The sequence below is a fragment of the Apodemus sylvaticus genome, chromosome 23 (genome assembly GCF_947179515.1).
Source record: "Apodemus sylvaticus chromosome 23, mApoSyl1.1, whole genome shotgun sequence".
NCBI lineage: Eukaryota > Metazoa > Chordata > Mammalia > Rodentia > Muridae > Apodemus > Apodemus sylvaticus.
Window position 1 is genome coordinate 33,491,633 of NC_067494.1, and position 144,179 is coordinate 33,635,811.

Genomic DNA, 144,179 nt, shown 5'->3' on the forward strand with positions numbered 1-144,179 from the left:
TGAGGATCAAACAAAGAAAAAACAAATGCAATATTTCTCCAAATAAATTATGTTGGAATCCTAAAATTACCCATTCATATGTGGTCCTTATATCAATTAAATTGAATTAAAATATCTTTGGGGGAGGGAACGTTGGGTTTTGGGTTTTACAAGACAGGGTCTCTCTGTGTAGCCCTGACTCTCCTGGAACTCTGTAGACAAGGCTGTCCTCAGACTCAGAGATTTGCCTACCTCTGCCTCCCAAGTGCTAGGATTAAAGGCATGTGTGGCCACTGCCTTTTAATTGATAGAAATATATACACATACACGCACACTCACTCATACACACATACACATACACACACATACAAACACATATGGTTCACAACATGACATTAGGAGTATATATATATATATGTGTGTGTGTGTGTGTGTGTGTGTGTATACACACATATATGTATGGAGGTGTTACATAGAATAATTTTCATGTGTTATCTGATGTAACTATCTTCTTGTGATAAGAAGACTTAAAAATATCTACTCAGTAGTTTTCAAATATGCAATATTTTTACGATAGTTGCATAGGTGTCCTAGCATATCCCTCTGGCATACTGAAATGCTGAGTCCTTCCACCAGCATGTCTCCCAGCTGGTGCTCCTCTCAGGCCTTGATCACTATTTCACCCTGCTTTTGTTTTTTAAGCTTTCATGCCTGAGCAAGATCAGTCAGTATTTGACTCTCTGTCCTGGGTTTATTTTCCTTAATATAGCATCTACAGATAGTTTCACCTGTGTTGTTACAATTGATATGATTTCCTTTTTCTTGAAGCCTAAAGAGTATTATATGTTCACAAACACACATTTTCCTCATCCATTGATGTATCAATAAATGATTAGATTGATTCCTTATGCTGACTGTTATGAATAGTATTGCAATTATCATAGGGACACAATCTTTGACATTTGGATATTCATTTATGCCCTTTTTTAGTTCTGGGGCTTAAACCCAGAACATCACACATACTGGGCAAGAGCTTCATCACTGAGCTATAGCTGTAACACGGGGTTTCTTTTTTTCTTTTCTTTTTTTCTTTTAGATACATACCCAGGAGTGAGCTTCCTGGCTCATATGGTAGGTTCCAATTTTAATTTTCTTAACAGATCATCATAGTGTTTTCCATAATGACTGTTCTTATTTGCATTCCTGCCAACAATGTGATGTTGTGCCCTGTTTTTCCTACAACCTTTGCCAAAATGTGCCTTTCATCTTTTTGCTTTGTGAGAAAAGATCTCACCGTATAGCTCAGGCTGGGCTCCGTCCTGGGGGAATGCTGGGTTTACAGGTGACTGGCAACAGGCCTGCTTCCTTGACTGATAACCATGCTAGCAGGTATGATTTGCATTTTTAGATGAAATGATGTTGAACTATTTGTATCTCTCCTGCAGAATTTCTAGTTAATACTTTGCCTGTGTTTTACTGAGCTGTGTGCTAGAACATTGAGTCCCCTGTATTCTTTTTGCTATTGACCCCTTAGCATGTGCATAGCTTATAGATATTTTCTCCTCTTCCATAGGGGTCGCTTTGTTCATTAATTCTTTTGCAATGCGAAAGATTTTTAGTTTAATGAATCCAGTTGTCTAGTTTGGCTTTTTTTTTTCCTGAGACAGCGTTTCTCTGTGTAGCTCTGTCTGTCCTGGAAGTCACTCTGTAGACCAGGCTGGCCTCGAACTCAGAAATCTGCCTGCTTCTGCCTCCCAAGTGCTGAGATTACAGGCGTGCACCACCACCACCTGGCTAGTTTTGCTTTTGTTACCTGTGATATTCAAACGTTATTATCTAAATAAGTGTTCCGATTTTCTCATGTTTTCTTTGAGTAGAGCTTCATAGCTTACATTTACACCTTCTATTAGTCTACCACCCTGGCTGCAAGGTCAGGCACCGGGAGCATGCCCTGGGGGAGGGGAAGGGGGTTTCAGCATCAGGCTCTGCATTCCTAACTCCTTCCAATTCATATTCTTCTTATCCTAAAGTAAAAGTTTATCTAATTCTTATTTTATTTTTATTTTATTTATGTGTACTTAGCTTATGTGTATGTGCCTGTATGTATGTATATGTACCAAATATGTGCAGTGCCTGAGGAGGCCAGAAGAGAGGTGTCAGATACTCTGAACTGGAGTTAAAGATTGTTGTAAGATGCTATAAGGTTGCTAGGGACTGGGCCTGGGTTCTCTTCAAAGGCAGCCTGTATTCGTAAACCCCTGACCCATCTCTTCAGCTGAGCCCTCCCTGCAACTCATCCTCTGAATGTAGGAGATGGTTTTGGGGACACCTTGACTTCTTTCCTCCACACTTAGTGAGTTCTACACAATGACCGTATATTTTATTTTGGAAGGTGGCATCGCTTACCACAGGGAATCACAGCGAATGTGATTTGGTTTGTATTTCCAAGGCTTACTCTGGGCCAGGCCCCATGATACAGACTCATACTCATGATTTCAATGAATCTTTCTAACACCACGTGAGATACTATATTTACATCGGTTTTCACATGAGAAGACTAGAGATTGGGAAACCATCTTCCCCAGATCAACTAACTACAGAATGATGGATCCCAGACTCAAATATAGGTCTACCTGACTGCCCAGCCTAGTAAAGACTACTGCATCAGTTAGGGTGTTTATTTGTTTGTTTGTTTGTAACAATAAATGTATCTGGTTTTATATATGTCAAGAAAAGCCCCGAAAACAGAACTTGGAAATACTCATCAAACCGTGCAAATGTGTCTTGCAGCCCTTATTCTTGCCTCTTTGTTGAGAGTGGGGAGCAAACCGTATGACTCGGTCTCATAACTTATCACAGGGTAGAGACGGCTAAGCACTCATGCAACATCTGAGCTTGCTTTTCCTCCCTGGACACACAGCTGAACTGAGTCCCAGGTCCTTCTGCCATTCGGAATGGCCCAATAATATTGTGCAGAACAGATACATGTCATCTCCTGCTTGGCCCGTGATAACGTACCCTGTGCTGTCTTCTGAGCTTTGTGTCTCCTGGTGACTCGATTTCAGCACCCAGGACGACCCTCAAGTGACCTGAACTTGAGCATGAAGGCTTGATGACACAGAGCTTCCAGGCACAGACTTTTAAATGGAGACAGGCTGTTGATCTGTCTGAATTAATAGGCGAGCGAGGGATGAAGACCCACCATGGAGGAACTGGTATGCATTTTGGGCATCTGCTGCAGCACTTAGCTTGCGCTGATGAACAGTTACTGACAGAGCAGCAGATGCAGGAATAGAGCATGAGATACCCGGGCCAGACGGAGGCAAGCACGGCATGGAACCTGGGCACACTCTGCCAATGCTGATGCTTATGTCCCAGACAACAAATGCAGTCATTCAAGGTTTCCTGACATCACTTAATGCCAAAAGGGCCAGCTATGTAGCCTAGCTATAGCCCGTCCATAAACACGATTCACGTATTACATTGCCAAATCAGGTTTGCTAATGGTCTCCATTAGCTAAGTTCCCTAGATACCATTCTCCTTACACATATGCATGCCGAAATTTGTTAAGACCTTGGATGTTTGGTGAAAGCAAGCCATTGGTCTTGATCCTACAAATATGATCCCTGGCCTTATTCTTAAATGTCTCTGAGATGTCATTTCTTTTCTGAATACTCTGGGTCTAGGGGACATGTCTCAAAAGATGGTGTTTACAGCAAGCAGACACTTTAGTCTTTCAATGAAGCTCAGTTAGTCAGTTGTGAAACACTCAGGGTCCCTTCTAATTTGTTGTAAACACTCAAGGCTGAGGAAGACAAGCTTGAATTCTCTGTTGTTCTTACAACACTATTCATACCCCGTTCACAGTGTGAAGCCGGAGGATTGCTGGGTCTTGACTGGCTGGAACCAGCCTTGTTTTACCTCAGAACAGGCTGAGACTGAGAAACAGATTTGCTTTGTTTTTGAAACAGCATCTCATTCGCTAGCCCAAATTAGCTTGTGCTTTCCTATGTAGCCCAGGATAGGCTTGAACTTAAGTTCATTTTTGCCCAGGCTTCTCAAGTGCTTAGATTACAGGTATCAGCAATGATGCCTGATTCTGAAAAAAATCAAACTTATGAGAAAGGCTGTTAAGGGATAGAAGCCGGATGTAGAGACACATGAGTGGCAGTGACAAAGAGGTCCGGTCTGCAGAGGCCCATGGAACCTTCCTTGTCTAGATGCGATGAGTATATATTGGGCTTGCATATGGGGGACTTTGTACACATGAGAATCACGTTGACGAGATGCCACATGACGCGTGGCTACAGCAGCCTGCTGCTTTCACAAGTTCAATTTGCCAGGTGTTCTAGTTTCGTTTCTGTTGCTGTGATTTAAAATAAAACAAAAACAAAAACCAAAAAAACCCCAAAAAAACAAAACGAACAAACAAAAAAACCCCCGAAAAGGTCAACCAAAAACCTCAAATAAACAAAAAAACCTAAACAAACAACCTCCTCCAAAAAAAAAAAAAAAAAAAAAAAAACAGCAACCCAGCTCCCTGTGTTCTAGTTTCCTTTCTGTTTCTGTGATAACAACCCAGGGAAGAATTTAGTTGGCTTCCACTCCAGGTCACAATCCATCGCTGACAGAAACCAGAGCAGGACCCAGGCAGTAACCGAGGCAGAGACCATTGAAGACGCTGCCTTCGAGTCTGCTCACTGGCTCCTGTTCAGCTAGCTTTCTTACACATCCCAAGCTCAGCTGCTCAGGGACAGAACTAGCCATAGCGGGGTTGGGCTCTTCTCCGTCCAGCGTCTATCAAGACAGTGTTACAGACATGGCTCTAGCCAGTTGAAGGAGAGAATACTTCATTTGTGGCTGCTTCTTCTTCTTCTTCTTCTTCTTCTTCTTCTTCTTCTTCTTCTTCTTCTTCTTCTTCTTCTTCTTCTTCTCCTCCTCCTCCTCCTCCTCCTCCTCCTCCTCCTCCTCCTCCTCCTCCTCCTCCTCCTCCTTTTTCTTATTCTTCATCTTGAGTGAGTCGAGATTGTATCAAGTTGTCAGTAAAAATTAACCATGGCAGCAGGTTGCCTTCCAAACTTATGCCGCATCACTGCAAGGTGGTTCAAGGATTAAGCAGTGGTTATAAATAAAGCCCTTAAAACACTGTGTGGTATTCAGAGCTTCTGGGCTGATACCCACTTATCAGTGACTGCATTCCATGTGTGTTCTTTTGTGATTGGGTTACCTCATTTAGGATGATATTTTCCAGTTCCAACCATTTGCCTAATAATTTCATGAATTCATTGTTTTTTAATTGCTGAGTAGTATTCCATTGTGTAAATATACCACATTTTCTGTATCCATCCAAGATACAACTCACATATCAATCATTCCCAAGAAGAAGGAAGGAGAGGGTCCTGGTCCTGGAAAGCCTTGATGCAGCATTGTAGGGGATTGCCAGGACAGAGAAATAGGAGGGGGTTGATTGGGGGACAGATTGAGGGAAGAGGGCTTATGGGACTTATGGGGAGGGGCGATCCGGGAAAGGGGAAATCATTTGGAATGTAAACAAAGAATATAGAAAAAAGAAAAAAGAATTACTTATGGGCTGGAGAGATGGCTCAGAGGTTAAGAGCACTGACTGCTCTTCCAGAGGTTCTCAGTTCAAATCCCAGCAACCACATGGTGGGTCATAACTATCTGTAATGAGATATTATGCCCTCTTGTGGTGTGTCAGAACACAGCTACAGTGTACATTAAATAAATAAATAAATAAATAAATAAATAAATAAATAAATCTTTTAAAAAAACACTGGGTGTTATTTTGCCAGGGTCTTATAAGGATTGTCATCATGACTGCAGTAGTAGTATTAATATTTCCCTTAAATATTGACTTTCAGCATATTGAAGTGATTCTTAATGCCTTTTTCTTAATAAGCCAAACAAAAAAAGAGTATGAAATCATTATAGCTTATAGAGATAACTTTTTTTTTTTGGTCCAAATGGCATTTGGTGTTTAAATGTCTTTATTTTTAAATTAACATATATGGTCATGAATTTATTCATTATATTTGATGCTTGCCAAATGTCATGCTAAGTACTAGGAATTCTAATACAATAAGCCAAATCCATTCAGCATTTTTTTTCTTCTGAGGTCTTAATGGTATAAATCATGTGTTAAAATAATTTTTTGTCTCTAGCTCCACATATTTTCTTCAGAAACCATTTTAAATCTCTGAGCTTTGACAAGCTGTCTCAGACATGTCAACTGAGGTCCAAGGGCCACACATGCTCCATCAAGGCTATGAACACAGTTTGGCTGTAGAGGATACTTATTCATGTGGTAATGTCAAAAGTTTGGACACCCCTGACTTCTTGTCACCTTTAAGGTCCTTTGAAACATTTAAAAGATTATTACAATATTTATTTAGCTTGTGTGTGTGTGTGAGTGTGTGTATGTGTGTGTGTGTGTGTGTGTGTGTGTGTGTGTGTGTGTTGAGGGGTACTCATGCCGTAGTACATATGTGGAGGACAGAGGACAACTCTTAAGATCCAGCTCTCTCCTTCCACCATGAGGTCCCGGGGTTTGAACTCAGGTCATCAGATCAGGCTTGGGCAGTATCTGACTTTACTCACTGGCCCAGGACCTTTTAAATCACGTATGTTAATTATCTAAAATGTTGGGCTCCATTCTGCCATTTCCATACACGTATGCAATGCACTTTGGTCACACGTGTTCTGTTCCTAGCGGCCCCTCTCAGTGAGCTCTGCCTTTTACAGGCCCTTCTTTAACATCCTCTGGGGCACTCACGAGGTCCAGGGCTCAGTTTCGATTAATTAAGGCTGACTTTCCCTGCATTTGTGTGGGAAACCGTTCCCTGTAGAAGTCAGCCACCTAGAAGCCATGCCTTCTGCGGAGAGCAGTGTTTCCAGTGGCGCTGCCTCCCACACTGCCTGTTACTGTCTTATTAGGAACCGTCGTGGCTGGCAAACATGGATGCCCACAGTTGTGATTCCTTGATGGGCCTGGACAGAGAGAGCCCCAGAGCTTTTACCACACGAAGACCTAAGCAGCCCTGGAAGTAATTCAAGGGTCTTTTGACAGTTTGTGTGTGCATGTGCATGTGTGTATATGTGTGTGTGTGTGTGTGTGTGTGTGTGTGTGCAGCCTCGTCTCATAGTAGTTTATTCCAGTTGGAAGCTGATACCGTTCTGGGAGATCAGAACGATTGATGGCCTTGAAGTGATAGAGCAAAAGGAGATGCAGGAAGGTCAGGTGTGTGAAAAACTTTCAGGCCCTTCAAGGAATCACAAGGACAGTGCTGGTGGGTGGAACAGAAGAGCAAGAGATGTCCCAGAAGGTCCCAAGAGGGACCCAGTGCACTCACACACAGATTAGCCCCGGGGACACTGACCAGCCCAGAACTGCCTTTCAGGTTCAGCACTTGCAGATGACCTAACTTATGACCCCCGTGTGGCACCTGGCTTGTCCCGTGCCTGCCTGCTTGACTTTAAAGGACAAACCAGAGGATGCTACACAATAAGAAAAGGAGCTTCTTCGAGTTTCTCAGAAAGACTGGATTTCTTGGATCACGAAAATCACGCGTCTCCTTGAGGTTTCCTTTCTGGACCCAATGTCCGTGTTCCCATTGTGGCTCTGATATGTGCAAGGGACAGTTTGGAGACGTCTCGAGCCTCCCACTCGTTCATCACACTCTGGTGCGTTTCTGGGTTTTTCAGTCTAAAACCTCTGTCTCAGTTCCTGAGTGCTCAGACAGCCAGAGGGCATCTGTGGAATATTTTATAATCTCTCTCTCTCTCTCTCTCTCTCTCTCTCTCTCTCTCTCTCTCTCTCTCTCTCTCTCTCTCTCTCTCTCTCTCTCTGTGGGTTATACTGTCAGGGCAGAGGACACGCCCCCTTACACACACACACATACACACACACACACATCCCACATTCCCAGGGCTTCTTACCTTGCTGCCTACCCTGTGGACACTGTATTGCGACTTGCTTCATTTTCTAGGCTGATCCATTTTTGTCGTATTATGACAGCAGTGTTATCATTTGATCTGTTTTTCGTGCAGTATGTATTTGACATACTGCAATAGAGGTTTTTTTTCCTGTTATCTGGAGCATGGAAACGGGAGGAGAATTATTTACATTTTAACACATTATGATTTCTAAGGATCAAAGTAACCCCACATGCAAGATTGTGACAGATTATTCTCTTAGGTATTTTTTTTAAAAAATTGTTTGTGAACTTTATTCATACATGTAATGTATTTTGATCAAATCTACCTCCTGTGACTTCCCACCCAACTCCTCCTCCTATCTTTCCACCATTTTCCATCCAAAGTTAATACCCCACCCCTCACTGTTGGTATTACAGATAATAGGCATAAATTAATACATCTGGAAAGAATTTGGGGTGGGAAGAGGAGTGTGCTAAGGGTTGAACCTAGGACCTAGCAAATGCCAGGCAACTAAACACTCCATTATTAAGCTACAGTTCCAGCAACAAATAAATTCTCTATTTCTTTAGTTATCTTTCCTTCCCTTCCCCCTCCCCCTTTCCCCGTCCTTCTTCCTTCCCTCTCCCTTGTCTAAGTATCCTCCTTCTCTGAGGATCAAGCCCAGGGCGTTAGCATACACTTTGCAGGAGCTCTATCACAGAGCCACACTCCCAGCCCTCCTTCTCTTTCTCTAGAATGTAATCATCCTTGAAGGTAGATGTGGGCATCCAGGTTGGATGGAAATGTATTTGAATGTGTTGGAAGTTGGATTACCAGGGTAGTGTGTTGAAAAGTGGGACCTTCAAGAGGTGATTGGGTCGAGACAGCTCTCTGATCATCATGACTGGGTTAATATACTCAGAGATCAATGGGTTGGTTGATTGGTTATTAGGACTGTCATAAAACTGAGCTCACCCTGGTTGCTCGATCAGTCTCCTGGGTGATGTAGGCAGTGATCGCTACCGTGCTGTAAGGCAGGTGGGAGGCCATCACCAAATGCTCTTGGACCTTCCAGCCTCTAGAACGCGAGTGGAATAAACTTGTGTCAAAGCAGTAAGGGAAAATGGACTAAGGTAGTTGTCCTGCAGGGTTGTTGAAAAAAATTGTGAGATAACACCTGCCTAAAAACTAATAGGTGTTGGTGATGGGCAGCTTGTGGTATCATTAGGCCCAAACTATTGTAAACCTAGGTCATCTGAGGACAGAACTGAGGACATTGCACAGGACTTTTCTACCCTGAACTGAACATAGGCCTATTTCTTTGAGGAATGCATACGTAGAGGAATGCATTTGGGAGGTCTTAAAAATCTCCCAAATCTAACTATAGGCTGTAGTAAGAGGTTTCTTCCACTTTCATTAGCAGTAGTCATGGAGTTCTGGCTTCTAATTGAACATTCCAGTTCTTCAGATAATTGATATTGGGGGTATCAGGTCTTTTACAAGCACCCAGACATCCCTCCACTGGTATGTACCCTGTAATAGCATTTGGTAACATGCAATGATTCTGTCAGACATAGATCCACATGGGGTGCTGACTTTTAGAACAAGGAGCCTACACAGTCCTCTGTCATATATAGTTGTCATATGGTGACCACATGATGTCAGTGGGAAGGTTCACATCTTTCTGGGTCATTAGGATCGCTGGTATTTTAATGAAAGATCTTCAAACAAGAAATTAAAACCAGTGTTTCATTCTCTTAGGCTGGAGGGCAATGCTTAATTCCTTTTGCTATTATTATAGTTATTAAAATTTATAAGCCATTTACAATTACAAAATGAGACTGCAGTACAATATGATTCAGGGCGCGGCTCCCAAACTGGTTCTGAGTGGCTTGCTATAGGACCATAGTGACATAAATACACAAACAGGAGTAGATATTTATGGGTTTTGAGGAATTTGACTGTGTCACTAGACTTAGGACAGGATTTAAGCCAGTCAGAACATTGTCAGACATGACTCGCAGCGACACCAGCTACATGTGAGCTGTAACTACAAGACCACACATGGCTGTGCAGAGAATCTGGAGAAAACAGAACCAGGCCATGCCCGCCTTAGGGGTGGCTTTGAGTGTCATTCCTACTTTGCAGCTGTGGCAAGAGAGAGAGAGAGAGAGAGAGAGCCCCCAGTGCGCCTGCGTGAGGTTACAGAGTCAGAGTTACAATCTGACTCTCCACTGGCCTCCTCAGACACTGCTCACAGCAGTGTATTTAGAAAGCTAAGGTTAATGCCAAACGAAAAGGAGAGTATAGATTCCATTCAAGGGTAGGACCTTGGGAGAACTGGGAGACAGTTGTCTCTTTGTTCATTATGGAAATATAACTAAAGTCATGGGAGTGTCCCTCTGGAGGGAGGACTGAGGCTCCCTGTGACCTGAAACCATTTCCACTGTGTTGGGGCCTGTGCTAGGGAGAGACTAAAACAAACCCGAATTTCTCTTCCGCTCTCTTATCTGCCTTTTCTTCCCCCCCCTTCTCTTCCCTCCCGTCCCCCTCTTCTTTCCTTGTCCATGCCCTGGTACTGGGGATTGAACCTAGCACCTCATGACCATTTGGCAAGCACGTTCTACCTCGGAGCTAAATCTCCAGCTTTAGATCTGAACTTTTCCGTATCTGTCTTGAAGAATCAGAAAAAAAAAAATAGTGTGTAGACAGGCCCACCCGTTCATTGGTTTGTGGCACTATCATGTGTTAATCCTTGTGCTTATTCTTGAAGGCACTCACAACAATTAGCTGTGCCATGGTCTCTAAGAGCCTTCAATTGAGTGGGAGAGGCAGATGACCACCAAACTCTGTCATTAATGAGAGAGAGGGGGCATTGTTTGTCTCACAGTTATAGGACGTAGAAATATCAACAGAGAGCTCCAAACTCTCTGTCCTCATGAATAATCTGCTGGAATAATATGCCAATAAACACACACACACACATCATATATATATATACACACACACACACATATATATATATACACACACACACACGCACACACATCATATATATATACACACACACATCATATATATATACACACACACATCATATATATACACACACACACACACACACACACACATACATACATACACACACATGTATATTTATATGTATATATATATGAACTTCCAAGCAGATAAAAGAAAGAGGGAAAAAAAGAAAGAAGTCCAGGGCCAGAGGGTATAGAGGCAAGGCCTGTCTGGTGAAATGACATCTGAGCAGAGACTGGGTCATATCAAGCCCTCCCCCTGGTGACATGTGATAGACATGGATGCCGGCCATGGCCAAGGATGAAATCAGGATCTCACTTAGAGCAAGATAGTGAGGAAGGACTGAGGGGGAACAAAGGGGATGGCAAGGGAACCTGGGGAAGGGACAGGTCAGAATCACAGGAGAAAGCAGGCTTGATGTGTTTCCTGGTGAGAGTCGTGTGGGCGGGGATGTTGAGAGGACACTAAAACAGAGCAAGAGCCCGCTCAGGACAAGCCTGTGCACAGGGCCACGTTGTCCTGCACTGAAGGGAATGGAAACTCCGGGAGGCATTGTCAGCACAATTTCAGTCAGCACAACATGATCAGATTTGCATTTAACAACCTCTGTGGGGAAGCAACGGGCAATAATAGAAGGACGGTATTCAGGAGGGAAAGACTGGAATAGACAGATGAGGAAAGGGGAGAGATCTGGGAGAGACAAAGACAAACCACCAAATCATTAGGATTCACATACTGATTAGAGGCTGGGTTTGAACCCAGGGCCTTATGGACCTTAGACAAATGCTATACCACTGAGACACACATTCCAGCACCTCTCTCTCTTTCACGGCACCTCTGTCTGGAAGGATGTTGCACATGATCTGTGTCAGTTCCTTGGGGTCAAAGTTGCTTGCTAGATTGTTTAATATTGGTGGAAGAAACCTCCAAGTGACTCAGTAACCAACCTGGACAGAAGAAGAGCCGGGCTGCACCTTAGAGGCCTGCTCTGTCAACAAAAGCACCAGGCATGCTCTAGTCTCTATACGAGTGCACTGGGATACCAGTTCAGTAAGTTGCAACCCTGATTCTTTAATCTTAAGAGAGCAGGATAGATGGTCGACTCTGAAATGTTAGAGTGGATCACACGCGATAAGAAGGAATGGTGTCTGTGCATAGACATTTGGGCCATGAAAAAAGCAAGTTGCTTATTGTGATGGAGGTTTTAAAAATTATTTGAAAAACATTGGGTTGAAAAGCCTTCTACATTGCTGAGAATATCTGGCCCCAAACATTCCCTATACAGTTTTGGGCTTTCTCTATTAATAAATTGATAGCATTGCCCCATCTACCTTGAGAATGAAGACCATTCTCAGCCATCCTACTGTCGACATCCCAGAAAATGTAAACATCAGTCTGAAGTGGCACACAGTCATTGGGCAGGGCCCCAGGTGAACTCTGTGGAGGGGCATCAATCATATCAATGTAGAGCTGAGTCTTCTCAGAAAGAAAAAGAAAAGGCTCTGGGTTGGTAAATGGTGGGGTAACAGAAAGGAACTGGCCACTGTTCGAACCATCTGCAGTCATGTTCAGAACATAACCAAGGGTGTTACACTGGCCTTCCGATACAAGATGAGGTTTGTGTGTTCTCACTTCCCCAGCAATGTCATTGTTATTCAGGAGAATGGGTCTTGGGTTGAAATCCGAAATTTCTTGGGTAAGAGATGCATCGGCAGGGTTCCGATGAGGACAGGTGTTGCTTGTTCTGTCTCTCAAGCCCAGAAGGGTGAATTAACCCTTGAAGGAAGTGATATTGAACTTGTTTCAAATTCAGCGGCTCTTATTCAGAAAACTAAAACAGTTAAAAACAAGGATGTCAGAAAGTTTTTGGATGGTACCTATGTGTCTGAAGAAGGTACCGTGCAGCAGGCTGAAGAGTGAGGCTTCAGTTTCCTAGCTCCAGAAACAAGATCTTGATCACAGGTACAATTTGGGCTCTTTGAGGACAATAAAGGACTTATATATTGAAAGAAATTGATAAAAGGACTCATCTATCCTAAATATATTTACCCAGTGCCTCTGCACTGAATGTCTGTGCTGTCCATCTGGGGCTGGGACCTGAGACCCACTGAGACCCCAGTCCTATTGTGGGGTGTCCATGGCAGTTAAGTGGTAGTAAAAGTGTCAGGGAGCTGTGGTCTAGGCACAATGACAGCACTGCCCGAGGACCACCACAACCTTAACCAAAGCCCATCTCTGCAATGGTACCTGTTCCACATCTCCCTGACTGGGGGGCTGTCATCACACTTGCTGTTGGTTGCTGTGCCCAAGAATTATTTCTACAAAACAGCATGTGCAATATCTCCTATCCTCCTTGTAGAATTCCCTCCCTCCTGCAACCTCTTTGAGTCTGCCTACATGTATTTCCATTCACTGCTATTCCAAATGAACTCATCATCTTCGAAGGATCTATTTGCTGTGTGGGCTGACGTGAGCATAATGAGTAAGGGTTAGGTCATGTGTATAGCTGGGAATCATCTATCTCAAAAGGAAAAAGAGCTCGCAAGAGCCGCTGACAGGCAGCAACAGATAGGCAGCTAAGAGCAGGAGAGTGTTGGCACAGGGACCTCGGAGGAGAAGGCTTAGAGATCAAAATCACCCAATGAGGCAAGGGTCAAATTCCTACAGAGCTGAAATGCTAGCAAGGACTCCTGTGACAGAGGTTAGCTTGCAACCTTGTTAAGGGCCCTTCCAGGTGATAGCCAAACTGTGGAGGAGAAGACAGACAAGGGGGAAAGGATGACCCTTACAGCAGAGAAAAGGGGGGAAGACAAGAGCCCTTGTCTAGACAGAAGCATAACTTCTTCCAAAGACAAACTTGAACAGAGAGGGACAAGATAGTCTATGAGCTGGAGTCACTAGACTAGGAATGACCTTTACACAGTGTTAAAGCTGTGCAACCCCACCCCATGCCACCTCCACACCGTTCGTCTTGTATGGGTAGTCAGGGAAGGACTTTTGTGGAGGCAAAATTTTAGACTTGTGATTAATGACTACTGATATTTATGCAAGTAATAGCTGGCTTCGTTTTGGAGTGTCTCACTGCATTATAGAATCAAAAAGGCTTAGAGTTAGAAAAAGTTCGAAACAGATGACACAGAGATCAAAAGAAAATCTACACTAGTATACTAGGAGTGTCACTGTTGTCATTAGTTTTATTCTGAGAACTGAAAATATTCTGCATAATGGATAGAGACCCAAAGTACAGATTGGGTTTCTTCATTGTTTAAGGTGAAAACCAGACTAGAGAGCCACTATTTGCCTGACTATCACACCCCTGAGAGAATGAAGATATACACACCTCTATTAACTTCCCCTCTGTGTGTGTGTGTCTGTTCTTTCTCTCTGTTTCTCTGTCTCTGTGTGTGTCTGTTCTTTCTCTCTGTTTCTCTGTCGCTGTCTGTGTGTGTCTGTTCTTTCTCTCTCTTTCTCTGTCTCTCTGTGTGTGTGTCTGTTCTTTCTCTGTTTCTCTGTCTCTCTGTGTGTGTGTCTATTCTTTCTCTCTGTTTCTCTGTCTCTGTCTGTGTGTGTCTGTCCTTTCTCTCTGTTTCTCCGTCTCTGTCTGTGTGTGTGTTTGTTTCTGTGTCTCTGTCTGTCTGTCTGTCTGTCTCTGTGTGTGTGTGTGTGTGTGTGTATATGTGTGTGTGTGTGTGTGTATGTGTGTGTGTGTGTGTTCCTTTCCACACACAGCTTGTGTGGCGGTCAGAAGACAACGTACAGAAGCTGGTTCTCTCTGTCCATCACGTGGGTTCCAGGGATCCAAGAAATCAGATCATTGGGCAGGGCAGCAAGTGTCTTTACCTACTAAGCCATCTCGCCAGCCCAAGCATTTAAACATCTTATTACTGGCATTATTACTCTAGGTAAGAATGCTATGTTTAAGTTTGTGGCCTTAGGCTATAATCATAACATCCCCAAGGGGGATCACCAGGTGTCATGTAATTATGATGATATCAAGTCTCTGAGAAGTAAAGAAATTTTCATCTGAGCATAACTATTAATACAGCATCCGCTTCCCTGGGAGGGCAAAGAATGTGCAGAGCCTCATATTAAAAATTCTATCTAACTTCAGACATAAAGATCATATTCAGATAAAAGAACTATATGATTCCAGAAAACAAAAACACCTTGACCCAAGTCAAACATCCGAGGGAGTAAAACACCCAAAAGAAGGAAACAAAGTTTCCTCTCCCCCCTCAGTCTCTCTCTGTGTATGTGTATACATACACATATATAATGTGTATGTCTATACAATAGAGATGTGAACAATTCTCAGTTTTGCCTTCTTTGGGTGTGGAGACTGGGCCCAGGGCCTTGCCAGTGTGAGACAAGCACTCTCTAAAGCTAAGCAGCAGGCTTAACTAGTTAAGCTAGTTAAGCCTGCTAGCTTAACTAGTCATCTTAGCAAAAAGGACCCAGCTTGGAGAGAACTGCTTTATTCCCTTACAGGTCACCTTTGTCGTTGGAAATATACAAAGCTATATTTGAAGTGTCTGTAGAGACCGGGGTGTGGAGGTTTATGTTTTCAAGAATGGAATGAGCATGTGGTTGGGGAACTAGGATGGTGGAGTTCACTTCCAATGTCAGTTAAGTACTGGTCAAAAAAAATGTGTTTCTAGAGAGAGGGGCACTGAGTTAGTTCAAGGCCCACTTGTAAGTTCGAGGGACTCATGAGGGGATCGTAGGCTATGCAGAGAACCTATCTACTTACCCAAGATTTTTCCACAGGTCCCATGGTTGTCACCTGTTCCTGTGGTGACACTTGCAGTCTCAAGTGAAAACTGAGTTTAACCACCGCAGACAAAACGTCCCATGCAGAAAGAAAAGAATTGACTAAAGAATTCTTGAGAAAGAACTTTGTGAATTTTCATGATTTCTTTGAAGCCCTTCCCAAATGACTGACTTCATTGTCCGAAGTTTCAGAGCAGGGAGCGGGAGTTTCCCACTGCTCCATGCCTCCAGATGCCAGCAGTCTTCAAAATAATTAGTATTGTAGGGTTTCAGCACTGGATGGACCCAGACAGAAACGTTGTATAGTTTCTCCTTCCTTCACCAGTAACACTTCAGTTGTTTCTGTTCTGAAATTAAGCTCTGGTTCGTGCAATTGGTTGAAGCTGGTCCTGAGAAGTTGTAAGGAACCAGCTGTCTGGAAGGAGGCCGAGCTCGTTGGGGTTGGGGTGAGGGCACAGTTGAGCTCTGAGCTCCCTTCACATCCTCCTTGTTGATTTTGTGAAGATGCATCTCTTGGCTGTGGTTTCTTGGATTTCAGATAGTCGGACATATCCTGTAAGGCAGTCAGAGGTCAATGACGAATAGAATGGCAGATGTCTCCAGAGAATCTGTGTCCTTTATCTCTGACAGGTTCTAGGTTGGAAGGAAAATTCAACCAATTGCGCTCCGGGCCTATTCTTTCTACCGAGATCTGACCTTTTAGTTTTGACCCTTCTGGCAAGAGTTCTAGGCCTACCTCAGCCACTGAATTACGTAAGACCTTCTAGAAGATCATTCATTTATTCTTTTTTAGGCCTGATGGTGTCCTCCCAATGAGCTGCTGGCATGGAACTCTGGGGAAATCACCTCACATCCTTTCTAGGAAAACCCCACTTGGGGGGGGGAACCAAAGATACCTGAGAATGTGGGTAGAACTGAAGTGGCAGCAGGTGATGCAGGGCCCTAGCTACTGGTTACTTCTTAATCCTCAGTGGAGAATCCCACCTAGACTTTCTCCTCTGTAGAAAATGCTCAGCCAAAGCTCAGTTGATGCTTTTCTTTCCTCTGAGAGTTTCAGGGAACAGTCACCAGCTTGTTTTCAACAGCTTAACTGTTGGTTCCTTCTCTCTGAATGCCTTTGTGGTTTCTCTCCGTTGTCTGAACAGAAATGAGTTGTTATGTACAGCAGGAATATGTTGGTGTCTCCCTGTAATTTTACACACACACACACACACACACACACACACACACACACTCATTTCTGTTTATAATTCCCCATCCCACCTCTTAGCCCTAAACGTTATAATAAGCTCATTCATTCGTGATTCTACTTGGTTGCACGCTGTTTTTCAAGTAAGCTAGTCAATGCAGATGCCTTCCTTGGGGGTGGGGGTGAGCGGGGAGAGGTTCTTTAGAACGGGCACTGGGAGGAAAGCAGGCTGAGCTTGGGAACACAACAAGACAAATGCGTAAATAGTCCAGGCCTTGATGGCTTTAGCCCCTCACCCTCTGGGCCCGCTCAGGCTTTCAGTGTCCAGCCAGGCGCTTGGTAAGAAAAAGGAAAACCCAGTCTGGGAGTAATTTCCCAGGCTTGGTAATTGCCTGATTGCACAAACATCGCCTCATCAATTTTCTTCCCAATCCGACAGAGGAAGTGGTATCTGTGGTGGTCACGGCGTGAATAGGAATGTGTGTTTAGAGCCTTGGGGTGGGGCCGAAGGAGAGGGGAGGAGACACTCCCAGCCTTCCTGAGAGAGCAGTGGCGAGAGGATCCTACAGCGCGGTCATTTCACAGGACCTTTACCCGGCGGGAGAGAGCTGATCCAGACAGAGGGAGTCCACAGATTTCGTGCGCCCCAAGGTTGATCAAGAAGCCCAGTCGAGGATGCCCGCATAGAGGACCGACTGTCCCCTGCCACCCAGACGACCCGGCGTGCACGCCAGTCTCCCCAACTGGACTACACAGCCCCTCGCGGGCCTGTCCCTGGGCACAGATTGAGGGCCTGTCCCTGGGCACAGATTCTCCACCTCGGACGGCTTCCAAGCTGGGGGCGGTCTCTGGGGCTGGAGCACCAGGGTCCTGGGAGGCGTCTTTAAGGCTTTGGTTCCCGCCCTCATCGCCCGCCCTCCTCCCTCCTCCCTCCGCGAGGATCCAGCGGCGAGGCGCGCGGAGCAGGTGCGGACCACCGTATGCGGCTGCCCGGGCTGCGGTGGTAGCGGCGCGGGGCGCTCGCCCGCCCCTTCTCCGGGACACTCTCAGGCTCCGACGCGCGGGGACATGTCGGTGGTGACTGGCGGCGGTGAGGCGGCCGGCGGGGCCAGCAGCGGCGGCGCGCGCGTCTTCTTCCAGAGTCCCCGCGGTGGCACCGGCGGCAGCCCTGGATCTAGCAGTGGCTCGGGCTCCTCAAGGGAGGACTCGGCGCCCGTGGCTACGGTGGCCGCCGCCGGGCAAGTGCAACAGCAGCAGCGACGCCACCAGCAGGGAAAAGTGACAGTGAAATACGACCGTAAGGAGCTTCGGAAGCGATTGGTGCTGGAAGAATGGATCGTGGAACAGCTGGGTCAGCTGTATGGCTGCGAGGTACCTGGACACTGACAGGGAGGGTCGGGACCTCTTCTGCCCCTCTGTGCCCACCCGGGAGTTTTCCGTGGCTCTGGCTCCCAGGTGCGCGCTGCCCCAGCTCCTGGGGAGCTTGTCGCTGCTTGATCTCTCCCCGGGGTGCCCTCTGGCGCCAGGGCACAGCGTTTGGGACACCCGCTGCCTGGGTTCTGCTGCCTAGTGCCTGGGAGAGCTGTAGGCTCCCTTGATGGCGTGGGAAGAGGGTTCCAGAGAAGCTCGATGCTTTCCTCCGTGTTCCCGGAGCTTGTCTGCACAGCTCTAACTATACCCAGTGGGACTCGCCTTGGGTGGCTCGCTTTGCCTGCGCCCTAATAGAGGCTGTAGAAAGGAGAGCATTTGGTAGATGAGGAAGGATCTTAAACTCCTGGAGTGGAGATGTTCTGGGGATCTCAGACTCCCCCTTAGCTCCTTAAATTGTACATCATAACCGTGAGATCAATGCTCCCTCTTTTTAAGCCACCTTCAAGGCGAGTCCTCAAGATTTATCCCCAAGGGGCTCACGTAGGGCTTTGTTGAAGCTTGGTCTCCTTCCCAAGCTCTGTGAAAACCACCGACAACCAGGCAACCCCCTAGAGTGCCTAGGCAGGTGGCACAAGTAGTACCCCTCAGATTTCCCTGCTCTGGATACCCAAGCTCCCCACCCCCCACCCCGCGCGCCCTGCCCCAACAGCACAGGTTTCCCCACTGTTCAGGGACTGAAGTTATGTACAGGCAGGTCTGACACACTTACATTTGATGGAGGGAGAAAAATGACCAAGGCCGAATGATTTCCCGAGAGTCTTTAGAAACAGGGCTCTCAACGAAGTGTTCTATTTCGGTTAGTGGAGAATAGTTTGGGAGGGTGTAAGCGTGGAGAAGATTAATAATTAAGAATGTGGTTTCCAAGTTGAAGCTAGATTTGTGTTCTTGTAACTATTGGGCTTTTGGGGGAAGGTAGGAGAAAGACAGATGAACTTACTGGCTTTACCAATCTATGTAGGCTATCCTATCTTCACATATTTTATGGCCTATTGTGCATATATATTTTCTTTAGCATTCATATTACACAAGACAACAGTATTCTCAATGCTGTCTATCGATGAATGATTACAATATAATGAAGCTTGACTGTATAAGCAATAAATTTGTAATAATATTATTTTCTAGTCTGGCTCTCACAAAAAGCCCACTTAGTTGCATAAGTAAAAATTGACAAAATGGAACATGGCCATGGTTCTTTTTTTTTTTTTTTTTTTAAATAGGAAGATGTTGAAACTCCTTAAAGAAACAATGTGTTTGATTTACATGAAATTCCTGTTGGATGAATGGATGTGTTCAGCCGGGGCCTCTATAGAGTACAATTAATTTTCTTTTATTTCCTGTTGGCTTTAATGGTCCATTTTGGGTTTGAGAAGGTTTGAGTTACTAGAGAAACTATTGTTGACATTAGCAGTGCTTCATTAGATGTACCCTGGGAAACCAGCACCAGCTCGACTGCTTACCCTGACAACTTATGTATTTTGCATAATCTGTAGAGTAATTGGTTGTGGGGCTTGGGAGTGGAACTTTGAATGTTCACTGCGCTGAACATGCAGTTTAGATCCAGAGTTCAAAGGGTAAATATGACCTTGAATCTTTTCCTTGTGTCTTTTTTTTTCCCCTTGAGCTTTTAGGTCTTTGACCATAACAAACAACGGGAGTGTTTGAATGGAGCTTTTGTGGTGAATTATATAAGATATTCTGCATACATTGAGGTGTGTCAATATTTCTCTTCTACTCTGTCAGGCAGAGGAGTGCTAGCAATTCACACTGTACCAATGGCAACTCTGCTAACTAGTAAAGAAACAGGTGGAGTACTAGACAGCCATGCACCGTCTCTTCCCATCTATTTCTCCACTGAGGGGGCTCTACTTTTAGTGGTAGTTCTCTCTCCTGAGTATCTTTCTTGTTCACCACTTCAAGTATTATCATCCTTTGGTTCATGAATGAGAAGGACCTACTCTGCCTTATAGCTTTGAACCTTATAAATATGAAGGCCAGAAAGTATCCTTTTAATATTTAAAATTGAACTTGGGAGGCAGAGGCAGGCAGATTTCTGAGGTTGAGGCCAGCCTGGTTTTCAGAGTGAGTTCCAGGACAGCCAGGGCTACACAGAGAAACCCTGTCTCGAAAAAACCAACCAAACAAACAAAAACAAAAAACAAACAAAAAAAAATGGAAATTGGTCATATCTTTCAGATGTTTATTGACACAGCAAGCCAACTGGCTAGCCTTCAAACTTCATACCAGTGGTGCCAGCGGATGGCCTGTGCTGTCTGCTGAGCTGGGTGTTGTAAGAACATGTACTTAATTTGAGAAGGATTTGGACCAGACAGATCAGCAGTTAGATGAGTTGTCCTTCTGCGGATGGAAAATAATTTTCTTTTGCAGGGCATAAAACATTTAATGTTGGGAAGGAAGGAAAAAGAAGAAATACATAGACTTGGCTGAGGTTTTTACATGAAAATTTGCAGAACCCAGTCAGTTTTGTTTGGAGAATAATGGAGTGGGCATTTGGAGAGCCCTGGTTCCATCCTAGGTGCTTTTAGGCACTTGGCATGTACCAGTTCATTTCCTTTTCACAGCAGTTCATTTCCCATTCACAGCAGTTCATTTCCCATTCACAGCAGTTCATTTCCCATTCACACCGGTTCATTTCCCATTCACACCAGTTCATTTTCTTTTCACACCAGTTCATTTCCTGTTCACAGCAATTCATTTCCCATTCACAATTCATTTCCCATTCACACCAACTTATTTCCTATTCACACCAACTCATTTCCTATTCACATCAAATTCATTTTTATATTCATACCAATTTATTCCCCATTCAGACCAAATTAATTTTCTGTTCACACCAACTTATTTCCTATTCACATCAAATTCATTTTTATATTCATACCAATTTATTCCCCATTCAGACCAAATTAATTTTCTGTTCACACCAACTTATTTCCTATTCACACCAACTCATTTTCTATTCACATCAAATTCATTTTTATATTCATACCAATTTATTTCCCATTCAGACCAAATTAATTTTCTGTTCACACCAATTCATTTCCTATTCACACCAATTCATTTCCCACTCACAGCACTCCAAAGATGAGAGGCCTCTTGCTGTCACTGTTTTCCAACTAAGGAAGCAATCTCAGAAAAGACCAGGAGGCTTGGCCAAGCTCACATAAGTGGGAGTTCCTTGGAATGAGAGGTGGACTCACACTCCTGTGGACTCAGGCAGTGTGATTCTAAGACTGCCATGTAACTACTGGGCATACCTAGAACTCTGTATGAAGCAAAGGAGTCACATAGGTTGTGTCTCAGTATTGGAAACTCTGTGCATCAAGCTGATAGACATGTCTCTAAATGTGCCTCACCTATCTGCTCTGATAACTGTATTCCTACAATGACTTGCAAAGCAAAGTGAGAATTTTGAGTTCTCACATGCCCCAGAGCTCTGAGCTGAAAAGAACTTGAGAGGATCTTCCCCGGGTTAGAGCATCTTCTCTTTTGGTGCCCACATTGGCACAGTCTTACCTGGCCAAGGCATTTGACCCCGTGTACTTTGTAGCTTTTTGTCCAACATGTAGGCTCTAGGGCTCAGACTTGACAGCAAGTGCCTTTACCCACTGAGCAATCCTACCAGCCCATAGTCAGGCTTCATGTACATCTTGTTTGCTTTCTATGCCCATGCCTCTGACTCATGCCCATCTAGGAGGACCTTATTCACGCTCTGGAAGCTTCTTGACCATCAATAAAGGAGTTCCAGTCACATGGAACATCAGCTAAAACCAGTTGGACGCCCAGTTAGTTTCAGAAAGACTTCACAAGTAACATGGCAGCAATGGAGTCCAGAGGTAGGGAGAGCCTCTCACTTAGTCCAAGGGTCTTTTGTAGTCACAGATAAATGTGACCTTTAAATCCTGCAGTGATTTGATATGTTTATAGTGAGTGCTCTCTCTCTCTCTCTCTCTCTCTCTCTCTCTCTCTCTCTCTCTCTCTCTCTCTCTGCCTCTATCTCTGTCTCTGTCTCTGTATCTCCCTTCCTCACACCCTCTTTCCCCGTCCCCCTCTCTTTAATCTTATGGGAAAGTTTGCACAGTGAAATTTTGAGCTAGGAATTTGATTGTAACAGAACTGCTAGGTTAAATCTGGATCCATATGCAAGGAATTCTGTTTTAAGGCATTTCTGTATCTTCCAAACTGCTTTTAAGAACATTTCAAATCTGGCACACCATCTTCCCTGACAAGGGCTGCAAGATGGTTTCCTGGGTAAATTGTGTCTTTTCCTCCAATCTTGCCCCCAACTCAAGGTAACATCTGCATTTCCCAGTTTTGCAGTTTCGTTTGATTTAGAAGTTAAGATCGGCTGCAAGGCACATTTTATAGACACGGCAGGGCATGCTAGCTGGGAACTTTCTCATATGTTGGTTCATCCTTTACATTGAAAAGGTCCTTTTGAGTTTTAGAAGTAGTCTTCTAAGTTATTGGCCCCTCCCATGCTGGTGTTCCAGAAAGGGCAGCCATGCCAGCTCTTTAACCCGGGCATCTGGGATTTGAAATCAGGTCTTCGTGCTTGCTGAGCAAGTGGTCTTAGTCACTGAGCCAACTCCTCAGCAGCCAAGCCTTTATTATGGAGTTGACTGACTGACCTGTGATTATTAGTAATGCCAAGATCATGCTATTATTTTTACTTAATTTATTAATACTATTAGTGTGCTTATATGCTTGTGTGTGTGTGAGAGAGGGAGAGAGAGAGAGAGAGAGAGAGAGAGAGAGAGAGAGAGAGAGAGTTCAGGTATGCATGCACCATGACACCCACACATGAAGGCCAATGGACAATTTTCAGGAGTCAGTTTTCTCCTTCCATGGGTTCTGAGAATCAAACTCAGGCTTTTACCACAAGCCCTTTTACCCAATGAGCCATCTTGCTAGCTCTAGCCTATTATCTAGCCTATTATTTTTTAAAAATTAACAAAAAAATACTATGTGGTTACACAGGCACATTAAATGTACAGATTAGCATGTTTCACTGTAACCTTCCCATACTTGGGCAGATCAGGTCTTATGGCTCTGTGTGGCCTGCGGTGTACAGCTCTGTCAGGGGATTGGATCTCATGTCCCAGCAAGGCTTGTCATTTTCAGTGTAAGTCCTCATTTGGTACATACAGCCCTGCTCACCAGTGTCAATAGCCTGCCTTGCCTCATCTTTGGCTTCTTAGCTGGAAGACAAAGCTACTGTCTAGAACTCAGTCGTGGGGCGTGGGCTGAATCCTTGCTTCTCCGGGGATTAAGGAATGGGCTTTTCTGATGTTCCTTTTAATCTTCATAAATGCAACCTACATGGAGTACTAGAGGTGAGGATTTCTGCAGCAGAGAGATGGACCAAGGGAGGCAAGAAGGCAGTTTGTCTCAACACGACTCAAGGCGGGTGGTGGTGCAAACTCTGGGAGTCTGACTCCAGGTGGTTTATTTTAGGCATATTTAAGCACAGCACAATTGGATGAAAATTATTCTGATGATGACTGACTACATCTTGAGCACATAACAAAGCCCATTAATCTCCCTGAGGAAGAAAGTAAGTTAAATACAAGTCAGATATGACTGCATCAAAACTCTTCATAAGGCCCATAAGGATAGGCTCTGTAGATTGACTGAGAAAAGCAGGTTTGCAATTCACTGAGAAAAACAAATTTATGATCAGGGTCTGGAGAAGGGTTTGGTGTTGGCTCCAGCCACACAGATACCGAACAGGTCATCAGGCGGGTAAGCACGTCTGCATGTTGAGGAGGTTTAATCCAGCAACATGGCTGTTCTGTCAAGGGATGGCACCCAGAGATTTTCTACATCTGTGTGGGCTAGCTTAAACAGAGGCATGCTCTGGATTACGTTATAATCTGGCTGGAATATAGACACAGCCTTAGTACCTATCTTTAATCCCTAACAATGAAGGTAAGGTTAATTTGTAGAAGGAACAGCCACGTTTGAAAGTGACATCTAATTGAAGGGCAGGCAAAGTGATGGATCAGAGGAAGATTTGAGAGAATGAAATGGAGTTCAGAGATAGGATATACCCAACTCACACAAGAACAGCTTGGGAAAGAGTGGCTACTTAAGAGCAGAGAGAGAGGAGAGAGAGAGTGTGTGTGAGAGAGAGAGAGAGAGGAGAGAGGGGAAGAGAGAGGGAGAGGGAAAGAGAGGGAGAGAGAGAGAGAGAGAGAGAGAGAGAGAGAGAGAGAGAGAGAGAATAGTGTATATGGTGGGTGGTGTATGTGTGTGTGTGGCAGTTTTTACTGGGACAGTTTTACAAAGCCAGGCTACAGAGAGAAGAAGCTAGACACAGGTAAAGACAAAACCAGAACGAGCCTCAGAATGAGGAGGTGCCCTAAGATTGGAACATATTGCCAAAGCTAACATGAAGCAGGCAGAACAATTCAGTCAAAAGCTGAGAGAAGGCAGGTTGAATCAGTCAGCCTGGAAGATTAGATTATGCAGGGGCTAGTAGTTTCCAAACCTCGGCCTAGGATAGTTAGAACAGAGAAGGAAATGCTCCGGGCTCAGCTCACGCCCTGAGCATTCACACAGCCTGAGTAGGGCTCTCATCACTTCATCTGAGGAAGTAAGAGTAGCAGTCCTGTGTCCCTCAACACCGTGTGCCTAACAGTCCAGGTGTCCCTAGTGCAGTGGTTCTCAACCTCACTAATGCTGAGACCCTTTAATACAGTTCCTCATGTGGTGGTGACTGCAACCATCAAGTATTCTTTTTTTTGTTTCTACTTTACAACTGTAACTTTACTACTGTTATGAATCAGTCATACTGTAAATATCGAATGGGATATGAGGGATAACTGTTACGTAGCTCCTACCAAAGGATCATTCAGGATCACAACCCACAGGTTGAGAACGGCTGCTCTAGTGTGTGCCTGTGATCACAAAGACCTCTGTACCTCCTACACCGAGAATAAATCAAACAGATAAGCAAGCAAACTAAAATTCTAGATTAAAGAATTATGAATAGCCAAAGTAAAAAAAAAAAACTACACTTAGCTTCATGTAATAATTAATATTGTCAGTCTGCAAAGATTTATAATTATCCAAGAGACAAACTCACGGAAGTGTCTGTGAGGGTGTTTCCAGAGAGTTGACTGAAGGTGGGAAGGCTCAACCTGAACCTGGGCATCTGGGGTCCTGGGCTGAATAGAAAGCAGAAATCGAGGAGTGTCGGCATTCATCTTCCTCTACTTCGTGGCTGGAGAAGTCCCGAGGCCAGTCACCTCATATCTTCTCCACTGTGCCTCCATGATGAACTGTGCAGCCTTAAACTCTGAGTCAGAATAGGCCCTGCCTTCCTTAAGTTGCTTTTAGTTGAGTATTGTGTGTAGCATGTAGTTCTTCCTACCCCAATGTAAGCTAAGGCCCCCCCCCCCAGATTTCCTTAGATCTACAGATAATAAACAACACACACACACACACACACACACACACACACCAGTTAATCTTAAAATTCCTTTGCTAACTCAATGACTGGACACTCCTAAACCTCCTCTGCCACCCCAGGCATGACTGGACAGAGTAACCATTGACCAGTCCCTCTGAAAACTCACATGTCCGTTTCTTCCCGCTGCCACTTCCTGGTTCTCTTCCCCTAGTCCTCCCAATTCTCCCTGAGTCCTCCTGCACAACTCTAAGTGTCCTACCCCATTCTCAGTCATTGGTTGGTCCATGTTATCTTTGTTGATCAGTCAAGAACCATTTGGGGAGCAGGACCTTAGTATCAGAACCACCCTCTACAGTTTTGTGGCGGTAATGGGAAAAGTGGACCGGAAGTTAGGCACTCGCTCTCGCTCTGCAGCTGGATTGACGTGTGTAAAACAGACATTCCTCATTCAGCAAGCCTGCAAGAGCAGACAGTTTCTTTGATCTCTTGAACCTCCCCTCCCTCCCCCAAGCCTCTGTGTTGTAGGGATTATCCTTCTGGGAGACCTGGCGGCGGACAAAACATCGAGCAGTGTATACGGAATGTAGTTGATGTGTGGTTGTGGTTGTTGTTGTCTTTATAAATGGCCACTAACTGTGGGTGACTCTCTGTGATATGGGAAAAGAAGAGTTGGGGGCAAGAAACAAGCATCTCTGTAAATCAAATGCTAAGCTCTGGGGAACCATGTTGGGCTCGCTGTACACTGAAGGACTGTGTATGTTTGAACTTGAGCATAATAAGTAGATATGTTTCAGGGCCTTCCAGAAATTCAATGTTTTGGTGCATTTTAACTATTTGAAGACAAGGACCAAGTCAGTTTTGTTGTGTTTGTTCCTAATAGGCACAGTCCCTTAACTTTTAAGGATTTCTTAGCCAAGCGGTGGTGGTGCACGCCTGTAATCCCAGCACTCTGGGAGGCAGAGGCAGGCGGATTTCTGAGTTCAAGGCCAGCCAGGTCTACAGAGTGAGTTCCAGGACAGCCAGGGCTATACAGAGAAACCCTGTCTCAAAAAAAAAAAATCCAAAAAAAAAAAAAATATTAAGGATTTCTTGAAATGAAGGAAAAAGGATTAACCTTCAGAAAGCTAGAGAATCATGGTGTTTTAGTATTGAAATTTGTTCACAATGTTTCTTTATGGTGGATGCAGTAAAAAAAAAAAGAAGAAGAATCTATGCATCATTTGGTAACTGACTCATGTCTTGCATCTTTATTGTTGTATTTTGTCATTGGTGAAAAGCAAAAACAAACAAACAAACAACACCGCCCATGTGTAGCTGTCAAGGTGGTAGTATCTGCTAATGGCCTTGCACATTTAAACTGAAGGACTGTGCCATGGGTCTCTGGCTGCTTTCAGACGACCCTGCCATGGAACCCTGATAGACCTTCTCTGGTGTGTATTTGCTTCTGGTGTCTTCTATCCTCCACAGCTCACAACCGCGCCCTGGAGTGGGAAAAGTGAGTGCTAAATTGTTTCGAGTTTTACTTTCTGTGCTTTCCAAACTACATAGTTTCATCGTTTCCACTTGTCACTCCTCTCCTGTCCTTGGGCACTTCAAACTATGACATCATTTTAAATCTCTTGTTATGTCCTCGTTTCTTAACTGGTGTCTTCTTAGCTGGCGTTCCAGGAGGCTGCTCCAGGCACATCTCTGCACTGATTAGACTCCGTGTCTGGATTGCCAACCTCTTTCTCCATCTGCACTTTCAACCTAACAAGGCCGAAAGTTGAAATCTTTCTCCTTTGTTTAATGTAGCAATTACCATTCTCTGCCAGACATGTGCTTCTCCTTCTCCACCATGCACCTGAGGTACCATCCTATCTTTCTCTTTCCCTTTCTATTTTTTCGAGGTCTTTCTCCACCCATGACACATATCTCTTTCAGCCATGGTAATCTGATGTCAGCTTCCAGCACAGCTGTCCTAAGGCCTATCTTGTGTCTCAGTCTAATAGATCTGCACAAAGCTGGCTTGGATTTGGTAGCTCATCAGTTCTTTCTGAAGTTCTTTCTTATTCATCTTAAGCTGCAACAGTCCCTCTGTTACATCCTCTGACCTCGGGATTTTCCATCTGCAGATCCTTTTTGAGTCCTTTCTCCAGGTCTACCTCTGCAGTGGCACGTCCTATGCCCTGTCTCCAGCCCCCTGCTCACCTCCTTCCCAACATCTTCATTTGTACACAGTCTATCTGGGTAATACGACCCTCCCCACTCATGCCATAAGCTGATGTCCATCTGTTGACAACATCTAATCCAGTCTTTTCAGCCTGAATTCCAGGCATCTTCCAGGCACTTTGAAATGGACTTTTCCCTAGATGCTCAAGGGAGGCTCGTGACCTGCTGTCTGCAAGGGAGTTTCTTAGCTTCCTCTCAGATCTGTTCATTCTTCTTCAGTTCCCTCCGTGCTCATAGTTGTTCCAGGAAAATACCGTGTGAGATCCTTATCTCTTGTCCCTCCCTACCCGGGCACACCCAGTAGTCCTGAAGTCTTGTTGTTGCTTGTTCGGTAGATCATTGGCGTCTGGTTCCTGATTTTTCCCAGCTACCGCTGCGGTTCCGCACTTTCTCATTTGCCACTTGCTTAACAGCAAGGGCCACTCACTTCCTTGAAATTACCAGTACCACTGCAACCACCGTTGCCATGGTTATTCCCTTTCTACCACTACCACCACTAATTCAGGACTCAGGTGACTCATGTCTTTCATTTCTCAGCTCTCTTAAGAAGTCTATGAAGTGTGTGTGTGTGTGTGTGTGTGTGTCGGGGTGGGTATTGACTTCATTCTTCATTTTATAGGGAAGGAACTGAGACCAGAGATGTCATTTGTCCTTGCTCAAGGCTATTCTAATTCCTAAGTCACATAGCCAGGATGCTGCCATTTTGGTCATGAAATCTGGAAGTATGAAGTTCTTACTTTATTTCTTATCCTTAAAGAGGAAGCAAAGAGGCCACGCTGTGGTCTTTGGGACCTGGCTTCCTTTCTCTTCACCTCCAGCCCTCCGCCTCCCCATCCTGGTGCTTTAGGGAAGCCATATCCAGAAGCTGCTTGTTTTCTAGAATCCCAGTTGAATCTCTGTCTCCCTCTCTCTCCCCTGGCGTTTTAGGATCAGGCGTTCTTTCGCACCTAACAAGGCAATCCAGGGTGCAGAGGTCTCCCCTATTAATTTCCCTGGAGTTGGTCCACCTCCTGCTCCACACCTGACTGCTCCTCTCTATACAGGCCAGCCGGGTGCCCTTGACCAGAATCACGCGTCCCCACTTTCTCCCTGTTACATGTTGCTTTCAAGTTGACACGGGAGATTTCTCCTCTGGGAAGCCCCTGCATTCCATTTTCCCAGCAGGCTGACGCTCAGGCTCAGGTCGTTCTAAGCAGCACTCTCTATTATCCTGTCTCCTGCCCCTGCCACACCTTTGTGAAGGTGGAGTCTTGTCCTGATTGTGGCCCCTGTCACTCACTCTCCTGGCTGCTCCTGGGTGTCCCTGCTATGGACTGACTGTGTTTCCATGGCACTGATTCCTAGGGTGAAAATGTAACCTCCAAAAAGATGGCGTTTGGACATGCAGCTTTGGGGAGGTGACTGTGTTACAAAAGGTCATGAGAACACAGCCCCTTTGATGGTCTTAGGGCTCCTGTGGAGGGATGAAGAGATCAGAGCGTGCTCTCTCTCTCCCTCTCCCTCTCTCTCTCTCTGCCCTCTTCTAGTTTGCCAATGCCTCCTTGCTATGTCCCTGAAGATCAGGCTCAGCAAGAAGCTGACATGCTGACATCCTTGACTGGGACTTCTGTCTTCCAACAGTGTGAGATATTGATGGCTGCTGTTTAATCCCGCTCTGTGACATTTTGTTGCAGTGGTCAGAACAGGCCCCAGAATGTCTCATCTCTGACAGCGGAGTGAGAAAGGTCGAAACTGGCGCTTCAGAGCAGCGGTGGCATTTCTGGGATCACTGGCGTGAGTGCCCTAAATTAACTACATGGATACCATGTCGCTGTGCCTGCTTTGAAACCTGCTCTTTCATTGTCAGCTTGAAGTTATGGTCCCTTTTCATGGCTGTAAATTATAACTGTGTGGTCCTTTGAACCTGGGAGCTGAAGGGACTTGACGTGAATAAAGCAGAGACACTCGGGGGGGTGAAAGTCTTCAGAGGAGGCGATCACAGGAAACCATCCTCTCCTCTGACATTCGAGGCTTTTCAGATGCACAAGGACAATATTCTGCTGCACTTCGATGCTAATGCTTGCTTGGGCTCTGGTTGGGCGAGTGCCTCCCGTCTGCAAGCAAGATTCACAGCGATGGGTTCACTCAGGTCTCCGTAGAGCAAGAAATGAAAACTTGGGTTTCTGTCTCTGCTGAAAAGTTCAGGCTAATAAATTCTCACCACATCTTTCTTATTCAGCATTGGAGTCTTTTTGGAAACCTGGTCCAGTGAGATACATGAGTGTATATTAGTCTCTAAAGCATTGCTTTATGATGGAAGGGGCAAAATGGCAAAATCGGGGCTTTTCATTTTTGAAAGAGTCCCTTAGGGCACATGTGGAATGAACTGTGGATGGCAGGAATATTCATTCACTCATTCATTCATTCATTTATTTATTCATGCATCCATGCGTTCATTGCTTTTTTTTTTTTTTTAATTCCAGTGACCAAATAGCTAAGCAAAAGCAACTTAAGGAAGAGAGGCTTACAGTTTAAGGGATACAGTCCCTCATGGTGGGAGAAGGGATAGCAACAGATGACTCTGTGGCAGCAGGCGTATGCAGCTAGGAAACCCCCTATCTTAGAACAGGAAGCAGAGGGTGCGAAGGAAGTGAAGCCAGGCTATACAACTTCAAATGGCACCCTTCTGTGATGCACTTCCTCCAGTGAGGCTCCCCCTTCTAGAACCTTCCCAAACAGCTCCAGCAGCCCGGAACCAAACATTTAAACACACAGCCTTTGGGGGACATTTTTACGGTCAAATTGCAAAGGGAATGAAAAGACTTTATCCTTTTCAGACATGCAAGGGGAAAGGTAAGGTTGTCAAGAAACTTAGAGAAGAAGGAAGGGATTCATAAGGTTGAAAGCAGATGGCAGCAAGACCTATGTCTTGTTCCTTGTGCGTCGATGAATTTATTAATATATTTATTCAGAGCACTGCATCTGTTGGAAGCTTTTTCCTTTACCCTGAGCCAGCTTTCAAGGGAGGATATGACAAATTCATTGAAGTCAGAATTCAAATAACTTGAACTGATTTAATTATCTTTTACTTTACTGGGAAATGTCAGGTCTCAGGAAAGGGAAGGTGTTAGTTGGTAAATTTTGGGATGACTGTACTAGGGGAGGAGGTGTTACTCACAGGCTATGGAAATCTCCCTGGCATCTCTGACATCAAATCATACTTGTTCATTTTCCCATGATGCAGCAGGAAGGACCTGGAACACCTGAACTCTCTTCTAGCCAGGCTGTTGTTTATCAGCTTGCACCCTTGGGAAATCATTTTTGCCACTGGGTTTTATTTTCAGGTTTTCTTTCCTTATGTGAAAAAAAATAGTAAGGAAGGCCAGGGTCTTTGCAGCTCTGACCTTTAGAGAGGGTTCCAGAAAGCTGGCCCTGCAGAAATACTGATTCTGAGAGCACAGGAATGAGAAGCAGGGAGTCTTGACAAACTAGTTCACCAAATGGCCAGTGAATGGATGCACCCTGTGGTTAGAGCGGAAGGGAAGTGAGGTGACGCTGTCTTGCCCCGTGAGTGATGCTCCAAGATGAGATGAAAATATAGGAATGAAACTGTGTGTGTGTGTGTGTGTGTGTGTGTGTAAGAGAGAGAGAGAGAGTGTGTGTGTTACAGGCACACTTGCACACTTAAAGGTCAAATTCATGTACAGTATCTCAGGTGCCACCCACCTTGTTTTGTGAGATAGGGTCTCTCAGTGGCCTGGACCTCCCCTGTTAGAGAGCCCAGCTAGTCATTCAGCCCAGGGATGACCCAGGTTCCTTATCCCCAGGGCTGGGATTCCAAACATAGCCCACCACAGTCTCGCTTCTTACAAGGATCCTGAGGCTCAACCTTAGGCCCTTGGGCTCTCATGACAAGCAATTTAACTACTGAGTTTTATCCCTGGACTCATCAAAAACCTTTAAAAAACTGTTTTCTTTCTCCAAAAGCATCCTTCAATTATCGGCTTTCGAGTTAAATTTGAAATCTGCCAGCACAGATGCTTAGTATCAACCCTGCTATTTTTATTCATATGTGTGTGTGTGTGTGTGTGTGTGTGTGTGTGTGTGTGTGTGTAGTATTTAATTGGGTTAACCTTTGTGAAGAGCTGGCATATTTGACTCAAACACAGTAGCCATATAACTCACGCTACTGGCTGTCAATGGTGGCCTTCTCTGTGTTCTTTGTCCTTTACCTTGTCAGCTCAAAGTGAAGTGATGGCGATGTTTGTTTTAACTTGAATAGAAGTTTGAGTTAGGATATAAAATGAGTACCCCAGAGAGAAGAAAAAAATCACAAAAAGCTCAAGAAATAAAAATTCAAAAGGTAAAATTCAATTATTTCCAATATGATCATGAACTGATTCAGATTGAGCAAATTAATTTGTGCTGGGGGAATTTTGTAGTTAGTCTTAAAATTAATACGACAGGATGGCACAAAGACATTAAGGCTTTATTGCCGGTGGTTAGTGTGGTGGTTTGAAAAAGAATGACCCCCAGAGGCTCCTAGATGTGATTGCTTGGTCACTTCAGAGTGGCACTATTAGGAGGTGTGGCTTTGTTGGAGTAGAAAGTATGTCACTGGAGGGAGCCTTAGGGTTTCAAATGCTCAACCCAGGTCCAGAGTCTCTCTTCCTGTTGCCCCCTGATGTAGAGCTCTCAGCTTTCTCTGCAGCACCATGCCTGCCTGCATGCCGCCATGTTTCCATCACGATGATAATGGACTAATCCTCTGAACCTGTAAGGCAGCCCCAGTTAGATGTTGTTTTTCATTTTAAGAGTTGCCCTGGTCATGGTGTCTCCTCTCAGCAATAGAAACCTTAACTGAGACAGTTGTGGCAGGATGTGGGAAGCAGAATTGGTTGCTCTTACAATGTAGTTTGTTGTGTATAATGACGGGATCCTAAAGCATCATTAGGCAGCAGCACTCAGTAGCCACAAAACTTTAGGATACGGCCTGTTACGCCATTTCTAAAATGAGAAAGTAAAGCTCAGGCAGCCTCCATGGCATATGCGAGCCTACGTGGTCTGAGGGAAGCAGAACACAAGGGAGGGCCTGGGTGCTGGGAACTGTGGAGCCTAGCCTCTCTCAGGCCCCTGATGCAGCTGTGAATTCTACCTCATCTGGTTCCCCCTCCAGGTGTGTTTTTCTGTTGTATGCCTGAGACATTCCCCAAAGGACTTTGTCTTGGCTGAACTATTGATGGGATTCTGTTATTTCTTAGATGAACCATTTCAGCAATCTCTTTAGGGAAAAAAAAAATTATCCAAGCCCATTTGCTTCTAAGTATCTACCACAGTGAGAAAACTGCTTTTTTCTTGGATGAGCAATAGACCTTCCATCTACCCAGTCAGAGTGGATTGGCTCTGGGCGCAGTCTGATTTGTGGTTAAAAGCTACAAACTAATAAAGAATATATCGAATAAAAAATAAATTTAAAAAAAGCTACAAACTCACTTTTATTGTTTTTGTTGCTATTGCAGTGCTAGTGACCAAATCCAGGCCATTCACAGACTATAGTAAATATTTAAATGGGGGTCCCTTTGATTACATAAATATAAATGTAAATGTAAAAGACCCAAAACTTTTATTTTTACAGTAAACCTTAATAATTCTAGAGCTGGGCAGATATCAACCCTCTGCGCTGTTTTGTCTGAGTCCTTGCCATCAACCCATAAATACCATTTGCTATATTGTTTGGGCTACTCTTGTTCCAGCACTCGTTCTTATGATCCATTTACCCCATGATGTCTTCTGCTTTCTCTCTCCTCATGGTCTCTCTCCAGACCCCAAGCCCCAGGAACAGAAGCCCCCATCTACCTCTCTTCGGCCCAGCTATAGATTGTAGGCGTCTTTATTCCACCAATAGTTTTATATTAAGGAGCAAGGTTACATAGTGTCACTTGGGGTTCGTGAAGATTCCCTCCTTCCTGAGGTAACCAGATCTTGGGGGGAGGGATTTAACATTACAATAAATAGCAAGAGATCAAACCTCACCGTTCGCATACTACACATGTGCTTTACCACCAACTACCTCAGCCCCTGGAAACTCACTCTGAGTAAGCCATAGGTTACAGTATGCATTTTACCCTCGATATCTGAAAGCACAGATGATATCATTGACAGATAGAAGCAATGTAACTCTTTTTCTAAATAAAATGGGAAAACCCATTCACTTGCTTGCTTATGTTAGTAATTACTTTCCTTCCTGTCTTCAACATCTGTTAATGCCCTTCTCTTACATTTTATACATAAGTAGATGCAATTGGTATGGTCACTACATTTCTGCTTATATTAATGGAAGTAAAACTATTTAAAGCAAGGAGGTAAGGTGTAGGCTTTTCAGACTGGCAAAAAGAAAAGAAAGAAAGAAAGAAAGAAAGAAAGAAAGAAAGAAAGAAAGAAAGAAAGAAAGAAAGAAAGAAAGAAAGAAAGAAAGGAAGGAAGGAAGGAAGGAAGGAAGGAAGGAAGGAAGGAAGGAAGGAAGGAAGGAAGGAAGGAAGGAAGGAAAGAAGAAAGAAAGATTGAAAGAAGGAAGGAAAGAAAGAAAGAGAGAGAGAAAGAAAGAAAGAAAGAAAGAAGGAAAGAAAGAAAGAAGGAAAGAAGGAAAAAAGAAAGAAAAGGCTTTTCTGCCGAGTTCCCATGAGCGAATACTCCACCACTCTAATTAGTCGGCTGAGTTTTCTCATGTTTGCCTTGGGTGTGGCAGTTCTCTGACAAGTCGAAAGAAAATGAGTCATTGATTTGGTGCTGGAACACGACTATACTTGCTACAATGAAAACACCCTACACACATCCCAACTCCAAGAACAGTGTGGAGCGTCTCTGATAGACAAGCGCCTTTTGTTCAGCTAAAACATGTCATTTCTTCGTCAGACTCCAGGAGGCCTAGAGTTTAATAACCTCACACCATCTCCTACAGGAAGCAGTTTATGTTTAGCATCTTCCTTTGGACAAACAAGCTACCACCTAATCAAAGCCCAAGACTCTGCAAGCAGTGCCTGGTCATATACATCAATACTCTGAAACATGCTCACTTATGACTTTGAGATGGATGGGTCAATGGTGGACCATAGCTGAGTTAGTGCTCTCCCCTGTGGCTGAGCAAGTGAGGAGCTGCTTTCTTGATGATACTCCACTGTAAACTGTGAAGGAAGAGATAGATAGATAGATAGATAGATAGATAGATAGATAGATAGATAGATAGAGACAGACAGACAGACAGTCAGACAGACAGACAGAGACAGAGAGACAGACAGAGAGACAGAGACAAAGAGACAGAGACAAAGAGACAGAGACAGAGAGACAGAGAGAGACAGGCAGAGAGAGAGAGAGAGAAGGAGGAGGAGGAGAAGGAATAGCAGGGAGGGAGGGAGGGAAGAAAATATTGGTCCTATTAGATATTTGGGATAACAGCATTAGTAAAGATAGAACCCTCATTAGTAAAGACTGCCCCTGCGAGGCTCTGTTTTATAATCCTACTACAAATGAGGGTGAATTCAGCAGGAGCAGTGGAAGGACTTTGGAATCAGAGCAACTACAGGATTAGAACAGCTCAGGGCATGGGTGGTGAGCTGGTAGGACTGCATTTTGCCATCTTCTCTTTTTGAGGAAGGTGGATGATAAAAAATTTTAATTGTAAATACTTAAGGAAAAAATGAACTAGCCTATGGAATCAAATCAGCATCTTCATATTTTTCAGAACAGGCACCTAAAACTCTACAGGGTATCTTGTGTTTGGGGGTGTATGGAAAGACAAAAGGACAAGCAGATTACGCCCTCTGCTTGTACATGGGAGCCTTGCCCCTCCCACCTCCTCCAGGTGAGCTTAGGACAGGCAACCCTATTTGTGTGTATTGCCATTTTGAGAATCCTCCTTATAAAGTGCCTGTTACAGAAACAAAAGAAACTAACAACAACGATGACTACTACTACTACGACGACGACGACAACAACAACAACAAAAGCCCATTTGGATATTTGAGTTGTTTGTCTCATGGATGCTTGTCTTATCTGTACACGGTAGACACCGGGTGAGCCCTCTGCAGAAATGAGCATGTCGAGTGTTGCCTACTGCGCTGGAATTGTCTTCTTCACTCCCATACTGGTGTTTCTGATGAGCAGAAGTCTTTGCCTTACTGTGTCTCAGTCTGTCTGTTTTCCCTGCTGTTTTGTTCATTCTGCATCTTCTTTCAGATATCTTTTGTTCCAACTTATGGATGTTTTCTCTTCTGTGTTCTGTCTTCTGCATTCCCATCTGGAGTCTGCCAGACATTAGTTTTGTGCATGGTGCAATCTATAGATTAAGATTTAAGGATTCCCTCTTGGACGTTCGTGGATCCAGCACCATTCCTTGGAGAGAGCATGCTCTTCCTCTGTGGCAGCTGTCCATCAGAGGACAGTGTAGTGTGTGCGCACGGAGGAATGAAGGGTTTCTCTCCCCATCCCCAGTTAATATGCTGAAATACCACACAGTGGTATTCAGAGATGGCACCTTGAGTCTGTCATAAGGGAGAGACTCCAGAGAAGGGGACCCATGCCCTCCTAAGACACAGGAGAGCATCTTCTCTGCTTTCTCCCAGAGATCAAGGAGGACCCAAGGAGAAGCTACCCTTATAGGAATTTGGGCAAGGCACCTGTTGGCACCTTGATCTTGGATTTCCAGCTTCTAGAGTCGTGATAAATATGTTTTTTTAGATTTATTTATTTATTATAGGTAAGTACACTGTAGCTGTCTTCAGTCACCCCAGAAGGCATCAGATTTCATTACAGATGGTTGTGAGCCATCATGTGGTTGGTGGGACTTGAACTCATGACCTTCAGAAGAGCAGTCAGTGCTTTTAAGCTGAGCCATCTCTCCAGCCCACATTTTTACTTTATTAAGTATTTTTAGCCTATTTTAGTTTGTTGTGTCATCCCCAAGCTGACTCTAACAGAGGGCTTTGCTTTTGTGCCTCTAGATAAAGTTTGGTGTGTGGATTTGATGTTGGGTGGGGGTTTGCTATCTTGCTGTCTATATTCCATTGCTATAGTACCATGACCCTTGCACCTTAAGTAGTCAGTAAATATAAGCTGATTTCTAAATGAGTCTGAAGTTGCCTTTAACATACAAGTCTTTTTCCAAAAGTTTTAGTATTAACTCAAAGAAAAGTTACTCAAGTTTGGTTTTAGAGAAAAATTAACTAGAGCAGACACAAACACACACACATTGTGTGTGTGTGTGTGTGTGTGTGTGTGTGTGTGTGTGTGCGCGCGCGTGCATTTCTGAGAGACCCAGATGGGACTTTTAGATAGGTCTGACCAGGTTCCTTGGAAAAGTCAGCCAGCCTTCCTTCTGCCCTGCTTGGTGCCAGGCAGAAAGTGGAACTGAGTACTTGAACTCTTTCTACAATTTCTATTTTTACTTTTAGAACATTTGTTGATTCTTTCTTTACAAGTTAAATGCTCAGCACAGAGAAGGTAATTTTGGAAATTTTATTTCTGGGATAGCTTTGTTTATCATAGTTATTTAAATTTTTTCCTATGTGTGACAGTCTGGGCAAACATGCAGTTAGCCTAGGAATTAGAGCTTTTATGTTACTATCAGACCATTCTAAAACAAATAAACTCTGAGAAACAAAAGGCTATGTTTTAAAGGCACAGTGTTTCAAGAAAATTCAATAGAATATGCTTTTCAAAATTTGGGGTTGGGAGCAATGACTCAGTTGAGAGTAGCAGAGAAATGTGTTTTCAGGAGGTTAGTGTGGACTCAAGATTTACCCATGAGTCATTGCATCAGACCACATTGCAAGTGGTTCTTAGCCTGTGGGTCATGACACCTTTGGGGTTGACTGACCCTTTCACAGGGGTCACCTAAGACCATCGGAAAACACAGATATTTATATCATGATTCATGACAATGGCAAAATTGCAGTTATGAAGTAGCAGCGAAAATAATTTTGCGGTTGGGGTGTCACCACAGCGTGAGGAACTGGACTGAAGGGTGGCAGCGTTAGGAAGGTTGAGAACCCCTGCTCTAGGGCCTGGACTCATGTACAAAGCCTGTCTTCCCTACCTCCCTGGAGCAATGCTAGTGACAACTGTCGGGGAGTGGGTGGGGCCAGAGCAAGGGTTGCTCAGCTCCATCATCAGTGTTTCCTGTCTATGTCTGCCTATGCATGATTGCTACTGCTGCCTCGTAGCGTTTGAGGGTAAGATGAGAGGCAGCCATGGAGCTGGGTACCCACCTAGGAAAGGAAATATCCTACTAGGGGACTGCGACCTCAAGTGCTATCACTCACTAGTCTGACATGATAGAACTTGAACTCCTAATTAATTAATGTTTCTCCCTTTTCTTCCCTTTTTAGTTTAAATTTCCAAAGAATACTTTGTATAGTCAGCGAAACCTCATTTGCCTAGAAACTACCACTTTGGCAGTACTAGCCATCTGGGAACCTCAAAGAAAGCAGCAGTAACTCTGGGGACTCAGAGAGCTCCTGGTACTGTGTCCATTCTTTGCAGGAGAGAGTCTTGGGGGGTCAGGCAGAACTTGTTTATTTTAGAAATAAACCTAATAAGGTCTTTCTTCTAGCATCCTGGTTTAGAGGTGGTAAATAATGCTTCTAAATGGATGTGCTAGGGGTGGGGCAGCAGACTGACCAATGGCAGGTGGGAATAAAGCATCCAAAAAAAGAAAAAAAAAAAACACCTTGAAGGCTGGAATCATTTTTATGTACGAAACAAGAGAGCTCCCTTCATGCGTCAGGAGCCTGGAGGGTGTTGCCACACAGCAGTGCAATGGAACATTCGATTACAGGCAGCCCGAGCCATTAAGAAAGCTTGATTATATTGAAATTCTCTGTTACGGAAAGCCAGCCCAAGAACAATCCATTAGAGAGACTTGCAGGAAAAGAGTATGTGTGAGTTATTTCAAATCATCTTCTTATATGTAACCAACATTTTCCTCAGAATAGTAAATAAACCAAATAATTACTCTGGAGGGGGGGAAGGGAGCCTCCCTTCTCTTGCTTCTCTTCATTTCCTGTACCCCCCTTTCTTCATTTCCTCCCCGCTCCCGGAGGCTCACCTTCTAACTGGCCTGCTTCTGTCTCCTACGGTGTCTCCCCCGTTCTCTAATCAATGCCACTCCCCTACATAATACTCCTTTCCACTTTCTCTTGAGTTTTTCCTTTTAAGTTGTCCTTATATCCAGTGAGTTGGTGGTAAATGTGTAACAGCTTATTCCCAGGAAGAAAAGCCCCAAGTTGATAACATGCTCCCGTTTCCTGAGGGTAAACAGTCTCTCCATGGCTTTACATTGCAAAGCTGGATGTGGAGCAGGAAACATGACTGCCATGGCCTTCAAAACCTCAGCGGCATAGATCAGAGTAAAAGATAATAGCTTGAAGATTAATATGTAATAACTTTAATATAAGTAATTCAAGTACTTGTTTACATATTGTAATTAATTGTTACTTAACGTTCAGTTATTGTGCATATGTGTGCACATGTGAGCCTGTGGGCATGTGTGCATTCCATGACATGCATGAGGAGTTCAGAAAACAGCATTCAAGAGCTGGGTCTCTCTTCCTACCATGTGGGTATTAGGGATGTAATTCAGATCCTTAGGCTTGCTTGAAATTATTATTATTATTTTACCACTGGACAATCTTATAGGCCTTGGATTTCTAAACTACCTTATTTAACTCTATATATCCAACATAAAATTACTATGAGATTATTAACAAGAGTCTGTGCTCTCTTAAAACATATAATTTTGCAACATAGGTAGGAAGTATGTCATGAATTTGGATCAGTGGGATGAGGATGGCGTTCATTTCACGGAGTGTTTATTTAACGCTTTTTGATGGCTTGGTGTAGAACAGTTGTCCTTTCCTAGACTTCCTGTGTGGAAGAAAGAGAACGAAACAATAAACAAAACACAGTAAGCAGAGAGTTCCCCTTGCACCATTGAACGAACATCGCTAGCCAATTATCCTGGATTTCTCTGTTAATGGCAAGAAGAAAAAAAACACATCTGGTCCATAGTTAAGAATTTCATTTCTCATATGATGTCCGAGAGAGCATAACTGAACACTTAACTCCAATGACAGCTTACCATGTCCATTGTAAACAACATGAATGATGTGGAAACCACCCTCAATTGTTTCATGCCAGAAAATAAGACCATAAAAACACAGTCCTTCCACTCAAGGAGCTAATGATTCTGAAGAGGAAATACTCAGTAGATACATAAAGAACTGTCTGATGATGTAATGGAAGGCATGATACAGCCAAATAAATGCTACTACACACCCATTAGAAGAACATTCTCTAGAACTAGAATAGACATCAGTATAGTCATGCCTCAAAACAATAAAAAGGGAGCTATTACATGATCCAACTCTAATCCAGCTCCTGAGACCATAGCAGGGTAATCAACGTCAGTATTCTACAGGCGATCTACAGTTATTGTACACAGTTCACTACTGTGAAAATGAAGATACCACACAGTAGGAAAGATCATAAAAGAGGGCAATGAGTGAGATCTGGTTAAAGCACATACTTGTGTGACAATTTCCTAATGAAACCCCTCTTGGTACAATGTACCCTAATATATTTTTCTTTTTTTATTGATTATCGCTTTCATTTACATTGCCAATGGTAAAACCTTTCCTGATTTCCCTCCTCCCCAAAGACCCCCGAACCCCTCCTCCCTCCTCCTGCCTCCACGTATATGCCCCTCCACCTGGCACACTCCTACCTCCCCCCTCGGTTTCCCTTTGTTGGGGCCTCTGTTGAGCCCTTACCTGACTGACCAAGGGCCATTCCTCCCACTGATGGCCAACAAGGTCTTCCTCTGCCACATTTTTGGCTGGAACCATGTGTTCCTCTTGGTTGATGGTTCAGTCCCTGGGAGTCTTGGGGTGTCTGGGTGGCCTAGCCCTCAGTCCCTCACATGTGACTTGGCTTGGAACTAGTGTTATTCCAGGTATAATGAGGTAAGATGTCATCATTATACTGCAGAGTGGACCTCTAAATCAAAGTGATGGTGTTATTAGTATTTAAAGACAATTAGTATTTAAAGAACAAGGAACACATATGAAGATACCAGAGTAAGGGCCTGGAGACATCAGAATCTGAGCTGACCAAAGCATGAAGTCATGTGTTCTGGTTGTAAAAGCTATTGAGACTTTAGTGCTGTATTCACTGTATCCTCAAATTGAAGCAATAGTAAAAAAGTAATTCTTTATAAGAAAAACACAATTAATGATTCTGCAAAGGTATTGATATATTTTATTTTATTTAAAAAGTATGTTCTTGTTGACTAAAGTCAGCTATTCTCAATGAACAGAATGATCTTGAACATGTCTCTGGATATGGACTGTTGTGAATACTGTACTGAAAAACAATAATCCTTCAGTCTCTAGTCACAATAGACAGTTTCCGAAGTAGATCCTCTGTTACACGGCCTTGACTTGTCTGTTTTACCTCTGGGGTTTTCCTCTTGTGTTGACATAGATTTGCTGTGCATGATGATAAAAATCAATGAAACAGCAAAAAAAATTTTTTGCCATTTCTTTTTATTTGGGGAGAACAGCTCTCCATGTAGCCCAGACTGGGGCTGAATTGTCTATGTGTGAAGATGACCGTGAATCCCAGCCCCAGATTCCCAAGTGCTAAGGTTATGAGCATGTGCTCCCACTCCATGCTGAGAAAGTGTCACTGTTTGTGTGAGCTAAACTGGATCTCTGATGGAAAGAGAGGACGTCACAGAAAGGAAGTGAGGCTGCAGGGTAAGTTATGATAAAGAAGAAAACAAAACAAGAAAACAAAAGAAAACAACCCAACCCAAACCAAAACAACCACAAACAACTTGTAGACAGAAGAAACTGAAAGAGAAAAGAACTGGAAGTGGCGAGAGACCAGAAGTAGAATCAGCTCAGGCTGACTGCTTGCCCATGCCAGGTAACGGACCTCCTGAAACCTGAGTGGCACAACCGTCTGTTTGCAGTTCTGTAGTTGGCACAGCATTTCGTTGGGTGTCACTCTTCTCTTCTCCTTGAGGAATTGGTTGAGTGGCTAACTTAATACTGGGGTGTCCACTGTCACAGGTTTGGGGAATAATTAGGGCTGTGAGCTATTGTGCTGATTCTCCCACACACACACCATTTTCCACACACTCCTCCACTTTCTTTGCAGGCTAGTGACAAGTTCTTAGGGAACATTTGAAGAAACTGAGGAAGATGTTTTTTCTGGTTTTAATGATTTCTCCTTAGATGTCACATAAGATCCCTTCTGTTCTAGTCCTCAGTCCATCCAGATTCCAAGGAAGAGAAGGAGATGGGTGGAGAGCCAAGCCAAGCCACTTAATGAGACAGGGAACTAAGATGCAAACCCTGACTGAAGTCAAACTGGGAAAAGAAAATCACCACAGGAGAGAAAAGACATGGCGAGGAGAATGGAATATTCAGTGGACCGTCATGTGTTGGAGACCCTGGGCGTATCTGTGAAAGTCCCCTCCTCCCATTCTTCCTTGAGGAAAATGCATAGAGGAGTGATAGAGAGGTCAGCAGACCTTGGAGGTCATGGCAAGGCCTGGCTTTTTGCCAACTAAGGCAGTTGAAATTCGTTCGTAGGTAGACTAGCTTTCACAAAGGGAAGTCACATGATCTTATTACATGTTATTTCTGTAAAACCTTACTCTTCTATTTAGTGTAAGTTTTCAAAGCAGATCAAAACTTTCTAACACTTGTTTTCAGAGTAGTAGTCTTAGATGAACAGCAGAACTGAGAGGGAGGTAAAGTTCCCGAATTCTCCTTGCCTCCGCTCAGGTACGGTGCAGCCCCCTAACCTCACTGCCAACACCCCAAGCCAGAGCAGCAGTGCATTTGTTATAATCAATGGACTTTTTTTTTCTTTTTTTTTTCTCTTTTTTTTCCATTCTTTTTTTTATTCGATATAATTTATTTACATTTCAAATGATTTCCCCTTTTCTAGCCCCCCCCCCACTCCCCGAAAGTCCCGTAAGCCCCCTTCTCTTCCCCTGTCCTCCCTCCCACCCCTTCCCAGTTCCCCGTTCTGGTTTTGCCAAATACTGTTTCACTGAGTCTTTCCAGAACCAGGGACCACTCCTGCTTTCTTCTTGTATCTCATTTGATGTGTGGATTATGTTTTGGGTATTCCAGTTTTCTAGGTTAATAACCACTTATTAGTGAGTGCATACCATGATTCACCTTTTGAGTCTGGGTTACCTCACTTAGTATGATGTTCTCTAGCTCCATCCATTTGCCTAAGAATTTCATGAATTCATTGTTTCTAATGGCTGAATAGTACTCCATTGTGTAGATATACCACATTTTTTGTATCCACTCTTCTGTTGAGGGATACCTGGGTTCTTTCCAGCATCTGGCAATTATAAATAGGGCTGCTATGAACATAGTAGAGCATGTATCCTTATTACATGGTGGGGAATCCTCTGGGTATATGCCCAGGAGTGGTATAGCAGGATCTTCTGGAAGTGAGGTGCCCAGTTTTCGGAGGAACCGCCAGACTGCTTTCCAGAGTGGTTGTACCAATTTGCAACCCCACCAGCAGTGGAGGAGTGTTCCTCTTTCTCCGCACCCTCTCCAACACCTGCTGTCTCCTGAATTTTTAATCTTAGCCATTCTGACTGGTGTAAGATGAAATCTTAGGGTTGTTTTGATTTGCATTTCCCTAATGACTAATGAAGTTGAGCATTTTTTAAGATGCTTCTCCGCCATCCGAAGTTCTTCAGGTGAGAATTCTTTGTTTAACTCTGTACCCCATTTTTTAATAGGGTTGTTCGGTTTTCTGGAGTCTAACTTCTTGAGTTCTTTATATTTATTGGATATTAGCCCTCTATCTGATGTAGGATTGGTGAAGATCTTTTCCCAATTTGTTGGTTGCCGATCTGTCCTCTTGATGGTGTCCTTTGCCTTACAGAAACTCTGTAACCTTATGAGGTCCCATTTGTCAATTCTTGCTCTTAGAGCATACGCTATTGGTGTTCTGTTCAGAAACTTTCTCCCTGTACCGATGTCCTCAAGGGTCTTCCCCAGTTTCTTTTCTATTAGCTTCAGAGTGTCTGGCTTTATGTGGAGGTCCTTGATCCATTTGGATTTGAGCTTAGTACAAGGAGACAAGGATGGATCAATTCGCATTCTTCTGCATGCTGCCCTCCAGTTGAACCAGCACCATTTGTTGAAAAGGCTATCTTTTTTCCATTGGATGTTTTCAGCCTCTTTGTCGAGGATCAAGTGGCCATAGGTGTGTGGGTTCATTTCTGGATCTTCAATCCTGTTCCATTGATCCTCCTGCCTGTCACTGTACCAATACCATGCAGTTTTTAACACTATTGCTCTGTAGTGTATTGCTTGAGGTCAGGGATACTGATTCCCCCAGATTTTCTTTTGTTGCTGAGAATAGTTTTAGCTATCCTGGGTTTTTTGTTGTTCCAGATGAATTTGATAATTGCTCTTTCTAACTCTGTGAAGAATTGAGTTGGGATTTTGATGGGTATTGCATTGAATCTGTATAGTGCTTTAGGCAAAATGGCCATTTTAACTATATTGATTCTACCGATCCATGAGCATGGGAGGTTTTCCCATTTTTTGAGGTCTTCTTCCATTTCCTTCTTCAGAGTCTTGAAGTTCTTGTCATACAGATCTTTTGCATGTTTGGTAAGAGTCACCCCAAGATACTTTATACTGTTTGTGGCTATTGTGAAGGGGGTCATTTCCCTAATTTCTTTCTCAGCCTGCTTATCCTTTGAGTATAGGAAGGCCACTGATTTGCTTGAGTTGATTTTGTAACCTGCCACTTTGCTGAAGTTGTTTATCAGCTGTAGGAACTCTCTAGTGGAGTTCTTTGGGTCACTTAGGTAGACGATCATGTCGTCTGCAAATAATGATAGTTTGACTTCCTCCTTTCCAATTTGTATCCCTTTGACCTCCTTATGTTGTCGAATTGCCCGAGCTAGTACCTCAAGTACAATATTGAAAAGATAAGGAGAAAGGGGGCAGCCTTGTCTGGTTCCTGATTTCAGTGGGATTGCTTCAAGTTTCTCTCCTTTTAGTTTGATGCTGGCTACCGGTTTGCTGTATATCAATGGACTTCTATTGGCACTCATTATTACTCAAAGTGCATTGTCTATATTACTGTTCACTTTTGATGCGGCATTTCCTGAAGGTGTTAACAAATATGTAATGACATGTGTCTAACAGTATAGCATCATTCAGAGTAGTTGCGCTGTCCCAGAAGTCCTCTGCCTATTGTGTTCAATAGTCAGATTGTGACATATCTAAAACCATAGCTCTCTGTCCAGAACTGGTAAAGCCAGCACAGGCATACCACGGTTCACTAAATACCTCGTAGCTAGGGCACACTTTACTGTTTTATTTGACCCCGATGACATTCTAAACTGTATAAGAAAACCCCAGGAGCCCATATTTAGAAGAGATGCTAAAGACAGTCACTTACATCTGTAGCCTGGGAAAAGGATCTTCTGGGGCTGCCATGGCTCAGATTTCTCATATCCCACACAGATTTCCATGATTCACAAACACACACACACACACACACACACACACACACACTTGAAAGTTAGGGACCTTCCTGAAGCACAGACCAGAGTTGCAATTCAATCTCTTTCTCTTGTTCTTTCCTAATTTTAGTTTCAGATGAACAATTCCATTCCTAATTTTATAATTAGTTCAAGATTTGTTTCATTAGAGTAGGAATTACTTCAAAGAACACAAAAGCATTCAATTAAGTAGTCAGTGAACATCTACTAGAGATTATTAGGTATTTAAGATTTATTTGGGATTTTTTTTTTAATTTGTGAGGATCTAGTTTATAGGCATATATATGTACATATATCTCCAGTATAAGTATTTATATGCGCAATAGATATAAGCAAAAATGCATATAATTTTTTACTAGTGTTTTTACATTTCAAAAGTAATGGTTCAAATTGTCATCTGAAGGAAATACTTAATTTTCTCTGGCCAGTTAGATCAGGCAGCTTTTTTGGAAGATCTCTTTAAACACCAGTGTTAGCGTCTTCACGGTGAGCTGAAGCTCTTGTATAGTGTGCGTGAGTGTGTGCGTGTGCATGTGTGTGTGTATGTATGTGTGTATGTGCACGTGCGTGTGCATGAGTGTGTGTGTGTGTGTGTGTGTGTGTGTGTGTGCGAGCTCGAGCAGTCTTGATCTTACATGGCTTGCTGTTTGAGGCCCCATGGTAGCATGGGAAACACACAAAGCAGGGCAGAACTCGGTCAAAATTAGTTCAGTTGCTTGCTAGGTGTGTGATTGTTCTCCATTTAGATTGTTGAGAGCCAACGGATGTTCTTTTTCCTTTCCTTATGTAACTTGGCTTATTATGCTCCTTAAAATAGAAGCTTCTCACCTGAAGGGGAAAGCATTCAGAAAAGCTGCTTGGCACCTCTCCCGGTGGGCAGTTACCACAGTGGGAGGTGAGTTCGCCACAGAGCGGGGCGGCACCAGTCAGAATAGGTGAGACTCAAGACATAGTCAGCCACCCCTGTCCCCCCCCCCCCCAGGCAGATGTGTGCACTTTAGTCACCTGGCTGGGTTCCATGCTGGGATGGCTTCCATCCCTTAGCCTTCCTGTGATGCTCTCTCAGTTCCCACAGTCAAAGTGACACTGTGTTCCAAGCCGAAGCTTGCCCCAGCCTCCATCTTCCTCAGCGATGTTGAGTCATAGGTAAAGACCTGGCAGGTCCTTGTCTTTGTTGTTAAAAGAATGTGTGTGTGTGTGTGTGTGTGTGTGTGTGTGTGTTAGGGTTTTACTGCTGTGAACAGACACTATAACCAAGGCAACCCTTTAAGGACAGTTAAGGACACCATTTAATTGGAGCTGGCTTACAGGTTCAGAGGTTCAGTCTGTTATCATCAAGGTGGGAACATGGCGGCATACAGGCAGACATGGTGCAGGAGGAGGTGAGAGTTCTACCTCTTCATCTGAAGACTGCTAGTGGCTTCCAGGCAGCTAGGATGAGGGTCTTAAAGCCTGCACCCACAGTGACACACCTACTCCAACAGGGCCACACCTACTCCAACAGGGCTACACCTACTCCAACAGGGCCACACCTACTCCAACAGGGCCACACCTTCTAATCCTGCCACTCCCTGTGCCAAGTCTATACAAGCCATCACAGTATACAAGGAGCAGAGGCTCCCCATGCGCCCTTCACTCAACTTCCTCAGATGGTAACACTTTATGAAGCCTGTGTGTGCACTTCAGCAACAGCCTCAGAAGAACAGTGTGTGTGTGATTGCATAATGTGGTTTCCGGCGTCCATTCAGGGTCTGAGATCAGAACCCAACAGAGGAAGGAGTCTACTTTATTATTAGTTCAGTTTTAAAGGATAGTCTTCAGGTAAAGAGAGATTTAGCAAGTACCTCAGAGCCACAGGGATGATAGATACATAAGGGCTTCTCCTGTGGGCCAGGCTCTGGGTCTGTGGTTGAGAGGGTCTGTGAGACCCAGATTTTACTGGGAGATTGAGAGTGCACACAGAGGTCACACATGAACCCAGAATGGACCTCTTTTTTTTTTCAAAGTGACAGTACTCATTCTCTAAAGATATTAAATCTGGGAATATTGAATGCATTTCAGGGACAGGAAAGTCTGTTGGCACAACAACTCTGTAAGTCCTTTCTCTTTATGATAGTTTAGTAATTTCAGGTTTTAGAATAATTTCATTAACAGCAACAAAAATAATAATAAAAACTCCCCATGTGTAAGTATGTATCCCCTGACATTTCTCTAGAAGTGGTTTGACTGATGTGTGTGTGTGTGTGTGTGTGTGTGTGTGTGTGTGTGTAGAGAGGTAGTTGCAAGGACTCTGGCTTTGTGTACTTTCCCTGGTCAAATACATAATCATCTTACATCATCTAACCATGCTACTGGGTAACAGTAACCTAACACAGGACTGCTGCTTCTTCTCTCAGCCACATCAGTTGAACTAAAATCTGGAATGTCAGACTCTACCCTAGACAAGGTAGACAATGCAGTTCGAACCACAGCAACATTTCTGTGTTGCTTCAAAGAACTTATTGGTTGGCAGATTAGTTTGTTATGGTGGGTCCTTAGAAATGTCTGAGAGTCTCTCTCTGTAACAGGGACCTCTAAACCTGTCACGTAAATCATAAGTTACTTTAGCAAAGAAAATTCTAAAAGTCCACCAGAGTGTTTAGAACACAGGATCCTAAGGTTTGGTTCTATCTTTCCTTTGTGGGTCATCCTCCCTCTTTTGCGTGGAGGTGGAGTCCTAAGACTAGAGTGGACATGAGGAACCCTGTAGTCCTGGTGAGGTTGGTGTATGGAGTGTGGGGACAGATCCCAGGCAGAATGGGCAGGTAGCTCTGCTGGCCAGTCTGGGTGGCCCAGGCTTGGCAGACTCTTAATCTTCTTCTGCAGGGGTGCCCTGGCCTGCTGGAGTTCTCAAGCCTGGAACTGACTTCTAAAAATGAACCGAGGCAGGATGCCATATGCAATCCGTGTCTGACTTCCTTGGCAACCATCTCTTGTCTCGGTTCCTGCTTCCAGGCAGCAGTGTCTTTCAGAGTCAATTCAACCGTCCCCTTGCCTGGCTGTCTCAGACCACAGAGGCACAAGGAAAACAACTCTGCTTTTATCTATGCTGTTTGGGCTGAAACACGAAGGGAGTTCAGGCCTTAAGAAATATGATCCACGACTTTCTACTGGTATTTTGGAGGGTTACTCAGTTGGCTGTCTCTGAAGACAGTAGAGTCTTATCTGCAGTGGTCCACAGTCTAACCATCTGTTGGATCTTGGCTGTGAGCTTTCTCTTAGGACATCTTTAGGAGTGAGGCCTCTGTAACATCCTTGCCAAAGATGGCGACATTTGCAAGAGGACCTGACGGAGTGTCTTAATCCCATTGGTTTTGACAGGATGCTGAAGCCAAGCAGTGAGCTTTATCCCCTCAGGGGAGTGGGTGAGAGAGGACCAGCAGTGGCCAATCCCCTTTGATTAATCTGATGGCCACACCTGTGCCAATCTCTCTCTCTCCTCCTAGGCTATGCTCCTGACTTTACGTTCTCTTTGCTTTCCCCCTTTACTATAGATCTTAAGGCCTGTGTGCCTAGCCTGCAACCTTGACCTTTGCTCTCAGAGCCTCCCTGCTGAGCGACTGCTCTATAGATATTCTTGTGTGACACAGAACTGCAGTTCTAGCATGACTGAGGCAGTTTCGGCAGACAAGGCAGGACTTCCGTACACTGCCCACCCATCTGAAAGGATTTTTCTCAATAAGTCCGAAAGAGTGAAGACATACCATTGCCTCGGTGCCTGCTGTGTATGTGAAAGGATCTGGGGAGAAAAGATAGGAAAAATAGAGATAATCTGTGGCCCTTACATGGTCTCACTTCAGGGCGGCTTAAGGCCAGGTTTATATTGGGAAGGGAACTATCTTGGTAGATAAACAGGAATTCTTGTCAGTGTGCCTGAAGGCTGCAATGTGTTGACAGCCATGGGAACCGGCAAGGGAAGAGCCTTGTGTGGAATCCAGGGACTGTAGCTTCTGGAAGGATCCAATGTTATCACTGTAGCCATGCCAACGCCCCTCCTTCTCATCCCTTCCCATCTCTTCCGAGTAGGAACTGTGGCGTGCACATCTAGGAACCGTGCTGAATCAGTTATCCCGCCCTCCCTCTTCACGACTGTCTCCTTCCCACCTCATGCTCCTGTATTCTACTAGGAGATTAGTTTGGCCTGGTGCTCTGGGTTCACTCCAAGGCATGGCACGGGGGGGGGGGGGGGGAGCCCCTTGGGGAAGGGGGGCAGGGAGAGAGAGAGAGAGAGAGAGAGAGAGAGAGAGAGAGAGAGAGAGAGAGAGAGAAGGTAGGCGGTTTATTTTCACCTGGCCAATCAGACCTACCTTCTGCTGGACTGCTGGAGCCCAACATTATCAACCATAAGGCTGAGGACACAGTCATCAGGGAAATCCCATCTTAAGGCAAGGATGATACCCTTTCTTTTATCTTTGTCTTTATCTTTTTGCCCGTTGTTTCACCTTTCTTGCCTTTTTTTTTCTTTTTTTTTAAAAAATTTTATTCGATATATTTTTTATTTACATTTCAAATGATTTCCCCTTTTCTGGTTCCCCACTCCCCGAAAGTCACATAAGCCCCCTTCCCTCCCTCTGTTCTCCCACCCATCCCTTCCCACTTCCCTGTTCTGGTTTTGTCTTATACTGCTACACTGGGTCTTTCCAGAACTAGGGGCCACTCCTCCGTTCTTCTTGTACCTCATTTGAAGTGTGGATTATGTTTTGCATATTCCAGTTTTCCAAGCTAATATCCACTTATTAGTGAGTGCATACCATGATTGAACTTTTGAGACTGGGTTACCTCACTTAGTATGATGTTCTCCAGCTCCATCCATTTGCCTAAAAATTTCATGAATTCATTGTTTCTAATGGCTGAATAGTACTCCATTGTGTAGATATACCACATTTTTTTTTTGCGTCCATTCTTCTGTTGAGGGATACCTGTGTTCTTTCCAGCTTCTGGCTATTATAAATAGGGCTGCTATGAACATAGTGGGACATGTATCCTTATTACATGGTGGGGAATACTCTGGAACATTTCACTCCATTGCTGATGTTAAAGGTAAAGGCTGTGGCTCCACCCAGAGGCTAGTACCACTTGCTCATGAATGTGGGTTTTTTTGGTTTTTTGTTTTTCTTGTTTGTTTGTTTGTTTTGTTTTTCTCCCCTGCAGTTGGCCCTGGGAATGTATGTAGTTAGTCTCTTAGAAAGCTTGCGCGTTTCCACTGGTGTCGAGAGTCTTTCTGTCTGACATTTGCTTGCTATCCATGTCCTCTGCCAGCTTCATTTTCTTCTTTCTTGGGTCCGCCTGAAAGCCGCAAAAAGAGGTCAGGGTGCCAGCTGCTCTAATCGCATAGGAGGCTGGAGGGACAAAGTCTACTTCTGTGGCTGACTGACGGGTAAGAGGAGCTTTGATATCTTTAGGAGATCATAGAGTAAGGCTGGGAGGAAAAAGGTTCCTGAAGATAGGGAGTGAAGGCTACTGTTGTCTTTTATAAAACTGCAGGATAATTCGTCGGGAGGGAGCATCTTGGTGGGCCCAAGGCGTCCTCCTGAACAATCAGCCAGAGGATAGACCCAGTATAAAAGAAAGTTTGTTGGAGGAATATATAGCCAAGAGAGAGAGAAAGAGAATAGGAGATGAGGGAGAGGGAAAGACAGAGACAGAGAGATAGAGAGCAAAAGAGGGAGAGGGAGAGAGAGAGGGAGAGGGAGAGGGAGAGGGAGAGGGAGAGGGAGAGAGAGAAAGAGAGAGAACATGAGCTAGGGGTAGCCTAGCAATTCTTATATGCCAGGTTGGTTGGCAACTGGCAGGGCCACGCAAGCTGTTGCTAGGTAGCTGTTGGGCAGAGCCTAGCAGAACTGCCAACCACTACTGCCTGGCAGGACCCAGTATTGAAGTTCTATTCGCCAACCTAAGCCAAGTCAATATGACTGACCTACAGACCTACCACAAACATCTCAGACAAAGACCTGACTGTGGCCTCTAACCTAGGCATAGTCATAGACCCCGACAGCTTTATTTACTCTTTCCTGTTCATGGAATCATTAAAGACATAATCACTCTACAAAATGTGAGAGAAAGATTAGGAGGTCATTAGGCCATTGGCTGTTTTGGTAGCAATGGTTAAGTCCAGTGCAGAGACTGTGGGTTGAGAAGACATCTAGAGTCTAAGTGTACTCTCTGACTAGGAGATTTCAAGACTCGTGGGTGACAAAGTTCTTCATCTGCAAGTAAGGACAGGAATAGCATACAAGGAGTGGTTGGGGAACCTACTGAGTGAGGAGATTCTGTCCACAAAGTCTGATCTCCGGGGAAGCCAGACAGCTGTGCTTTTCAAAGCTCTGCTTCACTTCCAAAAATACCTCCTAACCCACTTCCTCTGCTGAAGAAGAGAGGCCTGTGATGTCTCGCTGACTTCGCATTAGAACTGGGCGGGGAGGTCTGGGGAAGGACCAGGGAGTAAAGAGCCAGCCCTGTAAAGAGATGTGTGGCCACCCTGAGCCACATGAGGTCTAAGAGAGAATCAGGATGGAATGAGACAAGACTGGGGCAGATCTGTGGCATCCCTGAAATGCGAGGGCATACCATTCCGTCACGAGGGCGGAAGTCACAGTGGAGGTTTGTTTTGCTAAATGAAAGTTAGAGGGACATGGTTTCTAAGGAACTCTTGGTCATACTTGTGTTTAGTACTTAGATGACAAAAATCATCCCTTCTTTAGATGTGAAATTCTGTAGTGCTCTCTTGAGAAGTACAGTGTTTAGCCCTTTATGTATTGGCAAGCACTGAGTCAGGTGAGGTTCTACAAGGCAGGCATGGCACCCCCTGGAGGATATCAGTTATAGCCTGCTTTTGGGGGATTTGGGGGTATCCTAGTGGCTATTTTCACTTTCTGTTCTTGGATTTAAGTTGACCGTAGGGGACTCTTAATTAATTGGCTGGTTAATTCATTAGCTGTGTCTCTGGCAATGAACTCAGTCCTACATGCTACATGTATCACTGCATCATACCCCCAATCCAAACCATTTTAATAATTTGAGATGTCATTTAGAAATGTAGTCTTGACCTGGGCCTTACCGTTCTCCAGTATAAAAAGTGCTCATTAGACACACGTTTATTCTTTTTCTTGTTTGTCTAAATGAGGGAAACTGTCCTATATGAGCTTAGCCTTGTTTCCAGACCTACTGTGAATCCCCCTACCCCTGCCCTGGTTGTGCCTTGCTGGAGGGCAAAGCCACTGGCTTGGCCCTGGATCGGCGTGAACTGTCTCCCTAACAAACACAGCTCACTTTCTGTGTGTGGTTGTCGAGACATTTCATTAGCTGTGCCTTGATTTATTTAGGATCTAGAGCGACGGCGGCCTTTCCTTCTCATCGCTGCTCTAATTTATCTCGAAATAGAATTGCTCTCTTCAGTCAATGGCTGCAGCAAGACTGTTTTGCCTCCTCCTCCTCCTTCTCCTCCTTCCTAGCAGTTGGAGTGGGAAATAGGATCCAGGGGCGGAATAAGAATTAGGTTTTTTTCTTTCTCTTTCCCCAAATGCTGGAGTGTTGAATTGGCAACATAGCTAACTAGCTTGGGTGTAAACAATATTAAATAAATTCAAAACGCAATCTTACCAGTTGACTAAATTCAGGCATCTTTACCAAATGGTATGTGTTGCCTCCCAGCAGGGGTGAGACGCAGCAGTGTTAGTTAGTGTGGAATTCGGATACAGAGAATCTGTGACTTCAGGGCCTGTTGGAGTTTGTCTGGCTCCCATTTCTAAGTGATGTGCCTCGGTCTTGCTGTCTTCACTTGCCCAGGCTACGAAGAAAAGAACACTATAGAAGACGCAGCTTAAAGAGCAGCCTCTTACTCTCTATGGTGGGATGCTGGAAAAGTGCAAGGCCAGGGCGCCAGCAGATGTGTTATCTCATGAAGCTGCTGGCTGGCTTGCAGAGAGTCACCTTCTTCTTTGTCTTCACATGGGGCATAGGTTCAGCCTCTCAAGGATTTCCTTATGACAGCACTTATCTCATTCATGAGACGCCCCTATGCACCTACAGGGGCATCAAGTGGAGAGAATTAGGGCATAGACACATTTTAAAGGGTTGTATTTGGACTTAAATAATGTTATTGCCATATATTATATAACATTTTCTATTATGCATTATATATTCCATATTATATGATATATTATCTCCATATGCTACATAACATATAATATGTATTATAATATATGTGACATGTGATATATGATATATGATTTATATTATAATAATATAAGTTCAGGGGATCATGCATGATACCATGAAAGTACATGTGATATAGAAATTAATGAATATAAATTGTTATTCAGTCTCAATTCTCAAATTATTTCTTAAATAATTACCGTGGTACATTAGACTTTCCACACTGGGGAAGAACGACTGTTTTCTTTTCATTTTTTCCAAATGAGTCATCTTAGGCTATTAGCAAATAATGCCAGCCGGAGTTAGTCACAAACTTCACTTGTATTAGCTGTAGGACAGTTAGTGGCACTGAGATTTTAAAAAGGAAATGAGATGATGAAAATGGTTCATAAATTCAATTTTATTTCTCCATCTCTACAGAAAAGAAGTAGAATAAGAAATGTATTTTCCCTTAGGCATTCAGGGCATTCATTGTTCAGAACGAGTCTTCTAAAGGTTTCATCTCATAGATTGTCCACGTGTCTACTGCCAAATCACTAAAAGGGGACATTTCTTAAAATGAGTAAATGAAACACAGATGTTTTGATGATGTACACAGTGTTTAATAACACGTATGTTTCCCATTCTTAGTGTGTGTAGTGGTATGCATGTGTGGGTACATGCATGTGTACCTGTGTCTATATATATGTGGACACCCAAGATGGATGTTAGTTTATTGTTTCTAGAAGTCAGTTATCCATCTTTGGTTGAATCCAGAGATAACCAATATGGCCAGTTTCACGAGTCAGCTTGCTCGGGGATGCTGGGGGATAAGTTCCCGTTTCTGACATTGAAAGTCAGAATTACCCTGGCATTTATGTGATGTATGGGGATCTAAACCCTGGTCCTTACTTTTGAGGAGGAAATACTTAACTACTTAGCCATATCACCGCCCAACTCACTCTCTCTCTCTCATTTATATTATACATATATGTCATTATATATGTACATATACATATATGTCATTATATATGTACATATACATATATGTCATTATATATGTATATATACATATATGTCATTATATATATGTCTATATATGTATGCATATGTATATATGAATATATTTCTTAAATGAGTAAGATATAAATATAAAAAATAAAAAGAGAGTATATACATATGTAATATATGTTCTCATGCTGTATATAATGATATATAATATATCATTATATAATTAAAATATACATACATATACACATATACATACAATAGCTGAGACTAGTTGATGTGCTGTGTTTATTTGGGGTAGTTCACACATCTCTCAGCGTTTGAGTTGTTCCTTTTGATAATGGAGCAAGTGGTTCTTCTGGATTTTGAAGATGAATCAGGTGTTTTCCTTTGTGAGAAGGTTCCTTATCCTGGTTAGCTTTAATTGGCAACTTGAGACAACCTGGTGTCATCTGATAGGAAACACTGACTGAGAAATTGCCTAAATCAGATTCATCTGTGGCTGTGTCTGAGGGGATTTGTCTTGAGTATGAACTGATATGGAAGGTCAAGCCCGCTTTGGGCAGAACCATCCTTAGGTACAGAGTTCTCAGCTGTATAAGAAAGCTAGCCAGAGAGAGAGACAGAGAGAGAGAGAGAGAGAGGGAGGGAAGGGGAGGGGAAGAGGGGGAGGGAGAGGGAGAGAGAGAGAAACACGGAGAGGGAGACAGAGGGGGAGGGGGAGAGGGGGAGAGGGGAGAGGGAGAGGGAGAGAGAGTGTGTCTCACACACACACACACACACACACACACACACACACACACACGGAGATGGATGGGAGGGGGAGGGAGAGAGAGAGAGAGAGAGAGAGAGAGAGAGAGAGAGAGAGAGAGAGAGCGCTAGTGCGCAGCATCTCCTGCGCTTTCTACTCAGTTCCTGCCCGAGTCCTTGCCGACTCAGTGGTAGTTTGTGACCTAGAAGCACAAGCCAGATAAAGCCTTCCGTCATCGAAGCTGCTTTTGGTCAGAGTGGTTTGTGGTGTTATCGCCACAACGGAAAGGACACCAGAACAATCTCAAAGCCTCTCGGTTCAATTTTTCTGTCTACTTCTAAGATATGATGCTACCATCTAGGAATGTCTATACCATTCAGCACAGGCCTGCTCAGTTAATTATATTTTTTAAATTTTGAACTCATGAGCTCCATTGCATGAGGCAAAGTTGCCGTAGTTGGTCGTGTCCCACCTTGAGAACCCCACAGGCCAAGGAAAGGGTCTAAATTTTAAGTTTAAGGGAAAGCCATTTGGAGGATTGTAGTGGTACTGCGTGAATTTATATTTTAGGTCAGACTTACTATTTTTATTTTATACTTGCTTTAATTATTGTTATAACTTATATTTCCACAGATAATGCTTTCTATATTTTTTTTGTGTTAGTCCCACATTTGTATTTTACACCAAATAAACATATTGGCTTTAATGCTATGTATTTCTAGTATTTTTTCATTTTTATAAAAGCTCAACAATATAAAAAGGCAATGCAGAATACTATATTCTAACTTGGCTTTACACTCTGGCAGAGGTCCGTTTATTATCACGGTTTCTTATTTTGTTAGGTGCATGTTGTAATCGGTTGTTTTGTCACAACCGACTTTTGTGCTTAAAGCACCAGGGTTTCTAATTTAGAGCAAATTAATCTGCTTCTGGTTTTCTGGTGAAGAATCTATTTGTGTGAATCTTTTGCAAATAGCTTAATTAGATGATTGGGCAAATATTTATACTACACACTCTGAAACGTAGAGTTTGTTCCTAAGTGGTTGCACGGGATTAGAATTTTCAAGAGACCGTGTTGTCTTCAGGAGATGGGCTGGAGTGGGCAGTTCTGACAGTTAGGAAAGAAGAGGCCTCCTAGGAGACAGGGAGCCACAGGGCTGCCAGACTGTGACTGTAATGACGGGGAGAGAAGGGATGCAGGGACTGGATGGTGGTCCTGTGCTAAGACCACTGGCTATCCCGTGCTGGAGTGCAGGTCTGCACGAGAAATGAGGAGATAGTGACTGTGAGGCACGAGTGCTGAATGAAGGACCCATCCTTTCTCATGGGGCATCCGAATCGACCTTTGTTTGAGTCTCCCTTCTTATAACATCTCTTTTCTTCCAGGCCACTGAAGTCAGCTCTTAAAGGTCTGTATAATCTATTCCTTTCCTTCAGAATAAAAGCCAGTCTTTGTCTGTCTGTCTGTCTGCCTGTCTGCCTGTCTCTTACACAAACATACACCACACATATACATACAAGTATGAATATAGATGTAGGTTTTTGCTGCTCTTGTTGTCACTGCTTTGTTTTTTGTTCTGTTTTGTTTTTTTTTTTCTTTGTCTTTTTTTGAGACAAGGTCTCCCTCACTCTGTAGGTCGAGTGTGCCTAGAACTTACTATGTTGCCCATGCTGGCCTCGGCTCCGTAGCAAACTTCACCTCAGCCTCTGGAGTGTCGGAACTATAGGCATGTGACACTGTGCCTGGCTCTATTCCAACATTAATGGTGACCTGATTTATAATTGGTTCCTTTTTCTTAGCCACTCTTACTAGATATGAAGGAGACTGTGGTCTCTTGATTGGATATGAGGTCAACTTCACGGTGCGGCCTTAAGTGACACTAGGAGACATTCTCCTGTCCTTGCGGGTAGCCGGGAAAGCACTTAGTCTCTAGAACGGTTTGTCATCAAGGTGTCTTGATGCAAGACAGGTCTCTTCTGACAGCTAAACTCGCCATTCCACTCTGACTCTCTCAGTTTTCCTCTCAGTCGGAGCCCTTTCTGATCTCAGCTTCTAGAAGTATCCACACTTGCAATCTTTGAGAGCTTTTCTCAGACCAATACAGAACCTTCTATAGAATAAATCCATCTGTGAAACTTTAGCTGAGGTCACAGCACTGTGGCATGGGGCAAACTTCACCCAAAGGTGTAAGTAATAGTAACTAAAGGGAGATAATCAATTAAACAGGAAAGCACGGGATATAGAGCTAAGCAGATCAGATTTTGGTTGCAACGCCACCATCCACTATCCGTTCAATGAGCCCACTACATCTATAAAGTGGGAATAGATAGTAAGATAACCTGAGACAGTATGTTTCCCAGTGACTCGGGCTACCAAAGTGACCAGTGACAAGCAAGAAAGGACCCACACAGATTCCAGTTCTTCAGCATTCTGGGCGATGTTTTGTTTAAAGACCAGGCTGTACTTCACAGCCATTTTACAGTTTCTGGAACCTGTCCAAAAGCCTGCCCAACGAGGACAGACTTGCACTTGTGGGGTCGGTGAGACTTAGTGACTTTCACAATTGTTATTGGTGCTCACCCAACACTAGTTGATTCGTGAGTGCTGTGGCTACACTTGAGGACATGGGGAAGAGACATCATTTGCCACGGTTGGGCAGCTGTGAATGGGATGGGACTAGAGTTGGTTGTTAGATGAGCTGTGGCAATGACTGGACCCAAATCATTGTCTTTGTTGGTTGTTTGTTCATTTGTTGTTTGGTTGTATTTTTGTTTTTGTTTTTACCTGCAAGTGGGAGTCAGGGTGGAGCTAAGAACCTGGAAGCCTTGTTGATCCACCCTAATCCTGGCCTTGGCCTTTTTGTGGGTTCCTGGAAGTTGTCTTTGTGGATGAAGGTTACAGGGAGTAGCGGGAGTGTGGCAGGGGTGCGTGAGTTAGAACTCAAAACAGGTCAGTGGGACTCCAACCACAAAGGGCAGGAGAGATGGTTCTGTTCAGAACTAGCCAGATAGAAAACTAAACTTACACTCCAAAACCAGGCCCAGCTCTCTGTTGTCTCTTGAACTATGGGTTAGTATCCACATCACATGACAGCTGTTTCATTGGGGATCCAGTGGCTTCTGTGTTCTTTGTTCTGTCCATTTACCATCCATATCTCCCAGGCAGGGTTGCAGCCCATCTTTCCTGGGACTAGCATTCTTCATCTGGCTGCCCAGGCATCAGACAGGTCTGAGCACTCTTGCTGGTCCAACCACAGTTTTCCAGTTGTTGCTCTTCTCTTATATAGTCTGTCTTTCAGGATTCTGTGGTTATAGTAGACTGGTGGATCCCAGGTTAGCATCTTTAGCCCAAGCCCTTCAGCAAACTCTAACATATCAGCTGCCCCTCTGATATCTCCATGCTAGCAGGAAGCTCACGTGTAGATCTTATATCCACTTGAGGCTGGACTTCTGAGTTTTTTCTTCCTTCGTCACCAGCCATCCATTCCTGCCCTGTTTGCTTATTGAATGATGTAACATCTTAACTGTCACTCAAGATGGTCTCAGGGCCATCCTTGACTGTGCTCTCAATTTTGTCTGTTGTATGCAACCCCTCTGTCCCGGTCCTTTATAGCCAACTTCCTTTGCTTGGGTTCTTTTGTAGACTGTAAAGATTCTCCCTCTAGATTTCTGAGGGACTCCCTTCCTAATGACCTTTAGGACTCTGCTCACACAAATCAGCATCCTGTGACTGACTCAGCACTGTGGTCGGTGCTGCCTAGATCCCTCTTCCTGTTGCCCTTTGGGGTCTCCATCTCCATAGTTGCTCTTCCCTGGGTGGAACATTTGCATTTCATAAAAAATGCCAAAGGATGAGGATTCTGTCTATATTGTCTTTCACCCTGTCTTAGTTCCGTTTCTCCTTTACTGTGGCAGAGTGCCTGAGAAAACCACCTAAGGAAGGAAAGGTTTTAAGCTCATGGTTTGAGCAGATAGTATCCATCGCAGCTTGGAAGACATGACAACCATCATGGCTTAGAAGACATCAGGAATGTGACCTGATGGTCACACTACATCCAGAGTCAAGAAGCAGAGAGAGTTGGATCCGGTGTTCCACTCCCTTAGATTCAGTCTGAGGGTCCATTCAGGATGGCTCTTCCTCCATTAGTTAAACCTTTTTGGAAATGTTCTCTCTCTCTCTCTCTCTCTCTCTCTCTCTCTCTCTCTCTCTCACACACACACACACACTCCCCAGTACCTATAACAATTCTTGTTGCATTGCAGACACCGAACACATTCACCAAATGCTTGCTCTTGCTTGTCGTGTGTTAAAAATGATGCTCAGAATTAGGAGGGGTGAAAGAAACAGCCCAGTGTCCAGGAGAGAGCAAAGACAAGTGATGGCCCCTCCTCTTGTTACTTAAGTCCACAGACCCTGTTTTCTTTATTGAACAGCTTGCTTATTGCTCTAGCAAGCCTCTCAGTAAAGAGGGAAGGCCGCATGTTGGAGTAGGTACACACATGGCATCCGGGTACTGATAGAGAAGTAAAGGAAAGAGATACCCATCCTTTTGAGTATCAAAGAAGGAAATGGATCTTGGCTTCATAGTACCTTCTGAGCTGGGAATTGAGGTGTAGACAGAAGGGCAGAGAGTGTGGAGGAACATAAGTGACCAGGCCCATGGTGACTGACAGGGAGTGTGGGAGAGTGAATGCTTTGGGTTTGCTTGTTTCTGTCCTGTGTGGTGTCTTTTCTCTATATTCTCTGCAAGGGCCTCAGGAAGTCAAGAAATTCCGAGTGAGGTGGGAGTGGATGCAGATTTTGGTTGGTGTATTTTTGTCTTTGCATACTCAGTGTGCACACATGACTTGGATCCTGACCATACCTGACCATACCGTGTGTGTTCCCTCTACCCCATTGGCTGTATGAACTAGGTTATTCCCACTGCACTCGAGACTCGAGAAGGTTAGAGGTGACTTGCACTTACTGGCATGCTTGCCCTTTGTGTGCATGTGTGTGTGTGTGTATGTGTGTGTGTGTGTGTGTCTAGGGGAACTGTACTAATTCTGATGATTGGTTCTTTTTCCCCCTGCACTTTTTTTTTTTTTAAATCCCAGTTTAACTGTAAAGCAAGTGTCAATCTCTAGACTGTTCCTGGCAGGCAGAAATAGGCCGAGCTTTGGTTCAAAAAAAAGAAGGCTAGAAGTTCCTAAGACCAGGCTTTCTAGGTGCTGACAGTTGAGAGAATCACGGGGCTTGGGGTGGAGTGGAACATCTTTCAAGGCCATCCAGGTTTTATTTAATTAGCATCTCTAGGGAATGGGCTCAAGAATCTGTATTAAGGAGAAGGAGGCAGCAGTAGTAGAGGTGGTGGCCTAGGTGGCTGTATCTCAGAATGTGGGAAAATCTGAGACTGCTGTGGCAGGCAGAACTCTGCCTATGCCAGTGACTTCCCAATACCACGCTGTTCAGAAAAAAAAATAAATAAAGAGAAAACCAACAGCTACAAAGAGCCCATTCGCTTTATTCCCGTTACTGTGAAGGACTGACTGTGTCCATCAATGTCTCTATGTTCAGGAGAATTTCTCCACATGAGTAAGAGGTTAGGAAGATGGAGGAAAGTGTTCAGGTGGGAAGCAAGGCCAGAAGGTGTGCTGGAGAGGAAAGAAGCTTGCCTTGCCTGCCTCCTTGGCTGCTGAATGGGGAGGGAGCACGAGACACGGGGAAGGATGCAGGACTCCTTCAGCCTTTGCTGGGCCACACATCCGGAATGTTGTGATCACGGACAGCTCTTTCTGATTACCACTCATCCTTTCCTCCCTCTGACATTGATCTGGGGTGACTCTGGGGTCCCCTCAAGCTCCTTGCTCTGGAAGCTCCTGGGCTTTCTAAGCAGATAATACTTTTCTTCACCTTCACAAAAGATATTTTTTATCTTGTTCTCCCAAAATTTTTTCTACCTTTGTCACCGTTCCCTTAGGCCAAGAAATGATCTCTCAGTGACAAAACCCCCTCAGGGTTTGCTCAGTGTGAGGCAAGAATTCCCGGTGTATAGTACAGTGCCTCTAATTTACTTTATGGGACACGAGTACACGGGATTTGAAGTGGTGTCCGTAATTTCATAAAGAAAAGCGAATTATGTTCCACCATAATTTATATGCCAATCACAAAATATTTTTTACATTCATTTATCAGCTAATAATTTACTGTCCCCAGGTGTTCTTAAAATGTGTCTTCAAAATGATTAAGAACTGTTACATTTAAAAGATTTTACACCCGATTTAATCACTTTGGCCTCCTACTGCTTCCCCTTAAGCATAAGCAAGTCTGTCTTTTGTTACTCCAATATTTTATTATTGCCTTGACTGACTGTAATGAAAGGTAAGAGGTTCTAGTCATCTGTTACAGAGTTTAAGATCCACTTCCTGTGTCTGTGCTGCCCGCTCATAGAGGTTTGCTATTTTTCAGTATCTCATTGAATGCATAGGAAGTCTGTTTGTTCAACCTACTCTGTAGTTACTGACGCTGTATTTAAAGGTTTGGGTAAACCCACTCATAATAAAACAGCTGATTCAACAGGCACTCCATCTAGGATGAACTCAAAAAGGCAAGAGCTGTAAAAGAAAAAATCCGTGTCCTCCTTCCCTTTGCATTTTTTGACTTAGCAGTTTGTAGTAACAGTCTTTAAAAATGATGGCTCTCATGACCTCTGCAAATCTGGGTCAATTTTAAAAGGAAGTTAAGTGTTCTTGTTGTTTTGTGGGTCACTCTTATGAACTTGAACATTAGAAAATTCAATGTGGTGGTTTCAGGCCCAAGCATCTTATTGGGCATACCTTCCATTTATCTATTTTTTTTAATCAATATTTATCATTTGGTAAAAAGTTTCACGGCTTGGACCCAAATACAGATGCGGTACTGTGGTTGGGGTGCTAAGTCCCAATCCTGTCCTCAGAAACTCGGTTTGCAGGCAGAGATGATGGATGCTCATCTCGATGTTCCGTTTTGGAACATCATTGTGGTAGACACACATGATGGAAAATTTGCCATTTTAACCATTTTTAAAGCATTCTTCTCAATGACAATACGAACGTCATATTATTGTGTAATAATAACCCCAGAATCCCTCTCTAGACGTTCTTATTCCTCAAACAGAAAACCTGGGGTCACTGGTGGTGAATTTTAACATGTGCATGACCACAGGGGTGTGGGACCAGAGGGCAGGAAATTCCTCTGCAGACTCAGCGTCAGATGAATGGCAGTGGTCAGCTTAAAGGGCCTTCACCCCGTCTCTTAGGTGCACAGGATATCAAAGGTCAAAGACCCAAGACTCTTGAGTCTGGCCCTTGTCTGAGCTGAAGAGCCTGTCGCCTTGAGTGGAGAACCAGCATGCCTCCTTCCTGGGACACACACACACACACACACACACACACCAATAACCATGGTCCTGCTTAACCCCTCCCATTTCTGAATAAGAGCCTTGGCCTTAAGTGAACCTTACAATACACTCTTATTATGTCTGCTCAACGATTAGCTGAGCCACCTGGAACAGCCTAGAAGCCAGCAAGGATTTATGGCCACGGAGGGCAGCTAAGCAACACATAAATTGTGAGCCACACTTGCCCTTAGGACAACGGAGCAAGCTCCCTAGAGCCTTGGGACACAAATCACACAGTTATCACTTAGCAGCAGGTGATTATAGAACACCCACTAGGTGTGGGGTGTTTTGGTTTCCCCCTCCTTTTCCAGCAAGGCTTCAGATTAGCGGGCTTTATGTTTGATAGCGGGCTTCAAGTGCCCCCCTCCTTAATCCACAAGTTTGAGTCTGTCCCGTTCAACTCAAAATGTACCCCAGGTAGTGGTAATTAGAGTGTCATGGAATTAAGCATTCATCACCTCTTTCTGGAAATAAAAACAAAGATTAGCACTAGGATCCTGCCCGTCACCCTTTGTCACCTCTCTTTTCTCTGTAAAATAAACGCACCATCCATTCAGTTCACGAGGTCAAGTTGGAGCCTGCCGTGTCCCCCTCTGCCCATGCCCATGTCTAATCTATAATCAGAGTGTATGCTGTAGTAGTGAAGTGGACAGATGGGGGTGTGGCGTGACATTTGCTTTGCTACTGAGTCAGAACAGCAGGATTGGGGGCTGGGAAGTGGAATGTTGTCAGAGGCTGCTTGCCTCCGGGGTGAACACAAACGGCACCATCACATCATGAAGGCGAATGTGTGCCAACCGCGGTCAGTCTACAGCACTTGTGGAGGAAAAGGAAGACTTCCCTGGGGCCTGGAAGGACCCAGATCCTTTTTTGTTTTCTCCCATCCACACCAGTCACTCTCCATGCTCTAAACCTTGAACTGCTGCCTCTTTAAAATTTTATTTTCTTGGTTATTTATCGGAGCTGATGTTAGCGCACATGTCACGAGAGTGCGCGTGGAAGTGAGAGGACAACTTGAGTGTTTCCTCTCCCTCAGGGTTCAGGAGTCAACTCGGTGTTTTCGTTATTCTTCTATTGCTGTGATGAAACACTGTGACCAAGGCAAGGCTTAGAAGTTTATTTGGGGCTTATGGTTCCTATAAGTGGAAGAATCTATCACCATTCCTCTGTGGCTGAAGCAGCTCAGATGACACCTTAATCTGTAAACAGGGAAGAGAGAGAGAGGGAGAGAGAGAGAGAGAGAGAGAGAGAGAGAGAGAGAGAGAGAGAGAGAGAGAGAGAGAGAGAGAGAGATCTGGGAATGCAGCTGGCTCTTAATATCTCAAAACCCACCCCAAGGGACATATTTCCTCCAAAATGGCCACACTTCCTAAATGTCCCAAACGCCTCCATCAACTAGGGACAAGTATTTAAATGCTAACTTATTAAAGACATGTCATTCAGAGCACTGCACTCAGGTCATCAGGCTTACCCAGAGGGACTTTCAACCTCTGAACCATCTTGCTGGCTTGAATTGCTACCTCCTGCCATGTGACCTTGAGGGACACTCATTCACAAGGGAAGACTAAGGAAGGACGGTCAGCTGTTCTTACCCAGATATGAAGTATAGGAGAAGCTCCTCTCACTATCTCATGCTCTCTCTCTCTCTTTCTCTCTCTCTTTCTCTCTCTCTCTCTCTCTCTCTCTCTCTCTCTCTCTCTCTCTCTCTCATGCTCTCTCAGGATTAAAGCTAAGGCCTCTCACATGCTAGACATACATGCTACCACTGAGTCTCTTCCTCAGTCCAATTCTTTATGGGGAATGGGGAGAAAGGATTGGGTAACAAATGAGCCACAGGTTCAGTTCTCCTCAAGTTAGATTGCTTGTGCCCCAGGTCCGATTCATGTGAGCAACCTGACTATAGTTATGTTTGGGGGCTGGAGAGATGGCTCAGCATTTAAGAGCACTGACTGCTCTTCCGAAGGTTGTGAGTCCAAATCCCAACAACCACATGGTGGCTCACAACCATCCGTAATGAGATCTGACACCCTCTTTGGTGTGTCTGAAGACAGCTACAGTGTTCTTACATATAATAATAAATAAATCTTTGAGAGAGAGAGAGAGAGAGAGAGAGAGAGAGAGAGAGAGAGAGAGAGAGAGTTAATCTGGTGTTTCTTACCTCTGTGGGTCTCTTATCCCCAACTTGTAGAAGGTGACTCCAGATCCAGGCTCTGAGGCCACCTGTCTTGCATGGATTGGCAATAAGTGTTTGGATCAGATTGGGTTTTCAGTGCTTGCCTGGGGGTCTTTGAGGTTAGGGAGGAGGGAACAGATGGCCTAAAGCTGACAGGCTGCTTCACAGAGTGGCAAAACTGGTTTCCAGACTGTCACAGGATGCCTGGGGTGGGCATCCCTGTTATTGGAGTAGATTGGAGAAAACGGTGGTCCTGTTTCCAGCGTGGAGGCAATCTGCTGTGGCACCTGTGCCCTGCCTTCTCCATGGAGGAAGGGGGAACATGGATGCCTGGCTCTGTGTGATTGTGCTTTGGCTGTGTGGGTACCAGCAGTTCTCCTCAGAGGATGGACAGCATCCCACCGAGGCAAGTGTGAATGGCTGAACAGTACAACCCCATCCCCACCCCAGAATAGCCTCTCCCCAACTTGTCACTGATGTCCCTTTACCCTGGGGTCAAGACCCACATGTGTACTCATAAAAGCAATAGAAGATAATTTTCTTAACTCTTTCCGAATGGGGGGTGCCACAGGGTCCGAGACATACTAAGGTGGCCGCAGGAAAGCTGTCTGCTCTCAGGGTCTCTGAAGAAGCCAAGACTATCAGTGACAGAGTGATAGATCCTGATAGCCACCCTCATGCTGCCAAGTGTGGCCTGTCTGCCAAGGGACAAAGCACCTCACACACATACACACACACACACACACACACACACACAAAACCTTACTTGTTTAAACCATACTTCTTTAAACTCGTCTTGCCTGCCGTCCCACTCTGTAGATATATTATGTTGATGTATTATGTAGATCTTCTAAGTTCCTGCTCTCTGAATCTCAGTAGCTAAAGCAGTGTTCAAGCCCAGTGTGTGGTCAGCAAATAGAGCCTATGGTTTTCTCCAGAAGCATCAAGGAAGTTGGGGCCGTGCCCTACAGTGGCTTTCTTTACAAAGAATGGCTTCTCTTATTTAAAAGAAACTCAAAAACTCCCCAGTAGAATCCATGGCTCTCCCTCATGTGGCCCCCAGACACTGTTTTGGTTGGTGTTGATAGGGGTTCCCAGGAAATCTGCCATTTTTATGAGTTCATGGTGGGTGGGGCCTCTGAGTGGGTACTCTTGAGTCCTGACTTGACAACCACTCCAGTTTTTCCGGTAAATCCCTGCTACAGCTTGGAAAAGTTCCTCCAAAAGTCACGTGCTGAAGCCCAGTGGCCAGTGTGATAGTACTAAGAAGTGAATCTGGGCCAGAAGGTTCAGCTATGAGGCAGCTCCATCGAGAATGGCCTTCTTTTGGTGTTAAAGTGTTCAGCTCAATTTTGCTTCTGTTTTTCACCATTTGAGGCAAGGATACATCCTTCCTCCCCTTGTGTGGGCCAGGTAACAAGACACTGCCGTGAGTATAGATAGAGATGGGGCCCTCACCAGACACAAAACCTGCCAGCTTCTTCACCTTGGAGTTTCAGGCTTCCTGGATCATGAGAACACAATTCTGTTCTTTGGAAAGGAGTCCTTCTGGTGTTCGCTTGTTTGTTTGTTTGTTTGTTTGTTTGTAGCAGCACAGACTGAGACAGATGTGTTCTGGAAAGACACTTTACAAGTTTGGGATGAACAAGGGAAGTGGGGCTTTGACTCATTTCCAATACTTTTTCTTAGACCTGGGTTTCTTCTCACTTAATCTTCTTTTGTGCCTTCTCCCTGAACTTTCAAGGTAAACTTTGAAATTATCCTGAATTTATTTCTTTTTAGGAACATAGTTCCTGAAACCACTTGACAGAGTACTTTTATAGAAAATCAAAAATAATTTGCCTCTGGATATTCAAATATATGCAGATATATACATATACATATATGTGTACATATTTGTAGTGTATATATTTATTTCTAAGATATGCAGTTTTACCTGGACTTGGTTTTAGTTCCCAGACACTGGCAGTTTTCATAACTAGTCCTCATGGTGTCAGGAGCTTCATGACTTGCCTCCAGGGACCTGCTCCTCCTCCTTGCAATCTTTATTGAACCCTGTGCTCACCAGGTCTGCAGATGAAGAGTGCCTGTCCAGGACCAGGTAGTAGAGACACACTGTATGTCTGGTCCTCTAGTTTACGAATCCCTCTGGACTCGTAAGGAGCAGACATGACCTTTACTCTGACAACCAGGCAGACAGGAATTTGCAAAGCCACCATCTCGGCCATGTTTGTCACAGATAAGGTCAAGTTTTCCAACTGAGATTCACATGTTCTCCACAGACACTCGGTGACTCCAAGATCTGCCCGTCTCCCACTGCATGTTCATTAATATCTCAAGTCTGCCCACACGTATCCGGTTCATGAATGTCTCAACACTGTTGCCACCCTCCGACTCTCCATGGAGCTCCCTAGAGGCCTGACGGTCGTGGGTGTCTTGGCCACCTCTCCTGCTCGACACCAAGACTCAGAGGACTCCTAGGCTATGGGCTTACACTATTGAAAGTGTTTTCTCATTTTCCCTTAATGCTTCTATAGTCTGTGAAACCGCCAGAGGAGAAACCTCCACCCCTCCCCCCATGCCATGTCTCAAGAGGCTATAGCACAAGTGGTGAGGCCATGTCTGGAGGAGGTGTCACATTGTTTGGGTATTGAAACTTTGCACAAGGTGGAGATGAGAACACCTGCCCTGGGAACTACTGTCTTCTGAGGCTGGCTGTGCCTCTGAGACTATGCAAAGCATGGAAGACTTACAAGTTAGTGACTGGCTGACTAGTGGAAACCTGTGAACATGCATTAAGTACAGCAGGGAGATGTGATGTTATAAACCAGCTTGCATCGTACAAGGAGGTTGTGAAATAATGACCGAAGCATACCAACTATTTACTGAGCCTGCGCACAGGCCTTGTGGAAGCCCAGCTGGTGCTTGCCTTAAGCAATGAGTGGGGTGTTGAATGGGGCAGAGACCAGACGTCTGGCCCACAGAATGTGTTAGTGAGTTTATTCTTTAAGATTTGTGTGTGTCTGTGTGTGTGTGTGTGTGTTTGTGTGTGTGTGTTTGTGTGTAGGCTTTCTTTGTGCAGTCCTGGCCATCCTGAAACTTGCTTTGTTGACCAGGCTGGCCTCACACTCAAAGACCCCAAGTGCTGGTAATAAAGGTGTGGGCTATCACTGCCCAAAGAATGAATGAATGAATAAATGAATGAATTTTACTTGGAGCTTATAACAGAACCCAAGGCCTTGTGCTTGCTAGGCAGGCGCTTGAACACTGAGCTAAATCCCCAACCTGAAGAATTTCTTCTTTAGAGAAGTTGAAAGCCACTCAAAGGCCCAAGGAAGGAGAGAGTGATAATTCTGTCCTCTTAAAGCTGTCAGTCTGGCTGCGGAGTGGGGGTTGGACTAGAGAGAGATGAGGATATGTCTGTGGAAGCCAGCTCGAAGCATCCCTCAGCGACTTAGCCATGGGCATTAAACTCACTGATTCTGTGATATGTGGGCAATAGGGTTGCTTGGTGGCTTAGGAAGAAGACGGTTGAGAAGGCGTCCTGTGAACAGTCACTTTGTCCCGCACCGAATGCACCCACAAGACAAAAATGGTCATACCAATTATTTACGAAGGAGCTTCTTTGGTCTGCTCATTTTACAGGTAAGCTCTGGCATTACCTGGCTTGTTTTATTACTGGCCCCTCTAAGACTGATATGTGCCTCACAGTGTACCTTCTGACCTTGGTGTGTCCCTGGTACCTGATGTGAGATCCTGTCACCTCCTATGTGTTGTAAGGGAAGCAAAGAAAGGAACTTTCCAACAAGTTCACAAAGTTCACACAGAGCAGACCTGCGTGCTTGCCCGCATGGAGTCTGAGTTGCTCTCTCTGCCCCTGCCCAGGGTCTCAGCTGCTATGCAGACTGGGCACTGTGGACGTGGCCCATGCTGTGTCACGGGCCAGCTGCTCCCTCCAGACTGTGTTCACAGTGCCTCGTGCCAGTGCCTCAGGGCCTTGGCTTGTTCTCTGGCTTTCATTTGGACACTTATCTGTTTTGGGTTTTAGCCGGGATGCTTATCTGTCAGCTGTGGCCCTGGCTTCTCTCAACGCTGAATGAAGTCTCATTCTGGACAGCACAAGCCTTGGCTGGCTTATCGGCTCTTTCCCGGGCACTGTACCTTGGGATTTTTGCTTATCTTTTGTTTTCCTCCCCATGCCCCCCCTTTTAATCCTTGTGGTTTTGAACAAATTGATAGTCTATTAGGGCTTTTATGTGTGTGTGTGTTTTTTTTTCCCCAGACATTAGCAATTAAGCTTTCCTGGAAGAGACATTTACATTGAGAATTTATTAATGTTTAAAAGAGGAATAGACTGGTTCTATGTAACAATCACTTAGTGTCCTCTCTGGGCTCTTTGCCATGTCCTGGGCTTGCACTGCATGCCTGAAGTTGGCTGTGGTCATTCTTCATCCAGTTTGAGAATCAGACAGTAGCCCCGTGACAAGGGTAGGAAACACTGGGAGGTAGAGCACCTTGCCCCAGCACCCACACACTGCAGAGACCCATCTCTCTCCATACTCCCTGCTCTGGACAGGTCACCATGCCATGACCTGGCTTTGACCCACAGTCTCAACTGCTGAGCAGTAGGGTAGCCAGAGCAGGTCCAGGAAGGTCAGGTTGGGCTCTTTAATTCTGTTCTGAGCTTTGTCACCTATCTCTCTGTCTTCCTTTTACTCCATAAGGAAAGGGCATCAAGAGACATTGAGACCAAAGATGAATGTTTCCATTGCTTCTGCATGATTGTGTGTGTGTGTGTGTCTGTGTGTATGTGTGTGTATGTGTGCGTGTGCGCGTGTGTGTGTGTGTGTGTGTATGTGTGTGTGTGCTCATGCACGTGTGTGTGTGTGCGCGTGTGCGTGTGTGCGCGTGCACACGCACATGTATATGTGTGTGTGTGTGTGTTTAAATGCATGTGTATGTATATGAGGAGAACACAGAACATCCTCAGCTAACATTCCTCAGCCGTCTCCCATCTAGAGCATCCTCTCTGGGACTCAAATGACCCTGTCACAGGGGTCCCATAACAGATACCCTGCATATTTACATTATAATTCATAACAGTAGCAAAATTGCAGGTGTGAAGTTGCAATGAAAATAATTTTATGACTGTGGATCACCACAACACGAAGAACTAAATCAAAGGGTCACAGCCTTAGGAGGCTTGTGACTATGGAGACAGTGCCTATCATTGGTGTGGAGTTCTCCAAGTCGGTTAGGCAGGCAGGCAAACCCCAGACATCTACCTGCCACCCCTCTGTGCTCTCCAAGGACTATAAGCATGTGTAACCATGCCTGGCTTTTTTTCCTTTTAAACATGGGCCCTGAGGCACAAACTCATGCCTTCATGCGTGCAAGACAGGTACTTTAACAAATGAGCAGTCTCTCCAACCTTCTGCATCTTTTAAGAGTTTCTATTTATCCGTATTTGGAGAGCATAGAGAGTTCTTCAGGTATGTTCCTAAGATGCTATAGGTAGGAAGAGTTTTATGGGTGGGGACGGGGTTCCTGGGGTACAGTGATACCTGTTCAGCTCTGAGGAAGGAGAAATACCTACCTAGTGGGTAGGAAAGAAGTGACATGGCCAATAGGTCACAATCTAGGGAGGCCCTTCTCAGCCAGCTTGCTTGTTGCTCCTGTTAAACCGCCATGTTAACCTCTGAGAGCAGGTGTCCCCTCAGCCAGCGCCCTCTCAAGCCTTCACCTGCAGGGCAGCCTCACAGCCAACTGCTCTGTTTGCAATCAATGGTCATCTTCACCAAAGGTTTCTGCCTTCACCCACTTCAGCCACTGGCATAGCAGCACAGGAACACCTCAGCCGGCTGTGACGTTTGGGTCAGCCGTGACCCACATAGGAGCCTATGTAAGGTGTAAGAGCAGAATACATATCACGTGACCGCTCTGCTCTGAGTCTGCCTCATCTTTTCGCAGTTATTTCTGGGACTGTGTAAATGGACTCCCTCCCCCCAAAGCCCATTCTTTAGCAAGCAGCAGGGGTGAAGCCTTTCAAAGGTAAACCAGGTCACATCATCCTTCTGCGTAGACCCTCCAGCAGCTATTCCTGCTTCTGGCACAAGCCAGATATTTTATAGGAGCCTGTGAGGATCTGCAGGTGATCTTCTCTTCACTGGCCCCAGCTCCACTGGGAGCCCCCTGCTTCTGCCACTTGGGGTTCTGAGATCCTGATGTAGTTGTCCCTTCTTTCAGAACAATGGTTCTCACCTTTAGTAATGCTGTGACCCTTTAATTCGGTTCCTCATGTTGTGGTGACCCCCATCTCCGCCATAAAATTATTTTTGTTGCTACTTCATAACTGTAATTTTGCTACTGTTATAAATCATAATGTAAATATCTCTTATGCAGAATATGTGACATGTGACCTCTGTGAAAAGGTCAGTCAACTGTCAAAGGGGTCACAAGCTACAAGTTGAGAACCGCTATTCTAGGATACTCTAACATCACCAGGAATGTCAATCTTCCTGTCTAGCAGGCAGTGTTTGAGGTATGCTGTTTCCATGTTGAGATAGCAGTGACATTTGGGCTGCTGTGACATGTGGATGTGTCACAAGTCATTTGTTAATAAAACTGGAAGTGCTAAATGGAGCCTAGAGCTGTCAAAAATTCAAACACATCCCGAGGTGTTTGTAAAATACCTCAGCTCCTGGTCAGTTGTATCCTATGCGTTTTCATGAGCAGGAAGCAAGGAAGACAGAATGTTTGGGGGATGGGACAGCACGTGTGGTGGGCCTCTCCCATCTGCAGCAGTTGTCACTTGTCTATGTGTTGAGTTCCTCAGAAAAGAACATAAGCTACGTGGTGTGTGACAAGGGTGGGCAAAGCCTTGCTGACTTGAAAGACAGGAACAATAATTCCTGTGAATAAAATGTAAAACATCCCTTTAACATAGTCATTTGTGGTCAGCAATGTGTGTGTATATGTGTGTGTATGTATACACATGTGTGTACACTTGTGTATGTGTGTGTATATGTGTGTATATATGTATGTGTGTATATGTGTGTATGTGTGTAGTCTGTATACGTGTGTATATGTGTGCATGTCGGTATTTGTATGTATATGTGTGCATGTATGTATATGTGTGTATGTGTGTAGTCTGTATATGTGTGTATGTGTATGTATATGTGTGCATGTCAGTATATGTATGAAATGTGTGTATGTATGTGTGTATATGTGTGTATGTATGTGCGTGTATGTATGTGTGTGTATATGTGTACATGTCGGTATTTGTATGTATATGTGTGTATGTATGTATATGTGTATATGTGTGTAGTCTGTATATGTGTGTATGTGTATGTATATGTGTGCATGTCAGTATATGTATGAAAATGTGTGTATGTATGTGTGTATATGTGTGTATGTATGTGTGTGTATGTATGTGTGTGTGTGTAGTCTGTATATGTGTGTGTATATGTGTGCATGTCGGTATTTGTATGTATATGTGTGTATGTATGTATATGTGTGTATGTGTGTAGTCTGTATATGTGTGTATATGTGTATGTATATGTGTGCATGTCAGTATATGTATGAATATGTGTGTATGTATGTGTGTATATGTGTGTATGTATGTGTGTGTGTATGTATGTGTGTGTATGTATGTGTGTGTGTGTAGTCTGTATATGTGTGTGTATATGTGCATGTATATGTGTGCATGTCAGTATATGTATAAATATGTGTGTATGTATGTGTGTGTGTGTGTGTGTATGTGTGTGTATGTTGGGCACTGGCCCCACATCTCAGTAGTCAGTCCCAGATGCACCTCTGGTCCAGCTATGGCTCTTCAAGCCCCTGCCTGCTTGTCCACCCTCAGTCATGCCTTTATTTTGCCCCTCTGAGCTTTGTCAATTAGCAATCCAGGTGGTTTCTTCCTCAGTTGATTTCTTTGCCCCTCCAGAGTGCTTCCATCCACGTAGGAGGTAAATATTTTGAGATGTAAGACCCGACGCGTCAAAATGCCTGTGGTTTTCCTTGTTGCTCTTGACAGACATTTCTGGGAGGAGCTAGCCATTAAAGTTAGTCTCCTTCCTTGGGATTCGAGAACCTGCTTGCTGTGGTTTGGATGTGGTTTGCTTCTGAAGGCTCCTGTCCTAAAAGCTTGGTCCCCAGTGTGGTGGTGTTGAACTGGTGGAATCTTTAGGAGGGGAAGGTCCTTAGATCTTAGGGATCCTACCCTCATAAAGAAATTAATGTCATCATTATGGAATGGAGTAGTTGGGTTTCACAGGAATGTATCAGTTCCAAAATGACTTGGTTGTCATTAAAGTGTGACCCTGGGCCCTCTTCTGCCTCCCGCCTCTCCTATGACTTCTCACATGTGTCCTACTGCGTGACGTCACCATGAGGCTCTCTTGTGAGCATGTTGATGTCGTGTTCTTGGACATGGAGAGCTAAACAACTATCTTCTCCATGTATATCTTCCAGCTTCAGACTTTGTGTCACAGCTACACAAAACAGATGAAGGACTTGTTCCTGGCTTCAAGCACTCAAGTGTTTCTGTTGGGAAGCCTGCTGGCCTTGTCTCTCTAACCCATTTCCTCTTGAAAGCCTCTGAGGTCTGCTTTTCATTCCCAATGTTCTGATATTTTGATGTGGGAATAATTTCTTGTAGATTGCTTATCTAAATATTGAATATTACAATAGCATTTACACATGTGTCACTTTAAAACAGGTATAAACTCCTATTGCTTATGGTTCTTCCAATTAAAAAAATCATACCCAAAATTTCAGATCAAACATAAAGCACAGCCATCTTAAATGCATGCTATTCGGTGTATTGAGACGGCTGACAGTTCTTTCAGTAGCAGGGATTCTGTACATATTGCTGCAGCTCAATGTCATCGGTGTGACATCACCTGCCATCACTGTGCGAGTGAGTGTCCTATTATAAAATTTATATATATTTAGTCTGCCCTCCAACCTTTGTCATTAGCCATGACAACTGACATAATTCCTGTTTGGTATGATGCGCAAATGCAGTTGGCACAGTAGATGGGTGTCAGTCATAGGTGGTCCACAAATATGCTTGTTTACAGTAACTTTGGGGGGATTGTTATTAGAATAAAAGCATGAGGCATAAATGGTTTTGTAGAACGCTCACATTACCCTAAAGGATTTGTGGTCCATTCCTGTGACAGAGAACAATTGGAACTTTTGGTATGTTCCTTTTGGAGGTCAGAGTCAGATTCCACTCTTGAATACCTGTCGAATGCACTAACTTTATACTTGAAAACAATAGAAAGTAATATCTTGGTAGCTGAAGGAAGAACACCAGACCCTCTTAGAATCATGGGATAGAAATGCCTCTAAGAGGTACTGGTTCTTCCTTCAACTACCAAGATATTGTGGTAGGGGTCATAGTCTGAGTACCAGTAGGAGAATGCTTGCCTAAAGATGCTGGAATCTAACATGCCCCAGCACTGAAGACCACTTCTTGATACCCGGATTCACTTCTTGATACCAGAACCACTGTATGGGGACATATTTTCAATGTGAGGCAAATACCCAAAGACTCTGGTTAGGAAGACTATGGGAGCCTTTATGGGCCTGTAAATTATTGGGCCTGTCTTTGTTCTGGGAACAGCATCCAGTGTCCAGAGCTAAAGAGAGCCTGCATGCTTGCAGAATCACCAGCCTTTGAAAGAGTCTGTTCTGCACACAGATTGTACTTGCCTGCCCTGGGTCTCTGAAGCAGCTGGTCAGGCGGAGACTCTGTGTCTACCTGAGGTAGCTGTGATCATTACTCAGTCAATCCTGTATCAGCATTGCCTCTTGCTACAGGAGCTCAGAGCTTCCCAGCCACATGGTCTTGGGTCTCTGGAGTGACCTGGGAGTGGTCTTAAGACTCAGTATTTCCCCTGCACCTCTTAATCCTTTTTCAGATTAAGGCTTTTAAGATGGAGGCTGTGCTTCCTGACTCTGTTCCAGAGAGTTAGTGGCTGTATAGTCTTGCTGCCCATCAGGACCTTTTGTAATGTTGAAATGTTCTACATCGAGTGTAGAAGCTTCTAGCTGTGTGAATGTGCTTGGTGCCAATGAGACACTAATCCATCTCTGGCTCTCATTGTAAGGAATTTAAGTACCACCCATGGTGACCATATTAGGTCAGCCTTTCTCATTTGGGGAAGCAGGACAAGAACTGTAGCCACGACATCCGGCTCAGGTGCCCCCTGACTGGGGTAAACATCATCACACAAAGTAGCTGCTTTGATAAAGCTTGGCTCAGCACCAAAGCTCTTCCTGTGACCTTTTTTAGGGGGGACCCCTCTTCTGTACTGTTCTAAAGAGGTAGTCATTATTGACTGTTCCTTTGACTCCTTCTAGAACAAAAGACCCTAAGCTGCCCACAGTTCCCATTTCTTGAGAGCTTGCCATGTTCCTTGATTTCACAAAACCACGGCATAAACCAATGTTTGGTGTCCTCAGAGGATAAACACTGAACCCAGTGACCCGTTCTCAAGAGGAGTGGGGTCATGATGAGACGGAAGCTGTGTTGTCTGTGGCTTTTCTTGAGTGGAGCCAGTTGAGATCTGCAAAGGTGTTCTTGCCTTACAAGATACCGATTGAGAAGCAGCCATGCTGAACTATACATGGAGCTGAATTCATCTTCAACTTCGCTTTCTGAAACTCACAGACTGGGGTTCATCCTCAGGTCCTCTTATCCTGAGGATGGCTAAAAAGTAAATGACCAGCCTCTGGGTCATTCACCACCCGATGGTCTCCCACAGTACCTGCTGGTCTCTAAATGTTGTTCTGTAAGCCAGTGGGGTGTCACTGCTGGTGGTAAAACCTCATGAGTCCTTTCACTATAGAGAATCTGACAGTCTACACCTCTACTGCTAATCTGTTTAGGGGCCCCCAATAGCAACGAAACTCCCCTGACAGCATTCCTTTATGCCATGACTTCAAAGCAGATTGTTGGAAATGTTCAGAATGCCAGCCTCACAGGGCATTCAAGACCAGACACTTAATTTACATGGAGCAGCTGAGGCTGGGTGGCCCGGGCTGTCTTCATGGTAGCTTTCTCTCCAGCTACATCTGATTCCCTTTAGCTCTCTCAGGGGCTGAGCGGAGTCAGACAGCTGGAGAGCGCATGGTGCGAGATGAAGCACAAAAGTTGCAGACCTCTCTCTCAGACTGATTTATTTTTTACATTTGAAGATGTAAAGGAAAGACTCCAGTGACAGAGCGGAGGGCGGGGCCGCTGAGTGCTGGATATTCAGTTTCTAACCCAGTGAGGTCTTGCGCCTGCCTTCTTTTCTGGGCTGGATGTCTCTGGTTGCTCAACCCGGATTGTCAGTATCAGGTATCTACTCAAATGTGCTTTGGCCGGGTGGCTCAGTGGTTTTACCGAGAAACTGCTTTAAAATTATTTTTATTATTTCTTAGAGAATTTCATACACCATAGCATGACCATGTTCTCTCCTCTCTCACCACCACCACTCCTACCAGCCCCACCCCTTTCCCCACCCCTCTCATCCTCTTGTTACTGTTTTGTTCTGTTTTGTTCTGTTTTGTTCTGTTTTGTTCTGTTTTGTTCTGTTTGGTTTGGTTTGGTTTGGTTTGGTTTGGTTTGGTTTTTTGGAGACTCTCTTGCTGTGGCTGTCTCCCAGCTCCCCTCCTGCCCTCCCCACTCCTGTCGACCTTGTCCTAAACTCTTCTTCCAAGGCAGCAATATCCAGGGCTCCGTCTTTCCTCAGCCTACACTCATTCAGAGGGAATGAGGGGTTCTCTTGTCGAAAGAGCATCTTTCTTAGAACTCCCTGGGGTCTTAGATTACACATCTTCTATGATTCAGTGTCTGATTAGGTGACGCTTCTGACGGAAACCCTGTGATGGCATCAGGTTTTCTACAGACCAGGAGCTGTGGAGAGATGCGGCCCACAGTAAAGACAGGCGTGGTCCCCAAGAGAAGAGTATGTGTGAATCAGAATCTGTAATGCCCACCGTTTCAGAACTCTCATGATCTATCCTGATAGGTGTGATTGCTGCTCGGAGCAGAGTGCAGTGCTCCCGTGCGTTTGTTCCCTCTCTTCCTTCTTTCTTTCTCCCCTCCTTCCCATTTCTCATCTCTATCCCCCTTTCTTCATCCTTCTCCATCTCCCACCCCTGATCCTCTACTCTTGCCTTCCCCTTCTTATCTACCATTGCCCCGTTTCGATTGGGTTAGCGTGCCGGGTTTAGTTTTTCCCTACACTAAAGCCCTCGTTCACATTTGCTCCCCCAGGAAGAAGAAATGCCAGAAGTAGAAATTGATATTGATGACCTTCTCGATGCCGACAGCGAGGAGGAAAGAGCTTCGAAATTACAGGTAAGCAGCTTTCAAACTCTAGGATTTTGAGTCCACTTGGGTCTCTAACACCTGGGTACCAAGTGATGCTGTGGTGGGGCGGGGTGGGGCACTGGCAGTCCCCGGGATTTGAACAAGGGCATTTAATAGAACAGAAAGCATCAGTGCTAGCCCTTGACCATCTGCGCAAGCATGATAATCAAAACATTTTTGATAACAGTTTTCCAGGGACCTTCTGGGACAGTACTCCCAAACCTTATTACCTTGGGAGACAAAGTCAGTTCCATCTTGAAAGGTCAGTCTCCAGGGAGGGCAGAGGTGCTGTGCAGGCAAGTGATAAGGAGAGACTGAGCCAGACGTGGGAATATCAAAGCCCTGGGCTCTCATCTTGCAATTGTAGATTAAGTCATTTATGACATCAGTTTCTAGAATAAGATTGCTTGGAATGTGATTGTGTTTAGTAAAATACCTTTTATTAGGTGCTCACCTGATTGTATTCTGCTAGACTTGTGGGGATCGAGGTGCCATTTGTCCCACCCCCACCTTCCCCTCTCCCTTTTGCTCCAGCCTCCCTCTCTCAGGGCACACTCGCTCGCTCACTCGGGCACTGCTTACTCCGACACCACTCGCTCTGACCCATAGGTTTTTCTTTTATTTTTTTTCTCATTACAGATGATTGTGAGCTATCAAGTGGTTGTGCTGGGAATTGAACTCAGGACTTCCGGAAGAGCAGTTAGTGCTCTTAACCGCTGATCCATCTTACCAGCCTGAGCCTAATGTTTCTTAGCAGACAGACATACAACCTAGATTTTCCCATAGGAGGTCATGTCTCAATCCGATGAGCAGTTTGGAAAACTAATTAACCCATGACCTGCCATTGTTCTTACAGTCCACTGTAATTACTGTTAGCAGTTGTTGGCTATCGCAGCAGCACGTGATCCCTGGATCCGACCAAAATGCACATTTTATCTCATTGATGTGATTAATGTGTTCATAATTATGAGTGCCCTGAGAGTGCCAAGCAGCCTCAATTCTAATGATTATTCTTTGTGTATAGATTTCATTGGGAGACAATAGTTTTTTGGTGTTTTGTTTGCTTTTTCAAGACAGGATTTTGTTGTGTAGCCTTGGCTATCCTAGAACTCACTTTGTAGACCAGGTTGGCCTTAAGCTCAAAGAGATCTGCCTACTTCTGCCTCTGCTTACAGAATGCTGGGGTTAAAGGCATGTGCCACCACACTTGGCCCCATAACAATAATCTTTAAAAAAAAAAAGATAAAGCAGACATCAGTTATATTGAAAATAAAATGGCATTTAAAAAGTCAGTTGAGAACTTGAAAGGAGATTTTGGTTGTCCTCCAAGACCCCTCCCTGCTTGGTTCCCATAAGAGTGAGAAAAAGATAAAACCATCTATGGTTGAATCATGGTCAGAGTCCTCTCTCCATGTCCGGGATAGTTGTCACCATCTTGCACAGACAGGGTCTCAGCTTAAGTATGTCCAGTTTAATGTGAGCCAGGTAGGTAATACAAAGGGAAGGGTATGAGTGTGCACATTTGTGTGTGCAGAAAGAGGGAAAATATCATTCTTTATTTATAATTTATAATATAGCGAGAGTTATATTTGATTTTTCAAAGCGGTGATAGCACAAAAGCAGGTCTTTTGTTTTTTCAAAAACTCTATGTGGTATGTACATGTATACATATGTATATGTGTATATGTATGTATATGTATATGCATGTGTATATATGTGTATGTGCATAGGTATACATGCATATATGTGCATGTATATGAATATGTGCATATATATTCATACTAAGGACAAAACATGGCTGTGTGTGCATAGCACTCTCACATCTTAGCTGACCAACCGGATCTTTTAAATGAAATTTATTTAGAATAATATTCCTAGATATGTATTTATTGACTTCTATATTCAATAAAATGAAATGTGACTGTGAGTAGTCAGTCAGTAGTAATCCTTGACAGATCATTGTAAAATAATGATTTAAAGATGAAATGAGGAGGCTGGCGAGAAGGCTCAGCAGTTAAGAGCATTTGCTGCTCTTCCAGAGAACTAGATGTCAGTTCTGATCACCCACGTTGGTGGCTCACAACTGTCCGTAACTCCAGTTCCATGAGACATCGAGCATCCTCCCCTGGCTTTTATCAATCCTGCACTCATATGTACATATCACACACACACACACACACACACACTGCACACACGCATGCACACACATACACATGCACACACACACATGCACACACACAATTTAAGATAAAATACTTTTAATTTCACCTTTAAGATGATGAATTTGAAAAGAAAAAAATCCTGACTCTCTGTGTATTTAATTCCAGGAAGCTCTCGTAGACTGCTATAAACCAACAGAGGTAAGCAAATTATTCTACCTAAGTGCTGTGTTGGAATTGGTTGTTTTTTTGGTCAAATCAATTTGCCTGTTTTGAAAGCTAAGCCTCAGCAAGCGCACACAAATGATGAGTTCCCACCCATGCGTGGCTCGTCTAAGCCTGAACCTGTTTAGTTCAGGAAGATGTTACTGGAGCGGGGGGCGTGCTTATGTTTTAGAGAAAATCTTTACTTCAGAGAAAATTGTAAGGAGGTGCAGAGTCATTGTAGATAGAGAATATAGCTTATGACTTTATGGGTATACATTTAAAAAATGCTTCCAATCAGGGCTGGCGAGGTCGGTCAGTGATTAAGAGCACCGGCTGCTTTCCAGAGGACCTGGGTTAGATTTCCTGTAATCACAGAGCAAGCAATTCACAACCATCTGTAACTCCAGTTCCAGGAGATCCTATACCCTATGCTGGCATTTGTGGGTACCAGGCATGCACATGGTGAATAGACATAAATTCAGGCAAAAAATATATATATACACCTAAATTACCTTTATTGGGAGAGAAAAATATGCTTTGCCTGGGTGTTTATCAAGTGGTATGTTTAGTATAAGGAACAATAGATAGTGCTGATTACACCAAAGCTTTTGATGTGGAGATAAAGATTTTGATCAGTTATGAAATTATTAGTTCTCCCTCACCCCCACGAAATAGTTTGTTTCTTCCTGTGTAAGTCAGAGAAGGTAGACGATCTGTCAGATAAACATAGGGATAGTGGCAACTCTTCTGAGTTCTGAAGTGGTAAACTCTAGAGAAGAAAATATGTGTTTAAGACTGTATAAATACCTGTGTCTAAGGAATTTTATGATCATTTGGTTTAAGGGTACATATCAATTTGAGCTGTGTATTTAAAGTCCCTAGTTTTGATTACATCTTATAGAAATTTAAATGTTTAATTTTGTCTATTAAGAGTGTATTTTTGGTGAGCATGACACACATTCATGTTTTTGAAAAACCACCATATGTTGCAAGGCCAAGAAAAAAAGGCGTGTGTGCGTGCGTGTGTGTGTGTGTGTGTGTGTGTGTGTGTGTGTGTGTGTGTCTGTGTGTGTGTGTATCTTTTACTTTGTCTATTTTTCACCCATTGTCTTTATTTCTCCCTCAGCTTTCTGAATCTATGGTTTCTTCTTATTTAGAAATTAACTTTTCCATGGAACCTTGACTCTCATTCTCATTCTGTTTTCCATACCCTTCACCTTGCACCCAGCTTCCTAACCAACCTCCTGGACTTGAGTTCTTCTAGCACTTTTATTGACATCTTAAAGTGTTATCTGTCTCATATCTAACATCTCAGATTTCTGGACATCTTAGATTTCTAGACGAGTTTCCATTTGTTTTAGCATTTTCTCCTGTTTCAGTAGTCAGTGTTATTCCGCTTGAGAATTTTAATCAGGTGTTCTATTATTTTAACATTATTCTGTTTATTCTTGGGTCTTATTCTGGTCTGAGCAGGTTGCCAGTCAGACTTTTTAACGCTGCTCTATGTGGCATGAGGTGAAGGCAGTGTAACCGTGAGCAACATAATAGTGCAAGTCCCTTAAGATTACATTACAGTGCATTGTCACCGTTGTTGCTATAAATGCAGGCTATTTACACAACAAAAATCTCATGTGTGTTCCTGAGAATAGAGCCCCAACTTTAAATGACACAAAGTTACTAGAATGTCTTTCTTTGTTCCCCTGGGAAGATGGAGATTGTGTCACAGCGATTGTTCCAACCCTGGCTGGAAAATTGCCAGCTTGACTTCAGGCTGTCAGGAAACAGAAGGACAAAAGAGCTGCTCCTTAGCAGGCTGGGGAGCAGAGCTTCTTTATCTACAGAGTGTTGGGTATGAATATGAATTAGAACATTCTGATATCTGAAGAGCAGTTTAGAGTTGATATGTCGGGTTAGAAAAGACTGCCAGGGATGTAGCTGAGAAAATATGGGGGCTGGACAAGGCGCTCAGTGTGGAGTGCCTGCCCGGAATGTAAAGGCTTGTCGCCTGAGTTCTCCGTCCTGCCTGGCATCCCCCTTGGGGTCAGTGGGTGAGAAGGCACGGGATCAACAGCACAGATTCTGGGAGCAGCAAGCTCATTTATTAATAATTCTTGGGGTATAATCACCCTTTATACCCTTCACCCTCATCCCATTGGTTGCCAAGCAAGCACACCCTCAAGTGGCAGTTCCTGATTGGCTGTCATTGTCTGCGTCACCAATCTCTAGGCTCTCAGGCAGGCTTCAGTCTGGCCCTCATGCGAAAGTTGCCTCTGTGGTTAGGGACAAAGCAGGCCACTTGCTGTTTACTAACTTAATGAGGATTCGGCCACCGCCCTGCGGAGGGTGGAGAGTTCCATCCCCAGTGCTAAGGGGATTAAAAAGCAATGCATCATTCAAATGGGTAACAGGCTATGTGCAGAGGCGTGGGTTGCTGTAAAGAACCAGATTGGAAGACGCAGAATGTCGCTTCCTAGATACCCGCTCTGGTTTTGTTCAGTTCTCCTCTTGGGTAGATGGGAATTTAGGTGAGAAGGCTTGAAGACTGTCAGAATTATCCTTTGATCAGTCACTACCCAAACAAACTCCTTTATGTCCCTGCTTTTTGCCGTGTCTAGGGATCAAAATCTTACAGTGACTTGCAGCTGTGCAGGTAAATGAACGTGGAGGGTCCTGATCCTGCAACACAATTCATCTCATTCTTTTGGAGTGTGTACATTTATGTATGCCTGCTCACGTAGGAGTGTGTGTGTGTGTGTGTGTGTGTGTGTGGTGTGTATGTGGGGTGTGTATGTATGTGTGTGTGCGGTATGTGTGTATGTGGTATGTGTGCAGTATGTGTGCATATGGTGTGTGTGGTGTGGTGTGTGTGTGTGTGTGTGTGTGTGTGTGTGGTGTGTGTGTGTGTGTGTGTGTGGTGTGTGTATATATGGTGTGTGTGTTGTATGTTTGTGTGTGGTGTGTGTATATGTGATGTGTGTGTATGTGGTATGTGTGTATGTGGTGTGTGTGTATGTGGTGTGTGTGTGTGTGGTATGTATATATGTGGTATATATGTATGTGGTGTGTGTGTGCGTATGTGGTGTGTGTGCATATGTGTGTGTATGTGGTGTGTGTGTGTATGTGGTGTGTGTGTGTGTGTATGTGGTATGTGTGTGTGTATGTGGTGTGTGTGTGTGTATGTGGTGAGTGTGTATGCGGTGTGTATGTATGCGGTGTGTGTGTGATGTGTGTGTGTATGTGGTGTGTGTGTATGTGGTGTGTGTGGTATGTGTGTATGTGTGTATGTGTGGTGTGTGTGTATGTGGTGTGTGTGTATGTGTGTGTATGTGGTGTGTGTATATGTGGGGTGTGTGTGTATGTGGGGTGTGTGTATGTGGTGTGTGTGTGTATGTGGTGTGTGTGTGGTGTGTGTGTGGTATGTGTGTGGTGTGTGAGTGTGTGTGGTGTGTGTGTGGTGTGTGTATGTGGTGTGTGTGGTGTGTGTGTGTGTGTGTGTGTGTGTGTGTGTGTGTGTGTGTGCTTGTGTGGCCACACTTGTGGCTACATTGAGGCTTCGGGGCAAGCTTGCCTGTCATTCCCCAGGTGCTGACTATCTTGCCCTGGTTTTATGGTTTGTTGGTTCTTTGAGAGAGGACCTCTCACTGTCTTAGAGCTCTCCATGTGGGGTAGGTAGGCTAGGCTAGCTAACCAGCTAGGTAGGCTAGGGAGCTAACCAGGAAGCCCCAGGCCTCTGTCTACCCAGTGCTGGGATTAGAGTGTTAACTACTGTCCTGTCGCAGGAAATATTAAAAAAAAAAAGTCAACCTTCCAACTCTCGGAGGGTTCTGACCGCGCTCCCATGATCTTGCCAATCCACCAACTGTCTGGCAGTCCACAGAGCTCATACTGGGCCTCAGAGCTTCTGCCTGGTACAGCCTCACTGGGTGGTCCCTCTGTCTGCTGTTTCTCCAGCAGGAGACCCCGAGTTCCTCTCGCTACCATGCAATGCCCCACATACCCCAGGAGCTGTCACCGAACTACAAGGTAAAATCAAGACTCCTAATGCTTGATTAACCAATTAGATTTATGTATAAATAATATTGCAATTTACAAGGTGTCAATACAATAATTTTAGAGCCAATTGATAATAATAAAAGCTTTATCCCAATATTTCTAGCCTTATAAAAGCATAGCTATTTGTGGCTAGTAAATGCCACACAAGTCCACGTCCAATGCATCTCAGTACTTTTCCCTTGTCCTCCTATGACCTCTGTCTCCCCAACTTCTAGATCCACCTGCCTTTTCCTGTCCAATCAAAGGCCTTCCACTGCCCTAATATGATTGGACAGGGAAAATCCTGCAACAACTACCACCCCAGGTTGGGGGCTGAATTTAGCTTTTTATGATCTCAGAGCAAGCTCTTGGTCAGCTGGTTTATCCACTCAGTGTCAGCCTCTGGTCTTGATGCATAGGCTTGGGAGATTACAAAAAAATCAGCCTTTGACTATTCTGAAAGGAGGGAAACTAAGGAACTGGAGTTCCCAAGTGGGCATCTCTGGATTCTTTTTTTAGCTCACGGTTTGAAAGAATGGAGCTGCCGCCAAGTGATGGCGTCTGTTTAAGTTCATTTGTTCTAAAGGATGCTTTGAGAAAGGTGGAGGGCTTTGCCTTTAAGTATACGCTTGTAAGACACAGCTGCGTGACATCCGGACCAGAAGGAAACATATTGGTTTCTATGTTTGCAGAGTTAAGTAGCTCACTTAGTGCCAACCTATATTGCCCTGTTTGATTCACAGCCATCAGGTGAAGAGGGTTTGGGTAACCTGTCTACAGTGTCAGGGCAGTAATCCAGGCAGCCAGTAGTTGGCCCTGAGGTCTTAACACCGGGGTTTGTGCTCTGCAATGCTAGCCTGCCTGTCCTCCTGAGTACCTTGCCTCAGAACCTTAAAGAATTAGAGCAACCATCTCTTCAGGTGCTGTATTTGATCAAAGTTACCTTACACACACAGTCATGCCACTTGGAAGTCTGGAATGTAAACAAGGCATCTTTGATGGCGGAGCTGGAGTTGCTTACACTCCCAACCTCTCTGAGCCTTCATTTCCTCTTGTTACAGAGGCTCCTGTAAATAGAAGTACTCATAACTGTCCCCCAGCAATTCAGTAAGGGTTATCTACAGTGATAATTTTAATGGCAGTACCGACAATAACTAATTGATTTATAAACTGGGACTCGATTATGTACTGAATATTTTCTTATTAATATATTAAACATTTATTAAATCGCTCACAGCTTAGTATTTTAAACAGACTTAGACTTCCAGAGCAGTTAGATTCACAGTGTAATAGACCAGAGGGCATGAAAATTTCCCATCTATATCTCCAGCTTCTTCCATTACCAGCATCACACCACCAGAGTGGCACATCTGTAAGTCCTGATGAGTCCGTGAGTCCACGTTGACACATGGTAATCACACACATCCATTGTCTACACAGGGTTCACACTTGTTCTTGACCCTTCTGTGGTTTGGAGAAAATTTGGCTTGTGTTCATGGTAACTGTGTCACATACCGAGTAGCTTCACTGGCCCGCATTCTGCCCTCCCATCCCTTTCTCCCTTGCAGACCCACACAACCCTGGTCTTTGCTGACTCCATGATTTCCTCCTGTTGGCATCGAGCTGGAGGCTTGCAAGATGTTACCCCCACAGCCTGACTTCTTCATACTCCGACATTTCAGTCTCCTCTGTGGCTTTCCGTGCCTTGCCAGCTCACTCCATTTTAGTTCTAGATGGCAACCCCAAGTCTATACTTTAGTGCTTACACATTAAAGGATGTCTTGACTTGATTCAAGTATCGGCAATGCTGCTCTGAACAGTCCTGTGCAGGCTTTTGCAATGACAAATTTCCATGTCTTTGGCGTAAATTCCAAGGAACATGTATTGTACCTTAAGACTATATTTGGATTTGTGGGACCCTACCAAACCCTTTGGAGATAGCCAGATGGTTTTCTGTTCTCATCGGGAATGAAGGTTCCTCCTGCCCCAAGTCATCCACAAAACTTAGTGTTGTTAATGTTCTCGACTTTCGGTCATTCTGAGAGGTGCATAGTGATATATCTTTGTTTTAATCTGAACTTTCCTGACATGTCCCATGGAGCACTTACTTGCACACACATTTGCTACCTATATATTCCCTTAGGGGAGAGATATCTAGTGAGGTCTCTTGTTCAATTTTTTAAAACTGGGTTTTTGGTTTTGCTGATGTTGGATACCAAGATGTCTTTTTTTTTTTTTTTTTTATCTTGTGTGTCTGAGTGTCTCATCTGCGTTCATTTAAGTGGATCACATTTGTGCTGTTCCTACTGCAACTATAAGAGGATTTCAGCTTTCTGGAACTAGATCTACAGGCAGCTGTGAGCCACTATGTGAGGTGCTGGGCACAGACCCCGGTCCCCTGTGACAACCGCAATTGTCCCTAACCACTGAGATGTCTCTCCAGCTCCTGCTGCTGAATTTTAAAACATTTTCAAGGCTGGGGATAGAGATCATTGGTAGAATAGTTGTGCTTCATACACAAAGGGGAGAGTGGGAAACAGTTTGTCTTGGCCTCTATGCTTTTAGTAACAGGTCTGTCTTTCCTTCCACTCTGTTCTTTCTCTTTGGAATGTCTTTTAGAGAGCAGTTTATTTAGCAAAGCCCAGCTTGTCAATGCTCTCCTGCGTGGATTTTTTTTCTTTGCCTTTGTTGATGTTCTTCCACTCCTCCACTGCTGTTTTCTCCTTCGATTTACATCTTACTGGACTGTTATTGTGTTATGTTTAGGTCTGTATTTGGTCTGAGTTACTTTTTGAGGAGAGTGAAGAGTTGTCTCTACAGTGTTTGCCTTTATCTTGGATGTGCATGTCCAGTCTGTGTCGGCCCCAGTTGTTCAAAAGTTTTTTATTTTCCCCCTTACTCTATTCCACCTTTGATCCTTTATCAAAGATTAATTGATTACATTTCTATGGGTCTAATTCTGGGCTATCTATTCTGGGTCATGGCTGGGTTTCTCTTTCTCTCATAATACCACCCAGTCTCAATTACTTGAGCCTTACAGTACATCTTGAAGATAGATAGCATCCTCTCCTAGTGTTTTTCTTCTGTTGGTGCTGTGACAGTGGTTGTCAGTCATGTGCCTCTGCACTTTAGAATCGGCTAACAATAACCACAAAAGAACTTAGTGGGAGTTGTGAGATTACATTCCATCTGGAGGTCAAGTCGGGAAGAGACAACAATATATTTGACAACAATATATCTTCTTACCAATAAAGCTGGAATACCTCCCTGCCTTAGTTTCTTTCCCTGTTGCTGTGATAAAGTACCCAGACAAAACCAAATTAAGACAAGAAGGGTTTATCCTGGCTTACAATTCAAGGTACAGCCCAGTATGGCGGGGTAAATCGGGGCAACAGAAGCTTGAAGCAGCTGGTCATGTCACAAGCCAAAAGCAGGAAGCAAGAAGAATGTCAATGCTCAGATCTCTCCTTGGCTCTCCAGTTTTACAGGGTCAAGGCGGACCAAAAGATTACACTACTCAAAGTGGGAAGTCTTCACACTTCAATCCATTCAAGATCATCTCCCATGAGCATGCTTAGGGGCTAAACTAAACTTACGTAATCCCTCATAGGTGTGCTTGGGGGCTTGCCTCCTTGATTCTAGATATCACCAAGTTGACAGTTAAGACTAAGCGTCACATCTGCTATTTTTTATTGATATAGCCTCAAGCTTAGGGATCCTTCCCTTAACTGCATCCATTTTACTTTTGAGCCCGAAAGGTTGTCTACATTTTGGTGTTTTTCATGACCACGACTTCCTCTCTGCCTCTCTGCCTATTCACCAGATCCTTGGGTACTGTACCATAGTTGGTTTTGATTCTGAGTCCACTAAGTTTCCTGCTGTTTTCTGATAATGATGGTTGCTATTTCTTTAAACTGTGACCTTTGACCTTTTCTGTTGTCTTGTCTATCTGCTCGATACAGGGCTGGGCTGGGCAGGCAATGAAAGCCTTCTGCAGCCTAAGGACACACTCTCAGCCTTTTGGGTGAGCTATTGTCCCTGAACTGTAAAGTTCCTAGGTTCCTCTCAGCTCCACATGGCTCTCCTAGTATACCTTCCTCTGACCTCCCCCAACCCCACCCACCAAAAAGGACAGAGCCACCTAGAGTTGCTTTTCTTCCCCTTCTGTCAAGTTTCTTAGATTCTAGAAACTTATATAATTTTCCTTTGATGTTCAATGTAAGGGCTTGGGAAAACTCACTAAATGATACCACCCCCAGACCCAAGTCCCCTTAGGTTTTTTTAAATCTCTCCAACAACTTGTCACTTGTGGATGGGTCTTCTTTCAGAGTGCTGGTCCCCATGGGGACAGAGCCTGCTCCCTGTGGGTTTTCTACTCCAACTTGTAAGTCTCTGTATTCGTCCACCACTCTCTCCATCCATGGTATTGTTTTGCCCTGTGGCCTCACTTCTCTTACAGATCTAGAAAGGAGTCACTGCTCTTTCTCTTGGCTGTTGGCTTTTTTACTTCTTGGTAGGAAGACGTTGCCATAGGGATCGCCTCTCAACGTCAGACAGGAGAGGGATTCCACTGTTATCAGTTCAGGAATCGGAGATGTAGAGGCTGCAAAGTTCCCAAAGCTTGCCAGTGAGCAGGTCAGAATAGGCATGGAAACCCACAAGATAAAGCCTAAAGCACAAGAGGGCTGCAACCTGCCCGCTATGACCTGCCCGCTGTGACCTACGCTGAATCTGCATCTAGATAAAGCCTCCCACTTACATGAAAACATTCAAAATGTCCTGATTCACCAATTGCATTCTTCAATTGCTAACATCAAAAAATGACTTTCAAAAAAATGTGCTAATATCTCACAAGTATACTGATTTGGGCGTATTGCCCTCTGTCATATCTTCGACGCCATGGGTTTTTTTCTCTGTGTGTCATAGGCCAACTATCAATAGGACTTTTACCTCTTCACTTTGGTTTATATCCAAACTGCCACTTCTTGACATACATATCTTTCATGACTTGGGCCCATCCAGACTCATAATGTAATTAGGACAAGCTCTCTGTGTAGCAGTAGAGGGTAAGATCAGTGTTTTAGAAGTGGAAGGGGGTAATATTAATGTAAGAACTTGGGAAAACTCACTAAATGATACCACCCCAGACCCAAGTCCACTTAGGTTTTTTAATCTCTCCAGAACTTGTCATTTGTGGATGGGTCTTCTTTCACACACGCAGACACACACACACACACACACAGTGTGGAGTGGGGGGCAAGATTTGAGATTTTTCCCCATTTAGTAAACATCATTTTGGGTGTAGTTGATATAAAACAGATCTGCTTTAAGTAAATGAGGAAAGGGGTCATTGTTACACCTTGCATGGAAAATAGTGTAATTCCGTTCCAGTTACTCAGGGTTGAGTAGTCAGTATGCCAACCGGCTGGCATTGGCAGGATTAGAGGAATGTTTGGGCAGCTACAACCAAGCCAAGTTGAGCCTCTTTTCTTATTTCTCAGTCCCTTGCTTGATTTTCAAGTCTTAGGATCACATAGATGTGACTGCATTATATAGGAGAAAGGGACAGAATGTGTTTGGTACCTATGGGAGGGTTCTGCCTTCTGAGCTGCTGGCAAAACCAAGGATGGGCTTTTCAGAAAAGGGTCTGCTCTTAGCTGAAGGCGCCCATGTCACCGTTCCGGATAAACAGCATGTTTTTCTTTGAGTACCTCAGTGCCATTTGCTCTCCCAGTGCTTGCGCTACAAGCTTGCCTTTGAGCAATCAAAGCCCCTCAGTTGCTATGGAGCCAGAGGTCCCCAGGATGATTCAGAGGCCGTGATAGCGAGAAGCATTTCCAAGTCCTAGTTATCTGTGGGGTCATAGAAATATCTATGTAGTAAATGTGCTATGGCTTAGAAGTAGAACCGGTCTGATGCTTTCTGGAAGACACCTGCTCTGATGCCACACATCCCACCGCACCCCCACCCCAGTCCTGCCCATAGGAAGGAAGATTCTGCTTGTTTGGGCCTTGTGCCATGATGTCACTTTTCTAAAGGGCTTTGGTGGTAGCTGTGGCTGGCTGGTCGTGTTCATATCTAGTTTATGCTGACATTGACTGACCCACAGCCTCCCTTGAACTGGCTAGGGTGGAGAGATCATCTGAACAGAGTATTGACAGCAGCGGAAGCTGTGTGGGTGTCAGGAGGAGGCACAGCTATCGCTTTCCCACAACCCCCTCATTCATTTGCTCAACCGATGTTTGCAGACTGTAATCTAAAGACAAGGACATAGCCGTGAATGCTCGCTGCTATTCAAAAGGCAATCTCTTGAGAAGGGAACTTGGGTAGGAATTTAAATGCTCAAAGGAGGGAAACAGGTCATCACCTCCTTCTGTCAGCTCAACAGCTTCTGTAAGTTAGGAGACAAAAGTGGTTGCCAGGGTATGGCTAAGAGGAATTGCTCCAACAAGGGGCAGCCAGGTTGTTTAGCTTAACAGCTCTGAATTCTCAAGCAGCAACCCCTGCGTTATGCCTCTGGTAGGCTCTTCCCATCTGGCTATGAGACTTCTTCTAAAGAGACATCAGGATGGGTCTGCAAGAGGACCAGATCTTGGCTAAGTGACTCCACACTCCTCAAAAAGATCCCCAGATAACTTCTTGCATATCAACAATGAATAAAATAATGTTGCCTACAGAAAAAGTCACCAGGGCTAGAAAGATGGCTCAGTGGTGAAGAGCACACCGACTGCTCTTTCGAAGGTCCTGAGTCCAATTCCCAGCAACCACATGGTGGCTTACAACCATCTGTAATGAGATCTGACGCCCTCTTCTGGTGTGTCTGAAGACAGCTACAGTGTACTCATAAAAATAAAAATAAATAACACCAGCCGGGAGTGGTGGCGCACGCCTGTAATCCCAGCACTTGGGAGGCAGAGGCAGGTGGATTTCTGAGTTCGAGGCCAGCCTGGTGTACAGAGTGAATTCCAGGACAGCCAAGGGCTACACAGAGAAACCCTGTCTCAAATAAATAAATAAATAAATAAAAATAAAAATAAATAAATAAATAAACAATATTAAAAAAGAAAGAATTAATAATTATGAGTAATCATAAACAAAGGAAAGAAGAGCTGCCACTCTCAGAAAGATGCTTTCGAGTAGAGACAGAATTGGATACTGTAGTGGGAAATAGTTATAAATGAGTACCACCCCGCCAGGTCTCTACACCAAGTCCCGGCAGGGCTCGCTCAGGCCAGCTCTCGCTTTCGCCTCCGAGCCAGTCTTTCCCAGCTAGCTCTCACAGCATCCCAGCTGTGTTTCTTCTCTGCCATAGACTCTGTAAACGGTGGGAGTCCCACGCTTCTGCCCTGCACCCACTCCTTCCAAGTATCTGGTAAAGCATGACTCTTAAACTTGAATAGTTAACAAAATATATTTATGTATATAGAACTCCCAATTATGTAATGCCAATTCACAATGATAAAGTCTTATCCCAATGTTTCTAACCTCTCCTAAACACCAGAAATACGTCTGAAGACATCTGGATATCTGTGTCTCCCTCTCTGACCCGCGGGGTCCACTGAGCCTCCTCTCTCTCTCCTCCCCTCACTTTTCTTAGCTCCTCCTCCTCTCTTCCCTCCAATCTCTGGCCTCTCACTGCCTCTCTCTCCGCCCTGCCTTCTCTTAGCTCAGCCTCCTCTCTCCCCTCCAATCACTGGCCTCTCACTGCCTCTCTCCTCCCCTGTCTTCTCTTAGCTCCTCCTCCTCTCTTCCCTCTAATTACTGGCCTCTCACTGCCTCTCTCCGCCCCTCCTTCTCTTAGCTCCTCCTCCTCTCTCCCCTCCAATCACTGGTCTCTCACTGCCTCAATGTGAATGGATAGGAAATAACTTGCAACAGGAAACTTTCAAAAACAAAACAAAATCAGACAAACAAGCAAGCAAGCAAACAAACAAAACAGAGTCATAAGGCTCTCCATTCCAGTGCTGCGGCCATAACAGGACAGTGAATTCTAAAGGATTAGGTTAGTAGTGAAATATGCATGAGCCTTTATTAGGTAGCCTAAAGGATCTCAGTTCCTGAGAGTCCTGACTGTTAACTGCACATTCTCATTCCTATGCCTCTGCCCTGCTCCCCGTCCCTTTTTAGTTTTTCTAGACCAGACTTTTTTGTGTATCAGCCCTGGCTCTTCTGGAACTCCCATCTGTAGACCAACATGGCCTTGAGCTCACAGAAACCTTCCTGCATCAGCCTCTGGATTGGTGCTGGGATTAAGGGCGTGTGCCAGCACCTCTGCTGCCACCACCCAGCATTGTGTATTGTTTTGAGGTTTTATATAGGCCAGGCCATCCTCAAATTCACTGCATAGCTGAGGACGACCTCCTGATTCTACTGATTCTACTGCCTCTACCTGCTGAGGGATGGGGTTATAGAGATGTACCATGCTGGTCTTGTGTGGTGGTGAAGGTTGAATCTAGGTCTCATGTTTGCTAGGCAAGCATTGTGCCCACTAAGCCCCAGGCTCTTCCTGTTCTTTATGCCCCAGGCCTCCCTGCCCAGCGTGCGTTGGAACTGTCATTTAAAAGAAACACTATGCTCTCTCTCTCCCCCTCTCTGCTTTTCTCTCTATTCCTGCGAGTAACATCATCTTCCTGCTGGTGTATGTATAAAGCCCATTAAGGTCGTCTTGACAACCCAGAAGTATTCCCTGACAGTAGTTATGGGACAAAAGTCTGTGTCCATTTCCTGTTTGGTAAAGATTCAGCACTCTGCAAAGTTACAGAACAGTCCATAAGATTGTCCCCCAGGTTTAGGGGTACCTCAAGTGAGCTTTGTATTTGGTGATTTAATAGAGAAGCCCACAGAACCATTGAAATCAGTTATATTTCTCATTCTGATTCATCTGGTAAAGATAGATTAAAACCATAGTTCGGAAGAGATGCGGGGAGTCAAATGTGGGATCATCCTGGACATATTTGGCTTCTAGTTTTGTCCTCCCAGTAGAATGAACAGTTAATTCTGTCCACCACGGTGTGCGACATCATGTGCAGAGTAGCAACTGTGAGCTTTGTCTGAGCTTAGGTGGCCACAGTTTGTCTGGGGGCTTCAACGTTTTGACATGATTGACCATCCAGAAAGCTGACCTCAGTGCTGAAGTGTTATTCATGAACCAGAAACCCTCATTTGAAATCACCTTATTAGATCATTTTGGCCCAAAGCAAATCAAAAGACTTTGAGTAAGATCTCCTAAGGGAGGTAAACTTTCAGGAGTTGAGGTCAGGGGACAGATCTGTTTTCTGCGACATTTTCTTAGATTCCCAGGTGAGCACGGGGCAGTGACAATTATGGTCGTGATTGTGGTGATGTCAGTGATTGATGATGATGATGATGATGATGATGATGGTGATGATGATGATGATGGTGGTGGTGGTGGTGATGATGATGGTGGTGATGATGATGGTGGTGATGATGATGGTGGTGATGATGATGATGGTGATGGTGGTGGTGGTGGTGGTAGTGATAATGATAATGATAATGATGACAGTAACAATAGGAAAGAGCAGATGACTTCACTCACATCTTGCATGTAGATATTTGCCTCCTGCAGTTAATGTTGATATTTTTATAAAGTGTAGACTTTACTTTCTTTGTGCTGGGAGTAGAACTGGGGACCCTGCTCATATGAGGCCAGCCCTCTACCATGGAGGTGTGTCCCTAGCCCTAAAGCACAGCTTATAAAGAGCACTGGGCCCAGGCATATTGTCTAATGATCAATGGCGACTTACAGCAGCCTCTTACTAAATCCAAAAGAATCACTCCTACCTTAACACAGCCCCATTTCTCTCTGTGTGATGAGAATTACATGGACAGAAACAAACGGGAATTAAAGAGCATTGAACACGTGACATTTGAGATATCTATACCTTTGACAAAGAGCATCAGGATAAAAAGAAGAGAGGTATGTGAAGCCAGCATGCGAAGAACAGCACTGACTTCATTTTGCGACCTAGACTCCTTCTTGTGCTGTGGCGATTAGTCTGGTGGAGAAATCCTGAGGACTGTGTAAACTGAACTCTTTCTTAGAACAGCGGTATGTTCCTACAGTATCTGTGCTGGGCCCGGAGCTACAGAAGTAGACTGACCTTGCCATCATCATTCTTGGGCCTGTGTAAACAAACCACTTATTACCTCTTTTTACCCTTAAAGGAATCTCTGACTCTCCCTGAGGGGACACATTCTGGATTCCATGGGTTTCTGTAAAATTGCAGGCCCAGGACCCCAGATAGAATCCCCATTTGCGCCACAGGCCACTTGGGCAAATATTAAGACATGACAAATATTCTTGGAGTGAAATTACTTTAGTCTCTTTAGTGATTAGAAAGAGGGAGATTACAATTTCATTTTTTTTCTGTCCTGTTGATTGCTTTCTGTGGCTGGAATATTTATGTGGACTTCATGTTGCTTAAATTGTGAGTGCAAAGATGCCAATAAATTCATTATAAGAGAAAAAAGAGTTATACAACCTAAGGTTGACAATGTGGAGTGTCACCAACCTCCTTTGGTGTATGCAGACATGCATGGGCTTTGTGTAAAAAACAAATTCATCTAGAAATGGAAATTGAATATCAGATTAAGGAGACTGAAATCACAGCGAAATGAATTCATCTTAAAGGCAGATAGGAATCAGGCAAAGAACATCATAGTTTCATTGGCTTCAAGTTAAAGGAGGGAAATCAAAACTGGGCTGTGACTAAGGCCATCAGGAATTTCTGTCGGCAGAAGTCATTTGACAGCACCCGCAGCAAGACCTCGCCTGAAGCAGATCCCATGAACTGCTTTTCAGATAATGAAAAGCAGTATCAATTCTGGCAGTCCCTGCCAGCTGGTGGATTGAACTATAATCCTCCCTCAGCCCTTAGATAAAGTAAATATTGACTCTTTCATCAAGGAGTGTGCCTGAATAGACCTTTTTGTAGGGCTGTGATGGCTGTGATTATATCCCAGCATCCCCTGGATGAGCACATCAGGATGTGTTATGGTAATTCATTTTTTCCTGCCTGGTCTCCTGGGCAACTTACACAGTCAAAGTAATAAGATTTTGATGTGATTTTTTGATATCTAACTGGTTCTCCAGGTGACAGTTTTGTTATTTTAAACACTTTTCAGCTGTTAGCATCGCCTGTCCGAAGAGGAAAGTCCTGTGGCATATAGTTTTGCTACCCCACTTTAAGCTCAGAGCACACTACACTACTAGTCCCCACCCTGAGAATATTGGATCCACGGATGAAAATCATAGACACACACTTAGCTCAATTTCAACCTGCCTCATTGGCTCAATTGCTGGGTGCTTCTAGTCTCCCACAGCTAGCATGCCCTTCAAAATACTCTTAGCTCAGCACATTTTAATCTGCCCTTAGCTTAGTGTCCCAGTTACCTTCTCCTTGTTCAACAACCCCAAGCTGCTCTTTGGTTACTTGTGTTTCTGTAAGACCCGGAAAAATAAACGAGGGCACCCCAGCGCCCCACGCCTTGGAAGGCGACACCCATATCACTCTCAAGAAACGGTCTTGATGCAATATGCAAGAGGATTTTTATTCCAGAACTCTGGGTTCCACAGCCGTACACCGTGCAGGAGTAGAGGACTGTGGACCCCGAGTGCAGAATTGCGACAGCTTTTATAAGTTTACAACAAAGCCTGTGAATCACAAACCAATCATTCCTTAGCATCGAGAGCCCACGTAGTGAGAGCCAATCGATTTGTACCACTCCATAGTTTTTAGGCCAATCAGCTTAAATTATCGGAGCCCAAGCTCTGTGGACCATTTAGTTTCCTATTTTCTTGGAGGTCTATAGCTGCGTGAACTCCTGGGTAGGGGTAATGGCATAAGCAGTTTACAGAAACAAGATAAGCAGATAATTAGCTCATTTCCAGTTACCTTACGGGGCCAGGATCACCTATTCAAGGCCTTTTTGCCTAGCTCTTAACAAAGGGTGGGCTCTAGAATGCGACCTTTTACCTAGTTTCTAACAAAGAGCAGGCTCTGGAATATGAAGTGTTTGGGGCTCCTTGGAAGTCCTGCCTCTTTCCTTCCACCACCCCCGCCCCCCGTCCCCAGCAATGCGTCCCTGTCATCTTTATTGATCAATCAAGAACCAACTGGGAAACAGGACATTAGTATGAGAAACACCTTGTACAGCATCCCACCCTCCACTTCTCTAACTTCTCCTAACTTTGGGGAATTGGGACGTCTTTCTTCCATTCACACTATTAGCACATTGCTGGGCCCTCACCTTGTCTGCTGCTTTAGTTCTGTTGCTGTGATAAACATCATAGCCAGAAGCAAGTTGGAAAGGAAAAAGCTTATTTACCTTCTAGGTTATAGACTGGCATGAGAGCAAGTCAGGGCGGAACCGTGAGGCAGGAACCTGGAGGCAGAAACTGACGGGCAAGCCTTGGAGGAACTGTGCTTCCTGGCTTGCTCCTCATGGTTTCCTCAGCTGGCTTTCTTATACAACCCATGACCACCTGCCCAGGGGTGCTACCACCCACAATGGGCTGATCCCTTCCATGCCAACCATTTGTCTAGAGAATGAGCCACAGTCTTACCTACAGGCCAATCTGATAGAAGCGTGTTCTCAGTTGAGTTTCACTCTTTCCAGACAGCTCTAGTTTTCATCAAGTTGACCAAAAGCTAACCAGCACAAACTTGCCCTTGAAGCTGGGTGTAGTGAACACCTGGAATCCCAGTACTTGAGAGGCTAAAGGTGAAGATGGCTGGACTTAAGCCTAGTCTGGGCTATCTAGCAAGACCTTGGCTCTCAAACAAAACAAAAGCAAACAACAATGACAAATAAGGAAACAAAAACTCTAAAGAAATCCTTAGATTTTAGGCGGTTGATATTAAACTTGGGCCAGGGGCAAGTGAAGCCCATCATTGTACAGTTTTGGGGCAGTGACTGTTCTTGGAAGCAAAGTGGGGAGAACACACAGCCATATAGGCATGGGCAGGGTTGGTGGACCCTGAGTATCTCACCCTTAAGAATTTTCATCAGCTTTTCCTCTGTACTCTCTGCATCTTCCTCCACCTCCGCCTCCGCCTCCACCTCGCCACGAGTGGGTAGTATGGTCAAGAATACAGACGGTACATCCACAGTACATTGGAAGTAAAGAAAGACACCATTCTTCAGAGAGTGATGTTTTAGAGCCCTGTGTTGGGAAATACTTCTAATTAAAGAGTTACTGTTTAATAACTATTCAGCTTATTTCTACGTTGTTTAGAATACGGGAAAGGATGACCTAAGTGTAGTTTATGTACAGAGCCAAGATTGGCTACTTCCTTATTTTCCAGGTTCCCATCTTTTGGGAAACATCACATTGTCAGCAATGAACATAACAGATTAATTACCTTGAATGACCAGGGCAGGCCCCCAGACACCTGGCCTTGGTGATAATTAGAAAATATGTGTCCATCTGCTGCCTCTGGCGCAGGCTGGGGCAGGCCCATATGTAGGTGGTGGGGGTGGATGCTGAAAGCCAAAGGACCCAGAAGAGAGCTGGAAAATAAGGTTTCAGAGGAGGCTTGTTACAAACTCCGGAACTGGAGGGGTTGCTGCGAGGGCCCCTCAGGGCCTGTTTAGAAATCCGGTGACTGTGTGCTGCCTGGAGTTAGCGTTCCAAGCTCCCAGGGAATGCTATCCTTTCTGTGGCTGTGTTGATCCCACTTCCCTCTCCTGCCCTGACCTCCCGTTCTCTTCTCTCCTCTCTAATCTCTTCATTTCTCCTAATGCCTTGTCCTGTTTTCTCCCCTCTTTGCCCCTCCCCCTTTTATCTCATTATAAAGAGGGAAGCCTAAAAGCCACTCTTCTCTTATTCTCCCAGATCCTTACTTACTCAGGTTTAATGAAACACCCTTGAGAGCCTTCACAGTGTCTTGGGTCAGTGGCTACTTTCTACATTTTTCTCCCTAACGCACATCAACAACATAAGTGTTGCCCATCCTCCAATGCTTTAAAAAACGGTCTTTGTTTTCCATTTTATGTGCATGAGTGTTTTGCTTGCTTATAAGTCACCACATGCACGCCTGGTGGCAATAGAGGACAGAAGAGGGCACTGGATCCCCTGGACTGGAGTTACAGGCAGTTGTAAGTCGATGTGTGGATGGGGGAACGGAACCCGGGTCCTCTGGGAGAGCGACAAGTGCTAGTCACTGCAGAGCCATGTCTCGGGCTTGCTATTACCCCTTTCTTCACTTCCAAACCACACCTGTAGGCATCCACTCATTCACTCAGATAATTCTTTACAGATCTTTGCAGGGCTTCTCTCCTCATGTCTTGTCCTGACAAACCAGCAAAGGCAAACCAGAGTTTTGTGTCCACCCAGTAGTCACAAGTACACACGGAAGTTATTCTATTTGGGGTTCTTTTTTAATTTACAATAATATTTTGCAAGTTTTCTTTTTTTTCTTTTTAGACTTGCTTATTTTGCCTAACTTTGGTATTAATTCAATGAATTGTGTAATTTGTTCTTGTCTTCTTTTACTATATAATAGTCTTCCTAAAACATTGTGACAGCTTGTATATGCTTAGCCCAGAGAGTAGCACTATTAGGTGTGGTCCTGTTGGAGTAGGTGTATCACTGTGGGTGTGGGCTTTAACACCCTAGTCCTAGCTGCCTTAGAAGTCAGTCTTGTAGCAGCCTTCAGATGAAGATGTAGAACTCTCAGCTCCTCCTGCACCATGCCTGCCTGGACATTGCTATGCTCCTGCCTTGATGATAATGGACTGAACCTCTGAGCCTGTAAGCCAGCCCCAGTTAAATGTTATCCTTGTAAGAGTTGCCTTAATCACAGTGTCTGTTCACAGCAATGAAATCTTAACTAAGACAGAAGTTGATACCGGGATATGGTTGTGATACGCCTGACCATGCTTGTGTTTGGAAGAATGTGGATTTGGGGGCTTTGGATTTGGAAAGCAGTAGAATGGTTTAAATGGAGCTTAATGGGCTGTCCTAGTAGGAAGGTGGGAGACTTTGTTGCTGTGAGCAATTTAAACTGTGCAGACATGGCCCAAGAGTTTTCAGTGGGGGAGGAACTTCAGTATGTGGCCTAGAGACTGTTCTCTGGTATTCTGTGGTGAAGAATAAGGCTGCCATTTGCCACGTTGTCCAAAGAGTCTGCCTGAGGCTAAGATGAAGAGATTTAGGTTAATTGCTTTGAAAACGGAAGTCTCAAAACAGCCTGGAAGTATTGAAAGGACACCAAGAAGTAGATTGGATCTGGATCCTGTGTTCTAGGTTCTAACAGATTAAGGAAGTGGGACTTTTGGGCAAGATCCCACACAGCTAAATTTAGGTCCAGGCATGGTGGTACATATATTTAATCCCAGGAGACAAAGCCAAGCAGATCTCGGAGTTCAAGGCCAGCCTGGGACAGAGCAAGTTATAGGTGAAGAAAAGCTTAGGTCCAGCTGTGCTGGCACACACCTTTAATCCCAGGAGACAAAGCCAAGCAGATCTCTGAGTTCTACAGAGTAAGGTTCCAGGACAGCCAAGCCTAAGCAGTGAGGGAGCTGGAAAATAGAAGGCTGGTAATAGAATAAGGGAGGTGGGGCTTGTTCCAGCTTCAGCAAGCAGCAGAACTGAGCAGCTTTGGCCATTTGGCTCTGGCTTTATAGTCAAGAGTGAAAGGAAAATACTTGGACAATTGATGCTGGTTAGCTGGAGCTAAGGAATTAGCAGTGATTAAGAAGAGACCAGCAGCACTGAGGTGAACTCTTCTGGGAAGTGTTTCCCGAGAGCACGAAGAAGCTGTTTCCTTGAGATAGCCTCATGCTGCAGCTGGACTTGGTCATGTGTAAGACTCGCCTAGGTGATACTGGTTTTGAAGATATGAAGGGTTCGTGGAGAGCAGCTGAGGCTCTACACTGTGACAGGCCAGGGAAGGCCATTGGTGATGGTGCAGTCTCTGTTGCAGTTGGTGGCTCAGGACTGAACGGGTCATGCCAAGAAGTTAAGGCTTTGCACCATAAAAAGCGCCTATGAGAGGCTAGGGTGAAGCCTAGTTGCAGTTGAAGACCCCAGCATATTGGAGATGCCGGGACCATGGGACGATCACCAAAGCAGCAGAAGCAATGGAATGGAGTCAACCAGAGCCCAGAGTTCTACAGAAGGCTGAGTTAGAGAAGTGATTCGAGCCCTTGGGAGAAGCCCAGAAGATCATGTGTGGATCCCAGACATGAGAACAAGAAGGTGAGAATCTGACTTAGAAAGCCCAAGATGTTAAAGAGCTGTGGGATACCTCCCGAGAAAAGCTGCAACAGGAAATAGGAGAAGAACTTTGTTGCAGTCAACAAAGATGAAAAGGGAGTGGAGATCTGAAGACCACTTTGACATCAGCCATGGAGATGCAGACTTCGGAGTTTGCCCACCTGGTTTCCTGTCTTGCTTTGGGGATTACAGTTAAGTGATTGCATGAATCTCAGAAGAGACCTTGAACGTCATACTTTGAACATTCTTGAGCTTGCTATAGACTATGCGGACTTTGGAAGTTGGATTAAATGTAATTTTTTATTTTGCTATGGCTAGGTATGGCCCCAATGACTCTTGTGTTTGAACAAGCCTATGAGATCCAGGGAACAGAGTATGATGGTTTATATATGCTTGGCCCGGGGAGTGGCACTATTAGGACGTGTGGTCCTGTTGGAGTAGGTGTGTCATTCTGGGTATGGACTCTAAGACCCTAATCCTAGCTGCCTGGAAGCCAGTCTTCTAGCAGCCTTCAGATGAAGATGTAGAACTCTCAGCTCCTCCTGCACCATGCCTGCCTGGACATTGCCCTACTCCCAACATGATGATAATAGACCGAACTTCTGAACCTGTAAGCCAGCCCCAATTAAATGTTGTCCTTATAAGAGTTGCCTTGGTCATGGTATCTGTTCACAGCAATGAAACCCTAAGACAAACATTTTTATTTAATATTATTAGTGTGCGGGGGTACATTGTGTGGCAAGACACCCCACCTCGGTGTGGAAGTCAGAAGACAATAGTCAGGAGTTGGTTCTCTCCTTCCACCTTGCTTAGACAAGGTCTTTCATGCTGCTATGAGAGACCATTCTGCACGTGTCGGGCTGGCTAGCCTGTGAGCGTCAAGCTGTTTCTCCTGTCTCTGCCTCTCATTTCACCCTAAGAGCGCCAGGACCACATATTGACACCGATGCATCCAGCACATTTATGTGGCAGCTCTGAGGCTCAAACTTAGGTCACAGGCTGGCTCAGCAAATGTTTTCAGCCGCCAAGACATCTGGCTAGCCATGGAGAGCATTCTTTTTTTCACCTTTATTTATTGTGTGTGCTTATGTGTGTGCCACAATACATATGGAGGGGTCAGAGGAAAGCTCTCAAAACTCAGGTCTCTCCTTCTGTCTCTACTACAGTTAGCCACTCTTCTACTGGTAACTGCTTGGACTCTGTTCAGCTTTTAATCTGGGAGAACAATACTTATTAGGGGCCTATTGTCTCGTATACAAGAATTTCTTCAAGGACTATAGCAGGAGGTGGTGTGATGTTTGGTTTGGTTCCATGTTCACCAGTAAGTGTGGATTTCCTGCATCCATATTTTCACAATGCTTAAAATTATTGAACTTTGAAAATTCTGCTAATCTGATGAGATCTCATCATTTCAATAGATCATTCACTATTGCTGGCTAGAAGGATTGGAGTCTTGCAGGGGTGAGGTGGGATGTGTGTGCTTAGCTAGCAGTGCGTTGTCTATATCTGTGAGTGCTTTTCTTTAGAAATTTACATTTCCAAGTTTTTGTCCATGTTTCTTTGGAATTCTGGTGTAACTTTAATTTTTTTTCAAACCTTACTTTTAATCTTAAATGCTTTAACCCTCCTTGTAGTCTACCACGCACCAGAGGTAGTGGGAAAGAAAGGATACTGAGGGAGGGGGGAAGAACACAAGGGGGAGAGGTGGACTTGTTTAGAAAGGTTCTTTGGAGCAACTTCCATCTGTGTTTTCTGGAAATTGGCCGTTCAGTTCACACGTTTGCAGTGGCAGCTTGATCCACTCGCAAACACTTCACAGATACACTAGTAGTCCAATTTAGTAGAGTCTGGTTAGCAACAGAGTCTGGCGACACAACTTACCAGAGACAGCCAGGCCTCAGCCTCTGTTCATGTCATCAGACGGGACCAGGAGGAACACTAGGAAAAGTTCTCAGCTGTACCTCTTAGGGAAGCAAAGATCAGCAAAGACTTGAGACCCACAAGCTTTGCCCCGCTAGCTGTACCAGCAAGCCAAGCACTGTCTCTGTCACTCCTGTGTCCTCCACGTGTCTTGCCCCAGCCTGGCTCTTGCCTCAGCATGTGCATCTAATCAGCCTGAGTCCTCGGAAGAGACAACAAACTGCAGGACACCACCAGAAGTTTGTTAGTGTGTTTCTCTCTACGGCGTCCTGACCAATGCAGCTCAACTACACAATGCAAGGTGGACCAGTACATGTGTGTTGTTAGCAAAGAATTCTTCATCACGTGTCCTTTCATGAAGTTGCTTTAGCAGAACATCCTCTCTTTCCTATGTTTGCTTTAACAAAAATGTTCCTTCACATATTTGCTCCAGCAAAACACTATCCAATCAACTTTCCAAAGAACCCTTAAGTTTCCACTTTATGTTGTCATTTTCAATACTGATTTTAAAGAATACTTTATATAAGTTTATACCCAGGATAACAATCCAGACTAGAAGGTGGTTTTTTGTTTCGTCTTGTTTTGTTTTGTTTTTACTTATAATGCCTTTATTCTACAGTAATTTTAAGATTTAATGTCAGGTTTATCAATGACATCTTTCAAGATGAGTAATTTCTTAAAAGTTTATTTAAGATATTCTTGTGGGACTAGAGAGATGGCCTAATGATTAAGTGTATTTCCCAGTCTTATAGAGGACCAGGGTTCAGTTCCCAGCACCCGTGCAGGGAAGCACACACTGTCGGTAACTCCACCGGGAGCCTATGCTCTGGTCTTCGCAGACACCCATACCCACATGTGCACACCCCACCATACACATGATTAAAAAGAGTAAAAGTTAGATATTTTTTAAATGAAACTACTTACTGCCTTGGTTGTTTTAAAGATAGTCTTATTGTAGTTCAGTTTAAACACTAAACTTTTCATGCCATCTACTTAAAGCCTCCTTTTATTTATTTGCATGTATAATGTGGAGTAGGGATCTTTTTTGACATTGTGATATAATTTGATCTAATGTGACTTCTCTGTATCATCCCATGCTGTTCCTAATGCCCACTGTTCTATAATCTCAAGGGTAGCAAGTTACCCTACACATAGGGCCCACCATTGTTGAAAAGAGGCAATGGGCAAAACTGAAGGTAGGGTCATATTTGGAACACAAGATAGAGCCTTCCTGGGGACACAGTGCTTTGTGCATCCTTCATTCTTTCTCTGCCACATCTAAAAGTTAGAAGACAGCTCTTGGTTTCCTCTCTATTTTAAATAGTTTTGTTGGTCATTAGACTGAAATACCTAACTTGGTTGTTTACCAAAAGGAATTTCTCATCTTGGACATCACGGTACAGAGACGGGTTACCCGTACGTAGTTCCAGGTCGTGATTCCAGGTTCCTCATGCCTTTACATCAGCACAGCCTTTGAGTCCTGGTCTGATTACTCAGTAGCTTCATGTCCTCAGGAAAGCCTCTAAGTCAGTCATTCTCAACCTTTGTACTGCTGGGACTCTTTAATACAGTTCCTCATGTTACAATGACCCCAACCATAAAGATATGTTTGCTGCTACTCCATAACTGTAATTTTGATACTGTTATAAATCATAATGTCCGATATTCAGGATATCTGATATGTGACCCCTGTAAAAGGGTCATTCAATCCCCAAAGGGGTCATGACCCACAGATTGGGAACCACTGCTCTACATCAGCATCCTGATTTCTAATACATTGCTACTGATTGAATCAGACAGTATGGGAAATGCTGGGTGTGCTTGGCGTCAGGACTCTCAAAATTTCTCTACGCGGATCCCCTTTTCGCCAGAGACATTTTTCACACAGCCATTATTCCTATGACTTCCTAAGTCAGAAGTTTATTTTAAAGGAATTGGTACACATATAACTCACCATTTGTAAATGACTAAAGGAACCTGCATAGGAATGAAACAGATGTGCTGGTTGTCTAACGCCATCCAACCCAAAGATGAATTTGATACTTTCAAGCTGAAGAATGACCATTAGAAAATAGGAAAAGTCCTTGTTTTCTGTAATTAAGCCATTGTGTTCTGTAAGAGCAAAAACAAAAACAAAAAAAACAAAAAAACAAAAAAAATGTGTTTGTGCAATGAAACCAGTGTTGTCCATGACATAAAGTAGTCTCAAATCTGAACTGAAAGCCAGCCAAGGCTACAAAGAAACAAACAAACAAACAAAGGCCATCTGAGCCAAGGTGCTTCTGGGAGCGTTAGTTGACGTAGGATGGAGACAGGGCGCATATGCACAATGTAAACTGTGACTGTTTGATAGCCACAACCAAGGCTAGGGCAGCGGTCCTACGAGGCCCAGGCAAGCATGGCCAGAAGTACCTCAACTCCGTTGTATATTGATGATCTATTAAGTCTGTGTCACCATGAGTTCAGAAACTTTTACGGGTGCCCACCTTTCACAGTCCCCACATTCATTTACGTGACCTCTAAGGGGCTGCAGCACAGTTTAAAAAGCTGCGGCCTGGAAAGTGCCCAGTGCGTTGTGATCTGTATCTGAACACCACACAGGCACTGAGTGCTGACAGAATGTGGTACGATGCCAAGCAACGTGTACACACCATGAGAAAGAAAGGGCTAGGAGCGAACTGAAATAAAAAATAAATAAAAAAAAAGACTTAGATACAAAGATAGCACTGAGGGGGTAGGGGTGGCAGGAGGACTCAAGGTCATTTGGAGAAGTGTGGACTGAAGATGCACAAAAAAAAATATTTTTTTTGGTTGTTTTAAACAGAAGCTAGTCTGGTGGAGAAGGGGGAGGAGCTTCACGTTTAGTCCGGAACAGTGGAGCATCGCTGGGCTCAAATCTAAATGACAGAGCTGGAGGAGGGGGGTTATGGTGGTTGGATGCTTGCTGCTGCTGCTGCTGGTGGTGGTGGTGGTGGTGGTGGTGGTGTGTGTGTGTGTGTGTGTGTGTGAAGAGAGAGAGAGAGAGAGAGAGAGAGAGAGAGAGAGAGAGAGAGAGAGATGCCTGTGTGTATGTGGTGTGGTGTGATAGCTGTTGAGAAATGCTGCTGAAGGAATGAATTATTTGCACATTCACTTCAAGCTCTTCATGAAAAAGAACAAACACACTCACTTGTAACCTCTCGAGAGCGGAAGTTACTTGACCCAAGTGACGTGGGGTGGCTGATTTGTTAGCCACAGTCCTTCAGGTTGTGGAAGAAGAAGAAAATAAGCAAGGGTCTGAGGAACTGTGGCCCTCCATTCTGTTGTAGTGGGAGAAGCTGGTGTGGGTCCTCTCATGACAGCCCCTGTCATGAGAGGGGAGGGACATACTCAGCTTATGTCCTGTCATACTGGGAGGGACATCTACACTCATCCGTGGTCACTGGTGGCTTGCTAGGGAAACATTTGTACGGGTGTTTCTCCCTGAGTCTCTCATGGGTGACGTCGTATTTTCATCTGGCTTCATTGCAAACCTTCCATACAGGGCTATGGGGAAATGGGCCACATCTTCATAGTGTAATGTGCTCTTTATGGGAATTTGTATGGACTAAGACATGATCCATTTTATGCTAATTTGTCAGAATGCTCAGGAAAACAAATATAGTCCGAATGTCTTGGGGAGGGGAGCTATCTAAAAGTTTGGTGCTGGGTCTGACAGAAGCTTTTTTGATGCACTGACATAGCTCAGAAGAGCCAGAGTACACAGGAGAGGGACAGAGGCCAGGGAGAGCCCATTCTCTGGCTAACTTGGATAACTAATCCACGTTCAAGATAACTAATCCATTGTTGAGATAATTAATCCACTCTTGGGATCGTGGCATTAATCCACTCTGAGAACCTCACAGCACACTCACCCCTTCCGGACAGTATCTCTTGATTCTGTCACAATAGTGACTAAAAGTCAAGACGAGTTTCATAGGACACGATCAAACCACAGCAGACAGGACGTCGTCTTAAAACTTTGGTATGAAAGTTTTGATCGTGGTGGTGGCATTACACAGACTTTTTGATGCGACCTCGGGGTGGGGTGATCCATTTTACTCACATTTTTAAAGGTCTCTGTCCCGAAGCACTGAGTCTTGTGTTCTTGGTGAGCGATCAGAGTGGTAGAAGTGTGTCTCAGAGAAACTTCTTCATGTCATGGCTACTGGGAAGGGAAGCGCAGGAAGTGGATATCCTGTGAGGTAATGCCTGGAGCCTGACTCCACGGCATAAGCTCTCTAGCACTCACTGAGATAGTCTCACTGACTGGGACCATGTTTTCCATATAGAAGCCTTTTGGGGAACACTTCCCAGCCAGACAATGACAGCAATGACAGTTGTAACAAGGATGAAGATTTGCATAGCATTCACTGTGATTTGGCTTTTCCAAAGCTCATCATTTCACATATGAACTTGCTTAATCCTTCCAGCCAACTCTAGGAGTAGTTTCATTAGCATCATCTCTCCTGCTTACAGCGAGGAACACTGAGTAAGCTGTTGTTGTGTGACTTTTCCTGGGGAGACAAACAAATGTTTGATCAGCCCTGATGTGGGCCACTGGAAACAGCAAACCAGAGAGTTCCCCACACCCAGCACAGGGAGCCTATGACTTTATTGGGGTGGCTTATAAAACTCAAAGGAAGATGCATCATTGAAATTTACTGTAACAGTGACAGCTCAGGAGAGTAGTATCCTGGAGCGCCCAGCACAGCTTAGAGGCTGGTGGGCAAGTCTCCTCTCTGCCTACTGTCACTACTCACATAATGGTGGAGCAGTATTTTGTGAATCTAGGCACTTCATCTAGAACCTGGTACTTTATGTGAGATTCTTTGTTCTCTTCAAGAGGGGACATTTCAAACTGGAACTCTTGGGTACACAGGGGTGCAGCAGAGTGAACCTGCTCGTTCCTGGGTTAGTGTCACCTCTTCTGGCTCTGTAACAGAACTGTTTCTTGATCAGTGTGTATAGAGCAACTCTTTTCTTCTAGAATAAACCACCATGGCTTTTCTAGGCATTTGCTTCAGTGATTCCTGCATTTATAGCCTGGGGTCTTTATTTTCTGTTCTCTGTTTCTTGGGCCTCAACTCACTTTCCAGTCTTCAGGAAACCCTTGTTTCCTGGAGCAAGTGTGTCTCCTGCATTAAAAGCAGCAAAAAGGTGTCTCCCGAGGCTAGAGTTTGCCCCACCCTCTCCTGCTGTTTCCTTGCCATACTGAACAGCTGGAGGGTGATTTCTGAGGTGATACCAGGCATCTCTTGGGTGGTATTTTGGGAAAATTTGGGCAAAATCTGCTGAAGCAGCCAAAAATAAAATATACAATTTATCCTGGAATATGGCTCAGGCAAATTTAAAACATTATGTCAGCTAGCCAAAATGGTTAGCCTGATTTAATGGTTAGGAAACTAGAATGTCCAGATCTTAAAAACCACAGGGCTACGGGCAGCTAATACAAGTGTCTTAAAGAAGGGGGAACTGGATATTGAGAGGTTACTTTATTCCAAAGTAACCTCTCTCTTTCTCTGTCTGTCTCTCTCCCTCTGGTCTACCTCTCTATCTCCCTCTCTCCCACTGTCCCTCTCTCCCTCTCCTTATCTCTCCCTCTCTTCCTCTCTGTCCTTCAATTCCTCCTCCCATCCCTCCCTCCCTCTTTATCCTCTCTCTCTCTTTTTTTAATATTGTGAGACAAGGTCTCAAGATGTGGTTCTGGCTGACTTAGAACTCATTAAGTAGATCAGGCCATTTTCGAACTCATACAGAACCAGCACCTTCTGCCACCCAGTGCTGAGGGCAAAGGGTGGTCTATCGTGCCCCAGAGTGGTCAGTCTTGATTCTGCAGCCCTTAAGTTCACCGAGTATATCCTCTTTAAGAAACTCTTGGAACTATGACCCTCTTTGCCCAGTCATGAGAGAGAGAGAGAAAGAGAGAGAGAGAGACAGAGACAGAGACAGATACAGAGGCAGAGAGACAAAGAGAAAGAAAAAGAGGAGGAGGAGGAGAAGGAGGGGGAGGAGAAGGAGGGGGAGGAGAAGGAGGGGGAGGAGAAGGAGGGGGAGGAGAAGGAGGGGGAGGAGAAGGAGGAGGTGGAGGAGGAGGAGAAGGAGGAGGAGGAGGAGGAGGAGGAGGAGGAGGAGGAGAAGAAGAAGAAGAAGAAGAAGAAGAAGAAGAAGAAGAAGAAGAAGAAGAAGAAGAAGAAGAAGAAGAAGAAGAAGAAGAAGAAGAAGAAGAAGAAGAAGAAGAAGAAGATCTATGTGCTGGCTGCATGAGCTATTCCTCTGCCCAGGGCCATGCAGACATTCTTAGCACTGCACCTCAGGCCTCTTTGATGGACCTATGCCTGTATCTTCATCCCCAGCTGGCCTGAGACCCCTTGGAAAACAAGATTTCCAGCTGCTTCTACCACACAGCTCAGTACTTAGGGTTAAATCTGCCATGGCGTCGACTTAAGGTGAAGTGCAGGGTCAGCCATATCGATCCAATGCAGATGATATCAAGAGCCCTGCATTCAAACATTTGCCTTATGACTCCAGTCCCATAACTTGTAGTGAGGTAGCATATCAACCATTTAGTGTTCTTCTCTCTTGCATCCAGATCAGCCAGAGCCAGATCCTAGTACGGAATGCACCCCCACCAGGGAGCACATGCTGTCATCTCTCCTCCATGTCATCAGGGAATGAAAGTCCCCAAAAGAATGCGTCTCCCCTTTGAGTATCACAAAAGTCACATCCCCTGTGGGTAGGGAATTGCCTTGAATGGCTTTTCACTTTCCTATGGGAATCCCGCAGCGTGCAGTGGGAGGCAGCTCGCATGCAACCTTTCTCTCGGAATGTTCAGTGCATAGGGCTTAGGAGAGAGGAAGCCATACAAAGGCAGTGGTGAATCCCCGAGCTGGAAACAGCCTGTGTTTTTAAATAAAATGTGCACAGACAGAATGCTTGCCCGTATAGAAATACTCTGCGCCATAAAGCAAATCTCACATATGTTCTTGGACAACAGTGGGGTTAGTTAAATGTTAGTAATAGAGAAGGACCCAGAAAGGCCTTCGATATCAGGGGGGAATCAAGTGACACATCTCTAAATAACTCACACAACAAAGAAGAGGGAACTGAGAAGGTGTTCTGAACTAAAAGCTGATCATCTCAAGCTGCTGTTCAAGCAGTGCTCAAAGCGGAACGGACTGCACCACATGTCTTTGCTAGAATGTGACTTAAGTCATTCTGAGACAGTGGGCTTGGTTGGCAGAGGGCTTGCCTAACATGCACGATGTCCTGGGTTCCAGTCCCTGGTGCCATATAAACTGGGTGAGGTGTTGATTTCCTGTCAGCATTAGGGATATGGAGGCAAGCAGGAGGGTCTGGGTTCGAGGTCATTCTCAGTGACTCAGTGAATTTAATGCCAGTTTGGGTTATGTATGACTCTGCCTTTAAAAAAAAACTAATTAATTAATTAATTAATTAATAATACAATTTTCTCTAAGCTTACGTCATCTGGTCCTCAGACAGATGTACAGAGCTTTGTAAGAGCTGACTGGTTTAGTAGAGGAGGCAACCCCAGAACCAGATAGAAGGACACACGTTTCAGTGTAGTTATTGTTTGCACGTTTTTCTGCAAGTGTGGATAATGAGTTAAGAGATAGGCAGAGCCTGTGTCTGTCAGGAAGGAGACAGTGGAACCCAGACCCCTGTGGTCACAGATGCCCCACACTGGCAGGTATTTAGTCCCAGCAATCACCCTTCAAGATCCAGCTTCATTTCCTTCGGGGAAGTGGGAGCCCCCATGTTCCACTCACTGTCACTCACTCGTGTGAAAATAAGGCTCTGTACTCTTGGTCCTCCCCAATTTCTGCCATTAATCTTCCAAGCTGTAGACAGATGGCGATGCGTCCATTTGGGAATTAAATTAAATGTGATGCACATTAATGGGAAGTCTCTCTGTTTCACGCCTGGCTGTGAAATACGAACAAAGGTACCCCGGGGGCCCTGTGAAAAGCTGCATTGTGCAATCTGTGTGCAACTGCAAATGCGAACAGAAGCTTGGGAAGGCGGCTTCAGCTCCCGTCTAGGGTTACACCAAGTAGTGGAGGAGGGCACTTGAAGGCCCCTCAGGGGCAGAGCATGAGAGTGAAGGGGTTTAGGAAAGGAAGCGTGAGTGTGCGGCATAGGCCATGGCATGCTGTTAGAAAGTGCTGTGGGGTGAGGCAGCCAGGACTTTCTGGAATACTGGGTGCTATGGCAAGTAGAGGGGGCTGTCTGTGGCCTGCCCAGCTCAGGGTCCAGGGACACAGGCGAGAGCACAGAACAGAGCCACGCTGCACATGCTTGTGTTTTAAAGGGGAGCACAGAGGGACGGAGAGATGGCTCAGTGGGCGAAGCGCTTGCTGAAGAAACACGAAGACTTGACTGTGAATTCTTAGCACCCATGGAAGAAACGGGGCACAGGAGGTTGTCCCTACAGACCCAGTGATGGAAGACAGAGGGAGGAGGAGGTTGCCAAGCAACCAGGCCAGCTGACTGTGCAAACTTCAGAATCAGGGGGAGATCTTGAGTCAAAGAATAAGGAGGAAAATAACGAAGGAAGACACCTGTTGATTGTTGTCACTTACACATACACAGACACACACTGTCATACACTCATACACACATATACACACACAATTTCATACACAAACACAATACTCACATATACATACTCACACACTCTCACATATACACACTCACAATATTCACACACATACACACACTCTCACACACATATACACACTCACACACTCTCACATACACACAATATTCACACACACATACGCACACTCTCACACACATATACACTCATACACTCACATACAAATACACACTCTCTTACACATAAACATACACTCGCACACTCTCTCACACATACACACATTCTCACACACGCACTCTCACACACACTCACAGACACACACACTCACATTCACTCACACATTCACACACACTTATACCTGCTCACATACTCTCTCACACACAGAATCTCATACTCTCATATATATGTAATACACTCATACAAACTCACGCACATGCACACACATATTCGCGCTCTCACACACACACATACAAACACACACACACCATAAAAGAACATAGGGTAAGGAGGGAAATTTCACCTTGAAGATCTAAAACTGGACCATTGGCTGGAGAAATCACACATCTCATGCTTAGCGCTGGGCATGGGTGTGAACTCATTTGAAAGGCAGAACTGCATATGTAGGACTAGAGGGTCAAAACAAATCTTGATTTCAACAGAAACTCTTGGCACATGTCTCAAATCAAGTGCCTTCTCTGGTTTGGTACAGTAGAGATCCTTGTCCACAGACTTGAGAAAGCTAAATATTTGTGAAGGGCTTAGGATGGAGCCTGTAGATAAGAAAGAACAAACACTAGGTACTAGCTACTACGAGGATCTGGGTGGCACTGAGAGACTCTTATTTTGGAATTTACAGTGTATGCTAAGCCTAATAGAACTAAAATTGATTATAATTCTATTAATGACAGAAAATAGAATTATTTTCTGGGTTAAAAAAATAATATGTACTAGTACTGATTCCCAGAGTACAATGGCGCTAGTGTTAGCCTGTACTTATGAAAGCATCTATTGAAATCTCAGCTGTTGAGATTTAGAATCAGTCAATATGACAGAGACAAGTCTAGACCTAGTGGCTCTGCGACTCTCCTGTGTACCCCCTGCTCTCAGCTCATCTTGTCCTCCTCAGACCAGGTGCATCTGAGTTCTCTATGTTCTGCTGGACCATGATCACATCCCTATCTACTGTGGGGAAAAGTATTTCCTGCATAGGTTGTCTTAGTTACTGTCTTGTGGCTGTGAAGAGACAGCATGACCAAAGCAACTTCTAAAAGAAAGGACTTCATCGGGCTTATGCCCATCCTGGATGAATGTGGTGGAAGGCAGACATGGCTCTGGAGAAATAGCTGAGCCTTCATCTTATTGGAAAGTTGCAGGCAGAGAAAGGGTGGGCCTGGGCCTGGAATGGGCTTTAGAAACCTTAAAGCCAACCTCCAATGATACACAAAAGCAAATGTCCTAGTCCTTCCAAAGACAGCCCTGCCATTTAGGGACAGACCATTCAAATATATGGGCCTACAGGCACCAAAAACAGTTTCACCATTCAGGGACAGAGCATATATGAGCCTCTGGGGACCATTCTCATTCAAACCACATTCTAAGAAAAAAATGGGAACGAAAGGCCATCTTTTCCCCACATGCCGGAACTCTCACGAAGACTTGACTATAAATTCCAAATTATTGTCCCAGTTTGAAGTAAAACGGATTGGCTTCCTTGCTCAGCTCTGCTTTTTGCTTGGTTCCAATGGTTGCGTTTTTCCTAACGAGTTCAATCTTCCTCCATAAAGGCGGTTAAAAGAATACGTGGCTGGGCCAGCGAAATGACTTGGTAGCTAAAGGTGCTTGCAACCAAGCCTGTCAATCCGAGTTCAGGCTTCAGGACCCACATGGTGAAGGGAGAAAATCAACTCTCACAAAAGTCTTCAGACTTCCTCTTTACCACTTGGCACGTTGCTCCTCTGCCTCACCATGAATGTTAAACATAATTTTAGGGGTTTTAAAAAGAATATTAATGAGATTTTTATAGACTATAATACTAAGAGTAAAATTTGTGCAGAGTCCTTATTTTGCCCTGGCTTTTGTAAGAAGGTATAGGGCTTTGAATAATAACTGAGCTCTTTCCTCAAACATAAAATAGAAATAAATTGTTACCATAAACATAAAAAAATAAAATCTATTACATTGCTACATAATATCAGTAAATAACAAGGTGCTGTTCATAGTAACATTGGCAGTATTAAACACCTGCAGATACAATCCAAGGTGCAATCTCTCACGTTCATCTTGTCATCTCATCCCAAACCTCCTTCTTCCCCTCCAGTTTGTCCCCGTTCTCAGCCAATAGCATCGCCTTGTTGGCTAGTTGCTGAGAAATGGTGACTTTCTATGTTTCCCCTCCTTTCTGCTTTCTATCCAGCGGAGCAGCAGGGTCTGTTGGCTCTGCCCCTGAAATGGACGCAAATGGATCCAATCACACTGTTCGATGCTTCAGGGCCTCCTGTGGCTTTCCATTGCAAAGACAAAATTCAGTATGTGGCCTACTAGGTCCTGTCTGGCCCTCTGACCTCCAGCGGTTTCCTATGTCCTCACTTTGGCCTTCTACGCCAGGGACATCCATCCTTGCCTCGTTTGTCTGAAGGTCTTTATAATACTTGCACTGTCAGCAAGCCCTAACAAGCCTCTTTGAAGCTGGCCAATTAATTCATGGCTCAGGACAGAGGTCACTGTCTCAAAGGACAGCACTCCTCTGACTAAATCTATGTCCCTTAGCCCAAGGCTGAGTTTTGGGAATAAATGGAACATATTTTATTGGCCCAAAGTACCCTGGAGAAACAGACTTGCAGCCACCAAAGTATTCTTGACTAGAAATCCTTGAGTCTTCTTAGAGAATCATTGGGAAATTAACAGAATCCTTCTGGGCAAGTGTCATGGCCACATTTCTATACGGGGAATGCTTATTGATCTTGATGCTTTTCACATACCCAAATATGCAAATTTAATGAATAACTTAAATAAGCATTTATGAATATTGTATTAGTCAGAATTCTCTAACTGAACAGACTAATGGAACCCATATTAAAAAGAGGCATTATTAGGCTGACCTACAGGATACAGAGATGGTTGTCACAATGGAATGGCCAGGGGACTCAGTAGCTGTTCAGTCAACAATGCTGATGTCTCAACAGTCCTTACCTGGTGTTGTAGTCGCAGAGAGTCCCTAGAGAGAGAATGTTTTTCAGTCTATGCTGGAATCCTGAAGGCACTGGATTTAGTAATGGCCACAGCAACAGGGGAGATGAACTTGCCAAAGAGAGTGAAGGCAGGCAGGCAAAAAAGCAAAGGTTTCCTTCTTCCATGGTCTGTTGTGTGAACTGCACTAGAAAGTATAGCTCAGATATAACATATTCTGATTAAGAAAATCCCTTGAAGATGTGCCTAGCAATCTGGGTTTTGGTTGATTCTAGGTGTATTCAAATTGATGGACCACCAAGATTAATTATCACATGCACAGACAGTATATTAAAATATAGACATAAGGTTATGTTTCTATAAAATTAAATAGAGAGCTCAGCAGGATGGCTTAGAGGATAAAGGCACTTCCAAGCCTGACTGTCGAGTTTCATCCCTGGAACCACTTGTGGAGGGAAAGAACCAAGCCCCCAAGATTGTCCTTTGGTCTTTATATCTTTGCTGTGGTATCACAGACACAGACACACACACACACACACAAACACACACAAACACACACACACATAAACACACACAAACACACACAAACACAGACACACACAAACACACACACACAAACACACACACACGCAAACACACACATATACACAAATTTAATTAATTTTGCTTTTCCTCATGTGGTTTTTATCTTTGTGAAAGTTTTATTACCGTAGTACAAAATTTTTCATGAAATAAATGACAAGGTTCCTGATTCTGACCTTGGATTTTATAAAAAGAGGAAATTTAAAGTGGAATACTTGACTCCTGTGGTCATTTGCATATGATTTGCATACATGACGATTATTAGCATAAAACTGTCCAAAATAGTGATACAAAAACTGAATGTGACAAATTCTATAGGCCGCTTAAGTCACAGAGTGAAGTGGACATTGAGAAACTTAGGTTTTCAGAATGAACGTTCAATACAAATGGGGAAAAAAATGATGTTATTTTATCCATGAAAATTCTTTAAGTTAGTTAAGATAGGTGTACTGAAAATTAAAATAGGGCTTCCGTCCTACTCCTCTACTGTCCACTCTCAAGGACAGTGGGGATTAAGATGAGTGAGTTATCTGACCAGGTTGTGGGACTGGCTCCAAAAGGCATTATTTAGGCTGAAGAGAATTATTGAAGCATACAGGTTTCAGTTGTCCTGCTGATCGTAACTTGGAAAACACAAAGCAAATGAGAATCTAGTGCCGGGGAATTTTGAAGTGATACTGCTGGTAGAAAAAGGACTAGGTAGACATCCATGTACATAGGAAGATTTTCATGTAGGGCAAAGCTTGACATGAAATGTCAAGTAGACAAGAAGACTCAGTGTGATCTAAGTAGCTAAGAACAATGTTCATACCAGCAAATCTGTTCAGTGTGGCCACTCCTATGGAGTATACCATTGAGGCTTTGTATTTTTCAAATATTGAAGCAAAATTTGCACATATTAGTTTTATGCTAGCAAAGGCTGTTAGAAATCAAATTGTGGTAGTGGTGCGCAACTTAAAGCTTATGGTTGTCTAAGGCTAGAGAAGAAGGGTGCATGGCTCCCAGAGCCTGGATAGTTTATGACTGTGTTGGATCGTTACCAGGAGGAGAAATCCAGAGAGCCAGTTTTTGGAAGATTTCCACGTAATTAAACCATGATACTTCCATAAGACCAGTTTATCCATGTCTGCTCCCCAATGGCCCTGGTATGACCCTTAATTCTGTCTTTCCTCACTGGCCAGAAAGTCCAGCTGGCTGCCAGCTTGGTCTTTACAAATATAAAACAGGAAAAGATGGTACGTGTTACTTAATAAATGTGGCTTTGATTGGAGCAGAGCATTTAAAACTACAAGGCAAAATAGCAGCTTCTTAGTGGTAGGAGTGATAGGATGTAGATCAGTGCCCAGTCTCTGGTTGCTGGTCCATCAGCAAACCTCCAAGACTGGACACAGCTCAGTGTCGGGCAGACTTGCCAGCCATGAATGAAGAACCGGCTTTCATCCCAACTCTACGTAAATCAAGCATGGATGGTTAAATGAATAAAGATCAGGAAACTACTTTAGTAAGTCTCCCGAGCATTGAGCATTTCTTTGTAAATAAATTTAGATTCAAATAGAACACAGAAGATTGTACATAGCAGGAATTTATTCTGTGAGTTTTAACGCAGGTTGGTGCAGGTACTGATTGTTAACACCCAATGTGATTTTGGTTTTGTTTGTTTGTATGATTTATAAAAGAAAATAAAATCCCAAAGATTCAAGGTATACCCTAGAGCAAAGCTTCTGCAACTTCCTCTCCAAGTAGAACCTTTTCACACAGAATGTCTCTTTAATTAGCATAGTATTTGTATTTATTCTCTGATAATTTCATGCATGCACACAATGTATTTGCCTTAGAAAATTTTACACAACTCTTAGTATAGAGATATTTAAAGCAGAAATACAAAAAAATCACTGACAATAAATTATGAAGACATTTATAAATTACAAATAAATCTACTTTAAAACAATTCTTTGTTACGCATATAGTTTTACCATTTATTAGAGCAAGAACAGAAGTTTATGCTAGCAATGTACTTGTTTATTTTTACATGAAGAGGTAAATATGGTTAACTATTTGAGACTTCAGGATGAGAGCATTGCAGTATTTTTTTCCAAGATTCGGTTGATATGACTCAGTGGTCCTCAACCTTCCTAAGTTGTGACCCTTTGATACAGTTCGTCATGTTGTGGTGACCCCGGCCACAAAATTATTTTTGTTGCTGCTTCATAACTGTAATTTTCCTACTATTATAAATTATAATATAAATATCTGTGTATTCCTATGGCCTTAGGACTCCTGAAGGAGTCACAACCCAGAGGTTGAGTACCATCGAATTGTTCAATATTGCAAAAACAGACACTTCATAGAAATACATAGTATAAAATGGAAGACATGTGTTTAAAGCCATTTCAAAATTTTTTAGAAGTTCTGCCCTAACCCCAAGCCAAAATTCTCTCTCTCTCTCTCTCTCTCTCTCTCTCTCTCTCTCTCTCTCTGTGTGTGTGTGTGTGTGTGTGTGTGTGTGTAAAACTAAAGCAAGCAACATTAAAAAAAATCAAAGCTTCCAACACCATACAGTACAAGGATATACAAATTTGACACTTCTACATTGGACAGTAGAAAATATTCTTTTTTCATATATAAACCATTATATTTCAATGATATCAGAAAACCTGGGAAGCACAGTAAAACCACTACAATGCAGAGGTTGCCCATCTGAGCTAAAAGTGTTGTTTCTGCATGACCAGCATGCACAGTGCAAGGTGTACATATAGTACGTTCTGAACCAAAGATGCAGTGGGGAGGTCATGTGACACACTGTGGGCAAGTGCCATGAGGAATGCTTTGGATTTATTATATAAACAACTCTGCATTCATCTTGGGGGTCGTGCGTGCAAAAACCTTGACGATCTCACGGCTGCCACTTCCACTTCTGGTTGTGTGACTTTATCCACGTGAGGTCTACAGTGTGAGCAACTTGTCAGCAGCATCAGTCTCACTTTGGAGCTTGTCCAAAAGGCACCTTGTCACTTTCTATACTCATGCACTGAACTGGGGTGGGTCCAGCAGTCTGGGACTAGATCCCCTGGGGAGAGCTGTGAGAACCAGAGGTCTAGCTTTGCTGATCCCAGTGACATTTAGGGACATCTGCAACCTGCTCGGAAATGATAGAATCTCAGACTCTAACCTGGCCCTTCATTGTCAGTATCTACAAGATGTCCGCATGTTGTGCATACACATTGTAAGACTGAGCACGGACGTCAGAAGTGCCCGGAGGGTCCATAGGAAGGATATCAGTGGGTGACAGTGACCTGGTTCTTTCCATCCAGAGGGGAGCGGAAGGAGACGGCTTGGACTGTGACATTTAAGCACTTTATGCTTCCCTAAAACTCCTTTTCTCATTTTACATTAGAGTTTAACACGGACAGCAAGAGTCATTAACTTCAGCTGACGTCAGTGACTCCAGTCACCTTCTCAAGCACAGGCTTCAATAATGTGGCTGCTTGTACTAACATCCTTGATGTCTTTTAGGAATTCATCAGAGAGCTGCTCTCCCGGATAAGAGGCATGAGGAAGCTAAGCCCTCCGCAGAAGAAGAGTGTATGATTTTGCAACCGGCTAAAATTCTCTCGGAGATGAAGATTTGGACTCCACAGATACTTTTATTAAAAAAATAAATAATAATAACCACAGTTGTCTTTTAAAACAACACTTTTTGGTGTGTATGTGTGTGGGGGGGGTGGTTAGACATTTATTCAAAAGTGTTCCTTCTTTGTTGTTTGTAACGGGTTTTCATTACTGTAATATTTTAATGGCAAAGCTACTACAACTTGTACTGTAGCCCAATTAAGGACTGTCAAAGCAGATGCATCCGCAAGGATGGGCCAGGCCAGGCATGTTGTCTGTAAGGACTCAGCCGTAACTTAGGATCTCACAATACAGGGAAGAGGGTTTTCTTACGGTCAGTTTGGTAAGATGTTTTAAGTTGTACATTTGACTTTCGATGTCAAAACTATCTCATGCTTGTATATATCTCCGAACACTAAGTTAAAAATAGAGATGTGAGCGTTGTATCAAGTTCATGGAATAAACCTGTGCTTTCCTGTGGGATGTGGCCACCACACATGTGTTTTCGAAAGGTATCCAGGCGTTCTTCAGACCATCTTCAGCATCCACTTCCTGCAACAAAGTGAAAGAATTCAGTGCGTTCATTATCATAATGAGCCATATTACAGATGCATTGAGTTGGTCAAGGGCTTAATTCACAAATTTTGTTATTTCATTGGTCGAGAGGCTTCGCCAGGTCGTGTACTTATTGCCTCATTGTGGTTTATTTTAAAGTTTTATGAACTCTTAATTTTGAAAACCAGCCTGATTTATAAAGAAATGCCTACACTTCCTGAACAGAGTTTTGCAATCGAGAAAAGAAGCCCCGTGTAGCAACGGGTTCTCTGCTTTCAATGCAATACACTGTATTATCTCTGTCCATGAAAGAGGTCAAAAGGAAACCAAGCAACGGATTGAGCCTCTTCCTTCTTAGAAGTGGGCTCTGGCTTCTTCTGTGCCACTACCATCAGTCCAGAAGTATGAACTGAGTATTGAGAAATATAGAGATGGGAAGACCCCTCAAGACCTTTGTTGGTTTAGAAGTCTCGATTTATCTCTGGCTTCTCTCAGTGGTTCACGGTCCTGATTGTGACCTTGATTTCCATGTCGGGAGCTAGGTCTGACTACCTACCCTAACCCCACAGTTACATACCAGCTCTTTGAGTAGAATTAAAATCCATATGGGATGTAAGCAGGGTAAAAACTGAGTAAAAGCCCTTCCTTCCTTCCATCCGGGAAGCCCCTGCTGCCTCCCTCTGGAAACCCTGCCTGCCGTGAGAAGTCTCCGGGTGGCCCTGTCTGAAAACAGGGACCAGGCAATTTATATCAAGGGTGCTTTGAACATATTTTATTTTTTAAAAGAACTGTTTGTGAATTTTCCGTATACTGGCAAGCTTTTGAAAATGTATTTAATTTTGTAATGTTTACCAATGATTTATTTACAAGCTATTTACTCAAATAAAGGGAGCTGCTTACGAGTGTGTTTGTATGTATGGCAGTAGAGTGTACTGGGGGTGTTCGGTATGTTCTCTGCAGATAGAGATCCCAAGCGCCCATGGAGCTAGGCTCTTATTTTCCAAATATGTGCAAGAACATAATCCTGATGCCTTTCTTGGTGTCTTCAGCAGAGGACCCACCTATGTTCTTGGATTAAAAAAGAAACAAGATGAGCAGTGTGTGTTCAGTATTTGTCTTAGTCAGGGTTTCTATTCCTGCACAAACATCATGACCAAGAAGCAAGTTGGGGAGGAAAGGGTTTATTCAGCTTACACCTCCAGGCTGCTGTTCATCACCAAAGGAAGTCAGGACTGGAACTCAAGCAGGTCAGGAAGCAGGAGCTGATGCAGAAGCCATGGAGAGATGTTTCTTACTGGTTTGCTCTCCCTGGCTTGCTCAGCTGGCTTTCTTATAGAACCCAAGACTACCAGCTCAGAGGTGGTACCACCCACAAGGGGCCCTCCCCACTTGATCACTAATTGAGAAAATGCCTTACAGCTGGATCTCACGGAGGCATTTCCTCAGCTGAAGCTCCTTTCTCTGTGATAACTCCAGCCTGTGTCAAGTTGACACAGAACCAGCCAGCAAGCCCTGCTTGTTCCTATTTCGAGTCTCTCCCAGGCTGTGTTCCAGTCATTTCAGTGAAACTCCTCTTCCCCACGGGAGAGAAACCTCTAAGAAGATCTCAGATTAATAAAGCATTTCAGGCATTACTAGAATGCCGGGCATGTTAGGAGCCAGGGAAACGGGACAGGTGCAGGACTTCTACCAGGATCCACCAGCCCAGGTTATGCTCGTCAGATGAAGCAGGAGTTTGTTTCCCCGTCCCCAAAACCTCTCATTCCATTTGTATACCTTCTGGCCATCCTTCCTGCCCTTGCTCAGTGGCATCAACAGATTTCCTGGGTGATCCTGTTAGATGCTAGGCAAAATCTTGGTTCTCATCCTTCCCAAAACACTGAGCAACCCAGCTTATCTAATACCTAATAAGTCTGTCCATGTAGAGCCTCTCTAGATTGCTACAGCCATCTCAGAATGGGCATTTCCACATCCTGTCTTGACTCTGCTGTTCCTACCCAGTAGTCAGAATGCCCCAGTCATTTCTCTCTTTTCCTAAAAGCTGACCCCTTATCACACACACACCCTGAGAAGAAGTGGCCCTTGCCTTGTTGCTTCAAATTTTGGTTCTAAATTCTTTGGCTCTTGAATTCTTGGGGTTTCTGAACTATCCCCTATAGTTTTCTCATGAGAGGTTTGTAGAATATTTTACCTGAGCCTAGAGCATCCTCTCCACTTGAGAGAGCTGGAACAGATTTTCTGTCATCCGGAGGGTTCACACACGGTGTGTCTTATGCTCCGTCCCAACAGGTATCTACAATGTTGTGACTGCTTTCCCATGTGTGGGTCTGTCTGATTTAGCCCTGGGATCCTCAGTCTCAGGAGTGGAATATAGTTTAGCATCCTTCCCTGTGCCTGGCTTATCAAAGCGGTCAGCAAGTGTTGACGATACTTCCAGAAGACACTTTCCTCCCCAGCTCGGGTGTTGGTTCTAGGATCTGAGCCCTAGATCTGAGTGTATAGTTGGATCCCAGGAAAAGCTTAAAACAACACGGGCACAGAGAAGTTTTGCTGTCAATCTTCCTTTTTAAAATAACAAAGCTAAAAATATATTTACCTTATAATCCAGCTGACTCACCCCAGGGTATAGACTGAAGGCAGCTGAAGTCAGCACTGTTTACAACAGCTAAGACACGAGTAACCAACATGTCTGTCAACAGGCAATGACGAATGAGATTTTGACTTATGCAGCAAAAATGGACAGAAGTGCAAGACATTATACTGAGACAAAGCAGGCACAGAAAGACAAAACCACAAGCTCCCTCATGTGTGCAGAAACTGAAAAAGTCGATCTGACACCATAGGGTTTGGCTACACTGGTATTGGTTGGAGTTGACGGGTGTGTGCTGTAAGCATGTTCAGGCACACTGTGTGGAAGGAACCCTGTCAACTGTACAGGTAAAACATATTTATAAGAGCTTATGTGCCTAAGTGATAGGAACAATCTGTCCACACTTGCTGTCTGAGAATAATAAGCCCAGGAAACCATTAGTGAACTGAATTTGTTTGCTGGGCCACAGTAGATAAGTTATTAAAGGACAAACAGGAATTGAGCTCAGGGAAAATCTGGTGCTACCAGATCAGCAATCGGCACTTGTCAGGTTCCTAATTGACTAGTCATGGTAACTGGACACCATCTCTGTCACACTTGGCTTGTGGGGAAGTGACTTACTGTTTTTCTCCGTGGTTTAGTAGCAGCAAATAATCTCCTTGGTGCCCAGGGTAGCTTTTTGAGGAGCATTACTGACTCAAAGGTCCCTGCAGATAGCTCGCTGATGAATGTCGGGTGAGAGACTCTTAAAGCAGTGTCTTGAGCACCAAGCCTAATGCAGGAACCAACATGCAATTCTGCACTGTCAGTTTGCATCTTCATCCAAGAATGTCCCAAAGATTTAGCCAATTACCTCACTTTGTAAATAGCACTAGCCTTTGAAGAACTCCAGATAGAGGAAAATGTAGCATACATTGTGTTTTCTCCCCTGGATCTTTTTTTTAGATATATTCTTTATTTACATTTCAAATGTTTCCTGATTCCCCCCTCCCCTGAAAATCCCATAAGCCATCTCCCCTTCCCCTATCAACCCTCCCCTGCTTCCCTGTCTTATTTTTTGTTTCAAGCACATGTTTCATTTAGAGCTGAAAATTCAGTTCACCCATGTCATTTTACAAAAAAGTAAAAGTAAAAGTTCATGTAGGGTCCTCAAGCAATTGAAAACTGTGAGAAAAACACATTATGGTCATGAAAGAGAGAGCAGGGAGGAAGAGAAAGAGCAAGAAAGGCAGAGAAAGAACAACACAGAGAGTGTGAGCCAATAGAAAAACAGCGAGCCATTCAGAGACACATGAATGGCTGGGGAGGAGGGGCCCCACCCTGACCTCATGTCCTGAGAATGTCCACAGCTAATGTGGCTAAAGAACCAGGGCCAAAAACCTTGGAGCTGAGCTATACTAGAAACCATATCCCATGCCCCAGATCTCAACTTGATTGGATTTCCTGTTGTCCTTCTTCCTTCCTTCCTTCCTTCCTTCCCTCCTTCTTTCCTTCCTTCCTTCCCTCCTTCCCTCCTTTCTTCCTTTCTTCCTTTCTTCCTTCCTTCCTTCCTTCCTTCCTTCCTTCTTTCCTACCCCATCCCAGATGTCCACTTTGTCACATTCCTTCTGTGGATACACTTCCCCTCCATGATGCTGTTCTAGGAACAAGTACCAACTGCCCAAAGGAAAACCTGGCCAAGCCCCCCATCCCCCAAGCCTTGAAAGTGTGACCTGCTTACTACAGGTGTGAGTACTGACTTTCCTTTGCTTCCTGTGAAAAATTCTTTCCACAGCTTCGAAGCAGTAACCATTCTGGTTCACTATTGTGTCTATCCACAATACACCATCATCCTGTCTTCCACTACTGTGTAGAGACGCTATTATCAAGCAACTCTTAGAGAAGGCCAATATCTAATTGGGCCTAGCTTATGGGTTCAGAGGTTCAGTTCATTATCATCAAGACAAGAAGCACAGCAGCATCTAGTCAGGCATTGCGCTGGGGAAGGAGCTGAGAGTTCTACATCTTATTCCAAAGAGAACCAGGAGAAGACTGACTTCCAGGCAGCTAGAAGGAGGGTCTCAAAGCCCACCCCGAGAGTGATGCACTTCCTCCAACAAGACCACGCCTACTCCAACAAGGCCACAGTTCCTAATAGTGCCACTCCCTGGGACAAACACATTCAATCCACCACATTCTGCTCCCTGACCCCCATAGGCTTGTTCAAACATACAGGTCTATGGGGCCATACCTAGCCATAGCATAGTGAAAAATCCATTAGTCCACCTTCAAAAGTCCCATGAGCCTCAACCCAAAAGCCCAAAGTTTAAAGTCTCTTCTGAGATTATCCAATCACTTATCTCTAATGCTCTATACAATAAAAATCAAAATGCAGATCACGTACCTTCAGTATCACAGGATATACATAACCATTATAAAATGTCATAGTGAGGAAATACTGGATTGAAGCAAGACCAAAACCCAGATGGGCAAATTCCAAACACTGCATCTCCATCTTTGATATAAAAGTGTTCTTCATATCTCCAACTCCTTTTATCTTTGTTGACTGCAACAAACTTCTTTCCCTTGGCTTGTTTCTACTCTCTGTTTGCAGCTCTCCTCAACAGGTATCCCACATCTCTGATATCTTGGGGTATCCAAGACAACTTCAACTTTATCCCATCCTTTTTCAATGTATGGAATCCACACATGATCTTCTGAGCTCCTTCAAAAGACTTGCTCACTTCTCTAGCTTTGCCTTGTGTAGCACTCTAGGCTCTGGTTGACTCCATTCCACTGCTGCTGCTGTTCTTGATGGTCATCCCCTGGTACTGGCATCACCAATACGTTGGTGTCTTCTGATATAATTAGACTTCACCAATGGCCTCTCATAGGCTTTTTTCATGATAACAAACCTCAACTTCTTTGCATGACCCCTTTGGTCCTAGCCATCAAACGAAACTGGAGCTGTACTTTCAACAATTGCCTTCCCTGACCTCTCACAGCTTAGCTGCTCTCCATGATCTTTTTATACCTTCAAAACCAGTACCACCCGGGTGATTCTTCCATGTTCCCAAGACCAGCTATAGCACAAGGTTCGCCACTGGCTTTCTTTGGAGCACAGCTTCTTTGTACTCAGAAAATACTTCCTAGAAGATTTTAACTCAGTAATACTGGTCTCTTCTGAATCACCATTAATTTCTTAGCTCCAGCTAACCAGCATCACTTGTCCCAGTAGTCTCTTCTATTCTGGACTCTAAATCCAGAGCCACATGGCTGAAGGGGCTTAGTTCTGCTGCTTGCTGGGGCTAGAACATGGCCCCTTATTCTATTACATTATCTCCAGCCTTCCGTGTTTCTACTCCTTCACTGCCTAAGCTTGGCTGTCCTGGACCGTGCCCGGTAGATTGACCTTGTACTCAGAGATCTGCTTGGCTCTGTCTCCTCCAATGGTGGAATTAAAGTTATGTATCATCGTGCCTGGACTTAAGCTTTTCTCTACCTGGAACTCTCTCTGTACCAGGCTGTCCTTGAACTCAGAGATTTCCTTGCCTGTCTCCTTGGATTAAAGGTGTGCACCACCACGCCTAGGGCTAAGCTTTTCAAGGTCGCTGTGCCTCTAGATCTGAATCAAAAGCCTGTATTCTCCATTTCTGGATTGCAGTTCATTCTAGATTAAATGTCCAAATGAAAACAATAACTAAATAATAATAACACCTGACATGATATTCTTTGCTCAATGGCAAACCTATAAACAATACACTTAGCTGGGTGGGATCTTGCCTCAAAGCTACCACACCCTAGATTTCATTTAATATACTTGAACATGGGATTTAGTTTCCTTTTATTTCCTGGTGCTCCTTTACTCTTTGAACCATACATTTTGTATCTTTCCTTTCTAGGCTTGTTAGGTTTGATCGAAACACTCTTCATGATAGTAAACCAGAGTATAAAACCTATGCCTGACTTTTCTGATGTTTCCTTTATTGATGCAATTAAAATAAATCTCCTTGGGAGAAGAGGTCCTTGGTCCTGTGAAGGTTCGATAGATGCCCCAGTGTAGGGGAATCGAGGGCAAGGAGTAGGGAGTAGGTGGGTGGGTGGAGGAACGGTCTCATAAAAACAGGGGGTTGGGGTGGGATAGGGGGTTTCTAAGAGGGGGAAAACCAAGTAAGTGGGTAACATTTGAAATGTAAATAAATTTAAATAAATAAATAATTTTAAAAAAAGAAAGGAAAAAATAATAATCTCTTTACTTTTACCTCAGGCAGACTCTGAACAAAGGCAAAAAGCAGCAACATTCTTCACCAAATCATCATAAGAATGATCTCCAGAATTGAAATCACCCTCAGCACCAGTGTCTCCCACATTCCTACTAGACAGCCCATTTAATCCCACTTAAAGCATTCCATAGTCTGCCAAATCCAAAGTCCCCAAACCCACATTCCTCAAAACAAAAACATGGTCAGGCCTATGGCAGCAATATCCCAGCCCCTGGTACCAACTTCTGTCTTAGTTAGAGTTTGCATTCCTCCGAAGAGACACCATGACCAAGGCGACTCTTATAAAGGACAACATTTCATTGGAAGTAGCTTACAGTTCAGAGGTTCAGTGCATCATCATCAAGGCGGGAAGCATGGCATAGCACTGGAGAAGAAACTGAAAGTTCTACATTTTGTTCTCAAGAGAACTGGAAGGCTGACTTCCGGGCAGCTAGGAGGAGAGTCTCAAAGCCCACTCCCACAGTGACACACTTCCTCCAATAAAGCCACACCTATTCTACCAAGACCACAGCTACTAACAGTGCCATCTCCCGGACCAAGCATATTCAAACCACCATTAAACAAGCAAATTAAAACAACATGAACAATAGTGTACAATTCAGAGTGACAAATACAAGAAAAGTCTACATATTGTTATTGTATCCCAGGAAAAATAATTGAGAACCAGAAGAGGAACAACACTCTGTCTTAATGAAGTCCATTTTTATGCATTCTTTTATTGTTTTTAGCCATGCAAAGAAACAAAACTATTACATTATATGTTTCCTGGGATTTTTAATTCCATCAAACATTGCATATCTTTTAAGAGGAAGTACGCACTTAATCGCTCTTTCTTCACACCGGTTTTATCACAGCTCCCATATGATTTAAGCTAGTGCTCCTTAATTTGTGGGTTTTTATCAGAAGAAAACCTTGAAGATATTTCTTTTTGCTATGGGACAGAGCAAATAATCACGAATTTCAGTGCTGGGAACAGAAACCAACCTGGCTTAAGTCCAAGCTCCGCCTTCCACTCCAAGTGACGATGAACGAGGATGAATGACCCACGGTGGTGGCAAGAACAAGACAGAACCGCATTTCTAATGCATGCCGGAGCCTGAAGGCAGGAAGCGGAAACAGAGCTGAATCTCATTTTGTTGCCAAGAACAAAGATCAGACAGTATTCACTCCACAAGGATTATCCAAGGAAATCCAGACAGAAGAAATGAAGGAGCTTTGAGCTCATAATCACTGATCTGAACTCTTGGATACTCACCGCGTGACTAAGAGGCAAATTCATCTCCCATTGATATGCCATTGGGGAAAAACCTTGGGTATTATTCATTGGTAACTGGGAAAGTACAGAGTGGAAATGGTGCATTATAATTGACCTGCTAGGTGCTTGTATTGAGCTGCCTGAGTCTGGATGTCTCATAGTTTGTCCACACAAGACTTCATGGAAGCTTTTAAAGGACCTTGCAGCATCACAGGAAAGTCTCTCTCAGGAAGTAGGTGGAGCCTGCTTACTCTGCTGTGCTTGTTTGGCTTTTAATATAATCCAGCCATAGCCCACATCTGCCTCCACTACTCCATTTTGATTTTTGGTTCTGAGGTCAAGCTGTACTACCCTGGTTCTTAAAAGAGCGAATCCACAAGGTGACAGGCATCAGTGACTAGTCAGAGGCACTATATACGAATAGCCACCTACCCGGGAGAGGTTTCAGTACCAACAGGGAGGCCTGTGTGCACCACTGGGCCCTATCACACCCAAGTCTGCAGCCGCACCAACAGCATTCACTACCCTAACTAGGGCAGAAGTATAGACACCTGCTGTGAGTCTTCAGCATTTATCACTTCTTATTGAGGGAGATGTCTGGGTGTGAGAGCTGTGAGAGACTCATAGAGAGTGGGAAAGGGGAGACATTCAACTCTTGCCCAGATATCATTAGGCTGCTTACAGAAGAACCCCCTACAGCTGTTATGGTGTGAGCAGTACCATGCCCACATTTGGGACTAAGCTGCCCACTGGTGGAGAAGGGAAGGGTAATCATCGGAGATCATTTTGGAAGGCTATGAAACATAACATGCAAGGTCTGAAGAGATTGCTGTCACAGAGGACCCCAGTTCAGTCCCCAGCACCCACATGAAGAAGGCTCACAACCTCTTATAGCTACAGCTCAAGGGGATTGGATGCTTTCTCTTGATCTCTGAGTATCTGCATTCACAGGGACATACTTACGCATATACACATCATTAAAAATAATAAAAATAGATCTTCAAAAGAATATCATATGTAATACCATTCTACCCCTAAGTTCCAATTCCTAAGGTGTGAGTATACATATAAACATAAACATACACATATGCACGTGTATACACATATACACACACAAGCATGCACAGTCCACGTACACATATACACATACACATACATGTACAGGTACACACACATATAATTAAAAATAATAAAAATAGATCTTTAAAAAAATATATGTAGTTCCATTCAACCCATAAGTTCCTCTTCCACAAATATACCTAAGGGTGTGTGTGTATGTGTGTGTGTGTGTGTATATACATACACATATATTTATATGCATGTGTATATTAGTCCTCCTTTCACTCTTAGCTCTGAACAACCCCATGTAGCATATATATATATATATATATATATATATATATATATATATATATTCATATATATGCATAGTATATATGTTTATATTTATTTTGAGTGGGGAGCAAGCTATGCCCACCAGGAGACAATTATGTAGAATCAGCTTCAAGTATGATTAGGATGAAACAGGAACTTTCAGGAGAGAATTTAATAAAAAAAAAATTTGAAAATATGAAATTTTTGTCAAAAGTCACAGAGTTAATGAGCAGTACCACTGGCCTGGGTACAAAACACGTATGTACATGCTAACAGTGGCCAGCAATGACTGGATTGCATATGGCCCCATACCCCTTTGCTCATGGTACACACTTCAAGTGAGCCCTGCAGAGTAGGAGTAAGTGGAAGACTTGCTCACCAGAGTCCTCCCCTGCTTCACAGGTGTGAGGATGCACACACAGAGGTGGTGAGACTATCCAGGAAGATGCTTCGACGATGTAAGGGCTGGGCCGAGAGTGCTCCCATTCGTGACACCGGCCAAGGGGGTGTGTTTTTTTTTATTTTATCCAGAATGACCTGAAGCACACTCACAGAGAGAACATTTCAAGGGTGAGGCTTCTGTGAATAACCTCCACGCAGCACTCTCAGCCTTCGCCTGTCCCGCCTGCCCAGCAAACATGGAGAGTGCATGGAACATCTCGTTCTAAGTCCATCTGCTTCCATTTAAGATAACTGTGTGTCTTAGCAGAGCCAAGCAGGTGGCATGCAGCTGCCTGTTAGAGTGCTCACTGTGACAGCTGCTAAGAACGTCAGTGCCTGGTCCACAGAAGCCAGAGTCAAGAGCCTGCTATTGCTATTCCCACTAAGAGAGATAAGAAAACCTCAGTCATCTCATGCGATCCTTGAGGCCTTGCCTTCAAGAACCCTCTCCAGAGTAAAGATGCCCGAATACACTCAAGTCTACACCTAAAGGGACATGGTATTTGTACATAACCTGCACACCTCCTCCCAAGCACAGTGGATCATCTCTCTCAATAATTACAGTTGCTAACAATGGAAATGTGGTGTAATTACTTATTATAAAGTATTATTTAAAGAATAATGCCAAAATATCTATGCATCTTCACTTTAGAAACCAATTTTTAAAAAGCCATTTTGACCCCACACTTAGTTGGCTCTGTGGGGATAGAGCCCACAAATTCGGGAAAGCCACCTACATGCTGAGCTCATATAAACAGCAGGTGACAGAGCTTTGATTCCAAGGCTGATAACCGAGTCATGTAGCTAATTCTACTAAACTGAGTATTAGCTTGTGGTGATAGTTGGAGCTTAGAAAGTACTGGCAGTCCACCCCGCTAAGATACTAGAAGTTCCTTCATGACTGCACTTCATGACCAATTGCCAGTTGTCAACATGGAATGAGGGTTAGACCACATACTGCTAGCCTGGGGGATCTAAATTCAAGGCATGATGAATAGTGAATGCCCATCGCATAAAATTTTTAAAAAACTGGAAAAATCAGAGGTTGTTTTGTTATAAGTCAGGGTCTGCCCATGTAAACATGTATATTTACATGTAAATATGTGTATATATACAAATACACATATACATAATATTCATCAAATACATATATACACATATACATCATATTCATCTGTATCTACATATACACATATACACATATACACATACACACATATATATACACATGAACACATATACACATATACACATACACACCTACACATATACACATACACATATACATCATATTCATCTGTATCTACATATACATATACACACATATACACATATATATACACATGTACACATGTACACATATACACATACAAATATACACATATACACATACACACATATATATACACATGAACACATATACACATACACACCTACACATATACACATACACATATGCATCATATTCATCTGTATCTACATATAAACATACACACATATACACATATATATACACATGTACACATGTACACATATACACATACACACATATACACATACACATACACATATACATACATATACACATCATATACATAAATTTAGGCACACATAAAGAACGCTACCTCTTTTCTGTAGGTGGAAGAACTTGCACGTAGTCACATAGAATATTCTCACTCATTTTCAACTTTGAAAGCAATGACCAGTGCCCAAAAGCACTTACGTTCTCTTCTCCAGGGTCCATGTCCATCTCTTACTTGATACTGCATAGCAATAGGCACTAAACCAGGGGATCCCAGGAAGGCTGACATCTCACTTTAAATCTGCCAGGCATAAGTTACCCCCTGAGAAGCAGGAATGGGGTACCTGTCCCCCAAGGACCAGGGACTCTACCTCCAAACTTGCTAGCTCCTAAACTCTATAGTTGGATAGAAGATAAACACAAACAAAATTTCAATATATATTAAATATAAATATATTATATTAAATATTTAATATATCATATAGGAATATATTTATATTATATAATTTATAATATGTTTATATACGTTTACATTTATATATGAATATATAAATTAAAACATAATATATAAATGTACAGACACAAATATATTGTCTGTATAGAGCACTGCATTCCTTCTTTATAAATATGGTAATGTGTTCTTTTTATTCTTCCCTCTATCAGTCATGGTCAGCCAGGGGGAAGGCAGTTGGTGAGCAAGAATCTTAAATCATAAGCAGAAAAAGTAGAGGTGGGCAAACAGCCACCCACCTAACAGTCAAAGGACAAGAGGTCAATCTAAGGAGCACACGTGTTCCCCAGGCATTTCTGGGCCACTGTTTTCAGATCAAGGACAAGGTTGGAATAATCCTCTTTAATTAAGCCTGCAGTCAGGTCCTACTGGGCCCTGTGCTGTGTTCACCTCTGAAGTAGCATACTCCAATCAGCAGCACCTTCCTCCTGGCCTCAAGGCTTCATTGACAGCTCTGGCCATTCATGGGAGCTATAGTCGTAGCTATAGTCATCTTGACTCTCCCAGGAAGCATCCACTGTGCACTTTCTTTCCCTCTCATCTTAGGACATGATCATCTTCTTTCCTGGTGCATCTTTTTGTTGGGAGCCCCCTGTTGAGGGCTGTTCCATGCCTTAAATTGCTACATTCTGCCCAGCACTGCCATACCAGCTACCCTACCTGTAAAAGGGAGAGGGAAGGACAGGGAAGAAGGGAGGGAGGGAGGGAGTGAGGGAGGGAGGGAGGGAGAGAGGGAGGAAGGGAGAAAGGGAGAGAGGAAGGGAGAGAGGGAAGAGGGAGAGAGAAGGAGAGAGGGAGAGAGAAGGAGAGAGGGAGAGAGAGAGACAGAGAAAGAGAGAGGGAGAGAGCAGGTATTTAACACCTCCTTCATGAGCTAACTTTCTTTCCTTAGGCCACACCCTGCCAGCCTCCCAGGAGTGCCACAGGCTAGAGGGTAAGCCTTTGGCAAACCATACACACTACTCCTGGAAAGAGATTTCTGGAAGATGTTCCACCTTTCCCCTAGAAGAACACAAACAGAAAGGGTATCCTAGGAGAAGTAGCATCAGCTGCTTGATGAAGGATCTCCTTCTGGGCCCTTCCCCTTGAAGTGAGTGGAAAAGGTCGGTGAATTCTTACAAACATCTTTTGCCTTCAATAACTACTTAAATGTCAGCGGAAAAGAGATCAACTTTCCTGCGGCCAACATATTACACTCCTGAACTTCAGCTTTACAAAATTAAAAATCAGAATCACCTTCGCAGTGGTGTGTTTGTGTGTGTTTGTGTTTCTGCATGTGCATGTGCGTGTGCATGCGCACATGATGGTGTGTACACGTGTGTCACATGCATGGGATGCTCTGTATACACAATGGTACATATATGAGACTCACGGGTACATGATCCCCCTGGCACTGTGTAACTGGACATTTCCCTTTGCCTTCTTTACCATTTCTATTGTTATGATAAGGCAACATGATAAATACAACTTAAAAAAGAAAGTATTTAATTTGGATGCTCATGGTTCCAGAGAGTTTGAGTCCAGGTGAAGAGCAGTGGATAGGTAGGCATGGTTCTGGAACAGTAACTGAGAACTTTTATTTGATCCATAGGCAGGAGGCAGAGAGAGGGGAAGGGGAGGGGGAGAGAGAGAGAGAGAGAGAGAGAGAGAGAGAGAGAGAGAGAGAGAGAGAGAGAGAAACCCAGAATAGCTTGGGTTTTAAAACATCAAAGCCCACTTCAATGACAAACTTTCTTCAACAAGAACATACTTCCTAATACTCCCCTAACAGTTCAACTAACTGGAGACCAAACATTCGATCACATGACCCAGTGGGAGCTGCTGTCATTCAAACCACCCACACTCTCCTTTCTCATGTCTGCTTATAAGCAAAGAGGTACCAAATAGATGATGCTGTTCTCAGGAGACACCATGCCTCTTTACTGTGCACTCCACTGAGGCCTCGATAGCTCAAATGGACTCCTCTCTGCGTCTCTCACCGCCACGGCATGATGGCCAATGCTTAGCATCAGGTCTAGACACAGATATATGGGAACAGAAAGTTCATTCATAAGGCTGAGGAGTACTCACACTGCCTGTCCCAGGTCACCCATCTGAGGAGATTATAGAGTGAATGGGAAACCCCTTATTTCTTTCTGTCTCTAAGCAGCTGTCTGTCTTCCACTGCCTGTCATCTGTTATCTTTGACTGGGCCATAGCAGCCCAGAAGGGCAATGAATTTATTGACAGGGATCCTAAGGCCAGCATGGTGTGTATTCTCTCCATCTGAAACTGAGTAGCATCTTTTTATTGTCAGACTTGGAGACCAATTTTGTAAACCCCGAGTTAACAAAGAAATGATTGTCTATTATCTGTAAAAATTAGACTTTAGCATTTAATAAGTGACATTAGGATGACATTTAACTGTTTGAAAAGTATTTTGAACTCTGCCACCTGCTGTTCACATTGACTCCATGTAGATGAGGCAGAAAATTATCATTTAAAAATATTATGGATGGGGAGTTAAATTTCTAGTAGTGTCTGAAGAGGGTTTTAGGCCTTCCAGAATTTTATTAGTTTTAAATAATGTTTTTATTTTTTTAATTTGATATTATTTTCAATATATTTTGGTCATATTCTCCCTCACCCACACAATGCCTCCCAGATCTTCCCCACCTTCCTACCTACCCAGCTTGAAGTTTTTCACCTCCAGAAGGAGGAGGACGAGGAAGGAGAGGAAGAAGAAGGAAGAGGAGAAGGAAGAGGAGGAAGAGGAGGAAGAGGATGAGGAAGAGGAGGAAAAGGAGGAGGAGGAAGAGGAAGAGAAAGAAGAGGAGGAGGAGGAGGAGGAGAAGGAGGAGGAGGAAGAGAAGGAGGAGGAGAGACAGGGAAAGAGAGAGAGGTGGAATCCAAATTGTGTTGGCTGCCTGCTCCTGAGCATGGGACATGCCTTGGAGTGTGGTTGTGTGGAGCGTGATATCCAGTGTCACTTCACTGAAGAAAATTGATTTTTCTTCTCACAGGAACATCGGCTGTGAATAGCTTCTTCATGAGGAGTGGGACTCCATTTCTCGCCCATTTCATGTCCTGGGCTGATCATGTTCCTTATGTATGCTGTCACAGTCTCTGTGACTTCATGTGTGTATCAGCCCTGTTGTGTGTGCAAAATGCTGTTTCATTGAAGTTAACCTCAACCTTGGACCTGTACAGTCTTTTGGCCTCTCTTCCATCCTCCATCCCTGAGGCTTTGGGGGATGGGTGTGATATACAGCCCATATCTTAGTCTCTACAGTTGGTCAGTTGATGGCCTCAGTGCTAATCACCATGTAATGCAAGAAGAAGCTTCACTGATAAGGGTTGGGCAATGGGCTCATCTAAAGTTCTGATTGGAATCCTTCCAGATGCTTCCAAGGAACCCAGAGCTGGCGTGTGAATGTCTCTCGCATTCAATCCAAGATTCTTTTTAACTAGATATTGGTTGTATCAGGGATCTCTGAAGAAATAACTAATAGGACACAATAATTGCACACACATGTGCATACATACACTCACATATATGTAGATGCACATATGTGAATTTTTACATGGGTAAGTACTTGCATCTGTGTAAACACACATATGTGTGTCTGTATGGATGTATATGGACACACACACAACTTAATAGTTTACAGATCTGGCTTATACAAGTTCAAAAATCTGGAAACTGGGGCAGAAACTCATATTTCAGCTTGAGGAAAAACAATTCTTTTCTCTGGGAAGTTTCAGATTTCATCCTCACAGCCTTCAATTGATTAAGCAAAGCGAGCCTCCATATCAAGGTTAATCTCTTTGCTTTGGCCTCTTCCATGCTCAGTACAGTGCCTGGCTGTAGTTGGTCATCAGTAACAATGAACAGAGCCATATGGAGCCTCATTATGTCACAAATGATCATCACTTATGCAATGGGTCATTTCCAGACCTTTCTAGCCATCTGGTAGGTGGTGTAGGCTCAACTGGTAACATCTTCTGTTTTGTTATTGCTGTTGTGAGTAAGCAAACTTCTCTGTGCTCCATTTTCTTCATTTAATATGAGGGTGATAATCGTAGCTACCATAGTAAATGCATGTGATTGCTAACACACAACAAATTCTACATGCTATCTCTATGTTTCCCTCACATCCTCAGTTCTTTGAGTGGAGCCTCCCCTTTGTCACTTGTGGGAAGTCTGTCCTGCTGCAGATTCTTCTTCCCCAAACATCCCCGAGATTCTGAGGTTCATCCATGTGAAGGTTCACATTGTACAATAACATGCGAATGACTGCTGGGATTGTCTTAGGGAGGGAAGTCCAGTTAGGACAGTCCAGAGTGACTTAGGTCTCCCAGCCTGATGGAAATGAATATCCTCACAGTTCAGAAAGCCAGAGGCGGAGGTCAAGGTGCTCATTGGATCAGCTCCTTCGCAAGAGCCACGGTGCTCCCTGAAGTCTGGGTAGCATGTCAGTGCTCCTTGGCTTATGCATGGTGCTCTTCCATGTCTGTATCATCACCCACTTCCTTCTTCTTAGGAGAACACTGGTCAGGTCAGTTTGGGGCTACTACAGAGCATCTGCAAAGCCAGTGTCTCCATCTGATGAGTAACTGCCTGACTTCTAGTCAGACAGTGGAATGAGATGTTTCCCCCTTTGTCTCATGCATTTTAGATGAGTTGGTGGAATTATTTGGGGAGGCTTAGGATGTAAGGTCTTGTTGGAGGAAGTATCACAGATGGTGGGATTCGAGAGTAAAGAGCCTCTTCTACTGCCAGTTTGTACTCTCTGCTTCCGGCTTGTAGGTCAAGATGTGAGTCCCAGCTTCCTGTTCCTCCCACAATGCCTTTGCTCTGCCATCATGGACTCTAATCCTCTGGAACTGTAAGCCTGAATGAACTCTTTCTTCTATAAGTTGCCTTTATTGCGGTGTGCTGCCGCAACAACAAAAAAGTAATTAATCCGCTGTGCTTCTGTGTAGTAGAGCCCCCAGGTAGTGACACTAGTGACACAGGGATTGTGTTTGGTGTTGTGTTAACACTCACTGGCTGTATTACAACTTTAGGGGGGAAGTGGGACAGGGTTTCTCAGCTTTGGTTGTCCTGAAACTCACTCTGTACATCAGTCTGACCTTGAATTCATAGAGATCCACCTGCCTCTGCCTCCCAAGTGCTGGGATTAAAGGTATGTGCCACTATAGCCCTGCAAAGGCATGATATCTTTGTGTGTGTGTGTGTGTGTGTGTGTGTGTGTGTGTGTGTGTGAGAGAGAGAGAGAGAGAGAGAGAGAGAGAGTGTGTGTGTACTTTACAATGAACGTCCATTTAGTCAATTTAGTCAATAGTACTTGTGCTCAAGGGTGGGGGGGGGTGCAGAATGAAAATAAGGAATAAAAGTTTCTGAAGATGTCCAAACGATGGGATCGCTATACTGTGAACTTTAGAGCACAGAGGAATCAGAAAATTGAGCTGATAATTACCATGACTTGGATGCAAACTGTGCATCACAGTTTCACATATTTAACACTAGGTCCACAGTTGGTGAGGCTGTTCTGGAAGTCAGCAAAGCATTTAGGAGGTATGGTCCAGCTGGAGGAAGTGGGATTCTGGGAAGTACGCAATATGGCTTATAGACCAAGCCCAGTTCTGGACTGAGTTTGCTACTTCATGATTCAGAGTTGTAAACAAGCTGTTCTATTCCAGGTATCATAGAGCTGCGTGGCCCAATGCTTTTCATGCTGTGATAGACTGTATTCCTCAATGAGTCAGAATATAGCCTTTCTCCCTTAAATTGAGTCTTGTCAGGTATTTAGTTACAGTGAGTGGAGAAGTCAGTAATATAATGCCAAAGTATGTTTCAAAAGAGCCTCACTGCAGCCTCTATGCTATGAGACATTGTTTTCTGTGTTTAACATTGTTTCCTGATTGAGATGAGTTTGGGTTCTGCAAGGCCTTCAGGACCATTGCCTGCCGATGAAGTTGCTGCTCTAAACCTATAGCTCTAAACCTATAGCTCTAAACCTATACAGTGCTGCATTCTTCCCCCCCACATTGTCATGAGTGTCCCTGTGCCATACAGATGTCTGTTTGTGTGATATTGCCCTGAAGTGCACAGGGAGATGGTTGTTCCTGTCTCTAGTAGGTACTGTGACTGAGATACAGAGATGAGGGAGATGCAAGGTATAGATGAGCTCCCACTCTGAAATTTGTTCCATGAGCTCAGCAGTGGTTAGAGAACGGTAGGACCTTTTATGTCTGTGCATCTCTGAGTGAGACTGTAGGAGATTATGACCCAGAAACATCTGTGGTGCTGAAAAAATACAAAATTGCCACCCTTGGGAGTTGTCTCGTCTCTCCTTGGAGCTCATATTAAATGGTGGATAATTAATAGTCTCGAGGTCGCCTCTGCTTGAAAATCATTTGCCAAGAAGTCACTGCCTGACTGAAGTCACTCTTGCCATTAGCTGAGGAAGAAGCCAAACTGCAGGGCTCACTGAAGACAAATGTTGAATGATGTTGGCGATGTCTCCCAGAACAACTGTTCTATGTCCCCGGTGCCTCTACAGACAGCTGCCTGTCCTGTCATCTTCTTCCTGAAGGCGTGATAAAGCAGTTTGCCTTTGCATGAAGTCATTCACAAGGAACTCTGCAGTGCTAATGGATTATGAAAGAATTCAGTTCCCAGTCACTGCTGGGCACAGATGAATTTGGTCGTTGGCAGGACAGAGATGGAGAGCATAGGAGGTGGTCTATGGCTCAGTCCAAACCCTTTGTTGCATAAGGGTTGACTAGAGGCGGGGCCAGCTATGGCTACTTCCCAGGCTTAACTTTTTAATCCTGGTGACATTCCTGTGAGGTTAGGAAGTACTAGTTACTACTCTGATCCTCTACAACTATAGGATCCTTAAGGTCATTAAGAAAGTTCCTCTAATGTCCAGATGAAAATGGGAGAGCTTTCATATGGACCAATTGGTCTGACCCTAAATAGAGAATGTTCTTAACAGCTCCAAAAAGGGTTCTCTAGAGAAACAGAACTGAAAAGTGTGTGTGTGTGTGTGTGTGTGTGTGTGTGCATTAGAATGACTTAAAGGCTGTGACTCAACAATTCAACAATAGCTGTCTTCCAATAGAAATCCCAAGATACCAATGGTTATTTGGTCCATGAGGTCTCGAAATGACCCATTGGGTAAGTTATGGTTCATTTGGTGAGAATCATTTGTGACATAATGAGTATTCATATGGCTCTGTTCATCAGAGTTACTGATGACGAACCACAGCCATGCACTATAAGGAACATGGAAGTGCCAAGTCTTCCTGTTTATTCCTGTGCCCTCAGCACCGGCTTACACAGGGTAAGCAGGGCAGAAAGCTATGGAAAGACTTACCAGCACAATAAACAGCATGTTGGAGCCTGGAGGCAACATGGGAGTCAGCCAAGTAGAGGTGTGAGAGGTGATGGTATTTCAGGCTGGAGAACGAGTGGGTAAGTTTTGCAGGGATGGATCCCGCAGGGAATGTGATTCTCCCAGATCTCATGATACAGTCCCAGCCAATATAGTCCATGAGGGCAGTGGGGGCAGAGACAAGTAGAGGGTTTGGAAGCCTGTGGGTATGAAGGGTAAATGACCACTCCGGAACCAGCTATGAGGAGGCAGATCAACTTTACTCTGGGTGATTCCAGGTTTATAAAATTTAGGGGTAGGAACATTCAGGATGAGAAAAGGTCACCAGTTGAGGGCTTAGGGCACCAAAATGCCTCATTAGGATGGGGAAGCATTTCAGGCATCTCAAGGGCTTGCTGAACTTGTTCTTATCAGGAGAAAGATTCTGTAATTTAACTAAGGCTATGTAACATCCCGCAGGTAAAGACATGTGTGGGCTTAGAATCACCCAGATAAGGTCAGAGAAGGAAAAGTCCCACTAGTGAATGGAGACACCCATTATACACCAAGCCCAGAAGCTATCTGGTCAATGGTGGACTTCAACTGCATTTAGTAGGAAAGACCAGAGAAGAGGAATTGGTCAGGAATGGCTCTATCTTTATGCTAAGTGGCCAGGATCATGTTCTGAAGGAAGAGGGACCACAGAATAATTCTGACCCATTATAAAAGGTGACCTGGGCTAACACTCTGGACATAGGTTTTGTGGTCACTTGTTTTTTTCTTATCACAGGGAAATCAAGGGACAATGACTATGTATGTGGGCTCTGAGAGCTCTGTAGAGAATGCTGTATACTGTGTGAGGGGTGGCATGTTGGTACTTTGAAGGTTGATATGGGTGGGGCCTAAATGTGTCTGTGGGGATAGGTCAGGCATCACTATTGTTGCACAGGTAGCTCTATGCTATGCTCTTCTGTTATGAAGGTGGTAGTCATCAGAATGTGAAAAAAAATGAATGTCCACAGCCTCAGAGTTGAGAAGCTTTCCCAGAGTACCTGAGTTCTGTCTTGGTATTATCAATATAGGTCCAGGAAGAAATCCTGGAAGGGACTGACAGGAACATAGGAAGAGGGTCAGAGTGCCTCATGATTCCCTAACGTAAGCAGCTTGATTCATTCAGCCAATCTTTTCTATTGCTAGCTGCATACTTATCCTCACTCAGAACTCCCATAACAGCTGTGACAAGATCTTTGCTTAGTCAATATATTACTCTATAGAGGAAAAGTACAGAGATCTGCAGGACCTGTTTAATCTAAGACTAGATTAAGTTTCTATCTAAGGGGCATTCAGATAAATAAATAATGTTGCTCAAATGTATTGAACATTATGAAGCAAATATTATGGATCACATAACTACTATTATGAAGTCTACAAAAGCCCAATTTGCTCTAAGAAATACTTAGATTTTCTTTTGTCTTTTTTCTTTTCTTTTCTTTTCTTTTCTTTTTCTTTTCTTTTCTTTCTTTCTTTATTTATTTTTTTTTTTTTTGAAGATCAGTAGGGAAGTGTCAGGGTTGTTTTCCTGGCAGGGTGGAAGGCAGGGGATTCGTGGATCTAGAGAACCAGCAAGCCCCTCTACCAACTGCAGAGTAGAGAGCTCTACTCTCCACAACACTCGGGATCAGAAAGCACCACTATCAATATTGCTTATAGAAATATATTATCCCAGCTAATTTTGAGACCAAACCTACTACCTAATCTTTTGGCGACAAACCCACCTGCAAGCTCTAACTTCGTCTTTACTAACTCAGCTCCCAGCAACGGTCTGAGATGATGTGAATTTAGATGGTTATTCGCAATCACACGGGAAATCCTAGTTGCAAGTCTCTGATATTCAATTTGGAAATTAGTCAGGGACTTGGAAGAAGAACTGAGGAGATTATAGAGCCATGGCGGTATCCATGGTGAATGTCTTCTGTAATGGATCTGAATCTGAATAGTCCTGTAATGAATCTCAGTTTGTTCAGTGTATGTACTAAAAAATCAGCATTGAGATTTGGCAAGAGACAGTGCTTACTGCTTTCCTGTTTTGAACACAAAGGACATAACATATTCACCTAGAGAAGTCTGAACATGTCCTCTCTTCCCCACCCCAGGCTGTGCTTAGAGCCACTGCCAATTGGAAGGATGAGTTTCTAGCCAAGAACACTGCTCACCATACCTACTTCAGCAGGTTTATGACTGAGACCATTATCTGCCCTTTCTTCCTCCGATGCCCAAGATTGAACAGTTGGTGGCTACTCTCAATGACACTGAGGTTCCCAAACTCCTGAGGTGGGGAACAGTTCTGGAAGCCTGAAATGAACTCATGTTATCAATGAAGCTCGTTGGCCCATTGAGATTTGCGTCTCAAATCTCACTCCAGAGCCGGGTAGGTTTAGGCGTGTCAAACAGGGCAGGACCTTCTGCATATAGGCTTTCTGAACCTGATGGCACTGCGACTCCTCCCCATGCTCCAACAAGCTATCGGCCACCAAGTTGACTCACTTCTGTGAGGTGTGGGTGGTAGTTTACCCAGTGTTAAAATAAGGTGCCTCCTCTCTGATTAGACTGCTGCTTATAGAAAGTTGATAAGTATATTATAGGAAGACATAATTAATGAAAATTGTACCAGGGGGTGTTACATTTGTGACCCTTTTCTTCTGTCTTTCTTTCTCATTCTCCTTCTTCCTTCTGAATCTCTCCCTCTCTCCCTCTCTCCCTCTCTCCCCTCTCCCTTTCCCCCCCCCCCTCTCTCTCTCTCTCTCTCTCTTTCTCTCTGTGTGTGTTTGTGTATTTATGTGTATGTGTCTCTATGCACATGCTTGAGTGTGTGTGTGTGTGTGTGTGTGTGTGTGTGTGTGTACACGTATACATATGTGTATACCAGAAACCAAACCCAGGGTCTTAATGGTTTCTAGGAAAGAGCTCTGCCACCGAGCCAAATCCCCAACTCCTATTTTTACTTCTTTTCATCATTTTTCACCAGTAATGTTATAATATCCTCAAACTGTGTAAGTTGGTCTACACATGACTGTATATTTCAGCAAGGCCTTTATCACAAAGACTTGGGGACCCCCACCATCAAAGACACAACCTTGGGGAATATTACTTCCTATTTTAATACTCACTGTGCTGCTGGAAAAATAATTTTTAAAAAATTAAAAATTGTTATGTTTAATGTGTGTGTGTGTGTGTGTATGTGTGTGTATATGTGTGTGTGTGTTTAAGGGGTCAGAAGAGAACATCCAATTGGTTCTTTTCTTCTGCGATGTGGGTCCTGGGAATCAAACTCGGGCCATCAGAGTTGTCAGCACACTTCCTCACCTGGGGTATCCTCTCCCAAATCCCTAGAATGCCCATCTTTTATTACATAGCTAACTTAACAAAAGTGATACTGGTAGCTCAAATCTTTAGACAATTGCTCATTCAGCCTTTCCCAAATGAAGAGTTGTGGAAAGGTCCCAAGTCTTCTTCAGACAACAATACTGCTTGGCATCTGGACAGTATGAGGGAACACGTTGAACCCATACAGGCTTTTTGTTCCCAGAAGAGTGTGTGGATGAAGACCACAGCTTCTCCATAGCTCCCCTCACACGTCTTCACTTTATTGAGTTAGTGTATAGCCACCTCTGTCTCTTCCAATGCAACAGACTCGGGCCTGTCTGTCTAACCTGTTATTTTTCCTCTGGAAGAGAAACTATCAGGAGCATCACTATCAGGAAAGATTCTCCCAGCAGGACTGGTCCAGCCTGGCAAGTTGTTTGTGAGAGCAAGGAGGTCTCCTGGCAGATTCCAGTGCCAGCAGACCAAATAGGACTGCATTTGAGGCAGCCTCCCATCCCTTCATCTCCTACAGTCACTCTGAGAAAGCTTCAAGGTACATCAGGTCTTAAGAAAGTGAACCCTATGGGGGCCAATCCTCACATCCTCTAACCTGCAGCTGCCCAGGCCTTCAAGCATGAAAGCATGGTACAGCAAAAGGCTTCTGTGGTTCTTTGACCACTCTCGTCAGCACAGCCTCACCTGAGTGTGCCAGGTTGATGGGAAGGAGTACCCTGGGCTCTGTGGGCCCTCCTCCCATTTTTTTTTCTCTTGACACACTGTGCTGTCCTGTGCTTTCCTCTTCTTATCATCGACAGTATCAAGTCAGTCGTACTAAGGAAACAGCCAGGCAAAAGGAAGCAAGAAAGGGGCAGAGAGAAGGGCCTGGGGACTGGGATTCGGGATTCAGAAGCAGAATAGTGTTTAGGGCTCTAGCCTTCCTGTTCAGCCTTCTACCTACTTCTGCAGTGAAGTCAGCCAGTGCTGGGTGCTTGAGTTCAATAAAAATGTTTGTGTACAATAACATTCCCATAGCTCACTCAATAGTCAATCAATTAAGGACACTTTCACCCCAAATCAAAGAGCTGAAAGTCTAGCAGATATGCTTGTGGTATAATAACTGCAGTGTTCTCCACCCTTGACTTTATTGTCTTCCCTCAAGTTCTGTGTTAAACATCCCCAAAGGCACAGTGGGAGGAGTGGGCAGGGCTGCAAACTGAAGGCCACTGAGAGAGCAGCTCCAGACCCCACCAGGTCAACCGAAGCAGGTTTTTAATTACATGACTCTCTGTATCTTGCTCCCCATTAACCTTCCCTCATTGACTGATTGATTGATTGACTGATTGAATTTTTCGTTAATCAAAAGTCTCCCCATAGGATCACACCTTTAGTTTTAGGGAAAGACTATTAAGCAACTGTTGTGTGTAGTTTCTGCTAGCCTGCTTTAAGCTCCAGGTGGATTGAGCTACCAGCCCCTCCCGTCGAATCCACAGATGAAACACACACACACACACACACACACACACACACACACACACACACTAGTTTATTTTTGACCTGCCTTCTTGGCTCAATTAATAGGCGTATCTAATCTCCTGTGGCTAGCATGCTCTTCCCAATACTCTTAGCTCAGGCCCCTAAATCTGCCCTGAATTTTAGGTGCTATCCCATGCCCAGCTGGGGAAGTAGCCCATGGCCACCCCACCCTAGATCTCACATGCCTGTTGCAAAAGGCAAACTAGCTCAATTATAAAATTAAAGGTTATTCTAGTGGTGACTGTGCCACCACTGTGTCCAATACCTGATCGCTCCCCCTGTTGCTCTCTTCAAGCCCATTCTAAGTCCCTGGCTATACAGATAGATTCCTTTAGCTGTCAGTGTGAATGCTAGCAACTGAGCTGTGCTCACGATTTTGGCAACAGTCATCTGGCTAAAAGAGGCTTTCTTTTAATGATGGCGGTAGGCCAGAAAAGACTCTGTTTGGAATCATTCAGATGTTCCAGAGTTTCAGTCTACTGCCATCTGAGACACCTGCCACTGCAGAGGAATGGGAAACTGTCTAGGGAGAGTGATGGAACAGAGGACCCCACTCAGTCACCCTGGGACCTTCCTGTCCCATGCAGAGAGAGCACTGTTCTTTCACCTTTGAATATGACAAATTGGTGCATAGGGTATGTGGTTTGCTGAGGACATGGAGGAACTAGCCTGAAATCTAAGGCAGGGAAAACCATGACCAACAGGCTGAATGCAGCCCACTCCATGTCTTTATAGGGTCCCCAAGCTAAACATAGCATTTTCCTTTTTTAAAATGGTTGGGAGGGAAAAAATTGAAGAGAGGAATGATACTTCGTGACATGTAAAAATTATATGAAATTATACTTTCACAGCCCATAAATAAAACTCTCTTGGGATACAAATCACGTGCATTCACTCGCCTGCCATCTCTCACAGCTTTTCTCCATAAAGTCACGTGAGATGCCGAAAGCCTGCTGCATCCTGCCATCTCAATTCTGCACACAATAAATCGCTGTGAGGCAGCTTCAGTCCCAGCCCTGAACAGTTACTGAGATGTCTTATTTTTGGTCGCCAGCTACTCCAAAGACTTTGGGCTATAGTCTACTATGAGAAGGTAGAAGTTTAGGGTTCAGGCCTCTGGCTCAATGAGTGCTAAGGCTCTTGCTGACAAAATTACAGATGGCAGAATTATTCAGTCTCTCTGGTGATGCTACTCTGAGGTTTAGTCCATGTGTCCTCCAGAGTGGGAGCCTGGCCACTGAGATGGGAACAGGGAAGTAACCCAACCACATCATTGGGACCATCAGGCATTGGGTTTCAGGTATTTATCCTACGTTCTAGAATTCCAGTCAGTTTTTAGAAATCCA

General features: G+C 44.1%; 1 protein-coding gene and 1 pseudogene across 1 annotated transcript; both read left to right on the forward strand.

Annotated features, from left to right (window-relative positions):
• The first annotated feature begins 12,295 nt into the window (after nucleotides 1–12,295).
• Nucleotides 12,296–12,877, forward strand: LOC127674046 (60S ribosomal protein L9-like; annotated as a pseudogene).
• A 4,979-nt stretch (nucleotides 12,878–17,856) lies between these two features.
• Ppp1r14c (protein phosphatase 1 regulatory inhibitor subunit 14C) lies at nucleotides 17,857–118,128 on the forward strand. Its single transcript, XM_052169706.1, has 4 exons — nucleotides 17,857–18,287; nucleotides 77,392–77,475; nucleotides 79,815–79,847; nucleotides 117,968–118,128. Exons 1-4 carry the CDS (start codon nucleotides 17,985–17,987, stop codon nucleotides 118,040–118,042), a joined length of 495 nt encoding a protein of 164 aa, XP_052025666.1. The 5' UTR covers nucleotides 17,857–17,984; the 3' UTR covers nucleotides 118,043–118,128.
• Nucleotides 118,129–144,179: the final 26,051 nt, after the last annotated feature.

Bases quoted from the DNA above. Each gene is read 5' to 3' on its own strand.
- Ppp1r14c (XM_052169706.1), top strand. From the start codon at position 17,985: ATGTCGGTGGTGACTGGCGGCGGTGAGGCGGCCGGCGGGGCCAGCAGC. The intron at 77,476-79,814 runs GTAAGCAGCTTT...ATTTAATTCCAG, and splicing joins AAAGAGCTTCGAAATTACAG to GAAGCTCTCGTAGACTGCTA. The intron at 79,848-117,967 runs GTAAGCAAATTA...GATGTCTTTTAG, and splicing joins ACTGCTATAAACCAACAGAG to GAATTCATCAGAGAGCTGCT.